General features: G+C 37.9%; 1 protein-coding gene and 1 pseudogene across 1 annotated transcript; one reads left to right on the forward strand and one right to left on the reverse strand.

Moving 5' to 3' along the window:
* Positions 1-50,290: 50,290 nt before the first annotated feature.
* Abcd2 (ATP binding cassette subfamily D member 2) lies at positions 50,291-120,528 on the reverse strand. Its single transcript, XM_045153040.1, has 10 exons — positions 119,474-120,528; positions 117,736-117,916; positions 111,048-111,169; positions 106,400-106,568; positions 105,728-105,822; positions 101,405-101,550; positions 63,933-64,078; positions 57,919-58,003; positions 55,163-55,288; positions 50,291-50,992 (listed from the first exon to the last, which is right to left on the reverse strand). Exons 1-10 carry the CDS (start codon positions 120,410-120,412, stop codon positions 50,773-50,775), a joined length of 2,229 nt encoding a protein of 742 aa, XP_045008975.1. The 5' UTR covers positions 120,413-120,528; the 3' UTR covers positions 50,291-50,772.
* On the forward strand, positions 95,781-95,974 carry LOC105944291 (annotated as a pseudogene).
* Positions 120,529-121,896: the final 1,368 nt, after the last annotated feature.

The following is a 121,896-nucleotide window of genomic DNA, read 5'->3' on the forward strand; positions in this document are numbered from 1 at the left end:
AGGTGGCACCTACTTAAGGCATAGGGGCTTTATATGCCCTGGCCTCTCCCTGTGTGCCCCTTTCCTTGTCCTGGTTACCATTATAGAACCACACTCCTCCTCAGACAGACTGAACCTCAGATAGACTGAACCTTCTGAAGCTATGAGCCAAAATCAATCTTCCTTCTGTTAGGTTGCTTATGTCAGACATTCTGTCACAGTGATTATAAACTAATAAATAAGGGGTTGTGCTTACATTAATAACACTCTTTTGTATTAAAGGCCAGAATGAGTAACCCCTTAGAAATCAATCTCTGAAATTACAAATTTAATGTTTCAATAGTTGAAGGTTATTATTCAAAATGACAGAGAATAGATTTAAACACAAAGTCTCAACTATCAAGTTTAACATTGTTATCACATAATATATGAGTGTGTTTATATATGCATGTATGTAAAATACACAGTTGCAGTAAATTTTGCATTAAGACAAAATTTAATCCATTGATATAGATTTCTTATGTATTTTAGTTCTTTGATTCTACTATTACTATATGTTGACTCTAAGTCTTTCATGAATTATTTTCTCTTACAAAATCATTCCAATACCATAACACATTTATCTTCAGTCTGGCAATAAGAAAGAAAATTTATCTTTAACCCAGGTCATGCTCATTGGTTTATGGGCTCTGAACAACTGACTGAAATATGCACTCAATATACAAGTTCACAGTGGAGACATAGATTAATTAACAAATGAGTATATACAGAATCTCATGCCCATTTACTCATTGTGTTGAAATTCAACTGGACATACCACAAACAATTTCCTTGACTGTTAAAAACTCTGTAGGTGAGAAAAAAGGGTCCAGGTGAACTATAGCTGTGTAACAGTTTACACAGTTATCTCAGTGCTTAGCCTATAAGCACGTGAACAAAGGACACAGTTTTATAGCTAGGAAACCAGGCTCAGACATGTTTCCCAGTTGAATACAAATACACACCTTCAGAAGAGGATGTACCACAGAAGGTATCCATGTGTCCCAGTCATATTGCCTCCTGTTTCCGGAATGTGCTCAGTGAATCTGGAAAGAGGGTATTGCAGTCAGGTTCACACTGCTGGTAGAAATCACCCAACCAAGAGCAGCTTATGGGAAAAAGAGGTTTATTTTGCCTTACAGGCTCAAAGGGAAGCTCCACAATGTCAGGGGAAAATGATAGCACGAGCAGAGGGTAGACATCACCCCCTGGCCCACGTAGGTGGACAACAGGAACAGGAGAGTGTGCCAAACACTGGCAAGGGGAAACTGACTATAACACCTATAAGACTGCCCCCAACAATACACTCCCAGCAGGAGGCATTAATTTCCAAATCTCCATCAGCTGGGAACCTAGCATTCAGAACATCTAAGTTTATGGAGGACACCTGAATCAAACCATCACATTCCGTCCCTGGCCCCCATAAACTGATAACCATATGTGATATAAAATGCAATGCATTCATCCAACTTTCAAATTCACCATAGTTTTTAAAATCAATTCCAATAATGTTCATACATCCCCATAGTCCAAGATATTTTAACTGAGCCATAATATCTAAAATACCCATAATGGCAGAGAATAGATTCACACTGCAAAATGTGGCATTGGACATAACAAAGAAATATTAAACCAATTCAAGATTTAAAACAACCAGGACCAACATCAAACTCTGTAGCTTCAAGTCCAACAACTCTAGTCAGTAACAAATATCCAAGTCTGATAATTCTAACCAGCAACAAGTCTCTGGCATTCCAATTCCACCCCTCCAGCTAGGCTACTCAAAGTCCTGGGAAACTTCATCTGGGGCCAGAAGCTTTCCTTAGAAGACATCTTGTGGTCCTGGCATCTCCACTGGGTCTCCATTCCAATCCATAATTCATCTTCATGGCCCCATGGGGTCTCCATGCAAGTATCCAGAAAACCTGCTTCACACTGCCCATGGCCATTTCCAAAACACAAGACAGTCTTGCAAACTCAATGACCCTCTCTTTCCACATTTCTTATTCTCCACAATACCAGGTAGGATGCCAATTTGTTAATCCAGAGGGGATAAAGCAGGCTTTGCAGAACAGGACACTCCTTGAGCACTCAGAAAAGAGTCTACATTCTTCCTTTTGCCCCAGTGCAGGTCAGTTGGCCTACTCTCAAAGATTATAAACTCTCAATTGCAGCTGAACAGGCAGTAGTTCACCCAGTTTTTTCTTTCTGTACCAGATCCCTCTGCCCACATCAGTTCATTTCTACACAAAGCAACCCTGCACAACTTGTCAGGACATGGGCATAACAGCAGGCTTTTCACAAAGACTGATAGCCCAGTACAACCAAAGCTCTTTCTTGCCCTCATAAGCCAAACCTCACAGTCCATAGTTCTTACTGCATTCAGATCTTTCAACTCTGACCACAATAGTCCATCAAGCTGTATTTATAGCATTGTAAGACATCTCTTAGGCCAAGGTTTCAACTCCACCCACATTCCTCTTGAAAATCAGCTCCAAAAGGGCAAAGCCACATAGTCAGGTGTCTACAAGCAATCACACTCTTCAGTACCACTTTACTGTTGCAGTCAGGTTCGTATTGCTGGTAGGAATCACCCAACCAAGAGCAGCTTGTGGGAAAAAGAGGTTTATTTTGGCTTACAAGCTCGAGGGGAAGCTCCACAATGGCAGCAAAATAAATAAATAAATACAAATAAAAAAGAAAAGAAAACAATCGCATGAGCAGAGGGTAGACATCACCCCCATGTAAGGTGGACAACAGGAACAGGAGAGTGTGCTCAACACTGGCAAGGGGAAACTAGCTATAACACCCATAAGCCTGCCCCTCAAAATACACTCCCAATTCCCAGTTCCAACAAAGTCCTTTGCAGTCTTTCCTTCCTGTTAGAAAGTTCATAAGGCAAGCCTTGAAGTTCAATATTGCCTGCACTTAGCACTCTCAAACTCTCATAAGAATAGTCCATAAAACTTGACTTACCACTCCAGAAGGCATGTTCAGTTGCAAGTAACAAGACCATGTCCATTCCTCCAAAACAAAGGTTCCAAAAGATCAAAATCCACCTAGTCATGTTCATCTCACCCCACTCCTGTTACCAAGTTTAGTAGCAGACAGTTTCAGGTTTGCAGAGATGAACTTCCAGTCCAGTTATGGAGGATTGGATTTATTAAAGGTTACATATCCAGGGAAGTTCAATAAGGGCAGAAGAAGCTGGCCTACCTTCATAGGTACAAGAAGAGATTGAGATTGAGAGAGAGAGAGAGAGAGAGAGAGAGAGAGAGAGAGAGAGAGAGATACAAGTACAAGTCTAAAAGCCAAAAGCCAAAAAGCCATATCACACAGCACACCTCAGTAACTCCAGCTAGGCACAATTAGCGTATCTGTAGATTAGACTCTCAAACCTATCACCACACCTTAGGGCTGGATCATAAGATCCACCCCGTGACATCTCCTCCAGCCAGATGGTTATAGCTCCAAACAACAAACTAATAAAACATTAAATATATTGGGGCCATCTATTCAAACTACCATACTGTTATTTGGTGTTTTTATAAATTGATGTAAAAGTGATCTGGGCCTGGTTATGAAAACCTTCTTTATATAAATGGGGTAGCATATTGTTATGTTTTTATTTTATGTTCACTAAGGACTTTATTTTGAGATAAACATATTCTATACGTTTGCTGCTATACCTGAGTGGCTCCCCTGCTCCAGAATTTGACCTCTGGACCCAGTGTTATAGCATAGAAATTCTCTGAGCTTTCTTTACTCCCTTTTGTCCAAGCATCAACTCAGTAAAGTTAGGAAAAGCTAGCTGTTTTGCTGAATTAATGTTTGGAAAGGAATAATTTCTGAAGAGTAGAGTTTGGTGAGGACACACATCCCCACTACAGTGTTGTCCTAAGTCTCAGGACCACATGCTAAGAAGTGGGGAAAGTCAGGGAGGCTCTTTGCAACTGCTTAAAGAAAGAAAACCCAGTCTGTGCGCCTGTCACACACAGCTGTGGTGACAGTGTAGCAGGGGCACAGCATGAAGGGAGTAGAGCACAGCCAGCGCTGGTTTCACAGGAGGTGTAAATGCTCTGTGGTTTCCAGAATGCCTAGAGAAAACACCAGGTGTATATATATTCACTGAGCATTTCTGTACTTCTGTCCTGCCTATCACCTTCCTTAACCCGTGGGAAGTACTGAAGAGTGGATGGCTTCTAAAGGCAGAAATCCTTATAAAAATCTAAGAAAAAAAATCAAAAGTAAAAATTTAAAAATATTTATACTGCACACTTAGATATTATTCAGCAATGAAAATGAACATATTGCAGGTGCAAACATGAATACACTTGCAGCCATAATGTTAAACAAATGATTTAGACACAAAACCCATCTACATAAAGTTCAGAAGAATGAATATGCTCATAGGTGGTCAAGGTTCTTTGGTGGTACAGAACAAATAAAATGGATATGTATTAAAAGGATTATTTACTAGATTATTATATAAAATACAGGCTGCATAGTCCAACTATAGCTGTCTACAAGATGGACAATTGGGGAACCTTGTAGCTGCCTAGTCCATGAGGCTGGGTTCGAGTGTCCCAAGAGGACAGCCAAGTAGGAGCTGCATGCACATTCAAGTAGCACTGGCAACTAGAAGAAAGAACAACACGCCCTGTTCTGTAGCTTCCTGAAATACAGTCCACCATGGGAAGAGCCACCCACTCTGGAGGAGTGACTTCCTAGCTCAATCAATGACCCTTGAAACAACTTCACAGACTGGCCCAAGAGGCATATCTTACTTGATTCCTACTCTGTTCAAGTTGACATCAGAGCACAACTGTCCCAGGTGGTTAAAAAAAATGACAAAAAGGAAGAAATGGTGATTGTAAAGTCAATGGTCATTCTCTCTAGAGGAGGAAGGAGGATGGAGCCTGGAAGAATTCATGGGAGTGGTAGCTCTTTAGTTATTAGCAGTGTTTTCTTTCTTAACATGGGTGGTAGAAATATGGCTGGTTAATGTGTAATTCATTTTTTTCTGCATTTTTCTTTAAAGGGATTTAATGTGTTCTATGTTGTAGTAAATATAGGTTAAAATCATTTTAAAATCAATTGAACATGCCTGCTTCTTTTAATACCTTTTCTTTTAAACTTTATTTATTTATTTGAGAGAAAAAGAGGCAGAAAGAGGGAGAGGGAGGATGGGTGCACCAGATCCTCCAGCCATTGCAAACAAACTCCAGACACATGTGTTCCCATGTGCCTCTGGCTTACGTGAGTCCTAGGCTATTGAACCGAGTTACTTTGGCTTTGCAGGCAAGTGCCTTAACCACTAAGCTATCTCGCCAGCCCTCTTTTAATATCCTTTAAATATTAAATACTTTAATATCTCAAATCATTTGTCAAGTGATACAACTTAGAGATTATAACTGCATGGACACATAACATATGAGAGTGCCCATGCTCAGTAAGTAAACAAAGGTGCTAATTTTTGGTTAGGAGAGGAAATCCTTAATTTAGAAATGTTGGCAGTAGATTGGAGTCAGTGCTCTCAAAGTAAGAGCTTTGTTACTCCTGGGGGCATAAACTAAATTCCATAATTGCTTAGATGCTTTAAATATCTTTGCTGAATTTGCTGTCATTTTCTTCTAGATGTCATGCCAGATGAAAGATTAATGGAAGTGTTTGCAGATTTAGAGGTTGATACTGAGCAGTCACAGAAGCATTCAGAAAAGGACAAGTTAGCACAAACATTCTCCTACCAGCGCTGAGTTCAGGCGAGTTTTCTAAAACCCCAGTTGAAGATACTTCAGTTATTCAAAACAATCTCTTGTGCTATTATATACTGGAAGGCTTCAGGGGATTATAATCAGATCCCTGTGTAGCAAGAAGGAAGATTTACATGCAGTTACTCCCCTAATCTGAGATATAAGGAAATGAACCTGCCCATTCCACACCCATAGTGAACAGGAACCTACCTTTCTAGTTAATGCTCTTCCAGCTTAATGTTCTGTGCCTCTCCACCTCCTGCTAAGCAGATGATGAATATTAAACCACTTGATGTTTTTCTATTTCCATGCCTTTAGCTGCTGAGTGAAGATGTGACTACTAAATTAGAAAAATCAAGCTACAAGAATATTTTAATCAAACTTTTTTTTTTTTTTTTTTTTTTTTTTTTTAGATAGGATCTGTAGCCCAAGCTGACCTGGAACTTTCTCTGTCCTTACAGGCTGGCCTTGAGCTCACAGCAATCCTCCTACCTTTGCCTCTGGAGAGTTGGAATCAAAAGTGTGCATCACCATTCCTGGCTTGATGGAACTTTTAAAGGTAAATATATACACAATAGTTACTCCTTGCACAATTCAAACTCCAGTAGAAGTGAGTAAAATTAATATTTGGTTGTTGATCGGTCCAGACTTTATGTACACCCACACACCAATTTTCCTCCATAGGATGACATCACCTACATTGTTTTTCTAATGTTTTTTTTTTTTTCTCATTCAGTCAACAACTTTCCATAACAGTATACAGATGAAAGTATAAGTCCACCTTATCTTGTAATGGCTGCACTATGTAAATGGACATTTAGACATGGTGCTTCGCGCAGGCGTCAAGTTCTTCCATCATACCTTGTCTGTCCTCCCTCATTACCCTTCTCTTTACTTGCCCATAGCCCCCAGATTTCTTATCTGGAGCTCACTACCTTTGGATCTTGACTGCACATTATTATCACCTAAAAAACTTTTGAAGCAGGCTGTCATAATTCTTGCAAGTGGGACTCAGGTTTCAATAGGTTTTGTTGTGGATTTTTTTCTTTTTGAGATGGAATCTTCCCTGAAATTCACAATCCTGTTTGGCTTTCTGAGTATTAGGATTACAAGTGTGTTAACCACATCCTGCTACACACACACACACACACACACACACACACACACACACAAACACACACACCCCGGTTGATTCCAATATTCAGTCAAGTTTTGGAGCCTCTGCAAATCTTTTCCTAGGCTCATTTCCTTTCCCTGCCCTAGTTCTCAACCTCCTCCTTTGTTTGTTCTTGTTCATAGCCCCCACCTGAGCTGTTTGGCCCCTAAATGCAACCTACTGGTTCTCTTTTACAATCTGCTCACAGTGGAAGTCTTTCTTGCCCACAGAGAATAAGTTAATGAATAAATGGAAAGTTGTGAATGCTCACAAGACTCTAAATTCATTTCTACACAATAGCCTTTGAACCATCTGATGCTATGTCACAAGTATTTTGAAGGTTACATTGCTGCTTGTCAGGCTGACAAGACTCTTGGAATCACTAGCTGAGTAATCCACAACCACCAGGGTTTGCTGGGGGTGGGTTGTGAGCAAGATTTCCTTTAATCCCTCTGACAAAATTGAAGACTAATTCAAATTCCATTTTACTTCAGAGGCAGTTTAAGGGAAGCAGGGCTCCCAAAAATAAACTAAGGGGACTGGAGAGATGGCTTAGTGGTTAATCTCTTGCCTGTGAAGCCTAAAGACCCTGATTCAAGGCTTGATTCCCCAGGACCCATGTTAGCCAGATGCACAAGGGGTGCACGGTCTGGAGTTCGTTTGCGGCAGCTGGAGGCCCTGGCGCACCCATTCTCTCTCTCTGCCTCTTTCTCTCTCAATCTGTCTCTCTCAAATAAATAAATAAACAAAAAATAAAAAAAAATAAACTAAGGGAGAAATATCCTTCAAACCATAAGGCGTGGGGGGGTTGGAGTTCTTGTTCTTTCCTTATTTCTTTCACCCTAAAGCCTGACTGGAGGATATCAGAAAAATTACTAGGTTCCTAAATATGTGCACAGGAATCTTATTTTTGCTTATCTATTTATGCCTAAAGGGGCTTGCCTTCACTAAAAATCTGACAGGAAGATGTAAATAAATATAAAGCACATGGTAGGCACCTGGCATGGGAAGTGGACTGATCAGCTCAGCTTCCATCCCCCTCATTTCCACAAAAGACCCCAATCAGAGACACCAGGTTCTCCCCTTTCAGAAACCCTTCCTGCTGTACAGCACTAGCCTGTTTTCCTTCTCTTAACCTCTGTCACAGAATCTTTCTCAACTTGACCCTTTGGGGTCTGTGGATTTCATCTGTACAAATTCATAAAACAAGAACCTGGAGGCCACTGACTCAGTGGCAGGTTTGTGTGGCCATGAACGTCCAGCACCCTAACTCCTGAGTTACAGTCCAAACAAGCACTAAGTAAGGCTCTGTTACTGACAAATTCACCCCAAATCCCCATATCACTTCCAAGAAAAGTGAAGCTCAAGCAGTTTGACAATTTCACCTAATATATACTAAAGCTAAATTATAAATACAGTAAGAATTTGTGAAACTCCAGTATATTAAATATTCAGTAGGTTTAAAATTCAGAAAATTGCCAATGAAAAGTTTTGAAACCTTTTAAACCAAGAAACTTTTCTTAAAAATTTTTTTTTACTTTATATTTGAGAAGAGAATGAGAGAAAGAGAGGTCGAGAAAGAGAGAATGGGCACTCCAAGATCTTTCGCCTGCTGCAAACAAACTCCAGATGCTTGTGCCACCTTGTGCATCTGGCTTTATGGGGTACTATAAGATTGAACCTGGGTTGTTTGGCTTTGCTGACAAGTTCCTTAACCACTATGCCATTTCTCCAGTGTACATTGCACACTTGCAGCACTGTGCATCTGGCTATGTGGGACCTGGAGATTTGAACATGAGCTCTTAGGCTTTGCAGACAAGCACCTTTACCGCTAAGTCATCTTTCCAGGCCCCAAGAAACTTAAATTTTTTAGATTAATTACTTAATTTATTTATTAACAGAGAGAGAAAAAGACAGGGAGAGAGAGAGAGAGAGAGAGGGAGACAGAGAATTGGTACACCAAGGTCTCTATCCACTGCAAGGAACTTCAGATGCATGAGCCACTTTGTGCATCTGGCTTTATGGGGTACTGTAAGATTGAACTGGGCTCTTTGGCTTTGCTGACAAGTTCCTTAACCACTAAGCAATCTCTCCAGCCCAAGAAACATTTTTGAAATATATATTTAAAATTTTTCCATAACCAGGTGTAGTGGCACATGCCTGTAATCCCAACATTTATCAGTTTAAGGCCAACTTGGACTACATAGGGAGATTCTACAGACATGCACACACACATACACACTTTCCAATGCCACAGAAAACTGTTCAGCGGAATAGCATAGCAGGGCAACAAATAAAACTGTTGGAGATTGTAGCCATCATCCATGATGTACATGCACTAGTGTTTCTGAAAACATAAAAATTAAGAGCTATTACAAATTTGTTTATTTTGCTGAAATGAGAACAGTATTTATTATTTTATTTTTATTTTTTTATTTTTTGGGTTTTTGAGGTAGGATCTTGCTCTAGCTCAGGCTGACCTGGAATTCACTATGTAGTCTCAGGGTGGCCTGTAACTCACAGTGATCCTCCTACCTCTGCCTCCCAAGTGCTGGGATTAAAGGCGTGCGCCACCACACCCGGCAGTATTTATTATTTTAATATACACTGAGGTATGCATTTCAGAAGCAATAGTGAGGAATGAAATTATGAGCAAGATTCTGAGAAGTCTTCCTGCTGTTGACACCTTGGTACGCACTGCATCCTACACAAGACACTGAGGTCTCAGGAGCAGAGAACTCCACCCCTTCATTCTCCACCACTTCTCTCTACCCCTGCTCTCTTCTCACCTGATCTCTCCCAATTATTATTTATTTTTCCACCTTGCACTGTGTATTCACCTCGTGTGTAACTGCCATACATAATCAGCAAGATAGGACCTGTGGGACTGGGCCACACCTTGATTGTGTTGTGAGCAACCACTTGAAGTGCTGGCAACTGAAATGTTTGCATTCTTTTTGCCACAGTGCCCCTCATTTTTAAGAATTTCATAACCAGTAAATCCAATAAGAGAAGAATGTGAATACTTCTTCATGGTTAATACCTGACCCAAAAGTCATCTGCCCCTATCAACTGAAATATTGACTAATTAAAGGACTTGACTGACATGCCTGAGATGAGTGTCGACTACAGCTCAGGGTGAATTTTCAAAGTAAAAATAAGAACAATTTTTCTGTCCTATGAAGAACAGAGCAAGGGTAAACAAAAGGCTTCAGCTGCAAACCATATAATACCACTTCTATTGCAACCAACCTATGCCATCAATAACATGACTTAGGCTGCCACATCTCAGAAAATCAGTACTTTGGTACTTTGTAAAGTCAGTGTGAAAGGAAAAAAAAAAAAAAACAGTGAAAAAAGGAACAAGCAACATGCACACACCTGAAGTTCCCAATAGGGAGTAAGGTGGGCAGGGAAGGCTCTGTCATGAATTTCTGTGGTTCTCTCTTGTCTTCACTATATCTCGGCCTTCAGCAAGTATGATGCCCTGCATCTTTGTTGAGTTTCTTGTGGTGCTTTCTGGCTGTGAAACATTTCATGTTCTTTCTTGAATAAAGTGAACTACCAAACTGATGTCCAAGTGACCAATACCACCCTCTAAGTGTACATAGATATGAGCCTTGGGCATGTAAAAAGATAGGCTTATATTCAAGATCCCTAACTAAAGCAAGGCAATTGAGGACAAGAAAAAGAACTCATTTGCTTAAGTTTACACAACTTATTGGCAAACAAGAATAGAATTTGAATCCAACCAAGTATAATTTTGTATTCCTTATTTATTTAGTTCAGTGGATTTTGTTTATAGAATTTTATAATATCTCTAAGATTGCTGCTGGTACCTGGCTTATCTCAAATCTGAAGTGAAGCAGCAGCCAAAAAGAAGTATAAGAATTTGGTTCAGTGTCTTAAAGTTCTATTCACTATGATTTATTTTAACTTTAAAAATTTTGATTTATTTATTTGCAATCAGAGAGAGGGAGAGAAGAGACAGGGAGAGAGAGAGAAAGAGGGAGAGAATGGGCACACCAGGGCCTCTAACCACTGAAAACAAGCTCCAAATGCATGCACCCCTTTGCATCTGGCTTACGTGGGTCCCTGGGAATTGAACTTGGGTCCTTTGGCTTTGCACACAAATGCCTTAACTGCTAAGCCATTTATCCAGTCCGTATTCTATAATATTTAAAGTTCTACTCTGTATTGTTGTTTCATAATGTTCTTGGATATCAGATTTTTCTCTTTCTATTTTTTGATATCTGGATTTTGGTTGCACAATCTTCACAGGTAATCTGTTTCTTATCTGATTATAGTCTAATTTCTTATCATAACTTTTGAACAGTCCTACATTGCTATCACCCTTGCCAAGATGACTAACCACTTCTCTGTGTTTCCTAAGGAGATAGTACAGCTTCTTTAGTCGAATCCTAGAAACTGGAATTTAGCCCTCTGTGTCTTAGGCACCTCTTTTTTGTCCAGTAGGTGACACCTTAAAAAAAAACAAAACGCTGGTGATATTCTATTCTATTCTATTCTATTCTATTCTATTCTATTCTATTCTGTGCTAGTCTAACTTTCTTAACAGATCTGGTATTGACTTTACTTTTGCTACACATCAAATACCTATTTTTTGTTTGTTTGTTTAATTCTCGTTTGTGTATCTCCATGAAAAACTGATTTCTATGTGACCTTCAAGTCAAGGCATAAGTGTTGCTACTTGTCAGCTCTTAGCTCCATGACACCCCAATAAGTGCTAACTAGTAAATACATGTGATGAATATATCCCAGTACAGTTCCAGAATACAGTCCCAGAATCTCCTATATCCAGGCCACCAATGGGCTCCCCAGCATGTTACTTAGCCCCTCCCTGTGTGAGAGAATTTATGCTACTTCTCCCATCCCACCCAAAGCTACATGTTGGAAAGTATGTCTACCATTTTCCCAAACTTCATAGTTTATATGTAACTGAAAATAGTGGATGCCTGTTTTAGGTGGCAAGTTGCTTAAAGGCAATAACTTTAAGGTATTTAACTTTGATTTCTCTGTGACTAACAGCCTTATGCTTTTTCTAAAATTATTTTTATTTATTTGAGAGAGAGAGAGAGAGAAAGAGAATTGGTGCACCAGGGCCTCTAGCCACTTCAAACAAACTCCAGACTCATGTATCACCTTGTGCATCTGGCTTATGTGGGTCCTGGGAAATTGAACCTGGGTCCTTTGGATTGCAGGCAAGTGCCTTGACCACTAAGCTATTTCTCTAGTCCCCAAAGCCTTTTTCTTTTGTATTTATTTATTTTAGGGAGACCAAAAGAGAGAGAGACAGAGGGAGAGAGAGAGAATTGGCATGCCAGGGCCTGAGAGACTACAATCACACTCCAGATACTTTTATCACTTAGTGGGCATATGCAACCTTGCAATTTCTTCAGCTTTGTGTGTCTAGCTTACGTAGGATCTGGAGAGTGGAGCATGGGTCCTAAGGCTTCACAGGCCAGTGCCTTAACTGCTAAGCCAACTCTCCACTTCCCCAACAGCCTTATTCTTTATGGGTAGTTAATAGATATGAATCAGTGAATGGATGAATGCATAAAGAAATAACGAATGTATATGTTTCAAGTCCTGCCCATACAAAGCTAATCCTATTGCTACAATATGTTTGTTAAGCCTGATTTTCTCTTCTGTAAAGATGATTGTTTTCTTGACTTTTCCCTCAGTGAAGCTTCCTTTCTTTATAGCTGCCTAAAAACAAAGAAACAAACAAACAACCCAGCAATTCCTTACCATATGGTCTAAGATTGTGCAAGGCTTCCAGAAGATGCTGGTCCTGCATATCAACATAACAAGGTATTGGTTGGCACACATTGATAAATTATTGGGTATTTTGAGGAGGGTTGTGATCAAATTTCTACTTTACAAGCACAAATAACACTATCCATTGAGAAATGGTTCAGGCTTAGCATTGCAAGGGAACATGCCATTTCACAGCTAAGATGGTTAGACTGGAGCTCAGGAAAGGAACAGGAAGAATAGAAGGTCACAGAGCAGGCTTATAGCTTTCCAGAGCCCATCCCTGTAGCAAGCCTTCACTTGTGACCATTACTCAGCAGCCACAGTTCTCTCCACAGGCCCATCCACATGGCATATAAAGGCTTTGTGACTTCTTGCTTTTTTCCTTTACCTGGTGGAATTGTCTTTGAAATTCATTTATTAATCATGTTTCAAGTGTCAGTAAATATACTATTTGTTCTGAAATCTGAAGCCTATTCAAGGAGGCCTGATTGTGACAGAGATCTATGTCACTGACCACAGAGATGTAAGTGGAATTGTTAGAGTTACAGCCTGGGACCTGCAACCCTAACAAGCTAGTCTGGACCAGCTGTCTCTGCATCCCAAGTAAGCAGACAAGTAATACTGAAAATCAGGGAAAGGGGATTTTTTTCAATATGACAACATTTTTTTAAAAAGGACCAAAAGGGTCTAGTGGCTACCTCCAAGTCCATTTTTGGAGTACTGATATGAAGTTTAGGTTTAAACATAGCTAAGCAGTTCTGATCAAAGTGTGGTCTCTATCTTCATTTACTCATCATTGTCTGGGCTCTAATCTCTCCTGCAAGATGTTCTGAGGAGGTAGAGAACTATGTGGAATCTCTTTCTGGGAGACAAGCTCCCCACTGGCTGGGATCAGGATTTACTCTCTCATTTTCCCAGGATGAAACTCCAGGGGAAATTCCAATTTCTTGGGATTCATTATCTCAGTAGTCAATAGCTGAAGAAAAGGCCTAATACCTCTGTGGAATATCTTCCTTCTGGTAAAGATGATTATAAAGGGCGTATCTAAGGCAGAGCTTTTCAAATGTACAAATCTTTCACCTCCATCTCTGGGAATGTAACCCAAGGAAACACTCAGAATTTTGTTCTCGTAAATATCTCATTATTCATAAACCAAAAATGCAAACAATCTTAGGTTTATACATAAGGCTTGCTTAACTCCACCAAGAGACAGATGAACAAGACCTACCATCAGCTAAAGATCAAGTTCTATAGGCCATTGGCATCATTGTTAGCACCAGGTGCCCTAGGGTGTCTTTGTAACAAGAAGACCACACACTGGGTAATTCATCAAGAAAGTTAGTTCTTATAGTCTGGAGGTGGGAACATCTGAGGTGGAAGGATCCACACTGTGTGAAGGCCTTCTTGATGGATCATTGCATGGTAGATGTTGGAAGGATCAAAAAGGGAAAGAGAGTTCCAAACTGGGATTTAAAACCAGCCTGCTCTTCCAGTAAGTTACCCACTCCTATAAATGCAGCTCATCCATTTGTGAAATCAGAGCCATCAGGACCTAATCTCTTCTCAGTCCCACTCCCAACACTATTGCATTGTAGGTATGTTTCCAACACATGAACTGTGGGGGACACATTCAAACTAAAGTACGATGAAAACATAGTTATTATATATTTTATATATATAAATATATTTTTATATATTTATAATATATAAAAATATATTTATATATTTTTTAAAATGTATGCTGCTTAAGTTGTTTCTATAACATATACAGATACAAGCATAACAACAACAAAAAAAATCTGAAGAAATGAAAACCTACAAAGATAAAAGTCAAATGCTGTCATTGGGTTGTAAGAATATAGTGAACTTTGTTTTGTAATTATAATTTTTTGGAACTTCCTAGGTTTATTAGAAAATATATTAGTTTTGTAACTAAAAACATTAAATGAAGAAATAGAAAGTAAAAAAAAAAAGATTGCTGAGAATTTGGGAACAGTTAAATTTTCTCCTTCCCACCTCCCCAGTCTTTTCACAATAAATTCATTCATGTCTGAAATGTACTGATGGGATTGGAGAGATGGTTTAGGATTAAGGCGCTTGCCTGCAAAGCCTAAACACCCAGGTTCAATTCCCTAGAACTCACATAAGCCATATGTACATGGTGACACATGCATCTAGAGTTTATTTGCAGTGGGTAGAGGCCCTGGCATGCCAATTCATTCCCCCTTTTCATAAATAAATAAATAAATATTAAAACATATTGTTTAAATTTACACCCTTAGATATGCATTTCTTTGTCCTTACTCTATATCTTTTGCTAAAGTCAAAATACATGTGGAGACATTGGTTTTTATTGTGCATTTACATCAGAGAAAGCTAATAGAATTTTATTTGGGGGGCATGTGTTTATTTATTGAGTTGAGAGTCTCATGTAGCCCAGGTTAGCCTCAAACTCACTTTAAGGTAGAGGATGATTTTGAACTCCTGACCCTCCTGCCTCCTCCTGAATGCTGGGACAACAAACATGTGTTACCATGCCTGGTTGAGGCCACAGGTTTATGAAGTCAGTGCATGGCGTGGTTGTTTTCCACATAAAATAATCAAGATTGAATGCAACAAAAATCTGAATTCATCCCTCTGAGTAAGAGAAAGTGCAATTTCAAGATACTTTAATTTCAGTCATATAAATGTGGATTAGGAAATGAGATAAATTTTATTTTTCTTTTTGGCAGTATTGGGAATAGAACCCGGGACCTCACCTGTGCTAGGTACATACATACCCTACCATGCGGCTGCATCTCCAGCCCTAAATGTATTCTGTATGGAAGGACATGTTCCAAACAGTTTGACAGCCATAGACTAGATCTTCTCCTGACACATGGAGATATGTGAATGGGCACTTATGTGGACACAGGGAGTATCTGGGGCTAAGGATGAAAAAAGAGTGGAGAACATTAGAGGGCATAACTTGTTCTTTGGCTCCTTAGATACCCTGGCCTCTCCTGGAGAACCTGAACCAAGGCACAGAGCTCCACTGAGCAGTGTACTAGAGAAATAGGTTTTCTGCTGCTGTTGTAGTGGGAAAACTTTCATAATTACAAAAGTATAGGGCTGTTGTCTAGTGCTAGAAGGTGCTACATGAGCTACTGGGGGAAGTGGCCAACATCTGTCTGAGCAACTCCAGGTCTAAGCTACTCAGAAGCAAACAACATGACATGATGCTCACACAAGCTCAATAGAAGTACACAACCATGGTGGGAAAGCAACTGCTCTTGGGTTGGATAACAGATCCACTCAGTGGAAAGGAAACACTATCTGGAACTGGAAAACAAGTCAAAACCATATCCAGTTAATGAGTTAGCTCTCCAATATCAAGCTTTCACTAATCTTGGGCTACAAGAGGGCCTCCACCCATTAAATTCTCTCTAAACTAATAGTGGTTATCCCATTTAGCCTTTGCTGACTCTACTTTTTGTTGGAGAATCTGCTTCTCTTTTTTCAGACAAAAGCAGGACCTGACAAGAGAAATGACCAGTCTCACTTCACCAAGGCCCAGTTGAAATCATAAAGGAATTGGGGAAATGAACAAGAGTGCTGCTTTCTCGGGGAATCTGATATCAGCACAAGGGAGAAGGCAATAGACACTGAGCAAACTCTTAGCAAACCAGAGATCCGGAGGCTCCTAAGAGCCCATAATTGAAGCAGACTTAAAATGAACCCAACACGGCTCAAGGAATTTTGCAGAAGAGGGGCCAAAACGATTGTTAGAGCCATAAGTTGGGACATTATGCACAGAGATATTGCCTCTTTTCCATAACTGATGGCTGCCTCCATAATGCATGACCCACAATCTCCATAGGAATAACCTGCATCCCCAATGAGGAGGGTCCCTTTGGAGAGAGGGCAGGAATTCGAGTAAGGACGTACCAACTTGTGCTGTTTATATACCAAGCATGTCAATAACTAATAAAGAAAAGTTTAGGGCTGTAAGGTAAGGCACTGACCTCGTTGAGTCTTACTCTGCAGTATGAAAGGGACATAAATTTGATTACAATACCAAAAAAGTCTTTCATGAAACTGAATGCTTAAGTACATTGACACACTTCCAAATGATATGGGGAAGAAAGTTGGACTGCCTCTTTGGACCTTCTCTGAAATACTAAGCCTAGAAAATAAAAAGGTATCATGGGCTGGAAAGATGACTTAGTGGTTAAGGTGCTTGCCTGAGAAGGAGCCATGTTCTACTCTCCAGATCCCATGTAAGTAAGATGCAAAAAGATGAGGCAAGCACAAGGTCGCACGTGCCCATTAGGTGGTGCAAGTGTCTGGAGTTTGCAGTGGCTGAGGCCCTGGTGTGCCAATTCTTTCTCTCTCTCTCTCTAAAAAAACTTTAAAACAGGTATCCTGACTCCTTCTTCTATACCAGTCACTAGCCAGCATCCTTTCTCAGGCATCCTCTGCTGGAAGCAAAACTGCTCAAGGTCAAGTGAGAAGCACCTGTAAGCAAGAGTTTCAAAACTGAACATATGGGGTGCGAATTTGAAGTCCACTATTTGGTTCCTACATTATTTAGTCTATTCTTCAGTTTCCTTATTGTTACATGGATAAAATGTATACCTCTCAGGTCTTCATGCATAAAATGAAAATGACCTTCCATAGTGTCTGTAAGTCAGTAAATAGTGATGATGGCAATGGAGATGCTATTTTGAAGCAAGGCACCATTAGGTGGCTGTTTTCTCATTACCTTCTAAACTCTTTTACTGTCCTTTAAATTTTTGTCATGTGGCCATTATATTGACCTTCCCAGCTTATTTCTCTGTTTCCTGTAAGTGCTCATCACTTCTCACACTGAACCTAGGTAGGTCTATTAAAATATAACTCTAGGGATGGAGAGATGGCTTAGTGGTTAAGGCATTGCTGGTGAAGCCTAAAGACCCACATTCGATTCTCCAGATCCCATATAAGCCAAACACACAAAAGTGAGGAAAATGCAAGAATGCACATGCCCACTAGGTGGCGAAAACATCTAGAGTTTGATGGTAGTGGTTGAGGCCCTGGCATGCCAATTCTCTCTCTCTTAAAAAAATATATACATACATATATGTATGTGTATGTATGTATGTATTACTAGGGCTGAAGAAATGGCTCAGTGGTTAAGGGTTCCCTGAGTTCAATTCCTCTGTATCCACATAAAGTCAGATGGACTGAGTGGTGCATGCATCTGGAGTTCAGTTGCTGTGGCAGGAGGCCTTGTTATACCAACTCCCTCTTGCTCTCTCTCTCTCTCTCCTTCTCTCTCTCTCTTTGTTACAAATAATTATTAAAATTTATTTCATTTATTTATTTGAGAGAGAGAGAATGGGCATGCCAGGGGTTTGCAGCCACTGCAAATGAACTCCAGACCCATGTGCCACCTTATGGATCTGACTTATGTGGGTGTTGGGTCATTTGGCTTTGCAGGCATGAGTCTTAACCACTAAACCATCTGTCTACCCTAAAAAAATTAAAATATAACTCAATAGGTTATGACTTAGAAAGGTATATTTTTTAAAATTATCCTATTACTGTGGTTAATGCATTAGTTTTCGTAATCATTGAGGATAGATAAAGGATGCTGGCACCCTGTAGACTGTTGTGGAGGGAAGGAAACCTTAAATCCAAAGTAAAAAACAACCTAATTAAAGGCTATTAGGGAGTCATTAAATGAACTCACAATCTTGCTTACACCTGTGTGGATGGATCTCTAGTCAGGTTGTTGGACTGCCCACCAGCTACATGAAAACTTAGTATTCTAGTTTAAAGAAAATAATCTCCTCAAGTAAAAAAGAAGTATAGAAACAGATGCCAGTATTTTCTGAAAACCTATATACACTAAAAAAGCAAATAACCCAGTTTATCTTTTCAGTAAAGCATCTCTCTAACCTATGAAGACATCACTAGTCCTGGGAAGGCAGGGCTGGAGACCCAAAGACATAGTCAAACTCTGTTTGCTTTCATTCTCCAATCCCACTCCACACAATTAGATACCACCAAGGAGCTACTTCTGTAATCCTAACCTGATGTTTTCTACTCAGGCAGGCATGGTGGACCTGGACATACTTCTCTACATCCTTAACTGGATAAGATCAAGTTCAGGAAATCAACAAATGTTAAGTCAATTATAAAGAAGGTAATTAAATTGTTAAATTTATTAGAAATGCCTGAGATGATTTCCTGAAATTCAGGCATTTGCTCTGCTTTTGGAGACCATGTAATATATTCATTTGAGGAACTTGTGCAATAATTTGTATTCTCTGGATTCAATGATATCATATTGTTTCTATATTTTTCTATACAAGAGCATTACTGACTATAATGTTGCATTTAATTTTCTTTCATGATGAATAAGAGGAAGTTTGAAGTCTTATTTAAAATCTTTGGCTGAAGCTGGATGTGGTGGTGCATGCCTTTAATCCCAGCACTCAGGAGGCAGAGGTAGGAGGATTGTCATGAGTTTGGGGCCACCCTGAGATTTCATAGTGAATCCCAGGTCAGCCTGGGCTAGAGTGAGACTGTACCTCGAAAACCCCCCCAAAAAAAAAATCTTTGGCTGTTTTTAAATGAGTGAAAATAAAACTTCCATTGAATGATACAGGATGCAAAGTACATCCAGCAATAATTACACAATAAATCTTAATAACTCTATATAATTATTAATTAGGTAGTCCAAACATTACCCCTGTGAGGCTGGGTAAGTAATGTCATCCTAGTCTTGCCTGTGAGGAAATGCAATGCGGACTGATACCATGGCATGCCAAGTCTTCCATGGGAATCATGGTAAACTGAAATTACAACCCACAGCTCTGATTCTGCTATTCTGTAGAACTTGCTACTCTTATCCTTCATTTTTATGCTACTTTCTATATGAAGACATCATTTTATGGTTTATAATTAATGTGATTCATTACTAAATAATTCTTAAACATTTTCTTGACAACCTCCATACATATAGACAATATACTGTTATCATATTCTCCTACATCCCTCCATTTCCCCCTCTCAAATCCTCCTTCACTCAATGCCTTCTCCTTCCAACTAGTCTCTCTTCTATTTTGATGTCAACACTTTTCCCCCCTCCTGTTCTGCAGGCCTTGTGTAGGTAATATGAGCAACTGTGAGGTCTGACTACCAAAGCCCCTTTATGTCTGGAAAACAGTATTGAAAAATACTCCTACCCTTCTTTAGGCTCCTACATTCTTTCCCTCCAATTCTTCCACAATGGCCTCTGAACTTTGTGGGGTGTGAAAGAGATATCTCAGTCAGTATTGAAAACTTAACTGCAATTTCTTCTCAGCACTTTAAGTTTTGAGTCTCTCCAGTGCTCACCACCACCTTAAAAGAGAAGCTTCTCTAAGCAAAAGTGAGAGTAACACTAATATACAGGCATAAACATAAGTGTTTTTACAGGACAATTTGGTGGTCATTTAGCCAGACAACAGTGGTAGTTTTCCCCCTAGGATTTGTAACCTCTACAGTCATAGGCTTTTCATTAGATTTTCAGTACCAGGCAGGAATTTCCTTTCAAAGAGTGGGCCTCAACTTTAATCAGAGACCAGATGGTTTCCTCCATAAGAGACATACCACCATTGCACCAGTTGATACATTTGACCTGGCTGTCCAGCCATAAAGCTTGGAGGGTCCACTGCTGATTAATATCACTGATGACTGTTTTGTAAAATTACAACAGTCTGTATAGATCTTTCCAGCATCCTGACAACTAGTCAAGGGAAAAGGCTTCCAGCTCAGCTCCAGCTTGATATCTCAATGGCCTGTAGCCCAAATTTATGGTGTTTTCAGCAATAGGGTCTTACCATCTAGTACTATTGGCCAGCCAAAAGCCTTGACAATAGCCTATAGTGTTTTCTGGGCATCAAGGGCAAACAGCTTGCTGGAAGGTATAAAACCCCTGGCACTTAAATTTTCTTGTACCAGTTTATAGCTTCTGGGCACATTATCTATACCCATAGGGAATTTCTGACAGAACTTTCTGTTCTTTTAAAATCATATATATGGGCTGGAGAGATGGCTTAGCAGTTAAGTGCTTGCCTGTGAAGCCTGAGGACCCCAGTTCGAGGCTCAATTCCCCAGGACCCACGTTAACTAGATGCACAAGGGGGCGCACGCATCTGGAGTTCGTTTGCAGTGGCTGGAAGCCCTGGTGCGCCCATTCTCTCTCTCTCTCACTATTTGCCTCTCTCTCTCTGTCACTCTCAAATAAATAAATAAATAAAAATAAATAAAAATCATATATATTATATAGCTAGCAAAAAAGTAGGTTTCCATATGGTTTATTCTTTAATTTTTATTAACCTTCCTCCTATATCTTCCTCTCCACCATCTCATTCCCTGAAAATAGACCATTTCAAATCTTCAATATTCTGCCACTTTACTAACATATCTACTATATCTTCCTCTTAAGCCCTCCCCTCTCCACCCTCCCTCATAAGTACTTTCTAGCTTCTTGGTCTCTGCTACTGATTTTACAATCTCTCATACAAATCTAAACATTTGAAAGTGGGATCCAATATGAGAGAGAACATGCTGGGTTTGACTTTCTGAGCCTGGGTTTCCTCACTTAGTACAATCTTTTCCAGATACGTCAATTTTCATGCATATTTCATAATTTTATTTTCCTTTACAGCTGAATAAACTTCCATTGTGTAAATGTACCACATCTTCATTATCCATTCATCAGTTGAAATGTATCTAGGCTGGTTCCATTTACTAGCTATTGTAAATAGAGCAGCAATAAACATGGATGTGCAAGTATCCCCATAGTAATGTGGAGCGCCCTTCATATATAGGTCGAGGAGTGGTATTCATTTTTTTTTCCCAAGGTAGAGTCTCACTCTAGCCCAGGCTGACCTGAAATTCACTATGTAGTCTCAGGGTGGCCTTGAACTCATGGTGATCCTCCTACCTCTGCCTCCCAAGTGCTGGGAATAAAAGCGTGAGCCATTACACCAGCCTTGGTCTTCCTAAATCCTATGGCAAATCTATTTTTAACAGTCTCAGGAACCTCCACACTGATTTCAACAATGGCTTTTCCAGTTTACTTTCCCATCAACAATGGAGAAGGGTTCCTCTTTCCCCATTTATTACCATTTGATTACTTGATGATATCCATCCTTAAAGAAGTGAGATGGAATCTCAAATTAGTTTTAATTTATATTTCCCTAATGGTTAATGTTGTACAACATGTTTTTAGGTGTTCAGTGGCTATTTGTATTTCTTCTTTTGAGAACTCTCTGCTCAGTTTTGTAGCCCATTTAAAAATATTTATTTATTTGCCAGAAAAAAGAGAGAAAATATGAATTAGAATGGGTGCACCAGTACCTCTTGCCATTGCCAATGTACTCAGGATGCATGCTCCACTTTGTGCATCCAACTTTGTGTGGGTACTTGTGAATTGAACCAGAGTTGTCAAGCTATGCAAGCTATCTCTTCAAACTCCTATAGCCCATGTTTGATTGGGTTGTTTGATTTCTTATTATATAGTTTTTTTGAGTTCTTTGTAAATCCTAGATACAACCCTCTTTTAGATATATAGCTGTCAATAATTTTCTCCTCTTTAGTTTGTCTCTGCTCCATTCACAGTATCCTTTGCTGTAGAAAAGCTTTTTAATTTAACAAGGCCTCAATGATTGATTATTTATCTTACTCCCTGCCTATGTCTTTATGTTGAAGTGTTACCTCTACATTTTTCTCTAGCAGTTTCAGGGTTTCAGGCCCAATATTAAGGTCTTTCATCCATTTGGACTTAATTTTTGTGCATGAAGAGAATTGGGGATCTATTTGCATCCTTCTACACATAGCTATCCTGTTTTCTAACCACCATTTGTTAAAGAGGCTGTTAGTAAATATTTTTGGCATTTTGTCCAAAAATCAGAACAGTATAGCCTCCTGAGTTTATATATGGAGTCTCTGTTGTTTTCTGTTGATCTACATATTAGTTTCTGTGCCAGTACCATGCTTGTGATAGCTTTGTAAGATAGCTTTTTAAATTTTTATTTAGTTTTTTTTTTCTTTTTTGCTAGAGAGTGGGGAGCAGATAGAGAGAAGGAGAGGTGAGTTTTTTGTAGGTAACAAACAAAAGGATCCTTCCTTTTTTTTTTTTTTAAATTTTTTGTTCATTATTTATTTATTTATTTGAGAGTGACAGACAGAGAGAAAGACAGATAGAAGGAGAGAGAGAGAATGGGCGAGCCAGGGCTTCCAGCCACTGCAAACGAACTCCAGACGCATGCGCCCCCTTGTGCATCTGGCTAAGGTGGGACCTGGGGAACCGAGCCTCGAACCGGGGTCCTTAGGCTTCACAGGCAAGCGCTTAACCGCTAAGCCATCTCTCCAGCCCAGGATCCTTCCTTTTAATCCAGTCTGTAAGTCTGTGTATTTTGGTTGAGACTTTGAGACAATAGAATTGTTATCTGAAGGTGTGCATTTATTGCTGCCATTTTTTGATTTTGTAGTGCTTGATGTTTTTCTATTACTCTCTTGCATTAATATTATTTGAGCATGTTTTATTCCTTCCTATGATCTCATGCATGTGCCTTTCCTTCTCCTAAGATTAAAGGATCCCTTAAAGTATTTTTGTAGAGCTGGCTTAGTATTCTTTTAGATTGTTTTTGGAATGAGTGTTTGTAGAGGTTGTAAAGTAAGACTGGGGAGGGAGGAGAAGCCTTAAGTGGGAAAATGTAAGTGCACATGTGATATACAAGTAGAAAGTGGTAATACTATGGATAAAAAGATTACCGTGGGATTTGGGGTGGAGAAGAGGAGTAGATAGGAGAGAAAAATCAACAAAAATTAAGGATTTATAGATTTTTGGTAGTTTTACTCAAAAAGCCAAGGGTTACAAAACAAAAAATCCCAATGAAGGTATGAGATAATTCCCTATGAGTTGTTTGCCAGGGATGCTCCAGGAGGTCTTAAAAGCAATATAGACTTTTGTAATTCCTCTTGATTGCTCACCAAAACTAGACAGTATTATTGTATTGCTTATGATGTATTGGCAACACCATGGTCACAAGACATAGATAAATCAAGTTGGAACTTAATTGGAAGCTTCCACTCTTCTGGATAACTTTTCTGTTGCTGGAAGGTGATATGTAGGCTATTAAGGTATAAAAGTCATCAATGGTCCTACAAAGCTGTGGACTCTGCATATCAACCTTTCCGGCAAGATGTGCCCACTGGTGACTTAGCCATGATTGTTATAGGGGTAATCAACTGCTTTCTGACTGGACTTAAAGCCTGTTCCATAGGAGGGAATTTATGCTTGGAACTATAAAAATGTTTAAGATTCCTTAGCTATAGAGGCTATAGGCCATAAAGAGAAGCTACTGCTGGTGTTTGGATGAACAGATATCTTGTCAAAATGCCTTCTAAATATATTTTTCATGTGTGGTGGTTAGAAGTGTGGGTATGTAGCATGTGTGTGTATACAGATGCATGTGCCCCATGTACATACATTTGGTAGCTAGAGGAGAACATTGATTGTCTTTCAATATCAATTTTTTTGCTTTATTTTTATTTAAACAGAGCCTTTCAATGAACCTGGAGCTGCCATTTTCAGTCCAACTGGCAAGCTGATGAATGCTTGAAATTCTCTCTGGTCTCTGTCCCCTACAGGACTTGGGTTATAGGTACATGTGGCCATATCCAGTATTTTTTATGTGAGTGCTATGGGTGGAATTCATGCCAAATCAGGCTCTCATGCTTGGACACCAGCACTTTTACTCACTGAGCTATCTCCTCAGCTCTGCCTTCTAATGTTTGTATCCATAGGTTAGTGAAGCTCTCAGCCTTGGTCAGAGAAACTCCTTTTCACACAGGGAAGAGGATAATGCAGAAATGAGTATATTGCTACCATGCTGAGAATAAGAGACCTATGAAGTGCTTAGCCCTAAGCAGGATATCTCTGACTTCTCCAAGGCTCAGAAAACATCAGGAAAGAGAGAGTAGAAACAATTTTAAGAGCCAGAGGATGTGGAGGAGTGTTGCAGTCATGAACTCACAGCAGCTTTGCTTACCTGCATAAGATCTGCACAAGACTGGGTCCATCAATTCTCCATAATGAATGAAGGAGAGGTCCCATTCCTCCCTCAGGAACTATTGGCAGTTAATGGTTGCTTTGGGAGGGCAGTCATTTTCAACAGTGCAGCCACCAGAATGTTACCCATGCTTGAGTGAGTAACATACCTCCCATGCTAATGCAAGCAACTGTAATTAAACTCAGTGGGTGTCAAATAAAAGACACAAAAATAAGAGGGGGAGTAGTTGGGATGAACAGCAAATAATGGGAATGGAAATGAAAGAAAGTAAAGGAGGGGACAAAGTATGATTAAAATACATTTTATATCTGTATAAAATTGTCACAAATATAAACAAATATTTAAAAAGCATAAACCAGGAAAAAAAATGAAATAGAATGCTCAACACCATATCCAAAAATATCAGAATGGAGTAAAAAGCTAAATATGACATATAAATCTATGTAACTTATAAAAACATAAAGGAAGCTTCATGATGCCCTAGAATTCACTCTGTATTTCCAAGCTGGCCTCAAATTTATAGCAATCCTCCTACCTCTGCCTCTCAAGTGCTGGGATTAAAGGCTTGTACCACCATGCCTGGCAGGGCTTCATATTTTTAAAATTTGTGGGGGAGATGGCTCAGTGCATAAAATGCTTGCCACATAAGTGTGAGAACCTGAGTCTGGGCCCAAAGGAAAAGAAAAAAAATTACTCAGACATTGTGATGGGTGTCTGTCATCCTAGAGTGACTAAGGTGAAGAGGGAAGAAGAGCCAGAATTCCTCAGAAGCTCATGGTCCAGATAGCTATTTATGTGGACAAGAATGAGATGCCAAGAAATCCTACTTCAAACAAGGTGGAAGGTAAGGACTAATGCTCAAAATGTTATCTGACCTCCACACTCATGCAGTGACATGCATGTGCCTGCGGGTGCACGTGTGTGCGCACACACACAAACACACATACAAAAACTGGAGATGGGGAAATGGCTCAGTGATAAAGTGCTTGCTGTGCAATCATGAGAACTGGAGTTCAGATCCCTAGTATTTATACAAACACCAGGTGGATAGGGTGGCTTACCTACAATCCTAGCTTTTTGGGGAACCAAGGCAAGAGATCTTTTGGGTATGCTGGCTAGCCAGACTGGCTAAATCAGTGAGCCCTATGTTCTATTGAGACCCTGCTTCAGTAAATAAAGTGGAGAGTGACTGAGGAAGATACCCATTGTCAACCTGTGGCTCGCACAGTCACATGTACACATGTGTGCCCACAAGCATATGAACATGCACATACACTCTCACACACTGCATTTCAGAAAATAGTTGAAACTAATAAGTAGGAGTAATATATAGATTATAAAGACAATTATTAAAACACAACCAACAAAAAATAAGCACTTCTGTGGTTGAGAAGATGGCTCCACAGATAAAGTCACTTGCATGCAAAGCCTGCCAGCCTGTTTCAGTTCCCAAGTTGTCCACATAAAGCTGGATGCAAATAGTGGTGCAAGTGTCTGGTGTTTGTTTGCAGCAGCAAGAGACACTGGAGTTCTCAATCTCTCTCTCTCTCTCTCTCTCTCTCTCTCTCTCTCATACACACACACACACACACACACACACTTATATTTGCAAGTAAATAAATAAATAAATACTTTTTTTAAAAGACAAGCAATTCAACTAAAATCAGCAATAGGCTTGACATTTGTTAGATCTTTGTCCACAGATGTACAAGTAGTTCATATGCATATGCATACAAAAAGATGTTCAACATCACCAATCATTGGGGAAATGCAAATGAGAAGGGAGCATGGGTCAATGCACAAGAATCTAATGACTTAACAGTCTCCCCTGTGTCCTTCGGTCACCATGTCAGCCTCTGTAGCAAATAATCATTGGCAGCTACAGAAACATTTCACAATGGATAGTTATTCTGACTGCCAGGCTTGTCTGATCCTGGCAGCCAGGGACAACCAAAGGAGGAACAAAAGCAATATAAGACTCTGGCTGCATACCCTGTGCCACAGCCACAGCAATGCTCCTTGAGTGCAGTGATTAGTGAAGCTGTGACAGGAATTTCCAACAGAGCTCAGCCTCTGGGTGAGAATCTACCAAATCCTTTCCAGCACCAGAGCAGAAGGCTAGAGTGGCAGGCTCCCTTCACTAGTCCATGAGAATTCCTGCCTATAGAATAACTCAGCTTCTCATGCCCTATTTCAGGATCCAGCACTTGACCATTCCAGTTGCCACAGCTGCAGCTTCAGCTCAGCTGACCTCAGTGAAGGAGGAAATTAGTGCACAAAATCTGGTCTGATAGGCTTTACATAAAGGCTGCAAAATTACTGTATAAGAAAAACCTATTGGCAAATAGAAAGGCTAGCATCACCCAACCCCCACGATTGACCTGTAACAGAGCATGAACATGGAAAGGTCTCACTAGCTGTGGCTACTTCAAGTGTCATCTTGATTGGATCTACAATTACAGAGGAGACAAGTCTCTGTGTAGTTCTGTGAGAGAGTTTCTACATAAAGTAGTCTAACATTCATTTCTCACTGCTTCCTGATTATAGATACAATATGACCAGCTGCCTCCTTCCATGCTCTCCTTTTCATAATGTACTGTTCCCTCAGACTATTAAGAAAAATAAAGTCTTGGGCTGAAGAGATGGCTTAGCGGTTAAGTGCTTGCCTGTGAAGCCCAAGGACCCCGGTTCGAGGCTCGGTTCCCCAGGTCCCATGTTAGCCAGATGCACAAGGGGGCGCACATGTCTGGAGTTCGTTTGCAGAGGCTGGAAGCCCTGGCGCGCCCATTCTCACTCTCTCCCTCTATCTGTCTTTCTCTCTGTGTCTGTCGCTGTCAAATAAATAAATAAATACTGGATTAAAAAAAAAAGAAAAATAAAGTCTTTATTCCTTGAGTTGCTGTTGCCAAGTATTTTGACATGACAATGAAAAAAGTGATTATTGAAAAAATTTACTACTAGGAGCCAGGTCATTGCTAGGGAAAACTTGACCAATGTGGTAATAGACATTTGGAACTGATTTGTGAGTGTAGTATGAAAGATATTGTAGCTTCCACCTCCAGAATCCCTAGAATGTTCTAAGAATAGTTTAATGAGATATTCTGGTGGGAGCCTGAAAGACCAGAATGCCAAGAGAAGTGAAGACTTTGAAGGACCAGCTCATGTGCTAGAGGCAGTTCATGTTATATATTGGAAAAGAATCTGGCTGCATTCTGCCTGTGGCCTGAAAACTTGAGTGAGGCAGAATTCAAAATTAAAGGGCTAATTTGTTTGGGAGAAAAAATCTCAAGACAAGAGAGCATTTAGGTTGTATTATGGTTACTGCCCATTCCTCTGATGCAGGTCTAAAATGGGATAGAGAAATAAGCCAAGCAAAAATATATGGAAAAATTATGTCATATGGTGAGGAAAAGAGTTTTAAATAGGGCTATTGCTGAGAGGGACAGCTGTAATCATTAAAGAGATCAATGCCATTAAAGAAAAACCTCTTTGCTGCACTGGGACAATAGGAAAAGTGTTGTAAGGACAAGATCCTATCCATCAGACCGTCCATCTTGTGAAAATCCAAAGTCACTTGAAAGAAAAGATTCTAAGCTAAGAATGCAGATGAAGAAGCTCCTTCCTCAAAAATAGTTGCCTAGGGAAGTATTTTTCAAGGACTGTCACAGAGAAGCTGTTGCAACTGTGGTCCAAGAGGGCCAGGCTGCCTGTCAAACTGGCATAAGAGCTTGGCAGTGTTGATCACATGGTACTGGCTTTTCTGGCATGAAAGATATAAGAGTGAAGGGATCATGGAGTTTTGCATCATGGTTCCAGAAGATTATTGAAGCCATCCCACATCTAGCAAGGTTAACATCCCTGCAAGGAGACTACAAGAGACTGTTGTGTTCACCTATGGTGAATCCCAGGTTGCAGTGATCTCAGGATGTTGACCAATGTCACGACTGTGGGCCATCCAGAAAAGCTGCAAGCATGGAATAGAGCTGACCCAAAACAGAAGCTATGTGTGCTGTTGACAGCAGAACTAGAGAGGTGGAGCTACTGGTGATGGTTTATATTGATTATCAACTTGATGGGATCTCAAATCACCTATGAGGGATTATGGAAATTAGCTACTCTAAATGTGAGTGGCATCATTCCATTGGCTGGGGTATTGGAATATATAGAAAGGACAGAGCTGACTGAGCAGCAGCATTTCTTTTTGCTTCTTCACTGTGGACTGATTTGTGACCAGCTACCTCATGTTCTCACCAAATGGGCTGTAACCTGAAACTTCAAACTGAAATAAACCTTCCTGCCCTGAAATGATTTTTGTTAGGTGTTTAGTCCTAGCAATGAAACATTAACTACATAAAAGGTGCTTCCTGCACCCACCAGTACATGCCAAGCCAATACCTTCCCTGAGCACTACCCTATCCTGCAACTCGACTTCAGTCCTCTAAGGCTGCACTTGACCAGGTGTGGCTCTGGAATCTCTCCCTAGACTACTGAAAAACCAAACCAAACACAGAGACCAGACCAGGATCATCACTTTTGTTGTAATCAGTTGGTTGGTTTTTATATATGTTTTTTTTTTTTTTGTTTTTGCTCATTTTTTTCTTGCCTTTATTTTCCTTTTTATGTTTATTTCTAACTTTTCAGTAGTTTCATTCTCTTACTAATTGGTTAAGATTTTTAAATTTTGTTTTACATATATTATTACAGGTTATGCTCTTTTTTCTTGTTTCTTTTCTTTCTCTTTTCTTTTCAAAGTAGAATCTCACCCTAGGCCAGGCTGACCTGGAATTCACTAAGTAGTCTCAGGGTGGCCTCTAACTCATGGTGATCCTCCTACCTCTGCCTCCTGAGTGCTCAGATTAAAGGTGTGTGCCACCATTCCAGGATGCAGATTATACTCTTACCCCTCATCCTTGCCCCCATTTCCCTGGGGGCCATCCTCAATGGGGTTATAGTATCACTGTGGGGTCATGGAGGCCTCACTCAGTCCCTGTGGTGTAGCAGGGGGACTGTATCTCAGGATATTCCTACCCACTCTGTGACTCTTACAATCTTTCCACCCCATCTTCCACAATGTTACTTGAGCCATGCCAGGCCTATTGGCAGTCTGATTAATGCTGAGTTCTCTGTAGCCTCTGGATTTCTGCTTTGCTGTGTTTGATTGATCACTATGTCTGCCACCATCACCCTGGAGCTGGTTGTCAGACTAGCAGTAAGATCAGTATTCATGCCACCACTTTCTCTGCAATTGGTTCTGGTCTCTGGCAAATGTGGTAGAGGTGGCACATCTCATGATGGGAAGTTTGCTATCTTGTGTTATTGATGAATTTTAGAACTTCTTCATTTTCTTTGACATCTGTAAAATAAAACAGGTTCTTCAACCAAGAGTGAGAGCAGCTTGGGTTAAAATGGGTATGCAAAGTTATTTGAGAGTTTTGTTGAGTACAAGCCTGCTCTTCTCCTGAGAACAGTGGAGACTTCTCTCTCAAGTCTGATTTCCTTACCACGGGATTCTGACTTGGTTTTCATATGAGTTCTCTCCCAATGAGAAGGCCTCATGTCCAATCAGAGAACAGTTATCCTTACATTCTTTCCATATCCTCTTCCCTGAGGTTTCTGAACCCTGGAGGAGGTGGTTTAGATGTCCTGTTTAGGGCTGAAGACACAATAGTCAAACATTCTTGGCAATTTTGTCAGCATCTCTGAACTTACAGGAAAAACAAACAAACAAACTTCTGTGATCAAGGTTGTAAGGAGACTAACCTATGTGAGCAAACATAAATATTTAGAAGGTAGTTTGATATCTTGTCTGTTTACCATGGCAACAGTATTGAGTGTCCCCTCAGGGCCTATGCCCCAAGCTTTTTGCCAGGTTTATAGTACCAGGCATAAACAGATATCAAATGTAATCAGAATGTGGTTGTTTGCTCCCTTAACAGTCATGTAACTATTATACCAGTAAGTGTATCTTGCCTATCAGCTTAGTTGTGGAACACACAGGGTCCACAGCTGTGTAGGACTGTTGATAAATTTACTCTCTCAGTTGCTTTCAAACTTTCTAACATGAAGAAAGCTAACTAGTGGCATGAAGCTTCCAGCACAGTTCCAGCTTGATTTCTCTACATCTTACAACCAAGGCAAGTGGTGCCTTCAGCAAGAGGGTCCTAGCATCTAGATTTGTGGGCAACCAAGGTAATGACAATAGCCTGTATTGTTTTAGGGGCCTCTGTAGCCTACCTGACCAACTCATTGGGAAGTATCTCATCCCTGGCACTGGATTTTTATATTACTACCCAATGGTTTTTGGGAGTCCACCCATGTAGGGGACTTTTGCTCATTTTTTTAAAAAAAAAAAAACTATTTTAATTGGGTTACCAACTATTAGGTTTTCATTTAGCTTATTTATACATGCTTAGTTTTGGTTCATCCTCCCACCACTTCCCTCCTGCTACTATCCTTTCTTAAACCTTTCCATCACACTATGACCCCCCCTTCTACTTTTATATCCCGTGTTGAACATTACACTTTTAAATGAATAGTGGGTCACTGGAGAAATCAAGAAAGAAATTGTAAATGTTCAAGCAACTAATGAAAATTATAATACAACTTACCAGATTCTCTGTGATATCGTTAAGGGAGTCCTAAGAGGAAAGTTTATAGCTTTAAATGCTCACTTATAGGGCTGGAGAGATGGCATACTGGTTAAGCACTTGCCTGTGAAGCCTAAGGACCCTGGTTCAAGGCTAAAGTCCCCAGAACCCATGTAAGCACAAGGTGGCACATGTATCTGGAGTTCGTTTGTGGTGGCTGGAGGCCCTGGTGAGCCCATTTTTTCTCTATCTACCTGCCTCTTTCTCTCTCTGTTTGTCACTCTCAAATAAATAAATAAAAATAAACAAAAAATTTAAATGCTCATTTATAAAAAATTAAAGAGACCTCAAATAGACAACCTAATAAAATAGCTTAAGTCTGTATCAAGACATAGGCATTAGATAAACTTAAAACAACTAATATGTGAAACAAGTAAAAACAATAAGAGAGAAAAAAGTAATGTAAAAATAAACCATCTTAAAGTAATTCTGATTACCTGTGTAGGAAGCACAGTTATGCTTGAGTTGGGTTTTGAAGATTGGAAATTTTTTTTTTTGTATGTTTTTCAAGGCAGAGTCTCAATCTAGCCCAGACTGACCTAAAATTTACTATGTAGTCTCAGGGTGGCCTCTAACTCATGGTGATCCTCCTACCTCTACCTCCAGAGTACTGGGATTAAAGGAGTTCATAGCAGAATATGTTTTTCAACTGGTAAGAATAGTGAGTGAAAACCATATGTCAAAAGACATGATGAACTGAATTACATATTTAGCCCAGGATATGATGAGTCTTCTAGCATAGATGCACAGGAAGTTAGGTCATATAGAGAGAAAGAAGAGATGGCTTGATAAAGGGAAGTCCAACCATGTGGACTAAAAGCAAGTGCATGCCTGCCATTGAGGAATGGGAAATAACTGTATCCAACTTTGTGTGGTTCATTGCCACCTTTGGTCTTTTTCCTATGCTGACGTATTTCTTCTGAAGAATAAGAAACCTTTTAAAACCCTGCCAAGACAACATAATAGTTTAAGTTAGGCATGGGCCCTGCCTGGTCTTTTATGTAAAGAACAAAAAGAAGAGGTTTTCCTTAATAGAAGTCAGAAGAAGGAATAGAAGAGGTCATTTATAATTAATAGCAATATTTTTATATAAGATCTATGCAGTGTAAGTTATTTTAAAAATTATCCTCAATTTAGTGAAGTTCTTTGTAAAGAGCATAATTTTTCAGTGGTTCTAGGAAAATTCAAATGAAGGAGTTATTCTGTTCATGTTTTACTAGACCTTTTATATATAAGGTGGAAAAAGAACAGTTAATTTTATAGTTTCAAGGACAAGAAAACTTAAAACAGGCTAATGTTGCTAAACACACTTATATAAAAAGGCACTCAACGTACTTTAATGGTAACTTTAACTGATGTCATGACAAGGTAAGTACATTCTTCTGTCCAGTTGCATGGTAAGTCCTCCAAGGTGTAGCGCAGCTTGATTCAAAGCCATTTTTCCACCGACAGCTAAGCGAGAGCACACAACCAAAGGCTTGTATTCTATTCAGAATTTATGTTCAAACACTCCAACTCTTCAAAGTGTGGGAAATTCCATTCTGCAATTTTCCTCATTAACAAAGATACCATACTTTGAATTACCTTTTATTGTTAACACAGAAATTTCATTTGACTCAAACTGATTATAGAAAAGACATGATCTTGCTGATTGATTGATTCTTTTCAACTAGAACAGCAGTTTTTCCTTTCAACGACATAATCAACACCTGTTAAATGTCTGTATAGTTCTCCTGGGGCTGGGGCTGGGAGCAGCTTACATGGCCCTAGCTCCTCCAGACACCTGGTGACTTGCAGTCTGTGAACTGGGCCTCTGCAACTTGTTTTGCATAGTTCCCACTAACCACACTTTTAAACAGTAGATATTAGAAAAAAATAATAAAAGATTAAATAACATATTGAAGGTATAGTTTGAGAAAAAAGTTCCAAGAACTTTTCCTTTACTTAAGATGTATATTTTGGGGCTGGAGAGATGGCTTAGTGGTTAAGAGCTTGCCTGTGAAGCCTAAGGACCCCGGTTCGAGGCTCGGTTCCCCAGGTCCCACGTTAGCCAGATGCACAAGGGGGCGCACGCGTCTGGAGTTCGTTTGCAGAGGCTGGAAGCCCTGGCGCGCCCATTCTCACTCTCTCCCTCTACCTGTCTTTCTCTCTGTGTCTGTTGCTCTCAAATAAATAAATAAATAAAATTTTTAAAAAAAGATGTATATTTTTAATAAACTTTCTCCAGTTTTAACTCAAATGTTCATGCAAAATGTCTTCTTACTACAGTGAAATCTATGTCACAGGGACTTAAAAATGTATGTTAGAGGCTCATCCAAATATTTCTTAAATATTATTTTAAAATGGTTGGTAGTGTAGATTAGTAGTGGAGTACTTGCCTGTGATATAAAGGTCCCAGGTTCAACCGTCAGCACTGGAAAAAATACTACGTTAAAAGAGCAATAATCTCTATTCTTTTAACAATTGGTAAGCTGAATTGAGAACTCAATGGTCATTACCTTATATGGGTTTTATTGACTGAAAAGTGTCAGCTAAATTTGTTCAGTGTCTAAGTGTTGCCTGGAACCAATGTAATATTTTACCCAACATGGCCCATCCTTAGCCTTTGGCAATAGATACGGTATTACATGCCATGAACTAGATAAAAGAAAAGAAAAGGCAGCATGCTAACATGAAGAATTAAGGCAATTACTATCTTTCCTCACGCAAGGTGGTAAAACATGTTTGCAGAACTTGAAGAAGAGAAATCACTCCTTTAGCTGAAACTGTCATAGTATTTGTGGGTTTTCTTTCTCCCTCCACCCACTTAAGCTAATGCACCATGGTAGGAACTATAAATGTAAGTCATTGGTTAACTCCACCCATTACTTCCAGTTCCACAGGAACATAAGTAGGTGGCTAGGTGTGCAGTAGGGTGGTGGCCCTGTCATATCCATCATGCCCCTGCTAGTCCAGTTGTTGAGCCAACAAGAGGTTGGAGCCCTGAACAGAGCAAAGAAAAATTTCATTCTCGCTTATCTTCAGTGTTCTCCGCTTCACTTGTTACATAATATCATAAGGGCATTAATTCTGGATTCACACACTAGCTTTTTGGTTTCTGATTATATGATTTGGAATTTTGACTTCCCATACTTAATTATTACATTTGTATAAGTAGAGGTATATAATCTTCTTGGAATTATTGTAAAGATTACAAAAACATATGTAAAGTTCATTTTGTAAAGCTTGCTTAGAAAATACTCTTTGTCTTCTCACTTCCCTGCCTTATGCTGCCTGACCCTGGCTCCTATTTTAATTTTCCTATCTTGCTCTCCCTGTCTGTTCACCCTAGCCCTTTTGCTTATCTTGTTATTCTTGGGAACATTAAGTTCCAGCCACTAAAGAACTTCATGATGAAGTCAAGTTTCACCCACCCTGAACACACTGGAAATGAGGAACTAAAGTGGAACCAATCATGTAATGTTGAAGAGATTTTCAAAACCACCTATGCTAATTCCTAACTTTGAAGATGGGGGAACTACATATTTAAAGAACTATAATCTGGTAATTGTTTCATTCTTTCAAATCATTTGTTTCTTTCTATAGATTTACAGTTAAACACGTTTAATTAAAAAAAGAAATTTAACCGGGTGTGGTGGCGCATGCCTTTAATCCTAGCACTCGGGAGGCAGAGGTAGGGGATCTCCATGAGTTCAAGGCCACTCTGAGATTACATAGCGAATTCCAGGTCAGCCTGGGCTAGAGTGAGACTCTGCCTCAAAAAACAAAAAAACAACTTTTTTTTTTGTCAAATAAAACTGAAGAACAGAAAAAGAAAAATCTCACTTGTGAACTATCTATTTTAAAAAATCATGAAGACAAATGTGTCTTTTTACAACAAAGTATGTCTTTCAGGCTGTAGGATTTTATGGTACCATTTCCATTTGGGTCCAGTTTTTTTGTCCCCCACCCCACCATCCCTACTGTCCAGTCCTCAAGATGTTTATTAGGTATGTCAGCATCTTGGGCAGATTCAGATTAGGAGCCACAGGTGAGTGAAACCATGTGACAAATATCTTTTTGTGATTGGGTGAGTTCATTAAGAATAATCTGTTCCAAGTTTGACTATTTTTCTTCAAATTTCATTATGTCATTTTTCCTGACTGCTGTGTAGAATTCCATCACGTAGATATACCACATCCTGTTTATCCATTTGTCTAATGATGGACATCTGGGTTGATTCCAGCTCTTAGCTATTATGAATTGAGCAGCTCAACCATTGAACATGGTTGAGCAACTGTCTCTGAGCTGAGTTTTGGAGCTTTTAGTAATGGAATAACTGGGTCTGTTGGCACCGCTCTAGTCATCCTTTTTAGGAGTCTCCATATTGCTTTCCATAGTGGTTTTACCAGTTTACATTCCCATGAACAGTGAATGAGTATTCCTATTTCTCGACAACCTTTCCAGCATTTGATGTCATTAGATTTTTTTGATGTTTGCTATCCTTTCTGGGGTAAAGTAGAATCTCATAGTTGGTTTAATTTGCATTTCCCTGATGATTAGGTATGCTGAAAATTTTCTTAAGTGTGTGTTTGCCATTTGTATTTATTCCTCTAAGGACTTTTTGTGAAGCTGTCTGCCCCATTTTGTGAGTGGGTTGTTTCATTTTTTATTGTTCAGGTTTTTTGAGTTCTTCATAAATTCTAGAAGTCAGGCCTCTGTCTGATGTGTATCTGGCAAAAATTTTTTCCATTCAGTTGGTACTCTATTGGCTCTGCTTATTGTATGTCTGTCTGTGACAAAGCTTTTCAGTTTCTTGAGATCCCAATGGTTGAGTGATTATTTAATTTCCTGAGCTACTGGGGTTTAGTTCAGGAAGTCTTTTCCCACTCCTATACCATGGAAAGTTCTTCCTAATTTTTCTTCCAGTAATAGCAGAGTTTCCAGTCTTATATTGAGGTCTTTGATCCATTTGGAATTGATTTTTATGCATGGTAAAACATGTAGATAGAGTTTTATTTTCCTGCATATGGTTATCCACTTTGTCCAGCATCATTTGTTGAAGATGCTGTCTTTTTATTCCAGTCTACATTGCCAGGGTCTTTGTCAAATATCAAGTAGCTGTAGTTACTTGACCAAAAGTCTGGCTCCTTGATTCTGTTCCATTGGTCTATAATTCTGTATTTATGCCAGTACAATGTTGTTTTTATTACTATGGTGTTGCAGTCAGGTTCACATTGCTGGTAGAAATCACCCAACCAAGAGCAGCTTGTGGGGAAAAAGGGTTTATTTTGGCTTACAGGCTCGATGGGGAAGCTCCATGATGGCAGGGGAAACGATGGTGTGAGCAGAGACTTGGACATACCCCTTGGACAACATAAGGTGGACAATAGCAACAGGAGAGTGTACCAAACACTGGCAAGGGGAAACTGGCTATAATCCCACCACCAACAATGCACTCCCTCCAGGAGCAGGAGGCATTAATTCCCAAATCCCCATCAGCTGGAAACCTAGCAATCAGAATACCTAAGTTTATGGGGGACACCTGAATCAAACCACCACATGTGGTGTTATAGTATAGCTTTAGATCAGGGATGGTGATGCCTCCAGAGGTGTTTCATTTGCTGAGGATATGTTTGGATATGCGAGGCCTTCTGCCTTTCCATATGAATATTGATATTTTTTCTATCTCTATGAAGAAATATGTTGGGATTTTTATTGGTATTGCATTAAATCTATATATTGCTTTTGGTAAGATTGCCATTTTCACAATGTTTTTTCTGCTGATCCAGGAGCATGGGAGGTCTTTCCATTTTCTCAAGTCCTCCTCAATTTCTTTCTTGAGTGTTTTTATGTTTTCATTGTAAAGGTCTTTTACCTCCTTGGTTAATGTAATTCAAGGTTTTTTTTTTTTTTTTTTTTTTTTTGATGCTATTGAAAATGGGACAATGTTGCTTATTTCCTTTTCTGTATCTTTTTCTTTTGCATAAGAACATAAACTTCACATGGGGGTCCAAAGGCTTCAATGAAGACATGCAGATCCATATTCAAATGGGCATATTTGGGGTCTCCACCTTTGTGAAACCTTCCTTTTTGGCTTTGTCTCTTATTGAACCCTAGGGTTATATTTTATGAAAAAGAAAATATGTCTGTCAGAAAATACTATTTATAATTTGCAAAATTAAGCAATCAGTTTTATGTATATGAAATAAACCAAATTCTGTTTTGTTAAAAAATATTTTATTTATTTATTAGAAAGAGATACAGACACACACACAGGGGCAGAAAGATACCAAAGGAGAGAATTTGGGCATGCCAAGGCCTCTTGCCACTGCAAAGAACTGCAGATGGTTGTGCCACTTTGTGAACCTGGCTTTACGAGGGTACTGGGGGATCAAATCCTGGTGTCAGATCTTCAACAACTAAACCATCTCGCCAAACTCCAATTTTTTTTTTTTTTTTTTTTTTTTTTGAGGTAGGGTTTCACTCCAGCTCAGCCTGACCTGGCATTCACTATGCTGTCTCAGGGTGGCCTTGAACTCACAGCGATCCTCTTACCTCTGCCTTCTAAGTGCCGGAATTAAAGGCATGCGCCACCATGCCCAGCTTCCAAATTCTAATTTTAATTGAGGTCAATGAAGAACCTGACAAGTTCCTATGTTTCAAAGAAATAATAAAAGTCTTTCTCTTGTTTCTTTGGGGGGGGGGGGTGGGATTTTGAGGTACAGTCTTGTTGTAGTCCAGGCTGACCTGTAATTCACTATGTAGTCTCAGGGCCCCAAACTCATGGAGATCCTCCTATCTGTGCCCACACAAGTGCTGGGATTAAAGGCATGCACTACTATGCTTGGCTTCTCTAGCTGCTTTTAATAATCCTCCCACGAAATTATCTGATGACTCAATACTATCTTTGGAAATCCAAATCCTCACATCTTCTGCACAGAATAGAGGTCTGGAATTTGGCTGATTTCTTATTGATTCTTTTGGGACAGTTCTTGTTTCTCACTCTGAGACATTTGAAAGACAAAAATAAATGATAACACCAAACAAACAAATTAAAGAAAAGAACATTGTCTTGCCATGAAGAAAATGCTTAGTGTGGATGGGTTGGGAGATTAGAAATATACATTAATAAAGAAGTTTTTCCAGGAATGGTAGTGCAGGCCTTTACTTGCAGCACTGAGGAGGCAGAGGTAGGAGGATCACTGTGACTTTGAGGCCACTCTGAGAAAACATAGTGGCAGCCGCAGGAAAAGCCAGGTGCAGGGAGCTTCCACTCACACCGGCACTCTCCGCAACACAGGAAACGTGAAGGGAGAGCTGCAGTGAGCAATGGAGGAGCAGACCACGAGGTAGAAGAACACATGGAACAGCGAGAGATCCAGAGCGGCTGCAGCTCTTCCCCCCCACCCCCCGGCACCTGAGCCCAGCTCCAGCAAACAGAGCAGAATACCCAGACCCAGCCATGCCAACTTGGGCTGACAGCGGAACCCAAGCAGGAGCAGAGTCCGGTAGCAACATCAGCGGCTCTGGAACTGGCAACAGAGGCCCCAGCAGCAGCAGACCCAGTAGCAGTGGCAGCAGCGGCAGACCCAGCAGCAGCAGCTTCAGTGGCAGCAGCGGCAGTGGACCCAGCAGCAGCAGCTTCAGCAGCAGTGGTGGCTCCAGCAGTGGCAGCTACAACAGCAGCAGAGGCAGCAGCAGCTGGGGGCCCAGCAGAAGCAGCTTTAGCAGCAGCAGTTCTAGCAGCAGGGATGCTGATCTGAAGGGCCACAGTTGCCAGGCTCGGTTTGCCCCGCAGGAAAAGCCAGTGCCCAGCTCCATAAATCACAACAGCAGTGCGACAAACAGGCAGCAACTTGACTGAGACCAAAATCATCCAAGGTAACTGGGATTGCACCAGGGAAGGGTCTCACTTGGTCACAAGCTGACTTGGATCCCTCAACAGACCACAAATCTTAACCTTTATGTTGATAGAGGATCTGGTTGTTATAATAACTACTCTGGCATACATACTTGGGGCTGTTTTTGATTGAATGGGTACAGTGTTTAGTTAACTTTTAGAATCTACCTGTATTTTATTCCAAGCAGCCTACATGAATACTCCCATAGCAGGGAAACTCAACCCCTAGGAGCACCTTTGTAGATATTCTGAGAGTCTTAAGAGCCACACCTAACACCTTAAGCTCCTACCTTGAAAATATATAACATCAAATCAATTGATACAGCTAAGAATACCCAGCTAGCTAGAAAATCCAAGCATTAACTTAATCCAAGATGCAAAAATATATACATTATAACACAAGAAACACTAAAAAGCAAGACGATATAAATCCACCTAAAAGTATTAATGCATCAGAAATGTCCTCCAGTGAGAAAGAGTTAGAGGAAATGCCTGAGAAAGAGTTCAAAACAATGATTGTAAATATGTTCAAAGAAGTCAGAGAACAAATCAAAGGAGTCAAAGAGGAAATTAAAGAGGAAATCAAAGGAATCAAAGAAGATGCAGGACACCAATTTCATGAAATAAAGAAGGCAATATAAGACATAAATAAGGAAATAGAAATAATAAAGAAAAACCAGTCAGCATTACTAGCAATGAAGAACACAGTTAATGAAATAAAAAACTCTGTAGAATATCTCACCAGTAGAATGGATGAAGGAGAGGACAGAATATCTAAGCTAGAAGACCAGGTGGCAGATCTAATACATCCAACAAACAGAAAGACAAACTTATAGAAAAGTATGAGTGGGAATTTCAAGATATTCAGGACACTATGAAAAGACCAAATATTAGAATTCAGGGCATAGTAGAAGGAGAAGAATTCCACTCCAAAGGCATAGTAGGCGTCTTCAACAAAATCATAGAAGAAAACTTCCCCCAAATTGGGAAAGAAGTGCCAATGCAGATACAGGAAGCCTTTAGAACCCCAGCCTAACAAAACCTGGAAAGAACCTCTCCTCACCATATTATAATCAAACTTCCAAACACATACATCCAAGAAAAAATATTGAAAGCAGTTAGAGTGAAAAATCAATTTTCCTACAAAAGCAAGCCCATCAGGATTACAGCACATTATTCAACACAAACTTTTAAAGCCAGAAGGGTTTGGAGTGATATATTCCAATTTCTGAAAGATAACAACTGTCAACCAAGGTTAATTTATCCTGCAAAGTTTTCCATTCAGATAGACGGAGAATTAAGGACATTCCATGACAAAAGCAGGTTAAAGGGGTATTTGAAGACAAAACCAGCTCTACAGAAAATACTTGATAGAATCCTCCATGCTGAAGAAAAAGAAAAGCACACATATAAGGAACCTAGAAAAAACAAGCAATACTCAAATACTAGTTAACAGAAGAGAGCAGGGGTAGAACTGGAGCCACACACACAAAAAAAAAAAAAATGGCAAACATAAATACACACCTTTCAATAATATCTCTTAATATCAACGGACTCAATGCCCCAACGAAAAGACATAGGTTTGCAGACTGGGTTAAAAAGCAGGACCCTACAATTTGTTGTCTCCAAGAAACCCACCTTTCTACAAAGGATAGACATTATCTTAGGTTGAAAGGTTGGAAGACAGTGTTTCAAGCAAATGGGCCTAGAAAACAAATAGGGTTTGCTATCCTAATATCTGACAAGGTAGACTTTAAGCCAACGTTAGTCAAGAAAGATAAGGAAGGTCACTTTATATTGATTAAGGGCACAACCCAACAGGAGGACATTACAATCCTAAAGATATATGCACCTAACATGGGGGCTCCCAAATTCATCAAACAAACACTATTAAAACTAAGGTCACAGATAACAGCAAACACAGTGGTGGTGGGTGACTTTAACACCCCACTCTCATTAATTGACAGGTCATCCCAGGAAAAAATATACATAGAGGTATCTGGACTAAATGAGATCACAGAAGAAGTGGACCTAACAGATATATGCAGGACATTTCATCCAAAGGCTGCAGAATATAAATTCTTTTCAGCAGCACATGGAACGTTGTCTAAAATAGACCATATATTGGGACACAAAGCAAATCTTAAGAAATTCAGGAAAAATTGAAATAATTCCTTGCATTCTATCTGACCACAGTGGAATCAAACTACAAATCAGTAGCAAGAAAGGCTATAGAGCATACAGAAAATCATGGAAACTAAACAATACACTACTAAATGATGAATGGCTCAATGAAGAAATCAAGAAGAAAATCAAAAAATTTATAGAGTTAAATGATAATGAGAATGCAACATATCAAAATTCCTGGGACACAATGAAGGCAGTTCTAAAGGTAAATTTATAGCCTTAAGTGCCTATAATAAGAAATTAGAAAGGTCGCAAGTAAACGACTTAATGCCTCACCTTAAAGCCTTGGAAAAAGAACAAGGCAAACCAAAAATCAGTAAACAGGAAGAAATAATAAAGATTAGGGCAGAAATTAATGAAATAGAAACCAAAAAAAAAAACAATCCAAAGAATTAATGAAACAAAGAGTTGGTTCTTTGAAAGGATAAACAAGATTGATAAGCCTTTAGCAAATCTGACCAAAAGAAAGAACAAGAGACACAAATTAATAAAATTAGAGATGAAAAAGGTAACATCACAACAGATGCCAGAGAAATTCCAAAAATCATAGGGACATACTATAAAAGCATATACTCCACAAAATATGAAAATCTGAAAGAAATGGATGATTTCCTTAATTTATATGACCTACCTAACTAAATTAAATCAAAATGAGATTAATCACTTAAATAGACTTATAACAAATATTGAGACCCGAACAGTTATCAATAATCTCCCAACTAAAAAAAGCCCAGGCCCAGATGGATTCACTGCTGAATTTTACCAGACCTTTAAGGAAGAGCTAACACCATTGCTTCTTAAGCTTTTCCAGCAAATAGAAAAAGAAGGAATTCTACCGAATTCCTTCTATGAGGCGAGCATCACCCTGATACCAAAACCAGGCAAAGATAGAACAAAAAAAGAAAATAACAGACCAATCTCCCTCATGAACATAGATGCAAAAATTCTCAACAAAATATTGGCAAACAAGTTGACACGTAAAATGGAATGACATGGCTGGAAGCCAGGAGAGAGTCAGTCCCCAGACAGTTAGCGTGTCTAGTGCCAGAAGGCGCTACATAGGCGACTGGGGGAAGTGACCAAGATCTGTCCAAGCAACACATTGTTTAACCTAAGTAGCAACTATTAACCGGATGTGATACCCACACAAGTGCAATAGTGGTACACAGCCATGGTGAGGAATCAATTGCTCTTGATTTGGCTAACTGATCCACTCAGTGGTACTAGACCCTTAGCTGGAGCTGGGAAACAAGTCAGAACCATACCCAAACACAAGCCCACTCTACAATATCAAGCTACCATTAATCACGGAGTATAAAAGGGCCTACACCTATCAAACTGTCTATCAAAAACGTAAGTGTTACCTCAATTTTCTGGGTGCTAACTTACTCTCCGTTGGAGAATCTGCTTCTCTTTTCCAGATAGATGCAGATCCTAAGAAGAGAGCTGCCCCAACATACCTCAGAAGGGGCCCAACTGAAACTAAGTACAACTGGCGAAATAAGCAAGGGTGATGTTTTCCTGTGAACTGGATACCAGCACAAAGGGGAAGGAGATCAATGCAGAGAAAAATCAACTCCTACCAAATCAGAGAGCCAGAGCCTCAGAGGCCCCCAACACCTCAGCACTGAAGCAGACCAAAAATGAACCCAACATGGCACAGAACATGGCACAGGGAAATCTTGCGGAAGAGGGGGCGGAAAGAATGTCAGAGTTACATGTCATGATTTTAGAGACATTTGTCATACTAATAACTGGGGGCTAACTCCACAATGCACGACTAACAAGGAGGGTCTAATGGGAGGGGGTAGATCACAGATGAGCCTTAATAATGGTACCAATCTGCCTGTATTTACTGAAAAGAAAACTAATAAATTAAAAAAAATAAATAAATAAATAAATTAAAAAAAATATATTGGCAAACAGAATACAAGAGTATATCAAAAAGATTATTCACTCTTACCAAGTAGGCTTTATCCCAGAGATGCAGGGATGGTTCAATATACACAAATCTATAAATGTAATACATTATATAAACAGGTTGAAGGACAAAAATCACATGATCATCTCATTGAATGCAGAGAAAGCATTTGACTAAATCCAGCGTCCCTTCATGATAAAAGTCCTACAGAGACTGGGACTAGAAGGAACATATCTCAATGTAATAAAAGCTATTTATGACAAGCCTACAGCCAACATATTACTAAATGGGGAAAAACTGGAAGCTTTTCCACTAAAATCAGGAACAAGACAATGGTGTCCACTGTCCCCACTTTTACTTAATATAGTTTTGGAAGTCAGAGCCATAGCAATAAGGCAAGAGACACACATAAAAGGGATACAAATTGGAAAGGAAGAAATCAAGTTATCATTATTTGCAGATGACATGATTCTATACATAAAGGACCCTAAAAACTCTACTAGCAAACTGTTAGAGCTGATCAAAACCTATAGCCATGTAGCAGGATACAAAATAAATACACAGAAATCATTAGCCTTCATATATGCTAACAACAAACACAAAGAGGATGAAATCAGAGAATCGCTCCCATTCACAATTGCATCAAAAAAAACCAAAATACCTTGGAATAAACCTAACCAAGGAAGTAAAGAATCCCTACAATGAGAACTTTAAAACACTCAAGTGAGAAATTGCAGAAGACACTAGAAAGTGGAGAAACATCCCCTGTTCCTGGATTGGAAGAATCAATATTGTGAAAATGGCCATCTTACCAAAAGCAATCTACATATTTAATGCAATCCCTATCAAAATACCAAAAGCATTCTTCATGGAAGAAAAAAAACAATCCAAAAATTCATTTGGAATCACAAAAATCCTCGAATATCTAAAATAATACTGAGCACCAAAAATAGGGCTGGTGGTATCACCATACCTGATTTTAACCTATACTACAGAGCCACAGTAACAAAAACAGCGTGGTACTGGCACAAAAACAGACATGTAGATCAGTGGAACAGAATAGAGGACCCAGGTGTAAGCCCAAGTAGCTTGATATTCGATAAAAATGCCAAAAATACTCATTGGAGAAAAGACAGCCTCTTCAGCAAATGGTGTTGGGAAAACTGGATATATATCTGCAGATGGATGAAAATAGATTCTTCTTTCTCGCCATGCACAAGAATTAAGTCCAAATGGATTAAAGACCTTAACATCAGACCTGAAACTCTGAAGCTGCTAGAGGAAAAAGTAGGAGAAACCCTTCAACATTTTGGTCTTGGCAAAGACTTTCTGAATACAACCCCAATTGCTCAGGCAATAAAACCACAGATTAATCCCTGGGACCTTCTGAAATTACAAAGATTTTGCACTGCAAAGGACACAGTGAAAAAAGCAAAGAGGCAACCTACAGAATGGGATAAAATCTTTGCCAGCTATATATCTGATAGAGGATTAATATCTAGGATATACAAAGAGAATATATAGTGAATTCTAGGTACAGCCTGGATAGAGTTTGACCCTGCCTCAACATAACAACAACAAAAAATACACAACAAACAAACAAAAAGTTCTAACTTGTAAAAGGTGAAATGAAGATCTTGTGAACATTTAACTGGAGAAGAGGACTAGAGAAAGCTGTAGACATACTAGAACCTTAGGAAAGGACAAGTAAGCTGGGTGAGGTGGCCCAGGAACATCCATCTGGGTGAATGAAGCAATGGTCTTGTGCTGGCTGGCAGCCTTTCCCATTAGGAAGAAGGATGAGGGTCTGGAACAGAGGTGGAGTCTGACAAAGAATGAAGTTCGTCAGGTGCTGCAGAGCCTTGCAGCCAACTTAAGGGTTCTATTTTTCTCATGAGTTTCCAAACACTGAGAAATGAATCCCCAGATTTGATCTGCACTGGACAAAGGCTGTGGCTGTGGGGACTAGAGTGGATGCAATCAAGAGGGATGCAGGCACATGCGTAGCCCGGGATATGGGCAAAAATGTTCATAGCAGTTCACTGTTCTTAGTAGCACTGAACTAGGAACAGATGATTCTAGAGTAAATCTCATGAGAGGTTACTGTGGGAAGGAACAAACTACAACCACACAGGCTAACACAGGTGAACTTTAAGAACACATACCTTGTTTGTATAAAGTCCACAGCATGTGAAACTAATGTGTTGCTTGAAGTCAGGACAGAGGTTCTCTTGTGAAGGGCAGCAGGGCATTGTGAGCCTTGATAATCAATAATGACAGTGTGGGTTCTCAATTTTTGTGGTAAACAAGGGTTGGATTGTGAAAGGCATTAAGATGAAATTGAAGTCTTTAGGTTTTCAGAATGTTTAATAATATACTTGAAATATTGTGAGAGTAGCAAAAAAATAGGTTGGTGTTGCTATTGGGAATGTTGAAAATGATCAACTGCATATGGGATGGAGGCTTGATTACAATGTCACATATGGATACATTCTTGTTTAGGTACATAGTGATTTTTACCACTAAGGGCATTTTCTCATTCAAATTCATTAATATAGACCCAACCAATATGGAAACAACTGTTTTTGAAGTGTTTACATTTAAAATTGCAAGCCCTCTCTGTACCAGATAATCAGAAAAGTCATCAAGAATGAAGAAGGGATTTATTTTATAAAAAACATTGTGTATCTACTTGAAAGTTTTCATGTGGCAAATATCAGAAGTACAGCTACAAAACCGTCCACAGCTCCATTATGACAGCAAGACTGTAAATATCCTGAGTGATGTGAAAGTACTTTACATCTTTCTTCCTCCTCCCCTCCTTTCCTGCTTCCCTCCCTTTCCCTCTCTTTCTTGGTGTTTTGATTTTTTGAGGTAGGGTCTTGGTATAGCCCAGGTTGACCTAGAATTCACTATGTAGTCCCATGATGGCCTCAATGTCACAGCAATCCTCCTACGTTTGCCTCTCCAGTGCTGGGATTAAAAGCATGCACCATCATACACAGTGTACCTTACATTTCTGAATGAGGGTTATTTTTGTTCATGAATTATATCAAAGGTATCTTTTCAAAACAATAATTCAACAACCTTTACCATTTTTGTACATTCTGTGGATTTTTGTTTCAATGCATAAACAGATTTTTGGGGGTCATGAAGTAGAAGAGAAAAAAAAAACTATTCCAAACATTATAATACGATAAGACTTTTACCAAAATATGAAATTTTACTTAGACCCAACGTCTTAAATAAAAGCCAACATCTTTGTTTATGCCTTTACTGACAATCAAAATTTGAGAGAAAAACCACATTATTATTAAAGGAAAATAATTCCCATGTAAACATATCAAAATGTGAGTTGATTTTCAAACTAGATTACTACCCTCTTTGAGATTATTCAAGATAAATATTTATAAATTATCCTGTTTATAAGAATGCATGCTAGTTTATACTCATGCTTGACATACCATAACATGCTGTAGAAATGTGACATTTGCATGGAATCAGCTCATTTTCTAAAAGTTAATCCCCAAAATGAACATTTTATAATCAACCCCCATGAATTTACTACTGTTTTGAAAGGAAAAGATTAGTTGGGCAAATAGATGATATAGTAACAGTAGTTTGAAAACTGAAATTACATTTGTCTTTCATTACTTACCATTTATTCTTTTCTTTTGTCAAGCATACCTTTAATCCCAGCACTCAGGAGGCAGAGGTAGGAGGATCACTGTGAGTTCAAGGCCACCCTGACACTACATAGCAAATTGTAGGTCAGTCTGGGCTAGAGTGAAACCCTACCTCAAAATAACCAAAAAATAAAAATAAAAATAAAAAGACTCATCAAACTTTTTCACATTTTTCACAAGTACAACTTGATGAATAGTAAAATACTATTTATCCATAGCACCTTTGGAGAAACAGTTGAATGGTACTTAAATCCAAATTCAAGTCAGATTTTCCCTCTCCAAAATACAAGATAATTGATTTTTGAAAAAAACAAAACAAAACAACAACAACAAAAAAAACTCTTGGAAAACGTGCTCATCTAAGAACATTGAAATTTCAGTGACTAGAATTTTTAATACAGAATGTTAAGTAACTTGAATCCTGAATACTAAATAATGAGTCTTCTTTATTTCAGCTCATTCATATTATCTATTAAATAAAAGTTTTCTAAAAATCTAATATAGGTTTTAGTATCTTTTTCAGTGTTTCTAGAATTTAAAATATCAAGTCTTAAATGGTTTATATTTTAAATTATAAAAATTATACAGTTTTTAATGAGAACTTTTTATTTTCTTCTTGTGCTTTTAAAAGTTCATGTATTATACTTGCTTTAAATGTTACCTCTTCGTATAAACTAAGACAAATATGGATATCAAGATTAGTGAAATATTTATATCATACTTCGGTTTTTGTATACATGCTTTCTATAAAGACAATATTTTATTCTTGCATCATCACTTCTCTAATAAAACATAGTAATAGCAGATGAATAAATGAGTAGCTAGTGGTACTAACCAAAAGCACTGGTTATGTTTTTTTTTTTTGTTTTTTTTTGGTTTTTGTTTTTTCAAGGTACAGTCTCACTCTAGCCCAGGCTGACCTGGAATTCACTATGGAGTCTCAGGGTGGCCTCGAACTCACAGCAATCCTCTACCTCTGCCTCCCAGGTGCTGGGATTAAAGGTGTGCGCCACCACGCCCAGCTTGGTTATGTTTTTATAGCAAATTCCTTCCTATAAGGCAGCTGCATCTATTGATGCCTTGAAATGTCTGAGTTTCTATGGAGAATTGAAAATGTAGAAGTGCTCTAATTTTCTACAACATTTTCTACATCATCTAATTTTCTACATCATTGAGAATAATTGTCAGGTATTCTGTCTCCTGAAGAAGTCTAATAATCACTGATGTAGCATCTATCATGAATATGTCTAAATATGAAAGTAAAATCCTAATCTACTAACAAGTGGACATTACAATTTTCCATGGCCTAGCAAGAGTGTGCTCAAGTAGAAAGAAACTAATGTTAGGTCTGGCTCTGTTCTTCTAACTCCAGTGCAAAGAAATATAAATAGAGGAAGCCTATTTCATGTGACACATCCATAGTCATTATTTCTCATTATATTCAGTAATATTAAATGTGACAGAATACAATTAATTGCTCTTATGTCTGCTGGTGTCTTAGAGGTACTTCAGAATTGACTGAGAGTAGTATAGCGGCTGAAAGAAGTACTGACTTCCTATTTCATTAGATACCAAAGATCTATGGCCTTTCCACTTCCTGTCTATTTTCATTCATATAAACCTTAACTAAATAATACTAACATTGCTACTTTCAAATATATCATACATTTTTAATTTTTATTTTTTCCCGTGCCCCTCTGTTCTGTTCAAAATCTCAGGTCCTGACACCTATATGCCAATCTAATTTTTATTAATACTGTAGCCCAGTTAAGATTCAAGGGCTGGTATCAAGTGGTGATAGTCAGCACTGATTCAGAGTTTCACTGACCCCAATCTGTTTCTAAATAAATCACATGATCAAGGTAAATCTGATTTTCAATTTTTTCAAAAATAAAAAAAATAAAATCAACATCTGTCCCAAAAGATTGTTTCAAAGATTAAAATGAAGTAAATATTTGACTATGACTTGATTTTAAGAATCTATATTAGTTGTAGCAATACATTTTTAAAAATGCTTCTTTTGGGCTAGATTGATGGCTTAGTGGTTAAGGTGCTTGCTTGAAAAGCCAAAGGACCCAGGGCCCACATAAGCCAGATGTACAAGGGAAGGCACACATTTGGAGTTCGTTTGAAGTGGCTGGAGGTCCTGGTGCATCCATTGTCTGTCTCTCTGTCTCTCTCTGTCTATTTCTCTCTCTCAAATAAATAAAAATAAAATATTAAGATAATGCTGCTTTGGACTATAAGATAGCATTTTTGAACAGATATCAACAGATTATTGTGGTAGTTTGAATCAAATGTTTCCTTTAAACACATGTTTTCTGAATGTTTGGTGATAATTTGAGAGGTGGAGCCTTGCTAGAGGAGGTGTGTTACTGGGGGCAGCTTTGGGGTGTTATAGCCAGCTCCTCCTTGCAAGAGCTATGGTCATTCTGCTGTTACTGTTATGTAACTGCTATGAAAAGCAGCTGATGTTCAGCCTCTGTGCATGCCATGTTTTCCCCTGTCATCATGAAGCTGACCCTAAGACTGTGATCCAAAATAAAACCTTTCCTCCTAACAGCTGCTTTAGGTCAGGTGTTTTGTCATAGCAATAAGGAAATAAGTACAATTATGCTACAGAGTAAGGCATCAAACAGACACAAGCATGACTTACATATTTCTTTTTTGTATTGAAAATTCTGTTTTTAGGGATTTTTTTAAACATGTGTGTGTCTTGCCAGTGCAAATAAACAAGAGAAGCTTGTGTCATTTTTTGCATCTGGCTTACATTGTGGCTGGGGTATTGAACATGGTCCAATAAGATTTGAAAGTAATATGATGGAGAATGGAATTTCAAAGGGGAAAGTGTGGAGGGGAGGGAGGGAATTAACATGGGATATATTTTTATAATCATGGAAAATGCTAATAAAAATAAAAAAAAATGGTTAAAAAAAAAAAAAGATTTGAAAGTAAGCACCTTTACCTGCTAAGCCATCTTCTCAGCCCCACAATTATCTTAATAATAAAAGGGTTTGTTAATGTTACTTTTATGCCTGCATTAAGGTGCACAAAGTCTAAAAATTTTTTAATTTTTAAAATTTTATAATTGTTTATCTGTGCTTTTTTCTTTCAACCACTGTTACATATTTTCAAATTAAAATCATTTCTTAAACTGTCAGTTATTTGGAACACAGACTTAGTTGGCCACTATCATTGATGAATAGTAATAAATTGCAGGTACTAAACTGGATATCAATTATAAATAGATTGAGACAATAAACAAAGTTCTAACTTTGTGTATGCAATAATAACCCAATTGCTATTCTTAGGTTTTACATTTTGGAGATTTTTACCAATGTAAAGAACTTAAGACACCTCACATATATATGATAATCTGGTATTCACTATGAATTCACTCAGAAAAGCCTGTTTTGCAGGTGAATTATCTTTCACAGGGAATTAGTATGAGCCACAATGACTAATTGCACATACTGCAGTTGTTTATTTTCTTCTGAAAAGTTACCATATAATTCCCCAATGCTAAAATCAAATAAAACATTTCTTGCTGGCTTCTTTTTCCTGCTTAGCTTAACACATTGCATGCAGTACAGTAGAGGGTCTCTGAGCCATTAAGCAAAGGTTAATTTTCAAGACGTGTCAAAATAAATTAGGATATCTCATCCTTGTTTTGAATTGTTTTCAGCACTGAGTCTTCTCCCAAAATTTTACATAGTTCATTGAGTCTCTGTTGCATTTTAGGAATTCCAGCTAGCTGAGATTCTAGCTTCTGTTTTTCTTCACTCAGTGTTAATCGGGTAGCAGTATCCAGTTGCTCAAAGCGCCAACCTCCTTCACCGTCAAACTGTAATAAGTGAGTGTGGTATTTCCTACAGAATTAAAACAAAATAACATTATTAGCCATAATTGAAAAAACCCAGTTTAGTTGTAGTTTTACCTAATCAATTTTCAAAGGTGACTATTTTATATTTGAGTTTTAATATTACCACATATATTAAATATTGTAACTTAAAAATTTTTATTTTAAATATTGTAATTTTTAAATAAAAAAAAAATCATTCATCTCCAGAAAATTCTTCTGAAAATACTAAATTTATTTCTTATTCTGATTGCATATGAATTACAAAGGCAGAATGCTGTTCCATTTATTAAATTATCTTCATAACCCAATATGGCTTCTCAATAAAAACATAGCACTCTTGGAATGCTAAGGAAGGGAAATCAGGAAAGAATAAAATTAAAAGGGCCATACATAGAAAGATTAAACAAAATATAGAAAAAAATTAAAAAGAAAGTAAAGGAAATATAACAATAATTCATTTATACACCATCCTCTGAGAATGGGCTCTTTTAAGTAAACATTTTCCAACAAGCAAAGCTTAGAAACATTTTTGCGCGCATGTGTGTGTGTGTGTCCATGTGTGTATGTATGTTAACATGTGTGTGTACATATGTATGCATGCATGTGGAGACCAGAGGTTGATGGTGCCTACACTCAGGCTTGCATGCAAGACAAGTCCTTTACGGGATCCCTTCTCCAGCCCCTAAGAAACATGTTTAAATGGACTCTTAGATAAGAAATATTTTAAGGATACTCCTCTGACTTGACATAATTTACTTTCTTTCTTCAGGTCTTGGGGGTACACGGGAACTTGACAGAGGGAGAGCTATTGTTACTGAGGAGACAGGGGAAAGCCTATCTTCTCTTCTCAGATTTTGTGAGGGATGCATCAAGAAGAAAAGTAGACAGAACTAGGTCCCATGACTTGTCCCCCTTCATTTTGTCTTGGCTTAGTTGGCTATGCTCCTTGAGTTTTTCTCTCATCCTTTACAGTTTTCCTTACTTCTTTCTTCCTGTAAACTCTCATCTATTATTACTTATTATTATATTACTATTATTATTATTTACTGGAATTAGTGGGCCTTTTCAAGATGCTTCTACCTCCTTTAAAAAACTGAGATAAAGATCAGATGCCACAATTCATCTTTTAAAATACAAAGTTCAAAGTGGGTGTGGTAGCACTTGCCTTTAATCTCAGCACTCAGGAGGCAGAGGTAGGAGGAGCTCTGTGAGTCTGAAGCTAGCCTAGGACTACAGAATAAGTTCCAGATCAGCCTGGACTATAGTGAGACCCTACCTCAAAAAAAATAACAACAAAAAGTAAAATTCAGTGATTTTTAATAATATCCTCAAACTCATGCAACCATCAGCACTGATTCCAGAACATTTTCTTCACCCCATGCACATTGGCAGTCTCATCCACTCCCTCTTCTACTCAACCGCACCATTCACTGGTCCTGTCGTGGATTTCTCCATTCTTAGTATTTCATATACATGCAATTACACAATCTGTGGCTCTTTGTGGCTAGTTGATTCCTTTATCAAAATGATTGTCAGGGTTGCTCAGCTGTAGCATGTTTCACTATTCATCTGCTTTGATGACTAAACTGATATTCCATTGCATGGTGCTGTATCTTTCATCTGTTCATCAGTTGATGACGTTTGTCTTCTACTAATCCCCCTTTTTGTGGTACTTGTGGTTGAACCCAGTGCTTCATCCATGCTAGGCAGTTATATGTTAGATCCCCAACCCTTTTTAAAAAAAGTACTTGAGAGAAAGAAAGTCAGTGTATAGGAATGCCAGGGCCTAGTTACCACTCCACACAAATTTCAGATGCATGTACCACTTTATGCATCCGGCTTCACATGGGTATTAGGGAATCTAACCCAGGCTATCAGGGTTTGCAAGAAAGCACCTTTAACCACTGAGCAATCTCTCCAGCTCCTATACCCTCTTTTGACTGAATGCTTTTAACATGTTAAAAAGGGGAAATTTAGTGGGGTTCAACTACAACTACAAGATCAAAGCTACAGTCAAGCTGAAAGGCTATTTGATAACACATGACCTGACACTATCTTTTCTATCTATTTCTATGTTCTTTACCTTTCCAAAACTTTGACTTCCAAGCATATAAGACAATATCAAAGTTAATTGGAAAACAACATATTTATATACCAAGGGAGAAAATACACAAAGAAAAGCACCCTATTATTACAGTATGAAAGGTAAAGTACAGGAAACTAAAAAGGATATTACATAATAACAGAGAAATAATGAAATGATAAAATGTTCATTTGTTGGGGGTCTAGGGAGAGGGCTAAGTAGGTAAGAGTACTTGCTGTACAAACATGAATATTGGAGTTCAATTCCCAACACTAAGGCAAAATAAGCCAGGCATGGCTGCACATTCCTGTAACCCAGTACTGAGAGAGGATGGAGACAGAACTGTTGAGACTTGTTGGTCAGTCAGTCTAACCAAAAAGGGGAGCTCTAAGTTCACTGAAATACTCTGTGTCAGAGAAATAAGGCAGAAGAGCAAAAGAAGACACCTGATATCTTCTTCTGGCCTCCCTCCACACATGTGAGTAAAGTGTATGCATTCACACACACATGCATACATTATATACCACTATACACTCCATACTACACACAAAAAATTCAATTTACTCCAGCCTAACTTTTCTTGAATCATATCATTCCAGGTATCACTTGACAAATACTGATTCTTAGCCAGGCATGGTGGCACACACTTTTAAACCCTTCTCTTGGGAGGCAGAGGTAGGAGTACTGCTGTGTGTTTGAGGCCAGCCTGAGACTACATAGTGCATTACAGCTCAGCCTGGTCTATAATGAGACCCTATATTGAAGAAAAAACAATAAAAAAAATTACTGATGCTTGTTAGCCTTGAACTCATGATATTCCAGTCTCAATTTCTAAAGAAGCAGCAATTACAAGCATGTGCCACCATGTCTGGCTTCTCAATCCTTAATGATGGAGAGACAAACCACAGTTCGATAGACAGAAATGCCAACTTCTTAAAGGGGAAAATTTGGAAAAACATAAATGATTGAATTAGTGACTAGGTTATGATTCTCCAAATAAAAATTGAATCCAGAGTCAAAGAACTTTGAACAATAAATGGATGGTATGAACTGACTTCTGTTTGCTCTAAATTTTAACATAAATATTCTCTGTAATAAGATGTCTAGAGAGATTTAGTATGGATTCTAGTAAAAGTTGTGGCTCGTCTGCGTTTGCAGCCATTCACACTGTGGGTGAAGCTGACTGGTCACCTGCCATAGAGTGCTGCTGCAGCAGGGGCTACAAGAGGTCTGTGCAGTCCCGTGGGAAATAGGAGGACAATACATATGAAGACTCAATTACAGTTAATAGTGTGTTTGAAGAAAGGACTTTGAGGACAGAAAAGCAAATGTAGAGATGGTGGAATATAGGTGTGAATAAGTAAGTTTTTGTGGTTTAAGTTCCTTACACCTACAGTAGTGTATGTGCCCATAGAAACTATTTTCCTCTGTTGAGTTTTGTCTCTTCATTTACAAAATGGGAATATTAAATTGTTCATATTCCATAGGGCTGCAAGACTTAAAGAGAATAAGCCCACACATAATAGGTACAATATTATTAGCAATTACTGTTATGGTGACTCGATGGAGAAGTAAGAAAAATCATAAAAAGAGTCATCTGTTTTAAAGGCAGAAAGTCCATTAGGTTTATGAGATACTATTTTCAAAACCTTTAGTTCACTTTTAGTTCAAATGAACAAACACAAACATAAGCCTGTACCCTCCATGATTTTTCTAACTTGATTACTTGCGGATGTACCAAGTTATGACATATTTTTTTCTGGATTTTAAAAGAACTACTGAAAGAATGGGTAAAAATCATCACTTTATTTTCCTTCCCAACCTACAGTAGGATCATGTTAAATATTTTTAGTTGGATAGTTATTGAATTTTCCTAACTTTGAAAACTATAAAGTGACATTCATTTCCAAATAACACATGAAAGTTATGTTAGCTTGGAAGTATCTAACAGATTAAGGTGAAATTTAGGAGAAATACAGACAGAAAATAAGTGAAATACTTTAAGCTTCAAAGTAAAACAATTAGCTAAGTTATTTTTTTAGGTAACATGGAAAACCCATCTATTCCAAATTAGCCAGCACTGGCAACACTTACCAAAGAGAAGGCCTGTGTGTTATCGACAGCAAGGATATCCCAGCCCCTATTGCAGCTTGAAATATCTTTCCTTCAACATCAATGCTGACAGCACTTGTACATTCATCCAGCAATGCATATTTTGGTCTTTTAAAAAATCAAATAGTTAATGAATTTGCTATAGGAACTATAATTCTTTCTTTGAATGATAGGAATTGCAATGTAGACAACTTCAAAGGAATAAAAGAGAATATGACATTATCAAAAGTGAGAAGTCAGGGGCTGGAGAGATGGCTTAGCGGTTAAGCGCTTGCCTATGAAGCCTAAGGACCCCGGTTTGAGGCTTGGTTCCCCAGGTCCCACGTTAGCCAGATGCATAAGGGGCGCACACGTCTTGAGTTCGTTTGCAGAGGCTGGACGCCCTGGCGCGCCCATTCTCTCTCTCCCTCTATCTGTCTTTCTCTGTGTGTCTGTCGCTCTCAAATAAATAAATAAAAATTTAAAAAAGTGTTTAAAAAAAAGTGATAAGTCAGGATAAATGGATTAGCAGTTAAGGCACTTGCCTGTGAAGTCTAAGGACCAAGGATCAATTCCCCAGTGCCCACAAAAGCCAGATACACAAAGCGGCACATGTATCTGGAGTTTGTGTGCAGTGGCAAGAGGCCTTGGTGTACCCATTCTCTCTCTTCCTATTTGCCTCTGTCTCAAAATAAAAATAAAAATACTAAAAAAGTGGTAAGTGATAAAGAAAAAAAAACCTATACCTTTTAATATGTTGGACAAAACATCACATTGTTGTTAAATTTAAATAGGTTTTCTAATACTTGCTTACAGCACAATAAGCTTTCATGTTATGCAGATACATGAATCAAGAAGTTGAGTCATAGAGAAGATGAGGATGGTGACAAGGGTCTGACTAATTACATGAAACCTTTATTTACAATAGTGAATATAAACCAGGCCACAGTCCTGTTAGGAAAGATTTAATGAGAGGATTATCTTATCAGCAATGTGACATCTAAGCATTGCTAATGGGATTTCATCACTGTAAGACTGCAGCAGAGAATGTGCCTGCGTACAAAATTAGAGTAGGCATTTAGCATTTAGCTTCGTATTGTTGGGACCATGCTTTGCAGTCAAATTCTTATAGGAATAACCAGTGAGTATTGTTTTAGCTGTGCTCAGCTTTTTTTATTTTTTTTTTAGCTCATTTTTTCTTTGGTAATGAGTTTGTACTCTCAGAGGTATGCCCTCATTTGCCACTGTTTTCTTCTTTTTATCCTTCTAGTTTCCTTTCAGGCTCTGGTCCTTGTTCTTGCCCTTTCCTATCAGTCCTGTCTTGGACTTTAGGTATGTGTTTTATCAATTTAGTTGGATTAAAGTTCATACCTATATGTCATTCACATGTAAAAATCAGGTTCAAGAATTTGCTATGACAATTTCCCTCATAAGGTATATGTATAAATATATGTAATTTTTGCTTCTGTGAATGTGGGTGCATGTGTGTAATGTGGCATGTGTGGAGTGTGTGGAGTGTGGTATATGTATTGTGCTACTGGAGCACCCCATATGCTTGCTGTGACAGGGGTCACTGGCCTGTGGTTGCTGGAGTGGAACATTATGTGTCCAGCTCTATTCTTTCTTCTGGTCTTGTTTTGAGCCTGAGTCTCTCTCTCTCTTTTTAACTAATTTTGGAGCTTGTGGGGCTCTTGAAATTCTTCCATCTCAGCTTGCCTGTGGTACTGGAGTTATAGGCCTGCATGACCATGCTAAGCTGTTTTCATGGGAATTGGCAATTTGAATTCAAGCAGTCTCAGGCTCCATCAGGCCCTGATGCCTGCTCAGGAAGCACACTTCACTGCTGAGCCATCTCTCCAGCCAAGTATTTTTATTATTTTAAAGAAAACAAAACACAATGGAGGAAAATGAAATTGGAAGTGATTCTCATTTAGCATAGATAATGACCTAGCCTTTAAGTTACTTCTCAAAGGCAGATCTTATTACTAAGATCCTGTTACTATCCGGTGAGTAGTGGAGATAGCAGGTGTAGCAGTGAAAGACAACTCTACACCCGAGGGACAGTGAAACTGCCAACCACACAAAGAACAAAAGGTCACTGTGTGCTCCCATGACAACATTAGTGGACGTAGTTTTGGGAGTTGACTACTGGCCATTTTGGTTCATTGTAAATTATCTTACTTTCCAGGATGCTTGACACTAAACAGAGAAGAGATCCCATTTTAGAATTCAAATTATATACTTTACATTCTGTTGTCATAGCAATCTGAAGTCTTGCAGATGTAAGATGAAAAACACACTTGTTTCCTTGGAAGGAATGATCTGTGTTTAAATATATCAAATAATACAGCTGGAATCTGGTACTTATAGAATGAAATAAGCATTAAATAATATCAGTTGTTAGACGTCCTTTCCTCCCTTGGTACATCATCAGTAGAATGGAATTATGAAGGACGTAATCTATCTTCCTTAACACAGAACTTTCCTGACCAGTTTTTAAATAATAAAATTAAAAACCTCTCAAAGAGTTACCAGTTTATATTAGTTTAGCAGTGGTTATTTACTCTTCACATTTTACACTTTGTAGTTTAAATGGAGAGTTTGATACAATAAAGTAATGTGACAAATTTAAAAGTAGAAAACTATACATTTTTAGCAAATTTTTTTCATTTAATGTGAAACTTCTGAATCCTGTACAATGACTTTTGGTTATTCCAAAAACAGAATGAATGGTAGTTACTTGAACCCAGCACACTTACTTATGATAAAACATACGTGCCATTCCCATTCTTTGCTTTTCCCCTCCTGACAGGACATCTTTCCAGTCCATAACAGCATCCCATCCTAAAAAATAAGTAAGTCATAATTTAACTGTTATTAACTAATATTAACTATACCTAATATTACTATATCTATTCTAGGAAACTGATTCCTAGCATATTCTAATTGGAACCAAGAAAAACATGGCATTTTGTAAAGCATATATTTCAACAGATTAAAAGCTTCATGTATAAGCTTTTTGTTTTTGATATGATATTCTTTTGACAGTAGTAACTCCTTATATTGATAGACATCTTCTGAGAATTCGAAACAATAACACTTTATAAATTTATTTGTAACTCTTTCTCTTCAAAGAGTTGGGGTATTTATGCTGATTTTTGAAGGAGGTGGGAGAAAAAAAAAACCAACAAATTTACACAGGTCAATTGCCAAGCTTAAACAGTCAGGAAGAACTAACCTGAATGGAATTCCCTGTGTATTTTTCATGAAATATGCTACTGCTTATAAGATAAATGCTATTACACAGAATAACAAATATGTCTGAGTTTACAGTTAACTATTATAGCACTATTGACATCTAGGTCTAGTGAATATTTTCAGTTTATCTGTGCAGCCCATCTATAAAAACATAGCCACTAATTGATATTTATTTTCAAAGCAAGGCTTCTATTAAAAAAACTAGGGTACATACACATATTCTAATTTGAAAATATGCTCTGAATTCTTTAAATAAAAAAATGAGGGCTGGAGAGATGGCTTAGCGGTTAAGCACTTGCCTGTGAAGCCTAAGGACCCCAGTTCGAGGCTCGGTTCCCCAGGTCCCACGTTAGCCAGATGCACAAGGGGGCGCACGCGTCTGGAGTTCGTTAGCAGAGGCTGGAAGCCCTGGCGCGCCCATTCTCTCTCTCTCTCTCTGTCTTTCTCTCTGTGTCTGTTGCTCTCAAATAAATAAATAAATAAAAATTAAAAAAAAATGAGCTGCAGAATCACATCTATTATTATTGCATTTCTGAAAATAACCATTGATATATACACAGAGGTGCATAGCTAGGATAGGAGGTATGAGATTTAAATTCTCTAAATTACCATTTTTTTCAATATTTGAATTTTTGTTTTTTTTGAGGTAGGGTCTCACTCTAGTTAAGGCTGACCTGCAATTCACTCTGTAGGTCAGGGTGACCTTGAACTCTTAGCGACCCCCCTAACTGCCTCCCTCCCAAGTGCTGGGATTAAAGGTATACACCACCATGCCTGTCTAATATTTGAAATTTTTATAAGACTGTCTCATTTTAAAACTAGAAAAGATAATTTGAAAACATCACCACAGTTTCACTCCTGCAGTCTGATTGTCTTTTCCTTCTTTCTCTCTTTCTTTCCTTCCTTCCTTCCTTCCTTCCTTCCTTCCTTCCTTCCTTCCTTCCTTTCTTTCTTTCTTTCTTTCTTTCCTTCTTTCTTTTGTTTTTTCAAGCTAGGGTCTTACTCTAAACGAGGCTGACCTGGAATTCCCTATGTAGTCTCAGGGTGGCCTGGAATTCAGAGCAATAATCCTACCTTTGCCTCCCTGAGTGCTGAGATTAAAGGTATGCCCCAACACACCCTGCTAATTTTCTTTTTTAAGGAATTTCTATTTATTTATTTGTGTGTGTGTGTGTGTGTGTGTGTGTGTGCGCGCGCGCATGCACATGCACGCAGGCTGGGATCTCTTGCTGCTGCAAATGAAAACATATCAGGTTTAACGTGGGTGCCTAGGGAATTGAACTCGTTTAGACAAGCCCTGAAAGCAAGTGCTTTAAGCCAACTCCCTGGCCCCAGAGCTTGCTTTTCAAAGAAGAAACTGACTACCAAAGCTTGACAAATGTTCAGACAATGTTTCCAAACCTTAAGTGCCCAGGGTTTATGTCTCCCATTTGGAAAACTTCCATGCTCTTCGCCCTCAACTTTTTTCCTCAGATGCATTTTAATCAATATTAAAATTTCTAAGTAAATTTGACTAAAAGGAGAGAAACTAGGAAGTAGCATCTTTACTGTTTCATATGCCCTGGGTGCTTGAGCCTTTGACAGAAAAATTCATGTTAATATGTTCATTATTAAAAATGTAATGTACCTTTTAGGTTTCTTTTCTTTTTGAGACAAGGTCTTCATGAAGTCCATGTAGCCTTGAACTTCTGATTTTCTACTTCTAACTCCAGGTGCTGAGATTACAGGCATATACGGCCATACCTTGTTTATGTGGTGCTGGGGACTAATGCTAAGCAAGAGCTCTACTACTGGGCTATCTTTCCACTACCCTCTTTATATTTCTTCCCTTAAAATTATAGATTTCCCTGCATTAAAAATGTCTAAAATTAGGTCTGGCATAGTGAAATACAGCTGTAATCCTAGGACTCACGAGGCAGAGGCAAGAGAATCATGGCTTTGAGGCCAGTCTGACCTAGACTGTAAAATCCTGCCTCAAAAAAAGTCTATAGTTATACATAAGGAACTAAAGAAAGGTGTAGGCTGGGGAGACTGCTCAATGAGTACTTGCTTGCTGTGCAAGCATGAGGACCTGAGTTTAATCCCACGTGAAATAAAAGAAAAACAAACAAACCAAAACAAACAAACAACAACAACAAAAAAACCCCAGGAGTATTGGTCTATTGGGAGACAGCCACAAGAGGATCCCTGGATCTTGCTGGCTAGGTGAGTTCCACATTTGATGAGAAGCCCTGTCTCACAATAAGGTAGAAAGTGATTGAAGAAGACATTTGATGTTGATCTCTGGCCTCCATACATATGTGCACCACGCCCGGCTCTACTCCGAACTTTAAAACAATGCAATACAATAGTATATTAAAAATAATACATGGGCTGGGTGTGGTGGCGCATGCCATTAATCCCAGCACTCGAGAGGCAGAGGTAGGAGGATCAACGTGAGTTTGAGGCCACCCTGAGACTCCATAGTGAATTCCAGGTCAGCCTGGGCTAGACTGAGACCTTACCTCGAAAAAACAAACAAACAAACAAAAAAAAACCAAAAAAAAAAAAAAGAAAAAAGAAAAAAAAAGAAAAGAAAGAAAAGGAAAGAAAAATACATGGGGCTGAGATATGGCTCAGAGGTTAAAGGCACTTGCCTGGAAAGCCTGATAGCCTGGATTTGATTCCCCAGTACCCACATAAAGCCAGATATACAAAAATGGCACATGCTTCTGGAGCTTGTTTGTAGTGGCAAGTGGGCTTACTGTGTCCATTTCTCTCCTCGGAATAACAACAACAACAATACAGAAATCTCTAGAGTGAAAAACTTTCTATTATTTCCCATAGACACTTAATTCTACTTTTCGGAGGGACTTCTGTTCACTTTCTTTAGTAAATTTACAGAATTTGTCCATTTAAAAATATTACCTCATAGATTTATATTACAAAAAATACTCAAAATTCCATTTTTATTCTGAGGAAACAATTTGAAGCAATACTTTCCCTGTGACTGACTTTCATAGCATTTATGCAATGCAAGTGATGTCTTGAGAAACTGTCTCTGATTGGTACACCAAGGAGATACATTCTGTGCTTAAAATGATTTCTCCCTGCTCACTGAGAACAAGATTTGAGAGAGAAGTCTTTGGCTGAAAGGAAGATTTAACATTTTGGTTATTATTTATTTATTTATTAGAGAGAGAGAGAGGCAGAGACTGGGCATGCCAGGGGCTTCAGCCACTGCAAATGAATTCCAGGTGCGTGCGTCCCCTTTGTGCATCTGGCTAACGTGGGTCCTTGGGAATTCAAGCCTTGAACTGGATCCTTAGGCTTCACAGGCAAGCGCTTAACCACTAAGCCATCTCTCCAGCCCAAGATTTAACTTTTATGTATTTGAGAAACTGTGTCCTTTGTTCTATAAACTCATAGGGCTTCATGGGCAATTATCGCATGACCACACAATACATGAATCAGGACTCAGTCACAGTGTTGCCCCAATAGTCATTCAGTGAGACTAAGCTGGCTCAGAAGAAAATGGTTTCCTACTTCCTAGAGATACTTCAATTTGCATATGCTTGTTATTTACCCTTCTCTTTTCTGTTTTGTAACCTTTTTGATAGACTGGAACATTGTTCTTATTGCCATTCTCTGCTAAGCAAAGGATTTGCTAGTTTAAACAGAATTTTGGCATGCTTCTTTCAAAGGAAGTGGAACACTAGCAAAGGGAAGTTTTTTTGTGTGTTTTGTTTTTGTTTTTTTTAGCTGAAATGTTTCATGTTTAAGAATCAAGCAAGTAAAACTAGTTTCCTTGGAAATTTGTTAATGTGAAAGAATAGAACAGTTCTTATTAGTGCCTAAAAAGCTAAAGGTTAGCACAGCATAGTAGCACACTTAGCATCAAACACTGACTTTTTTCAAGTAAATCTGTGTTTGAATTCCTGTTCCTCCATGTGTTATGGGATCCTGTAAGTAACTAATCTGAATTGAATCTATAAAAGAGACAATCAACCCTCCATCATTATACTACTATTAATATAAATAAAACATGTGTAAATTACTTAGAACATGTTATGTTCTACGTAATAAATAAGTCACAATAATATTACTAAGGTTTGAACATTCCCCTTTTTAATTTGCAGACAAAAGAAAGAACAAAATGCGTTAGATGTCTGAGGCATGGGAGTATAAAAATTCTAGGCTTGGAATACTCTGTGTGTATGTGTTACTGAGACTGACCCAGGTCGTCACACATACTAGGCAAATGTTCTATCAATGAGCTTTATTCATAGCCTTTGAACATTCAAAATGTGACTACATATGTGAAAATTCTGTGTAAACTATCAGAAACCCTAAAAATCATTAGCATCATCTGCAATTACCAACCACTGTTCATTTTTTGTATCACTATGGTAATGCTTTCTAGTCTTATTGACACAGAAACTTTACAAAAAAGATAGTCACCACTATTTGACCACTGAAGATCCATTGTAGGGCTAACTAGGACTTGATTCTTAATCACTGTACTACTTCTCCCTTTGAAATAAAGGTTATGGATGGGACATAACATTCCCACAGAAGTCAACCTGGAATTCTGAATTGTAATTTTGGTAATTTTTCTAGGCTATTAAATTATACAACTTGCCAAGTTATTTGAAAGTGTGGCTATTCAGTAACTGCTTTTAAGCTCATATGCACACATATATTTCAAATTTGTCTTATTCTGAAAAAATAAGGAGGTTTCTATATATTATCAAATTATTTTATGTACTACTTGAGCAAGAAAAAAATCATTAGAAAAATTATGGAATACAAAACATTATGTGATATCTACTTCTCAAATCACTGTTTAGTATCAGAATGTGAATATATCTGTCATAGACTTAATACATCTAAAATGACATCAACTTTGGGTTAATATAAAAGAAACACTTTTAAATGCTCACTGAAGCTATATGAGAACTTGATAAAAGCTTAGTGTGCTATGTTAAACCACACAATCAGAAAAGGGGATCTCAATCATGGAAAAAGGATAAAATAGAATAAAACTATCTTTACTCTTATGTGCTTATGGTCTTATCATGAGTTCAGATTAAACCACAAGCTCTGCATCTGTGATTAGTAATCTTTATTGTCAGATTGCCTAGATTTACAATCACTGTTACTAAAGCACATTCTGGTGCCTCAGTAAAGATGTTTCCTGGGTGAATTAACTGAGGTTGGGAGGCCCACCTGAATGTGAGTGGCACTACCTATGATGTGAGGAATAAAAGGGGAAAAAGGAGAAAGCCATCCAGGTACCAACCAACAAGAACTTCCTCTGCTTCCTGATCCACCATGATATGAACAATCTCCTCTACCACAGCCTTCCCATCATGATGAACTGAAACATTTGGAACCATGAACACAATAAATAGTTCATCCTTAAAACTGTTTATGCCAGGTATTTGGTCACAGTGGTAAAAGTAACTAATAGCATATCCAAGTTTATTTTTCAAATGAAGTTAAATATATTTTTTAAAAAAGAATGCCAGTTTACCTCCTTCTCTTTGAACTATGTGGTAGAGGTGGACATTGTGTAGAATGCATTCTAAATCCCCATCAGTACAACCCTTCTTATGCATGTCATCGATGGAGTCAGGATAAATGACTTGATCCCGGAGGCTTCCAAGTGACATATATGGCCTGCAAAACACCGAGCACAATCCTAGAGCAAAATCACTTCCGCTTACTCACGGTGACATCCCTGCAGCCTGAAACCAACAGAGCAGAGCTCAAACACTGAACTTAATGGATTATACTTGTAAGCTGCCCATGAATATGCCCTCTCAGGAATTGCAAAACCTCCTGTTAATGCCAAAAATATTGAGATGTTGACATAGAAAAGCTTTTTTCAAGAAGTCCTTCAATCTTTTCAGTAGAGAAACTGATTTTTCCACTGTTCTTAATTATTATCTGAATTAAATACAAAATTTGGAGTTTTGACATCATTGTGAATAAATAAACTGAATAGCATGCCATTCTTAATCACCAAATGTAAGGTAGAATGACATCGAGTTTCTTGTTTTCAGATGAGCAAAAATCCAGTATCTTCAACCAGCAAGCAGACCATAGATAAACTAGGTGTGCTCACACAATGACAAAAATGCAAAAAGCTACAACCTCTTTGCAGGAGATCTGGTGAACCAAAATATACTTTGCTCTTCACCCCACCTCTGGGCATTTACTCTGAGGAGCTAGTTCTAAGAATACCAAAAATAAAAACATGCTCTAAGTTATCCATCACAGCATTATTTTGAGATAACAAAATATTGGGAAACAATTTTAACACCTATACAAAGAAAATTGTGTGAGCATATTAGCATATCTACTGAACAAGTGTCAAAGATAACAGGGATATATATTTGAATGGAATAGGGTGATTTTCATTATGCATAGTTAAGCTGGAAGGAAAATGCAAAAGTATCAACTAACAGGTTTTTAAAATAATTTTTTTGTTTATTTTTATTTATATATTTGATAGTGACAGAGAAAGAGGCAGATAGGGAGAGAAGAGAGAGAATGGGCGCGCCAGGGCCTCCAGCCACCGAAAACAAACTCCAGATGCATGTGCGCCCTTGTGCATCTGGCTAACGTGGGACCTGCAGAACTGAGCCTCGAACCGGGGTCCTTAGGCTTCACAGGCAAGCGCTTCACCGCTAAGCCATCTCTCCAGCCCTAACAGGGTTTTTTTTGAAGTTCTATTTAAAATTTTTTTAATTAAATAGTTTTGTATTCAGTAAATACAGTCAGTTTGGTACGATTACTAGGCTCATCTGTGACCTACTCCCTCACCTTGGTTTTTAACAGCAGTACAGATGTGCTACAGCATCCTCTGAGTTGTAGGAAGGTTAGCTGTATACCTGGTCTCTATCCACTAGATGTCAGTATTGTCTCCAGATATTGCCAAATAACCCCCTATGGAACAAAACAGTTCCTAGTTGAGAATTACTAATATATATAATAAGTATATCACCTTCTATTAAAATAAAAAGGTAAAAAAATCCAAATAATTGGTTCTACCTATGAAAAGAAACAAAGTGAATAAGAATCTAGTGAAATTGGTTAACTAAGGAGGCAAAAAGAGTAAGCAGGAAGATATGGGAGGAAATGGTTTGTCCAAATATTTCTTTACAGATTGTGCTTTTTAGAATCATGCTAACATGTTACTATTTGATGAACAAAATTAAATCAACACAATGAAGAAATTATAAAGTTGACTACAAACAAAAGGAAATTTATTAAATGGTGTGTCCATCAGAGAACATAACCATCCATAGAATGAGTGGCGTGTAAGAACAGAAATGAAGAGTAACTGGAACTTGGCCTCATAGATAAAACAAAGTTTAATATAAAAAGAAATCTTGGGCTGGAGAGACGGCTTACTTGTTAAGGTGTTTGCCTGCACCTAATGACCCAGGTCTGATTCCCTAGTACCTATGTAAACTAGATGCACAAGGTGGTACTTGTGTCTGGAACTGTGGTTAGAAGCCCTGGTGTGCCCATTCTCTCCCATTCTCTCTCTCTCTCTCTCTCTCTCTCTCTGTCTCTCTCTCTCTTCTCAAATAAATAAAATAATTTTTAAAAAGGAAATCTTAGCCGGGTGTGGTGGTGCACGCCTTTAATCCCAGCACTTGGGAGGCAGAGGTAGGAGGATCGCTGAAAGTTCAAGGCCACCTTGAGACTACATAGTGAATTCCAGGTCAGCCTGAGCCAGAGTGAGACCCTATGTTGAAAAACAAAAAAAAAAAAAACAAAAAAAAAAAACAAAAAAAGGAAATCTTGACCTTCATTTGGAAATATCTATGGAATATATGAAATATTTATTTTGACTATTTATGGTAATGATATAGGCACAGCAATCCTGAAACTCTTAATATATATAGTTGAATTGATTAAGTAGACAAATATTTTAATAATATTAGGAGATAAGTTTCTCCCAATGAAAGAAGGAAGATACAAACATGAAATGTTGAAAGAGAAAGAAATCATTTGAATTACAGATTAGAGTACTGGTATGAATTTATTATTAACCCTTCCCCCCAGTCTCACCACTCATGGCTAGAATTTATATGCCATCCATTCAGCAAGACATAACATCATTTAGGCCATGCAGTGGGTTCCTTGTAGGCATCCATAACTATATACTTACAAACAAACATACTTACTTACAAAGATGATCTCTGCAGATATAATTAAGGATCTCGAGACATATTCATCCTAAATTAATCAGATAGGCCTTAAACTCAACAAACATCCTTATTAAAAGAGGAGAAACATGGAAGCAAAGAAGGATATGAAGGCGATGGGGCTGCCATCATGGAGCCATAGCCTAGGAACACTTAGAGCCACTGGAAGTAATAATAGGAAATAATTCTCCTCTTGTGTTTTTACATTAAGTATACATGGTCAATACCTTGACTTGTAGCCTCTAAAACTGTGAGAACATGAATTAACATTGTTTCAAACTACCAATCATTTTGTGGCTTGTTACAGCAAACCTTGGAAAGTAACACAGATAGGATTGCTGCAAAAAAAATGCATTAACTGGAATGGTATTATAAGGAAACTATAAAACAGGCTCAAATGAGGGAATGTCTTGAAAATGACACTAGTCTTTTGTTTTGAGTTTGGAGAGAGATGGTTTTAAATACAATATGTACTTTGCAGATCTAAGGTACATATCTCTTTTTCAAGACTCAGTGTACTGAGAAGTGACGGTTGAGTGTTTAGCATGTGATTTGACATCTCTATTATAAACCCCCCCCCAAGGCCCAGAGACAAAAGCAGAAGGGGGAAAAAAAGAATATACACACTGAAAAACAACAGGCTGGGGCGACTTCTGGTCAAGATAGCATCCACCTAACCATGCCTCACCTCTCTCGGAAGGAAAGACAAGACCTTTAGGGTACACTGTTTTTTTTTAGGGGTTTGCAGATTCTAGTAGACCTCCAGTGGGAGGGCACAGAGGATCAAAGTAGGGAATTCACTGATTCTCATGGACTTGGGTAGCCCATCAGTGCCCCAATCCCCTCTAGCAGCTGTCCTAGCCCCAGGTTCCTCCTGCACGAACTTCAGGCTAAGTGGACCCAGGCCAGCAGGCCAGCAAAGCTCATCCTACTTACCGCCACCCCCCTACCCCATTCCGTGGCCCAGGCCAGCAGGCTAGGGTCCCCCCAGCCTTGGGTTCCAGCAACCATGGAGCTCCACACATGAATACCATTGCTGCCCCCGCCCCCATGCATTGACCCAGGCCATCAGGCTAGCGTTCCCCCAGGGGACTTCCACACACCAATACCTTCCCACTCACCTCTGCCCCCCACCCCTGTGCACAGACACAGGCCAGCAGGCTAGTGTTCCCCCAGGGGACCTCCATGCACAAATGCTGTCCCATTCACTGTTGCTCTCCCGTCACGCTTGCCCCCACCCCCTGCCATGCACAGACCCAGACCACAGGCTCACAAAATGGGGCAGAGAAATGAACAGGGAGTTCTCAGAGGAAGAAATAGAAATGGCAAAAACACACTTAAGAAAATGTTCATCATTTCTAATCAGCAGGGAAATGCAAGTTAAAATAACTATGAGATTCCACCTTACCCTAGTAAGGATAGCAAACATTAAAAAAATCAAATGAGGGCTGGAGAGATGGCTTAGCAGTTAAGTGCTTGCCTGTGAAGCCTAAGGACCACGGTTCGAGGCTCAGTTCCCCAGGTCCCACGTTAGCCAGATGTACAAGGGGCGCACGTGTCTGGAGTTCATTTGCAGAGGCTGGAAGCTCTGGTGCGCCCATTCTCTCTCACTCCCTCTATCTGTCTTTCTCTCTGTGTCTGTTGCTCTCAAATAAATAAATAAAAAATTTAAAAAAAATCAAATGAAAACAAATGCTGGTGAGGATGTGGAGAAACAGGAAACCTCATTCACTGTTGGTGGGAATCTAAGATGGTACAACCACTATGGAAAGCAATATGGAGACTTCTAAAATGGTGGACTATAGAGTTACCAACAGACCCAGTTATTCCCTTACTGGACATTTATCCTAAATGCCCCATGCCTTAGTTCAGAGATATTTGCTCAATGTTTATAGCTGCTCAACTCATAACAGCTAAGAGCTGAAATCAACCCAGATGTCCATCATTAGACAAATGGATAACCAAGATATAGTATATCTGCACAATGGAATTCTACACAGCAGTTAGGAAAAATGATACAATGAAATTTGAAGAAATATGGTCAAACTTGGAACAAACTATACTCAGCAAACTCACCCAATCACAGAAAGATAATCATCTCATAGTCTTACTCATCTGTGGCTCCTAACCTGATTCTACCCGAGATGCTGACATCCATAATAAGCATCTCGAGGACCAGACAATAGGGTGGGTGGGGCAGAAGGGGAGAATAAGGGTGTAGGGGACCCAAAACTGGACACAAGTGGCAATGGTACCATAAAATTATATATCCTAAAAGACAGACTAAATGATTGAACCTTCATCAGGTCCTTAAGAGGAACATCTGAATCACAGGGCCCTGTAGAATGTATGATAAAGACTAGCCTTAATCTTCAATTTTTTTTTTATCTCTCTCCCTCTTCTCTCTTTTCTTTCTATCTCCTTTATATCATCTCTCATTTTCTTCCATTTTTCCTTGGTGCTGACCTGTAACTCCCAGTACCAGCATGCAGTAAATATCCACAATGAGATGTTGATCAGAGAGACCTACAAGGTTTCCCAAAAGAAGACATATTTCTGTCAGAGTACTGGATGACCCACCAAAGGTTAATGGTAAGACCCTACTGCTGAAGACACCATATGCTGTTGGTTCAAAAAATGGAGTGACCTGGCTGGAATCTGGAAGAGAATCAGTCCCTAGACAGTTAACTTGTTTAGTGCCAGAAGGTGCTACATGAGCAACTGGGGGAAAATGACCAACATCTATCCAAGCAGCTCATGGTCTAAGCTACTCAGCAGCAAACAACCTGGCGTGATGCTCAAGCAAGTGCAATAAGCACACAGCCATGGTGGGTAACCAACTGCTTTTGATTTGGCTAATGGACCTGCTCAGTGGAATGGAACCCATAGCTGGTTCTGGGAAACAAGTCAGAACCATATCCAAAAAATGAGCCTGCTGTCCATTATCAAGCTCCTACCAATAGTGGGCTACAAGAGGGCCTGAACCTATTAAATTATTTCTAAAATAATAATGGGTATCCATGTATCTTGCACTGACTTCACTCTCCATTGGAGAATTTACTTCTCTTTTTCAGATGGATGCAGATCCTGAGGAGAGAATCAGCCCATCGCACCTCACCAAGGCCCTAACTGAAATCATAGAGTAATTGGGTAAATGAGCAAGAGTGCTGCTTTCTTGGTGAACTTGGTACTAGCACAAGGGTGAAGGAGATAGACACAGAGAACACTGAACTCCTACCAAACCAGATATCCAGAGACATAGAGGCTCCCAAGACCTCATCACTAAAATAGACCTAAAACAGACCCAACGTGGCTCAGGGAAATTTGCAGAAAAGGAAGCAGAAAGAATGTTAGAGCCATATGTTGGGACATTATACAGACAGACATTGCCTCTTACCTATAACTGATGGCTAACCCCAAAATGCACAGCCCACATTCCCCAACAAAAAGGGTCTCTGTGAAGGGGGAAGGACAGGGAGGAGGCTAACAATGGTACTGACATGGCTGTATATGCAATGTGTACATAACCAATAATAACAAAGAAAGAAAAAAAAAGAATATAAGAGACAAAGGATGGGGAGGAGTGCTTTGGTACACAAGCCTTAGGAAGCTCAGAAACATGCCTCACAAGTGCCCTCGCCAAGGGTTATTTTACAAATACATCAGGTAGATCAGTTACCATTTCAGAATGTTATTGGCCATTTGCTCTGGCCCATGTGAAAAAGGACTTTGCAAAATACCTAGACTGAGTAGCAAAAAGAAATAGATTGCTCATAATTAGTAACAGTACAAAGAGGAATTAAATTTACTTTAGCTAGTATAGCCTAGAATCATTTCTATATAGTATAGAAAAGTTACTGGCATAAATCCATCAGTATCACAGTATGCTCAAATAGCATTATTTAAACACTAACCATAACTGTTTCCCTGGGGAATCTGAAATTCTTATAAATTCATTTATAACTATTAATTATTATAGTAAAACTATTTATGATCAAATCCATTCCCTGGGGGCTGGAGAGATAGCTCAGCAGTTAAAGGCACTTGTTAGCAAAGTCTGATGGCCTGGGTTTGAATCCCCAGTACCAACATAAAGTCAGATGCAAAGAGGACCATTTGTAATGGCCGGAGGCCTTGGTATGCCAATACTCTTTCTTTTCTCTTCTTTCTTTCCTTACCCCCTTCCTTTCCTTCTTTCTTTTCCTTTCTTTTCTCTTTCCTTTCCCCTGCACTTCCCTTCACTTTCCTTTTCCTTCCTTCCTTCCTACCTTCTCTCTCTCTCTCAAATCAAAAATAAATACAAAAATAATATTTTAAAAATACATTCCTAATAACTACAGCTTTCTATACTTCTTACAAATGTCTGAAGGTATTTTTTTTTGATGGGTTAAGATATATTTTATTTCATTTTTATTAGCATTTTCCATGTTTATAAAAAAAATCCCATGGTAATTCCCTCCATCCCCCTGACACTTTCCCCTTTGAAATTCTATTCTCCATCATATTACCTCTACATGTCAATCATTGTACTTACATATATACAATATCAACCTATTAAGTACCCTCCTCCCTTCCATTCTCTTCCCTTTATGTCACCTTATCAACTTACTGGCCTCTGCTACTAAGTATTTTCATTCTCACACAGAAGCCCAGTCATCTGTAGCTAGGATCCACATATGAGAGAGAACATGTGGCGCTTGCCTTTCTGGGCCTGGGTTACCTCACTTAGTATAATCCATTCCAGGTCCATCCATTTTTCTGCAAATTACATAACTTCAATTTTCTTTACTACTGAGTAGAACTCCATAGTATAAATGTGCCACATCTTCATTATCCACTCATCAGTTGAGGTACATTTAGGTTGCTTCCATTTCCCAGCTATTATAAATTGAGCAGCAATAAACATGGTTGAGCACATACTTCTAAGGAAATGAGATGAGTCCTTAGGATATATGCCTAGGAGTGCTATAGCTGGGTCATACGGTAGATCAATCTTTAGCTGTTTTAGGAACCACCACACTGTTTTCCACAATGGCTGGACCAGATTGCATTCCCAACAGCAGTGTATAAGGGTTCCTATTTTTCCACATGCCCGCCAACATTTATGATCATTTGTTTTCATGATGGTGGCCAATCTGACAGGAGTGAGATGGAATCTCAATGTAGTTTTAATCTGCATTTCCCTGATGACTAGTGACGTAGAACATCTTTTTAGATGGTTATATGCCATTCGTATTTCTTCCTTTGAGAATGCTCTATTTAGCTCCATAGCCCATTTTTTTTGATTGGCTTGTTTGATTCCTCATTATTTAATTTTTTGAGTTCTTTGTATATCCTAGATATTAATCCTCTATCAGATATATAGCTGGCAAAGATTTTTTTCCCATTCTGTAGGTTGCCTCTTTGCTTTTTTCACTGTGTCCTTTGCAGTGCAAAATCTTTGTAATTTCAGAAGGTCCCAGTGATTAATCTGTGGTTTGATTGCCTGAGCAATTGGGGTTGTATTCAGAAAGTCTCTGCAAGACCAATATGTTGAAGGGTTTCCCCTACTTTTTCCTCTAGCAGTTTCAGAGTTTCAGGTCTGATGTTAAGGTCTTTAATCCATTTGGACTTAATTCTTGTGCATGGCGAGAGAGAAGAATCTATTTTCATCCTTCTGCACATATATATCCAGTTTTTCCCAACACCATTTGCTGAAGAGGCTGTCTTTTCTCCAGTGAGTATTTTTGGCATTTTTATCGAATATCAGGTGGCTATAGCTACTTGGGCTTACATCTGGGTCCTCTATTCTGTTCCACTGATCTACATGTCTGTTTTTGTGCCAGTACCACGCTGTTTTTGTTACTATGGCTCTGTAGTATAGGTTAAAATCAGGTATGGTGATACCACCAGCTTTATTTTTGGTGCTCAGTACTATTTTTGATATTTGAGGTTTTTTTGTGATTCCAAATGAATTTTTGGATTGTTTTTTTCTATTTCCATGAAGAATGCGTTTGGAATTTTGATAGGGATTGCATTAAATGTGTAGATTGCTTTTGGTAAGATTGTCATTTTCACAATATTGATTCTTCCAATCCAGGAACAAGGGATGATTCTCCACTTTCTAGTGTCTTCTGCAATTTCTCACTTCAGTGTTTTAAAGTTCTCATTGTAGAGATTCTTTACTTCCTTGGTTAGGTTTATTCCAAGGTAATTTATTTATTTATTTATTTTTGATGCAATTGTGAATAGGAGTGATTCTCTGATTTTATCCTCTGTGTGTTTGTTGTTAGCATATATGAAGGCTACTGATTTCTGTGTATTTATTTTCTGTCCTGCTACATGGCTGTAAGTTTTGATCAGCCCTAACAGTTTGTTAGTAGAGTCTTTAGGGTCCTTTATGTATAAAATCATGTCATCTGCAAATAATGATAACTTGATCTCTTCCTTTTCAATTTGTATCCATTTTATGTGTGTCTTTTGCCTTATTGCTATGGCTAAGACTTCCAAAACTATATTACATAAAAGTGGGCACAGTGGACACCCTTGTCTTATTCCTGATTTTAGTGGAAAAGCTTCCAGTTTTTCCCCATTTAGTAATATGTTGGCTATAGGCTTGTCATAAATAGCTTTTGTTATATTGAGATATGTTCCTTCTATTCCCACTCTCTGTAGGACTTTTATCATGAAGGGATGTTGAACTTTGTCAAATGCTTTCCCTGTGTCCAGTGAGATGATCATGTGATTTTTGTCCTTCAACCTATTTATATAATGTATTACATTTATAGATTTGTGTATATTGAACCATCCCTGCATCTCTGGGATAAAGACCACTTGGTCAGAGTGAATGATCTTTTTGATATACTCTTGTATTCTGTTTGCCAATATTTTGTTGAGAATTTTTGCATCTATGTTCATGAGGGAGATTGGTCTGTAATTTTCTTTTTTTGTTCTATCTTTGCCTGGTTTTGGTATCAGGGTGATACTGGCCTCATAGAAGGCATTTGGTAGAATTCCTTCTTTTTCTATTTCCTGGAAAAGCTTAAGAAGCAATGGTGTTAACTCTTCCTTAAAGCTCTGGTAAAATTCAGCAGTGAATCCATCCGGGCCTGGGCTTTTTTTAGTTGGGAGATTATTGATAACTGTTCAGATCTCCATGTTTGTTATAGGTCTATTTAAGTGATTAATCTCATTTTGATTTAATTTAGGTAGGTCATATAAAACAAGGAAATAATCTATTTCTTTCAGATTTTCATACTTTGTGGAGTACATGCTTTTACAGTATGTCCCTATGATTTTTTTAATTTCTCTGGAATCTGTTGTGATGTTACCTTTTTCATCTCTGATTTTATTAATTTATGTCTCTTCTCTCTTTCTTTTGGTCAGATTTGCTAAGCGTTTATCAATCTTGTTTATCCTTTCAAAGAACCAACTCTTTGTTTCATTAATTCTTTGGATTTTTTGTTTGTTTGTTTGTTTGTTTCTATTTCATGAATTTCTGCCCTAATCTTTATTATTTCTTCCCATCTACTGATTTTTGGCTTGCCTTGTTCTTCTTTTTCCAAGGCTTTATGGTGAAGCATTAGGTCGTTTACTTGTGACCTTTCTAATTTCATTATATAGGCAATTAAGGCTATAAATTTACCTCTTAGAAGTGCCTTCATTGTGTCCCAGAGATTTTGATATGTTGTGTTCTCATTATCGTTTGACTCTATAAATTTTTTGATTTCCTTCTTGATTTCTTCATTGACCCATTCATCATTTACTAGTGTATTGTTTAGTTTCCATCATTTTGTGTATGTTCTATATCCTTTCTTGCTACTGATTTGTAGTTTAATTCCATTGTGGTCAGATAGAATGCAAGGAATTATTTCAATTTTCCTGAATTTCTTAAGATTTGCTTTATGTCCTAATATATGGTCTATTTTAGAAAATGTTCCATGTGCTGCTGAAAAGAATTTATATTCTGCAGCCTTTGGATGAAATGTCCTGTATATATCTATTAGGTCCCTTCCTTCTATGACCTCATTTATTCCAAATGCCTCTCAGTTTATTTTTTCCCGGGATGACCTGTCAATTGATGAGAGTGGGGTGTTAAAGTCACTCTCCACCACTGTGTTTGGTGTTATCTGTGACCTTAATTCTAATACTGTTTGTTTGATGAATTTGGGAGCCCCCATGTTAGGTGCATATATCTTTAGGATTGTAATGTCCTCCTGTAGGAGTGTGCCCTTAATCAATATAAAGTGACCTTCCTTATCTTTCTTGACTAACGTTGGACTAAAGTCTACCTTGTCAGATATTAGGATAGCAACCCCTGCTTGTTTTCTAGGCCCATTTGCTTGAAACACCGTCTTCCAACCTTTCACCCTAAGATAATGTCTATCCCTTGTAGAAAGGTGAGTTTCTGGGAGACAACAAATTGTAGGATCCTGCTTTTTAACCCAGTCTGCAAACCTATGTCTTTTCGTTGGGGCACTGAGTCCGTTAATATTAAGAGATACTATTGAAAGGTGTGGGTTTATGTTTGCCTTTTTTTTTTTTTTTTTTTTTTGGTGGTTCTGGTTCTACCTGTGCTCTCTTGTGTTAACTAGTATTTGAGTATTGCTTGTTTTTTCTAGGGTCCTTATATGTGTGCTTTTGCTTTTCTTCTGCATGGAGGATTCTATTTACTGTATTTACTGTAGAGCTGGTTTTGTCTTCAAATACTACTTTAACCTGCTTTTGTCATGGAATGTCCTTATTTCTCCGTCTATTTGAATGGATAGGTTTGCAGGATAAAGTAACCTTGGTTGACAGTTGTTATCTTTCAGAACTTGGAATATATCACTCCAAGCCCTTCTGGCTTTTAAAGTTTTTGTTGAATAATCCACTATAATCCTGATGGGATTGCTTTTGTAGTAACTTGATTTTTCTCTCTAACTGCTTTCAATATATTTTCTTTGGTTTGTGTGTTTGGAAGTTTGATTATAATATGGCGAGGAGAGGTTCTTTCCAGGTTTTGTCTGGCTGGGGTTTGAAAGGCATCCTGTATCTGCATTGGCACCTCTTTCCCACTTTAGGGAAAATTTTCTTCTATGATTTTGTTGAAGACTCCCTACTATGCCTTTGGAGTGGAATTCTTCTCCTTCTACTATGCCCTGAATTCTTATATTGGATCTTTTCATAGTGTCCCGAATATCTTGAAATTCCCACTCATACTTTTCTATAAGTTTGTCTTTCTCTTTTTTGGACTGTATTAGATCTGCCACCTGGTCTTCTAGCTTAGATATTCTGTCCTCTCCTTCATCCATTCTACTGGTGAGATTTTCTAGAGTTTTTTATTTCATTAACTATGTTCTTCATTGCTAGTAATTCTGACTGTTTTTTCTTTATTATTTCTATTTCCTTATTTATGTCTTGTATTGCCTTCTTTATTTCATGAAATTGGTGTCCTGCATCTTCTTTGATTCCTTTGATTTCCTCTTTAAGTTCCTCTTTAACTCCTTTGATTTGTTCTCTGACTTCTTTGAACATATTTACAATCATTCTTTTGAACTCTTTCTCAGGCATTTCCTCTAACTCATTCTCACTGGAGGTCATTTCTGATGCATTAATACTTTTGGGTGGATTTATATCGTCTTGGTTTTTAGTGTTTCTTGTGTTATATTGTATATATTTTTGCATCTTGGATTAAGTTAATGCTTGGATTTTCTAGCTAGCTGGGTATTCTTCACTGTCAATTGATTTGATGTTATATATTTTCAGGGTAGGAGCTTAAGGTGTTAGGTGTGGCTCTTATGACTTTCAGAGTATCTACAAAGGTGCTCCTAGTGGTTGAGTTTTCCTGCTATGGGAGTATTCATGTAGGCTGAGTGGAATAAAATACAGGTAGATTCTAAAAGTTAACTAACCACTGCACACATTCAGTCAAAAACAACCCCAAGTATGTATGCAAGAGTAGTTAGTATAATAATCAGATCCTCTATCACCAAAGAGGTTAAGATTTCTGGTCTTTAGCAATCCAAGTCAGGTTGTGACCAAGTGAGACCCTTCCCTGGTTCAATCCCCGTTACCTTGGATGATTTTGGTCTCAGTCAAGTTGCTGCGTGGGTCATCGGGCTGCTGTTCTGATTTCTGGAGCTGGGCACTGGCTTTTCCTGCAGGGCAAACCGAGCCTGACAACTGTGGCCCTGCAGATTAGCACCCCCGCTGCTGGAACTGCTGCTGCTAAAGCTGCCTCTGCTGGGTCTGTCGCCGCTGCTGCCTCTGCTGCTGCTGCTGGGTCCACCGCTGTTGCTGCCTCTGCTGCTGCTGCTGTAGCTGCCATTGCTGGAGCCACCACTGCTGCTGAAGCTGCTGCTTCTGGGTCCACTGCCGCTGCTGCCACTGAAGTTGCTGCTGCTGGGTCTGCCACTGCTGCCACTACTGGGTCTGCTGTTGCTGGGTCTGCCTCTGCTGCTGCTACGGGATCTGCTGCTGCTGGCACAGCTGTTCCCGGTACTGGAGCCGCTGATATTGCTTCCTGACTCTGCTCCCACTTGGGTCCCGCTGTCGATTTGGCCGGGTCCCAGCACCACTGCTCTGTTCGCTGGAGCTGGGCTCAGGCGGTGGGGGAGGGAGGGAGCTGCAGCTGCTCTAGTTCTCTCACTTTTCCAGGTGTTCTTCTACCCCATGGTCTGCTCCTCTGTTGTTCACTGCCGCTCTCCCTTCATGTTTCCTGAGGGCTCTGGTTTGAGTGGAAGCTCCCCGCACCTGGCTTTACCTGTGGCTGGAGCCAAGTCTGGTGGCTTTCTGGTGCACTGCTGCCATGGTTCGCAGAGCTGCCAGGGGTGCTTTTGCTGGCCTGTGTGGGCTCTGGATGCTCTGGATATCTTCTACTTCTCCACTGCCGCTTTAATTTCCTATACACCTCACTTTTTAGTAAAAGTTTGTATTTTGCTGAGTTTTTTTGGTCTTTTTTCCCCCTAGGCTGCTTTGGCATTGTATCTACACTGCCATCTTAACTGGAGGTCTCAAGGTATTTTTAGAATATGCATTATACACTCACTTTTCTGTGATAACATTTGACTATTTAACTGATCTGACAGTTCATTTTTTCATATATTTTATTAATGTTTTCTATGTTTACAACTTTTCTTATATTCTCTGTTCAAGACAAAAGAAGAAAGAGGGGGAGAAACTTTGGAGTGATTATGTAAAAAGCTAAGGGACTAGGAAGATGGGCACGTGGTTAAAGGAACTTTGCTTGCAAAAAGTCTGCTGTGTTGAGTTCCCAGGTTCAGATCTCCACTATCCACATAAAGCCAGATGTTCAAAGTGACATCTTCATCTGCAATATGTCTGTACTAGCAAGAGGCCCTCAAACACCCATATTCTCTTTCCTTGAAAATAAATACATAAAATGTTTTAAAATAAAATAACATGCCAAATATTTTGTAAGTTGAAAGCAAATAAAATAACTAAAACCATAAGGAAACAAATGTAACATGAATGATGAATATGCAAAGAAAATGAAAAATTTAATAAAATAAGATTTTAATAGGATAAAACAATAAAATTCAATAGCACAAACACATTTAACTCTAAGGCATGGAGTGTATAAGTTTAAGACTAAAGCCAGGTGTAGTGACTTATACCTATAATCCTATCACTGTGCAAGTTGAGGTGGGAAGAAATCATCATGAGTTTGGGGCTAGCTATAGAGTTCCATGAGCTCCAGCCATGAGTTTAAGGTCTGCCTGGGTTAGAATGTGACTCTGCCTCAAACAACAAATAAATAAATAAGCAAACAGCAAACAAAAGAATAATGTGTCACTGATTACTGTTAAGTTAGTATAGCAATAACAAATTAGCAAAACTCTAAAAGTTGTAAAACTTTGTCATTAATAATTCAGATAAGGCATTCCTTGCATGGACAGTGTGCAGGTGGGTGCAGTGGTCTAGAGTGAGTAAGCCAGACCCCTGTTTCTGGGCTTCTCCCACCTCCTTAGTCTGGGTTCCTTGTGCTAGTCTGTGTGCTGGAAGGTGCTGCACAAGGTAGGCCAGATCCCTGCTTCCTTTCTCCTCCAAGCCCCTGGTCCTGGTCAATCTTATTGTGCCTTGCTTTGGAAGGACTAGTCCCTGTGTGAACAGTGGAAACAAGCCATTTGCTCTGATATCCTGAATAGCTATTGGGTACCAATATCCCTGCTCACCTGAGTCAGAGGGTGCATGGGACAAAGGACAAAAACTTGCTTCATCCTTAATAAAATAATGAATCTGGACTTCTGGTTAAGATGGCAGTGTAGGTACCACGCCAAAGCAGCCTAGGGGGGAAAGAGCCAAAAACAAAATCTCAGCAAAATACACACTTTTACTAAAAAGTGAGGTGTACAGGGAACTGAAACAGCAGCAGAGAAGTAGGGGAGATCCAGGGCATCCAGAACCCACACAGGCCGGCAAAAGCAGCTCCGGCAGGTCTGCTGATTGCGGCAGCGGTGGAGGCACACCAGAAAGCCACAGGCTTGGCTTAAGCCACAGGAAAAGCCAGGTGAGGGGAGCTTCCACTCACATCAGAGCTCTCCGCAAATTCAAGAAACCTGAAGGGAGAGCAGCAGTGAACAACGAAGGAGCATATAACAGGGTAGAAGAACATGTGGAACAGCAAGAGAACTAGAGCAGCATCAGCAGCCTCCTTTCCCCCACTGACAATGCCCAGCTCCAGTGAACAGAGCAGTGGTCCAGGGACCCGGCCACGCCAGCTTGAACCGACAAGGGGACCCAAGCAGGAGCAAAGGTAACTAGGATTACACCAGGGAAGGGTCTCACCTGGTCACAAGCTGACTTGGAACCCTCAATAGATCAGAGATCTTAATCTCCTTGTTGTCAGAATTAAGGGTGTGGGTGGGGCACCACACACCCTAAGGGACAGTTAGAGGATCTGGTTGTCATAATACCTACTCATACTCTGAGAGTCTTGAGAGCCACACCTAATGCCTTAAGATCCTACCCTGAAGTTATGTAACATCAGATTGTCTGATATATCTAATAATACCAGATAACTAGAAAATCCAATCATTAAATAATCTAGGATGGAAAACTATATACATTATAACACAAGAAACACCAAAAATCAAGACAATATAAATCCACCAATAAGTATTAATACATCAGAAATGACCTCCAGTGAGAATGAGTTAAAGAAAATGCCTGAGAAAGATTTCAAAAGAATGCTTATAATTATGTTCAAAGTAGTCAAAGACGAAATCAAAGGAATGAAAGAGGAACTCAAATGAATCAAAGAAAACATAGGACACCAATTTAATGAAATAAAGAGGTCAAGACAAGATATAAATAAGGAAACAGAAATAATAAAGAAAAATCAGTCATAATTACTAGCAATAAAGAACACAGTCAATGAAATAAAAAAACTCTGTAGAAAATCTCAGCAGTAGAATGGATAAAGGGGAGGACAGAATATCTAAGCTAGAAAACCAGGTGGCAGATCTAATACAGTCTGACAAAAAGAAAGACAAAGTAATGAATCTCCCTAAAATAGGTAGACAACAATGCAAAAAAAAAAAAAAATGAAAATCAGAAAACTGGGAGCTCTTCACCAAGGATGCCTAGTCCTACAATAGAAGCCTCCAATTAAATAATACAGAAATCAACAGAAATTCATTCCCAAAATAAAAACACAATAACTAATAAGACCTTGATCAAAAAAAATTGTCAAACTAGAAGCAAACTATCAAAGAACCAACAATCCTATCAATGAAATTGAACAGAAACATCTCCTAGAGCATTCAGCTTTTGACAGTAGGCTTAACATGATTGAAGAAAACATTAGAACCCTCCAAAGAGATATGAATAAATTGAAGGTAAGTCAAGAAATGGAAGATCTCAACAACCAGTTGATTAAGCATAATGAAGACTTGATCAAATGCAAGAATAAACTCTTAAGACTCCAGGAAACATCAAGAAAACCACTACTTGAATTGAAATTGTACCTCAAAAAAAAAAAAAAAAAACACCAAGAGATGGACACATTGCAAAATAACAAAACAGAAAACAAATATCAAATAGAAATTATAAAAATCTCTGTGGAACCCCTCAACAACAGTTACTCATATGGAAGACAGAACCTCTGACCTGGAAGATAATACAGAAGAAATTGATCCAGAGGTCAAAAACTGGTAAGTTCAAATAATCAAATGAACAAACAACAAGGGAACTGTGGGACACCCTAAAATGACCAAACATCTGGATCATGGGTATACCAGAAGGAGAGGAAATCCAAGCCAGAGGCATAGAGAACATATTCAACAAAATTATTGAAGAAAATTTTCTAAATCTCTTAAAAGAGAGGCCCATTCAGAAACAAGAACCCTACAGAACACAAAACAGGCAGGAATAAAGGAGAAACTCTCCAAGATACATCATAGTTACATCTCTTAATAACAAAAACACAGAGAATGTTAAAAACAGCAAGAAAGAAACAATTCACAATATACAAAATTCCATAAGAATTACAACAGATTTCTCAATAGAAACCCTGAAAGCCAGAAGGGTCTGGAATGTAACACTTCAAAGTATGAAAATCTATGGCTTCCAAGCTATTCTACCCAGCAAAAGTATCCCTTGTAATAGATGGTGAAAGTAAAACTTTCCATGAAAAAAAGTCAACTCTATGATTATATGAAGACAAAGCCAAACCTATAGAAAATACTTGAGGGAAATACTCCAAACAGAACAAACAACCAATCTCAAGAGCCAACAAGATCATAATAACCAAAAGAGACCAGTCTCACTAGTACAAAACACATGAAAGCACCAAACCCCATAAAACACCTCATAATGGCAGAGATTAATTCAAACTTCACAATACTAACCTTAAATATTAATGGTATTAACTCAGACATAAAAAGAAACAGGTTATCAGAATGGATCAAAAACCTGGACCCTTCTGTCAGCTGTCTTAATGAAACCTACCTCACTACTAAAGATGGTCAGGGTGAAAAGTTGGAAAATGGTATTCTAAGCAAATATAAATAAAAAGAAAACAAGTGGGTGTTGTTATACTGATAGCTGATAAAATAAACTTCAAACAAAAAGTAACTAAAAAAGGACTTCCGGTTAAGATGGTGATGTAGGAACCATACCAAAGCAGCCTAGGGGAGAAAAAGCCAAAAAAAAAACTCAGCAAAATACACATTTTTACGAAAAAGTGAGGTGTATAAGAAATTAAAATGGCAGCAGAGAAGAAGGAGAGATCCAGAGCCCACACAGGCAGGCAGAAGCAGCTCCAGCAGCGGTGGTGCCAGGTCCACAAGGCCACAGCTGCCAGGGTTGGCTTGAGCCACAGGAAAAGCCAGATGAGGGGATTTTCCACTTACACTGGAACTCTTTGCAAACTCAAGAAAGGTGAAGGGAGAATGGCAGTGAACAACGGAGGAGCAGATCACAAGGTAGAGGATCATGTGAAACAGCGAGAGAACTAGAGCCACCATCGACAGCCTCCTCTCCCCCACTGCCAGTGCCAAGCTCTGGCAAACAGAGCAGCGATCCAGCAACCCAGCCAGCCTACTTGAACCCACAGTACACCAAAGAGGCACCCAAGCAGGAGCGCAGAATAACTGAGACCAAAATCATCCCAAAAGGTAACTGGGATTATACCAGGTCAGTACCTGCCTAATAAACCTGATATATAGCCATGAACTGGAAGTGTTAATTGCACCTTCCATAGCAGGATAAATTATATGTTAAATCTGATGGATGGTCAGATTTGCCATTCTTAAATAAGCTATATTTTGTCCTTGTTATTTGTTGCTTCTTGACTTATAGTGGCTTTGTTTCCTCTTCTGTTATACATTAGGGAAGGGTCTCAGTCATAAGCTGACTTGAAACCCTCAACAGACCAGAAATTTTAACCTCCTTGTTGATAGAGGATCTGGTTGTCATAATACCTACTCTTGCATAAATACTCTATGCTGTTTTTCATTGAATGTGTACATTGTTTAGTTAAATTTTAGAATCTATCTGTATTTGGTTCCACTCAGCCTACTTGAATACTCTCATAGCAGGCAAACCCATCACGTATGTTAACTTTTGTAGATACTCTGAGAGTCTTAAGAACCACACCTAGCACCTTCAGCTACTACCCTGAAGATATACAACATCATATTGATTGATTCATCTAATAATACCCAGCTAACAATAAAATCAAAGCAGTAAATTAATCCAAGATGCAAAACTATATACATTATAATACAAGAGACACCAAAAATCAAGACAACATAAATCCACCAGAAAGTATTAATACATCAGAAATGACCTCCAGTGAGAATGAGTTAGAGGAAATGCTTGAGAAATATTTCAAAAGAATGATTGCAAATATGTTCAAAGATGTCAAAGAAGAAATCAAAGGAATGAAAGAGGAAATCAAATGAATCAAAGAAGACACAGGACACCAATTTAATGAAATAAAGAGGTCAATACAAGACGTAAATAAGGAAGTAGAAATAATAAAGAAAACCCAATCAGAATTACTAGCAATGAAGTTGACGAAATAAAAAACTCTGTAGAAAATCTCACCAGTAGAATGGATGAAGGAGAGGACAGAATATCTAAGCTAGAAGACCAGGTGGCAGATCTAATACATTCCAACAAAGAGAAAGACAAACTAATAGAAAAGTATGAATGGGAATTTCAAGATATTTGGAACAGTATGAGAAGATCAAACATAAGAATTCAGGGTATAGTAGAAGGAGAAGAATTTAACTCCAATGGCCTAGTAGGCATCTTCAACAAAATCCTAGAAGAAAACTTCCCCCAAATTGGGAAAGAGGTGCCAATGTAGATACAGGAATCCTTTAGAACACCAACCAGACAAAACCAGGAAAGAACCTCTCCTTGCCATATTATAATCAAACTACCAAACACAAAAAACAAAGAAAAAATATTGAAAGCAGTCAGAGAGAAAAATCTAGTTACCTACAAAGGCAGCCTATTGCAATTACAGTAGGTTAATCAACACAAACTTTAAATGCCAGAAGGGCTTGGAGTGATGTATTCTAAGTTCTGAAAGATAACAACTGTCAACCAAGGTTACTTTATCCTGCAAAGCTATCCATTCAAATAAACTGAGAAATAAGGACATTCCCTGACAAAAGCAGGCTAAAGGAGTATTTGAAGACAAAACCAGCTCTACAGAAAATATTTGAAAGAATCCCCCATGCAAAAGAGAAAGAAAAGCACACATATACGGAACCTGGAAAAAACAAACCACACTCAAATACTAGTTAATATAAGAGAGCAAAGGAAAAACTGGAAGAACTATAAAAAATGACAAAAATAAATACAAACCTTGCAATACCATCTCTTATTATCAATGGCCTCAATGCCCCAACCAAAAGATATAGGTTTGCAGAATGGGTTAAAAAGCAGGATCCTACAATTTGTTGCCTCTAAGAAATCCAACTTTCTACAAAGGATAAAAATTATCTTAGGGTGAAAGGTTGGAAAATGGTGTTTCAAGCAAACGTGCCTAGAAAACAAGCAGGGGTTACTATCCTAATATCTGACAAGGTAGACCTCAGTCCAACATTAGTTAAAAAAGATAAGGAAGGCCACTTTATATTGATTAAAGGCACACTCCAACAGGAGTAGCTATAGCCACCTGATAGTCGATAAAAATGCCAAAAATACTCATTGGAGAAAAGACACCCACTTCAGCATATGGTACTGGGGAAATTGCATATGTATCTGTAGAAGGATGAAAATAGTTTTTTTCTCTCTCCATGCACACCAATTAAATCCAAATGGATTAAAGACATTAACATCAGACCTGAAACTCTGAAACTGAGGAGGAAAAAGTAGGGGAAAACCTTCAACACATTGGTCTTGGCAAAGACTTTCTGAATACAACCCCAATTGCTCAGGCAATAAAACCACAGAATAACTGCTGGGACCTCATAAAATTACAAAGATGCTGTATGTCAAAGCACAAAGTGAATAAATTAAAGAGGCAACCTACACAATGGGAAAAAATCTTTGCCAGCTATATATCTGATAGAGGACTAATATCTAGGATATAAAAAGAACTTAAAAAATTAAATAAGAAATCAAACAAGCCAATTTGAAAATGGGCTATAGAACTAAATAGAGTTCCCAAAAGAAGAAATATGGATGGCATATAACCATCTAAAAAAAATGTTCTACATCCCTAGTCATCAGAGAAATGCAGATTAAAACTATGTTGAGATTCCATCTCACTCCTATCAGATTGGCTACCACCATGAAAACAAATGGTCATTCATATATGCTGGTGAGGATGTGGAAAAAGAGGAAACCTTCTACACTGTTGGTAGGAATGCAATCTGGTCCAGCCATTGTGGAAATCAATGTTGAGGTTCCTAAGACAGCTAAAAATTGATCTACCATATGACCCAGCTATAGCACTCCAAGTCATATACCCTAAGGACTCATCTCATTTCCTTAGAAATACTTGCTCATCCATGTTTATTGGTACTCAATTCACAATAGCTGGGAAATGGATCCAACCTCAATGTCCTTCAACTAATGAGTGGATAATGAAGATATGGCACATTTATACAATGGAGTTCTACTCAGTGGTAAAAAAAAAAAAAAAAAATGAAGTTATGTACTTTGCAGGGAAATGCATGGATCTGGAAAGGATTATATGAAGTGAGGTAGCCCAGGCCAAACATCGCATGTTCTCTCTCATATTGGGATCCTAGCTACAGATGATTGGGCTTCTGTATGAGAAGGAAAAAACTCAGTAGCAGAGGCCAGTAAGCTAGAAAAGAGATATAAAGGGAAGAGAAAGGAAGTGAGGGGGTACTTAATAGGATGGTATTGTATATATGTAAGTAGAAGAATAGATAAATGGGTGTGAAAAGGCCCAAAGTGAGGTCAGTGGAGGAGATCAAGTAAAGGAATGGTGGAGAGAGGGCTAATCAAAAAGGCCCAAAGTGAGGTCAGTGGAAGAGATCGAGTAAAGGAATGGTGGAGGGAGGGCTAATCAAAATCTAAGAGGATATAAATAAATCATATGGAATCTTAGTTTTTTGGACAATGTAACACTCAGGAGCCATAGATTGTTGCTAGAAAATTTTCAGTGCCAGGGATGGGATACCTTCTAGTTGGCTGTGGCCAGGGAGTTGATGACCCCAAACATTATAGGCCATTGCCGAGGCCCTTTGTTTCCCACCAGGAATAGATAATAAGACCCTATTGCTGAAGACTCCACATACTTGGGTTGCAAAGTCAATGAGAAATCCTGCTGGAACTGAGCTGATAACATCCTCCATGTACACCAGCTGACAGAAAGCTGGAAGAAGCCATTCTGCATGCAATTTAATGGGAGAAAGAGAAAACATCAGTGAAAATACTCAACAGTGGATACTGCAAGGTTTATATTTGGCCAGCCAGGCCAAATGAGCCAACAGGTGCAATAGTGCCACATCTATCATGGTGAAAACCATCTGCCCTCTAATTGGACCAGAGGCCCCCTACATGGGAGGGAATACATCCCTGATATTGAAATCTTAAAATAGGGGTAGTTATTAGTCCTAGCGGTGTAACGTCTGCTGTTGTCTGGCTAAGTGTATATACTATGCTTATCAAACTGCCCAGTAAGCACTTCTCTTAATGTCATACCCTTATATTAATGCTATTCTCAGTTTTGTTAGAGAATCTTCTCTTTTCAGATGGCAGTGACCTTGGGATGACTCAGAAGGTATCATGGTGCTGGAAAGAAGTGGCTGCAGTACTCAGTACTGCAATCTCTATCACCCCTTCCAAGGGTCAGGGTATAATGCAGAGGAGGTGGTGGAAAGAATGTAAGAGCCAAAGGAAGGGTATGATTCCTTACAAAATGCTCCTCCAGACACAAAATGTCCTGGATATCCATGACCTCACAGTGCATGACACCTATACAAGACTATCATAAGAGGAAAAGATCATGACATCAAAATAAAAGAGAGACTGATTGAGAAGTGGAGGGGATATGATGGAGAATAGAGTTTCAAAGGGGAAGGTGGGGGAGAGATGGAGGGTACTACCATGGGATATTTTTTATAATCATGGAAATTGTTAATAAAAATTTGAAAAACAAAAACTAACCAAAAAGGACAAAGAAGGTCACTTCCTACTTATCAAGGGAATGATCCTACATGAGCACACTACAACTATAAATATATATGTGCCAAAAACAGGAGCACCACATTTTATAAAACAAAATCTACTCAACAATAAGACAGAAATAAACACCAACACCATCATAGTCAGAGACTTCAATACTCCACTATTATCAATAGACAGATCAGCTGAACAGAAAGTCAAAGGGAAATAACAGATCTCAACATCATAGATCAACTAGACCTAATGGATATCTATAGAACTTTCCACCCCAACTCTATAGAATACGCATTATTCTTAGCAGCCCATGGAACCTTCTCCACAAATGATCATATATTAGTACATAAAGCATGCCTTCATAAAGTCAGGAAAATTGAAGTAAATTCCTGCATCATGTCAAGTCACAGTGTTTTAAAGCTAGAAATTATCAAGGGACACATTAAGAACTCCACTAGCTCCTAGAGACTAAACAACATACTTTTAAACAATAAATGGGTCATGGAAGAAATAAAAAAGAAATTGTAAAATTCCTAGAAGGGAATAATGAAAACACAACCCACCAAAACTTATGGGACAGAATGAAGGCAGTCCTAAGGGGAAAATTCATAGCCTTTAGTGCCTTCATTTCAAGAGCAGAGAGAGCCCAAATCAATAATTTGACTGTCCAACTAAAGGCACTGAAAAAAAAAAGAATGCAATCCAAAGAGCTCCAGATGGAAAGAAATAATCAAAGAGCAGAAACTAATGAAATGGAATGTACAAAAACATTTTTAAAATACTGATGAAAAGAAGAGCTGGTTCTTTGAAAAAATAAAGAAGATTAACAAATCTTTGGCCCAACTGATCAAACCAAAACAAAAGTGAAGTCTCAAATTAACAAAATCAGAAATAAAGAAACGAGTGATCACGACAGACATCAATAAAATTGGAAAAATCATCAGGGCATACTTCAAAAACCTCTACTCCACAAAATTAAATAATCTGGAAGAAATGGATGAATTCTTAGACACATACCACCAACCAAAACAAAACACAGAGTATGTTAACCTCCTAAGCAAACCTATCACATCTGTGGAGATTGAAAAGGTAATCAAAAACCTTCCCCAAAAGAAAAGTCCAGGACCTGATGGCTTCTCAGCTAAATTCTATCAAACCTTCATTGAAGAACTGAAACCAATTTTTCTGAAATTGTTCCACATGATCAAATACTAGGGAATCCTTCCTGACTCCTTTTATGAAGCTAGCATCACCCTAATACCAAAATCAGACAGACATGCAATAAGAAAGAACATTATAGGCCTATATCCCTAATGAACTTAGGTGCAAAGATCCTCAACAAAATCCTTGCAAACCAAATTCAACAACACACTGAATTCATTATCTACCTTGATTAAGTAGGTTTCATCTCAGGAACGCAGAGAAAGTTTAACATAAGGAAATTGGTCAATGTAATATACCACATACATAAACTTAACCTTCAGAACCACACAATCATCTCAATTGATGCAGAGAAGGCCTTTGACAAAAAAACAATACCACTATATGAACAAAACCTTAGAAAGAATAAGCATGGAGGGTTTATATCTCAACATAGTGAAAGCTATATATAAAGCTCCTAAAGCCCAAATAATACTTAATGGGGAAAAACCTCAAGGAGTTCCCACTGAGATAGGGAGTAAGACAGGGGTGCCAACTACTCTTCAAGTAGTACTTGAAAACGAAGAATTCAAGTTAGCCCTATTTGCAGGTGACATGTTCCTATGTATAAGTGACCCAAAAATCTTCATCTCAAAACTTCTAAGGAATATATTCCTTCAGCAAAGTGGCAGGATACAAAGTCAATGACACAAAAATTAATAGCTTTTCTATATGCAAAGGACAAATACACAGAGAAAGAAATCAGTGATACTGTCCCATTTTCAGTAGCAACAACAATGACAGGAAAAAAAAAAAAAACCCTAAATAACCTGGAACAACACAAACCAAGGATGTGAAAGACCAATACAATGAAAACATAAAAATACTCAAAAAAGAAATTAAGGAGAAGTTGAGAAGATGGAAGGATCATCTAGGCTTCTGGATATGTAGAATTAATATTGTGAAAATGGCAATTTTACCAAAAGCTATATACAGATTTAATGCAATACCAATAAAATAATATTATCATTCTTCACAGAGATTGAAAAAATTATCTCAAAATTCATATGGAATGGCAGCAGGCCTCGTATATCCAAACACCCTTGGGGGGAAAAAAGCACCTCTGAAAGTGTCATCATACCTGATCTAAAGCTACATTACAAAGCTATAGTAACAAAAATAGCATGATACTGGTATAAGAACAGAAACATAGACCAATGGAACAGAATTAAAAACTCCGACCTTAGGTCAAGTAACTATAGCTCCTTGTTCTTTGACAAAGGTGCCAATAATGTTAAGACTGGAGAAAAGAAAGCATCTTTAACAAGTGGTATTGGACAAATTGGATGACCATATATAGAAAAATGAAATTAGACCTACTCATTTCACCCTATACAAAAATCAAGTCCAAATGGATTAAAGACCTTAATATAAGATCTGAAACTCTTCAACTATTGAGAGAAACAATAAGGAGACAATCTTTATGATTTAGGACTGGGAAAAGATTTCCTGAACAAGACCCCAGTAGCCCAGGAAATTAAGCAAGCACTCTACCAATTGCACCTCATGAAGTTAAAATGCTTCTGCACAGACAAACATACCATAAGCAGAGCCTATATTACCCACTGAATGGGAGAAAATCTTTGCCAGCTATACCCCTAATAGAAGCCTAATATCTAGAATCTACAAAGAACTAAAAAAAACTAAACAATTAAAAAAAAAAAATCACTCCACAACTGGGGCAGAGAATAAATAGGGAGTTTTCAGAGGAAAAACTACAAATGGCTAACACACACTTAATAAAATGTTCAACATACCTAACCATTAGGGTGACGCAAATTAAAACAACTATGAGATTCTACCTTACCCCAGTAAGAGTAGCAAACATTCAAAAATCTAATGAAAACAAATGTTTGTGAGGCTGTGCAGAAATAGGAACACTCATTCACTGTTGGTGGGACTGTAAGCTGGTACAAGCACTATAGAAATCAATATGGAGACTGCTGAAAAAGATGAATATAGAGTTACCAACAGACCCTATTATTCCCTTACTGGGCATTTACCCTAAAAGCTCCACATCTCAGTTCAGAGATATTTGTTCAACCATGTTTATAGCTGCTCAATTCGTAATAGCTAAGGACTGGAACTAACCCAGGTGCCCATCATTGAATGAATGGATAACCAAGATGCAGTATATCTAAATGATGGAATTCTACTCAGCAGTAAGCCAAAAATGACCCATTGAAATTTGTAGAAAAATGGTCAAACTTGGAACATATCATTCCAAATGAACTCACACAATCACAGAAGGACAACTGTTGCATGGTCTCATTCATCTGCGGTTCCTAACCTGGATCAGCCTGAGTTGCTGACATACCTGAATGGCATCTGGAGGTGTGGACAATAGGGAGGGTGGGACTTGGGGGAAGGCAAAAGTTGTGGGGGGATACACAACTGAACCCAAATTGAACTGGTACCACAGTATCCTATACACTGGAAGTCACACTAAAAGGTGACCCTCAAGAGGACCTTAGGGGGAGCACCTGAATCGAAGGGCCCTAGAGAGGACTGAAGCTGGACCCGAGGAGATAACCCAGTGGACTCCACCCCAGCCATAGCTGAAGCCATAGAGGAACTGGGGAAATAAGCAAGAGTGCTGCTTTCTTAGTGAATCTGATATCAGCACAAGGGTGATGGAGATAGATACTGAGGACACTCATCACCTACCAATCCAGAGATACAGAGGCTCCTATGTACCCATCATTGAAGTCGACTTGATGTGCTCCCAGTATGGCTCAGGGAATTTTGTGGAAGAGGGGGTGGAAAGATCATTAGACCCACAAGTTGGGACATTTTACACAGACATTGCCTCTCCCCATCCCATAATTCAATGACCTACAGTCCCCATGGGGTTGACCTGAATCCCCAATGAGGAAGACCTCTTCAGAAAAGGGGCAGGGTGGAGGGTAACAACATGTGTTGTTTACATATTAAATATGTCCATATCTTAAAAAGTGTAATAATAGGGGTTAGAAAGACAGCTTAGTGGTTAAGGCATTTGCCTGCAAAGCCAAAGGACCCAGGTTTGATTCCCCAAAATCCACATAAGCCAGATGCACAAAGTGGCACATGTGTCTGGAATTCATTTGTAGTGTCTGGAGGCCCTGGTGTGCCCCTTCGCTCTGTCTCTTTCCCCCTCTCTCTCTCAAATAATAATTTTTTAATGTAATAATAAAAATTCAGATAAAGGCACATGTTTGCACCAATCATGTTATCAGACTTCATGCATAACAAAAACAAGATTTGAATCTTGAATATATAATGCTATTTGTATCAGCTGATATTCTCATGTTTTTAGCAAAAGAAATACTCAACTTAAAGTACGTATTCATGACAATGGAAATTATTTTTATTTATTTATTTTTTTGGTTTTTCAAGGTAGGGTCTCACTCTAGCCCAGGCTGACCTGGAACTCACTATGTATTCTCAGGCTGGCCTAGAACTCACAGTGATCCTCCTACCTCTGCCTCCCCAGTGCTGGGATTAAAGGCATGCACCACCACACCCAGCTTTATGTATATTTTAATTGGGGTGTGTGTAGTATGTGTGGTGTGTATGTGGCATAGGCATGTCTGTGTGTACAGATACATGGACACAGTACACACACTGGAGGCCAGGGAACAATATCAAGTGTCCTTCTCTATCATTCCTCCAACTGTATTTCCCTGAGGCAGTGTCTAAGTAAACCTGGAATTCCCTACTTTTCAGGTAGGCTGTCTGACCAAGGATCCCCAGAAATCCTCTTGTCCTTAACCCCTCAGTGCTGGGGTACAGATATGGCTGGGGATTGAACTCAGGTCCTCACACTTTCACTCTTACTCGCTAAGCCATCTTTCTAGCCTGAGTTTGGAAACTATGTTTAGGATTTGGAATTGTTAGGTTTTGAAACAGATGAGCACAGTATTTGAACAGCAAGAATAATCTTTTATTTATAAACAATAAAAATATGTTACTCAATCTATCAAAGCACTACAAAGACATTCAGAGTATAAATTTATCTAAATGTCAAGCTTAAAAATATGTATCTCTATACTAAATTTTCAGATAAAACTCTTGATATTTGGTACATAAACATTGCTATTCTAAATGATTTAACCAAATAATTGACTCAAAATGAGGAAAACTTTTAAATGAAAGGATTTTTCAGGATGGGGAGATAGTTCAGTTCAGTAAAGTGCTTTCCTTGCAAGCATGAGGAGCTGAATTTGAACCCCATAACCTACATAAAAATACCAACTGTGGTATTTTTACCTGTAATCCCAGTGATGGGGAGTCAGTGACGGGAGAATCCCTGGGACTTGATGGTCAGCCACTCTAGCCTACTTGGTAAGCTCCAGGCCAAAGACAGACCCTGTCTCAAGAAAAACAAAATGATGGATGGCATTCCTGAAGAAACCTGAGGTTGACCTATGGTCTCCATAACTATACACACACACTCACATGCAAGAACACATTCAAATGTGCATGAACATATGCACAAAAATAAAAAACAAAGATTTTTTTATTATTATGTTCATCCATTAGGTTACAGAATAGTTAACTATAAAGAAAAGTATCCTTAACATTTTTCCTAACCAATAGGAAGCCATAGGAAAAACACATTTACATTCATAGATCCCTTATGATAAAAAGTGAGATTTATGAAAAGTGAACTATACTAATTACCACACATGAGGTACCAAAATGTACAATTTACAAGTAAGTCAGTCAGCTGTCCAAAGATATCTAGGAAGCATTTACAGGCTTTGAGTGTAATAACTAAAAGGCAAGGACTTAGTAACAATAATACTGCTGAGCCCTCTATATGGCTGAAATAATTTCCTTAAAAAATGTTAATTGATAAATAATTATCCCCATAACTAAGGACATTAGGCAACATATCCAGTATCATCAACAAAATAAACAGATACTTCATCATATAAGACACCAAAAAGATGAAATCTGTTTATCTTCAGATTTTTTTTTGAGATAGTATCTTATTCTAGTCCAGGCTGACCTGGAATTCACTATGCAGTATCAGGGTAGCCTTGAATTCACAGCAATCCTCCTATCTCTGCCTCTCAAGTACCAGGATTAAAGGTGTGTAACACCACCTCTGGTTCTCTTTCAGATATTTACTATAAAGTTATCATAGACTTACTAGGATTCTTTAGGATGCCAATATGCTGTACAGATATGTGGATGGCTTTTCTAGCTCATATTCTGTCATTCCTCAACAGTGACTCAACATGGACAAAATCTGTTGCAATACAACTTCCACAACAAATGTCCAGAATTATCTATGTTGAATGTAGCAGGACTAATGGATGCATGAGCTATTTGGTGTGGAACTGTAGAAGGACAGGGCCACTTCATGCTCTTCCTTTGCTGTAGTGGCCCTGAGAGACCCACAGTATACTCAGGCAGTGGCCTGCCTGACCCACCTCTTACTTAAATAAGCACACTCCTGTCCTTAAGAGGCTCTCTACTTGTGATTTGGCATCTAGAGACTCATTAAGAATGAAAAAATTGGGCTGGAGGGATGGCTTGGCAGTTAAGGTATTTGCCTGCAAAGCCAAAGGACTCAGGTTCGATTCCCCAGGATCCATGTTAGCCAGATGCACAAAGGGGCACATGTGTCTGGAATTTGTCTGCAGTTGCTGGAGACCCTGCTGTGCCAATTATTTCTCTCTCTCCCTCTTTCTCTCAAATAAATAAATAATAATTTAAAACAAAGTGAATGAAAATGTTCACAAGCACGAGATTTAGAGAAAAACAGGGGTCAAACAGCCTTTCCTGTATTCTTACTTAGATCCTCTTTCAGAACACATATCCTCCTATAAAATGTTACTTCTGACAATTTCCTATATGTATATAATGGATCTTTAATAAATCACCCATTCATTACACTTACTACACTCCTATTTCTACAGAAATCCGTCTTCTTTCTCATCTCTCCTTTGGGAACATGTGGCAGTTAATGATTGTTGGGAAAGGGAGAGTCATTTTCTTCAGTCGTATAGTCACTGGTAAGTGGTCCATTCTCCAGGTAAACAACTTTCAACCCAGGCTCATGGAAGCACCCCTAATTAAACTTAATGGCTCACAGAACCCTCCATATCCTCATATTAAAACCTGTAACACAAATAAGATAGGCAGGGTTCTCAATGAGTGTTCCTCAACAGCCTCTTTTCTGCCCTTACAAAGACCACGGAGGCATTTTAACATCCTTCCTGATCTTGTGAATGCCTTCCTCTGTTAATTATTACCTGGTTTTATATGTGTAGATGAAGCAGTGCTGTTAAGTTACATGAGGAACTTCATTTCTTCTAAAGCAAATATCCTAGGTTTAGAAATTATTCCTATAGAAACAATCCAAAAGAAGTTTAAAATTTAAGTATCTTCAAAACTGCAACTGAACTTTAGACATATGCACCACCTAGTGTGCATGTGTGACATTTTTGCTTCCATCACCTTGTACATCTGGCTTACATGAGATCTGTAAATTTGAACATAGGGTCCTTAGGCTCCTCAGGCAAGTGCCTTAACCAGTACAGGCCTGTACTTTTGAGTAGTAAGATAATCATGGTTAAAATTTAGACCCCCAAATATTTCTGGCAAGGAAGAATGGTGAGAGCAGGAACATTAAGTATAGCATTGCATGGTAGGTTGTGCCCAACTGGAGACTACTGCTAAGGAACAAGTCAGTGTGAAGGGTACAAATGACTTAAATAAGTGCTTTATCAGTTCCCTTCTCCTCACTGGGACAAAACAGCCAAATAGAAGAAGCTGGTGAAAGAAAAGGCTTTATTTTTGGCCTAAAGTTTTGAGGGAAAGTTCCATCATGGTGGGGAGCAAACAGATGGATGTAACATTAGCTCATTAGCATGGAAGAAGAATAGAGTGAGTACCAAACTCCCTGCGAGACTGGACTAATCAACCTCAAGACCTGCCTCCCTCATAACAAAGCTCCCCTCCCAAAGGCTCCACAAGACTTCCAAATTGCCACCAGACAGGACTACGTATTGAAAGCACATGAGGCATCGGGGGACATTTTACACCCAAACCACCACAAGTGTGATAAAGGGAATACAGGGTACTACTATCACCCTTTGCCAAGCCTCCTTCCCATCTTTTCTCTCACTCTGTCTGGTCTCTCAAATCCCATGTGCCCATTTCTCATTTTGGTGATTGCCGGTACATTATAATATTTGGTTAACATGTCTAAGTAGGCACATAAAAATCTAGCTTCTGGTTTTTACCAGCTGTAGACAGAAGCTCACCAGGGAAAAAGGAAGCAAATAATGGCCACAGATTTGCAGAGAAATGAAAACAAGAGTAGAGGTTCGCAAGTCTATCCTTGGAGGCTTGAGAAAAAGAGAAACTGCATCATAAATTGATGAAAGAATTTAGGGTCTGATCTTTCCTGAGATTCTGAACAGAGAATCCAGCAGGGAGAGGTGTAACATCTGGGTCAGATGTGGAGTCACACTGGTTAGTAAATTCAGTCTCCAAGCAACTAAAGTAACCAAAAAATGCTCATAAGTCTGTCAGATTTCCATTTGACAGCCTATTAGGTTACAGTGGATAATATGTATTTGAGATAAAATGTTTCTTTCTTAAATTTTAAAAATGTTCCTATCATTAGATAAGAAGTGGTAAGGAGCCCTCTCACTGGGAAGTTGCACTTGGCACTTCCCAGTAGAATGATACCTAGGAGGTGGTCGGTTCCCCGGGGGGTGACTCTCTGCATCCAAGTTGCCCAGAGAGTTCCCTCTGTAGGTTTGAGTCAAGATCTCAATCATCCTGTTAATTCCAAATTGGATTCCAAATGCTGCAAGAAAAGGATTAGAATTTTCAGGAAAAAGTCCAACAGTCTACATATGGCAGAAGTGAGGTCAATGTTCCAGGAAGTTCTTCCAGAACAAGGACAGTTGTCTGTGGAAGATGTAGCCACAATGGTGATCTGTAAGCCCAAACTTTTACCCTTAAAATCTTTCACTCTGGAGAAACGCAGCAAGCAGCACAAGACACAATTCGCCAACAGGAAATGGCAGAAAAAGAAAATGGCAAATAACCCATTAACCCTTTAGGAAAACATCTACCTTACCTGTTACAAACTAGAAAATGCTCTATATGAAATTAAATTTGGTAATAAAAATGGATATTTATATAATTTTAAAACACCCAGTATAGGAAATTTATGAATTTAAACATTGGTTTGCAGTGGAAGAACTTTGAACCAAATTTTATGTTTTTTTTTTTAAATGATCTTAAGTGTTGTAATACATTCACAATTCCTAGTACTGTTTTCTGTAGTCATAAGAAACCAAATGCTTTTTAATCATTAAATCTTTACATGTGCACAAAATGCTAATTTGAAAACACATTCCAGACTTGGCATAAGATATATTGGGCTTCTGTACTAGTTAAAAACAAATACTTTTAACTAATTATGTATTGTGACATGTTTAATGCTATCAGTGTCACCAATAATGATATCAGAAGTGATAAACTCATTTTTAAAAATTTTTATTTATTTGAGAGCGACAGCGAGAGCGAGAGAGAGAATGGGCGTGCCAGGGCCTCTAGCTACTGCAAACGAACTCCAGACATGTGCGCCCCCTTGTGCATCTGGATAACATGAGTCCTGGGGAATGGAGCCTTGAACTGGGGTCCTTAGGCTTCACAGGCAAGCACTTAACCACTAAGCCCTCTCTCCATCCCGATGAAACTCATTTTTTAAATAAAATTTGACTTTTAAGAAACCTTCACATATTTTGTAATAAACTTTTAATGATACGAATTTTAAGAACAGCAGAATTACATGACTGCCTTTATCATCCAAGTACTACATAAAAACCTGAAAATGTTTATTAGTTACCTATGTAAGCCTAAGTAATATGGGCTTTAAAAAGCCCACAAGGTGGTCTAACCTACTTAGCAGCAAATAACCTGTTGTGATGCTCACACAAGTGCAATAGTGGCACACAGCCATGGTGGGGACCAACTGCTCTTGATTTGGCTAACTGATCCCCTCAGTGGTACGGGACCCAAAGCTGGAGCTGGGAAATAAGTCAGAACCATATCCAAACATAAGCCCACTGTCCATTATCAAACTACCATCAATCGTGGGCTACAAGAGGACCTACACATATTAAATTCTCTATAAAAAAAAGTAAGGGTTATCTCATTTGTCCTGGTGCTAACTTACTCTCCATTGGAGAATCTGCTTCTCTTTTTCAGATAGATATAGATCCTAAGGAGAGAACCACCCCATCATATCTCAAAAGGGCCCTCACTGAAACTAAGAAAAAGTGGCGAAACAAGCAAGGGTGCTGTTTTCCTGGTGAGCCGGATACCAGCACAAGGGTGAAGGAGATCAACATAGAGAAAAATCAACTCCTACCAAATCAGAGATCAAGAGACTCAGAGGCCCCCAACACCTCTTCACTGAAGCAGACCAAAAACGAACCCAACATGGCTCAGGGAAATTTTGCGGAAGAGGGAGAGGAAAGAATGTCAGAGCCACATGTTGGGTCATGATATGCAGAGGCATTTATCTTACCCATAACTGTGGGCTACCTCCACAATGCACGACCCATATACCTCAACAAGGAAGGGCCAAGGGGAGGGGGTAGGTCATGAATGAGCCTAATAATGGTACCAAACTGACTGTATTTGCTGAATATAAAACTAATTAATAAAAACATTTAAAAAAGAATATGAGAACTTCAGGCATGTACACGACAGTAGATGTGTACTTAAAACAGAGAGTGTACATGGTTCAAGATGTGGCAAACACTTGATGAAACAGTTCACTAATATTTTATTGTCTATGTGATTTTCATATAATGAATCTTGTTGATAACATGTAACTTACTATGTGACAATAATATTTCAGATTATTAAGTCACATTATAAAAATAAAAATAAAAAAAATAAAAGCCCACGAGGTAAATGTGAACATTAAATATGGAGTTTTAATTCTAAAAGTATCTGTACCTAGAATTGCAATACACATATTCCTTATAATTTCCTTTGTAAATTATGAATGTAATTCTTGGTTTGCTTCAGGCCCTAGACATGTTAACTTACCAAGACTTTGAAGCCTTAATGAATAATTAGGCTCTGCCAAGAGGTTAGAAATGTAACCATTTTTTAGATAATACTCATTTATTGGTAGGTTGTGTTTTCTCAAATCTTTACGTAAGTGATAGGCTTTGAGTCTTTGGAGAATCTTTAAAACATCAATCATTACTTGTTGACAATTTAAGAATGAGTAAAACTATTGTACATTAGAGAAACCTCACTGAACTCTAGTTGAGGTCTATAAAGGAGAAATTAAAAACTGCAGGCATCTTCCCTAATAGAATCCTAAAAGTTTTTTATTTTTTTTATTTTTACTATGCACCATTGATTTAAATGTTTGCAGGTTAAATAAAATGTACCAGGTTGAAAAAAGAAGAAGTGGTAAGGCGCATAGTTTTGAATATAATTTATAAATCACAAATCTATTCTCCTGAACTAAGGCCCACATTTTCTTACTTGGCTATGATTAACACTGCAAAAGTATTACATGGCATAAACTGGGAAAATATTGAGGTGATTTCACAATTTCTCAGGAATTCAGATTTCTTAACTTATAAATTGAACCATAGCAGCAGTCTGTGTGCATGGAGATGTGAAAATATGGTTAAAAACTAAGGGACTAAAAAAAACCGAAAAACAACTAAGAGGCTTAATATATTTCAGAAGAAAATTTTCTAATTTTTCTCTTTTTCCTTTTGTATATTATATGTCATCAAAAATCCATACCCAGGGTCTGGAGAGATGCTTAGTGGTTAAGGCATTTGCCTGCAAAGACTAAGTAGCTAGGTTCCATTCCCTAGTACCTATGTAAGACAGATGCACAAGGTGGCACATGTGTCTGGAGTTTGTTTGCAGTGGCAGAAGGCCCTAGCTTGAGCATTATACCTCTCTCTACCTTTGTCTCTGTTAAATATGTACATAAATAAAACATATTTTTTAAAAATCCACAATCATATTTCATTTTCCCCATGAAAGTAACAATATATTTTTGCATTTTATCAGTGCATAAAGGACAGATACAATAGCAAGAAGTGTTTCAATCACAAAAAGAAATATAGGGTGATTTATTATAAAAATCTGCTTTATGACTTAAGAGTTTATACTTAATTTTGAATTCTGTACTGATTTTCATTTTATTCTGACACATATAAAGTCATGAAAAATTAATTCTGGTAGTCATTAATGAGAATTTCATAACAAAAATTTAAGATTATTTACTGACAAATATTTCAAACTAAGTTGTAGTGCCACTTTCTGTAAATAATAATATGCAAGTTTATTTCCAAATTTAATTACAAAAGTCAGCAGGTTTTGAAGTTTAAGAGATGAATCTACCTTTAGGTTTTCATTTTATAATGCATTTTGGATGTATTCTAAGGAAATGGCTTTACAAAAATTTTAAACAAATATGAATTTTCATGCTTCTAGATGCTATATAATCAAGGTATATGACTTTAAACAATAATTTAAAATGTTAATATATAAACTAATCTTTCTTATTTTTCTCCTTAACTAGGCTGGAGTTGACCTTTCTGTTTAGGCAAAAATGAATTGCATAACTTAGAAAATGTTTTCCAGGGATTCATGTTTATTGCAAATTATGGTTAGTTCTTTCTGTGGAAAAAGATGATTTATTTCCTTTAATAAATTTATTCACTGCTTGAGAATACCTTATGTCATTCAGCACCAAGGTATATTCAAGAAGTACTTCTACAAATATTAGATATGAAATATCCAATAGCTAAAAATAACACTTGTTTTACATACTTTTATATTTATTAGAGGATAGAATTCTTTGGTAGATTAATTTTTTCCCGATTCTATGCTTTATAACTTAAGTCTAAAATTAAATAATTGAGGCTGGAGAAATGGCTCAGTAGTTTAAAATGCTTGTTACAAAGCCTGAGAGCCCACATTCAATTTCCAAGTAGCCATGTAAAGTCAGATGCACAAAGTGGTCCGTGTGTCTAGAGTTCATTTGCAGTGGCAAGAGTCCATGGCACACCCATTCTCTCTCTCAAATAAATAAATAATAATACTTTTTTTAAAAAATTGAAATAACACTACTTAATACACTAATGTCTGAAACTGTAATTTTTGGCAGTATAACTGAGCTTTCAGAATATAACAAGGTTTCTAAAATTACAATGATTACAGTGTCACATGATGCTTATCTATATTGTGTTATAAACTCAAGTATCAACAATGCTGTCCACTTTCAGCATTTTTGACTCATACATTTCTTCATCTTCTACTTTAAAAAATATTTGTATTAATTTCATAGAGAGAGAGAAACAGATAGAGAATGGATATACCTGAGCCTCTAGCCACTGCAAATGCATATGCCACCTTGTGCATCTGGCTTATGTGGGTACTAGGGATTCAAACCTGGGTCCTTAGCCTTCACAGGCACATGCCTTACCCACTAAGTCATCTCTCCAGCACCATTTCTTCATCTTCTGATATACCAGATAGCTTCCTGATAAAAGTACTATAAATTTTTAGAAAAAAATTCATAAAACCTCATCTGCCTAACTGCTACACATAGCTTAATAATTAGACCCTTGGGTAGGGGAGTAGCAGCAGTTTCCAACAGAGAACCAGGGAGACAAATGCAGTGTTTTCCTCCATGTAGCTGGCAGATCTCCTTTGGTCCTATGCTTCTATCCTAGGTGCTCTATTAGACACCACAGAGCAGTCTTCTGACCCCCAGGGGATTTTCTATGCAATGTCTACTTAATCTGGCAATAATATATGAAAAAATTACTGGGCCAGATGAGGACGAGGAATGCTTGTTCTTTTAATCTAAGTTTCTCTCACCCACAATAAATAACCCAAACTCTCATGTAAATAACTTTGTTTAGCTATTTCTAAATTGTTATGTGGCAAGATGGGTAAAGACTTCAGAAGAAACCTAAACCTATGTTAATAAAATTTCTAAACCTATGTTAATAAAATTTTAACAATTTTACTTAAGATAGTTAAAATTATTAATTAATCATATACTATAATCACAACAAAGACTTTAAGGAAGCTCTTATACATGATATGCAGCTTTTCAGAGTGATCTGAATTGGATCCAAGTATTCAATCTTTTCTGTCAGAAGAAGAGTCTAATACTGAAGGCAATCTAATTTCACTTTGAAATTTTTGGCCATTCCTCAAGATTAACAACTGCAGTCTCAGAGCATTCATTATATGTAGTCAGATGTGAAAATTATAAGAAGAGGTATTTTTCTAGAATAGAATCTATTATAATTAAACTAGAGTACTGAAACCGTGGGGATAAATGAATTCTTACTTCCTTAATAGCATATCTCAAGGAAATTATACCTTTTCAAAAGTATAAATGAAGATTCTAAGCAATTAATACAATTCAAGAGAAAAATAATTTTTCACATATAATTTTTTTTACCTTTGTGGAATATAGAACATATGTTGAGGAGGTGGTTTGTAAAGGACTCCTTCATACACAGGCCAGAGCCCACTTAAAATTCTGAAGAGAGAACTTTTCCCACAACCATTTGGACCAGTTATCAAAAGATGCATTCCTTCTTCTACCTGAAGTCAGAAAAAGTTATAAGCTACAATATTTATTTTTTTCCAATTGGCAGCTTTTCAAAGTAGATATTTTAAAAATTCAATCAAATCTTTGCAATAGTAAATTAATAAAAGAGAATATACAATGGTTAGAAGTTCCAGCTTGTTTTTTGACTATTCTAGGAAGAAACCGTTACAAAACTATTTAATTACAAAGAAAATCAATCTTTCTGGAATGAACACTGGCTTTCCAACATTTTAACTGAGGTCTTATTATAAGACATACATACCTATAGAGAAAGAATCTAGGACTAAATAGAAAGATTATAAAATTTAATCACAAACATTTTCATTTTATTCATAATAATAGTGATTAAGTTTATATAAAATTCAAATGCACCTGAAAAATCAACAACTATCCAAAGATTCAACTTGGCTCTTAATTTTATACTTCAGTGTCAGCAATGATACAAAATTCAAAAACGTCCATAATCAGAAAGAAAAAATTAATTCTATTTTATTCACAGGTATAGGAAAAATGCCTACCAAGCAAATCAAGACACAGGAAATCAAGGGAAGTGTAATGCAGGCTTATGATGTAATGTAGAGTGAATTGAAACACATAGACTCAACTCCCATTTTCAAAGTTCTGCTTCTGAGGACTCAACCAAGTGTGAATTGATAGTACTTGTGGGGAAAATGGCATTTGCAGTGAACATTTGCATCCTTTTTCTGCATACAATTTTATGTAAAGGACTGGGTGTCAGAAGATTTTGGTATCTTCAGGGTGTCCTGGAAATAGTACCTCAAGGACACTGAGGGGGAACTGTATAAATATAAACATCCTCTATACATGAATGCGCATTAAATTTATATGTTCATATATTTCATTCCTTGATACAATTTATTTATTCTCCATCTAGATGCTTCCTTTTATCTTCATCTCAGCTATGATTTAAACAGTTAAATTTCTTGAATTCCCATCCCTTCAGTAGGATAGGATAGTTGTCTTCCTGTGGTACTTCAAGGGTACAGTGAAGTACAAGGAGTAAGAACAACATTTAAAAATCTGATATAGGGCTGGAGAGATGGCTTAGCAGTTAAGCGCTTGCCTCTGAAGCCAAAGGACCCTGGTTTGAGGCTCAATTCCCCAGGACCCACATTAGCCAGATGCACGAGGGGGTGCACATGTCTGGAGTTTGTTTGCAGTGGCTGGAAGCCCTGGTGCACCCATTCTCTCCCACTATCTCTTTCTCTCTCCCTCCCCCCTCTCTCTCTGTAGCTCCCAAATAAATAAATAAAACAAACAAAAAATATTAAAAATATGATATATTTCTAGAAAAAGTTATACAACTAGCAATATAATACATGGATACAGGGCTGGAGAAATGGATTAGTGGTTAAAGGTGCTTGCCTGCAAAGCTAAAAGACTGGGGTTCAATTTCCCAAGACCCATGTAAAGCCAGTTGCACAAGGTGGTACATACATGCCCTAGTGCACTCCCTCCGCCTCTTTCTCTCTCTCACATACACAGATAAAAAATAAAATACTTTAGAAATGGGTATAAGACGAAAATCTGAGAGGCAGAAATCTACAGGATGTCTACAAATATAGATTTACAATGGTTGGGTAAAAATATCCAAGTATCCATGATGCATACAACACAGTGCCAACAATGCAAAGGTGCAAGGGCATCATATTGTCAGCACTGAAGAAAGTCCTTGGGAAGCATAAGCAATCTCTGCAAACCCTGAAGAAAAATTTCATAGATGCTTGACTACTCTCCAAATGACTGCTAAAAGGTGCATGCCATGGTGAGAAGCACATTTACAACTATCATCTTATATGGTAATTTCCTATGTGGATGTTGCAGAAATTTAGCACCTTTAAGTAGTAATTTAAGACTTTTTCATATTAATACTAATATTTTCTAAGCTTACTATATAGTGAGTGTGAAACAAAACAAATTCTCATACTTATTGAATTTTTTTCTGTATATTTTTAGTTTGAAGTTCAACAGAATGATTAAAATCTTTTCAACTGGAAATATATAGATGTGTGTGTATATATATATATATATATGCATATATATATATATACACATATATATTTCAAACAATATAGAACAAACACAATTCCTATCATATTTTAGGAAGATGAGATTTAAAATATAACTCCCCAGGCAGAAATAATTATAAAAAAGTGAATACTGTGCCTTTTCGTAGGATTACAAAACTTAAGAGATCTTCCCGTTAGAATAACTATTTTTATTTCATACAAAAGAAAGTGGGCTCTGAATAAAAGTGTACTATGTTCCACAATAACATGGTAAAGGCAGCAGAACTCAAGGCTTGTATTACATTTACCTAATAAATGGAGTAACAAGAATCAGTACTATCATACTTAACCTGACCAAAAATCACAACCTTAAAAAAAATTGTGTGTGGGTACTTGTGCATTGTGAGCATAAGCATGCCACAGTATGGAGGTCACAGAGCAACTCTTGATTCTGTCCTTGCCTTTTCACCTCATTTGTGAGGCAGGGTTTCTCTTTTTGGATTCTCACTCTACTGATTTTGCTTTTCTGTTTTTGCCACAAGCTTTTGGGACACTCTCCCATTTTACCTACCATCTTGCTGTTAGCATCAATGTGCTAGGATTATAAAAGCCCGTCACTGCTTCTAGCTTTTTTACATGGAATATAGGGATCAAACGGAACAAACATGGGTACTTCAGCTTGAGTGGCAAGCACTTTATCCACTGAGACACCTCCCTAAGCCAATAACAAATCACCAATTACTTATATATCACTTTTCTTTCATGCTGGAGATAGAACCCAGAACCATGTGCACAGAAGGGGAAGAGTACCACCACTGAGCTACATTTCCAGATAAATTGATAAACTATTAATAGATAATAACTAATACTTATATCATATTACAATAAAACCATTCTCCATACCTATAAAGGGGACAATGAAATCTGACTAAATTATACTCAAACACTGTTTCCCCAAAATTTTTGAACACAGAATTTCCTTCTGTTCCGTTTATCTCATCTTCTCCTTGGAACTCTCAACCAACAACTTTACAAATTGCAAATAGAACTGATAAAGAAGCTAAGAGTAAAGTCCTTTCTAAAATTATTAGCATTATAATATTCACAATTTGATCATCAAGTCTGGTTGTGTCTTTGAATTAAGGCAACTGATGCCATTACAGTTGTTATGGTTTGAATTTGAAATACCCACTATAGACTCATGTGAACTCTTCTGAGCTGGTAGCACTGTTTTGAGAAGTGGTGGGAACTTTAAAAAAGTGGGGCTTGGATGAAGGAAATACGTCACAAAGGGCATATCATTGGTGCTATATCTTGACCTGGTACTTTTCTTTGCTTTGTATATCATGAGGTGGCTCCTACCACCATGGTATTCAGCTTGGCCTCAGGCCTGAAGAAATGGAAGCCACTGACAACTGAAAATTCCATGGAACCAGGATAGAGCATCAACACTTCCACCTTGAAAGTTGTCAGGATTTTGACTCAATGACATAACAGTAACTAATAATACTCATTAATTCTTGCTATTTTATACTTGAATTCCACAATGTATGTTTGAATTTTACAAAGGTTTAAACCAGGGCATTAGGAGCATTAAATGTTTTTAACATCTTAGTTTTTGTAATCAAGATATAGGATGCTAAATAAAACATTCTCAAAAGAGTAAATTTAAATCCATGAATATTCTGATTATTTTCTTTCTAATAGTGAATTTGAGTGTTTAAAGTAAAAAATAAGTTAGAAAATATGTGTTAGCAAAATTGAACCTCAATCTATATACTCAAATTTTCTAAGTGCATTACAGTATAGTGTTGTAGATTTTTTTATTAAATGATTAATTCATTTCCAGATATTAACTTCTTTGGAAATTTCCCTTTGTTCTCCAAAGTTACCTTGTATAGGCTCTAGGGTACTGCAATTTTGATTTTCAACCTGGTAAAAAAGCAGTAGTAATAAAATTTCTCTTCACTCTGCTTTCTGAGGAAGGAACTGCTCTATAACTGAGCCACTGTACACACCTTTTTATGTCCCCTCCTTTCTATATGCTCCTCTCCAAAATTTAATGTAAGATACATGAATTCTGAATTGTTTTGAATTAGTATGATGGCAACAATCAGAAGATTCTTGAATATCATCTTACTTTGAAGTTTAGTCTGGAAGCCACCATTTCTCCCGTTGGTGTAATTATGGGAACATTTTCGCAAATAATTCCATGATCCACATCAATAACTTTTCCTATAATTAAAGAATAGTTTAAGTTAAAAAAGTTCTCAGAGTTTATGGTTAATTAAATATCTTTATGAATAATATTGATAATAAGTTAATCTGACATCAACCAGCCATATATTTTATAAGTATTCTATTTCCCTAAATTTAACTTTTTCTATGGAGAAAAAATGCACATTGTCTCAAAAAGGGAATGAAGAAATGGAATAATATCTTTTAATATAAGTAATCAAACAAATTGAGAAATATAGAATAGCTAAAAACTATATTACATTGTAATTAGCTCTAACTCTACTAGTAAAATTAAAAAAATATAATTCAGCCACATGTGCTGTTTCCAAATATAACTATGGACACTCTTTTCTAAACAAAAGTAGAATAATTTTTTCTGGCACTATTAAGCACCACCCCCTCAAATTGTAATACTAATTTTGGGGATTGCTATTTAAATAACATTGGTTATCTAAAAGTTAGTTGCTTGTAACTATTAAAAGTTATCTTCTAAAAAAGAGTCTTTCATTCTACTGATAAAATATACTGAAATATGGTGAAAATATATTTTAAAATCCCTGAGTTTAATTAATACCTTTGATTGCCAGAGTGTCACTGAGAGGTAATTCTATATTAGATCCATTCTTGCTATAATTTTCAGGCTCTTGAATGATAGCAATTTTCTTATAAATGCCTCTTTTTACTTCATCAAAGACCCAAAACATATTGTATACTCTAGCAGTATAGCCTGCTAATTCAGTGATCTAAAATTGATATAAAGAATAAAATGAGTTAATATACCAACAGACATTTTAAAAAACATGTAATTATATAAACTTTCTGATTTAATGTAAAGATTCTACTTTGTTTTATATGACAAGTAAATAATACATCTGATAACTAAAACAAATAGTAGTATAAATTTACAAAAGAAACAATATAGAAAGATAATAGTATAATTTGGTTAGAATTGTCAAACAAACAAATACTTCACTCAGGGTTCAAATATGAAATGAAATTTCTGCATATGAGTGAGTCTTAAGGATCCTTTAGCCAATTTCTGATTTGACCCCTGTTCATATGACAAGTTTCCTGTCCTCCAAATTAGAAATTTTGTAAAGAGTGCAATAAAATTATGATCTTTTATTGCTAATTTTTTGTCTATTTAAAATAGAGGTGGGCATGGTGGCACATGCCTTAAATCCCAACATTTGGGAGGCAGAAATAGGATCACTGTGAGTTCGAGGTCACCCTGAGTCTACATAGTAAATTCCAGGTCAGCCTGGGCTAGAGTGAGACTCTCTCTCTCTCTCACCTTCCCCCCGTCCCCAAAAAATAGAATATTGGGCTGAGGATGTAATTCACTGGTGAATACTTGCCTAGCATGCATCAAAGCCCTGTGTTCAATCTCTTTTGTGTGTGTATGCGTGTGTGTATGATGTATTTTCCCTTTCATCTTATTATGAAATTGGTTTCTGAGCCAAACATTGGTAAAATTCCCGCTTGGGAATTAACTATCTGTGCTAGAGGACATGAATTTTGAAAGTGAGCTCAGCGGAAAGCTTCAAATCCCTTTCAGTAAAAATCCTACAATGCAGCTTCCTTTTCAAGCCAAACAATTTAAATGCCCAAGGAAAACCATTAAATGTATGATTTTTTCTAGATGCAATTATAAGATAAAATGAGACAAATCTCTGCTTTAGTCCACCAGCCACTATAGAAAGAGACCTTGTTCTGATTCTGCCAGGTGTCTAATTTGCATTAGCTTCCTGAAGTTTTTCTATTATAAGACAATACCTTGTTAAAAGGGTACTGTGAAAGGTGACTCATCTCCTATCTGCTCCACTGTCTCACTAAAAAGAAAAGAACTAGGAAAATCAATAAGCAAGGTATGTCACTAATCAATATTTCTTAAACAACAACATGGAATAATGTGATGATGCTGACATTTAGGTAAGACTTTATGTGTGCAAAGCTTACCTGTAAATGAGTATTATTGTTAAAAGCCTTTCACTAAGAAATTTCATTTCTGCATGTTAATGTTACACTATTTAAAGAATAACTTCTAAGATGTTATCTGGAAAGAAGTCTTGAGCTCTCAAGTACAGGAAAACCAAACTAAGTTTAACAAAATATGGATTCAAAAGAAACTTGTGAAAATATAAATATTTTCATGAAAAAACACAAATTCATGGGACATGGTGTCTTGTGCCTATAATACCAGCACTCAGGAGGGTGAGGTAGGAGGATTGCTGTGTAAGGCCACCTTGTGCTACAATGTGCATTCCAGGTCACCCTGACCCTGCCTCAAAAGCAAAACCAACAACAAAACACAAAACCAAAATTACAGGGCAATTTAAGATAGGCAGAAAACAATGGGTAAGTAGACCCAGGTGATGAGAGGAATGGACAGGGAGTATCTATATAAAACTAAGAATATGAGCCAGGTGTGGTTGTGCATGCCTTTAATCCAACACTTGGGAGGTAGAGGTAGGAGGATCACTATGAGTTCAAGGCCAGCCCAAGACTAAACAGTGAATTCCAGGCTAGCTTGCATCCTACCTCATAAAACATATACATATATAGCAAAACACTAAGAATATGCCCGAAGATAAATGCTTTGGTAAATGAGGCAAGGAACTTGTCATAGAAGCCTGATTATATAAAGGACCTTTGGTTCCACTGAATGCAGCAGAGAAGACATGGTAACTTTATGTGCTCCTCCAGCAGCATGCAACTTTAAAGAAGTAAAACTTGTAAGAATACTAATGCAAAATGCAATCTTTTTCCACTGGAAATTATGTATCAAGGTTAAAAGATGGCCTTTTTGTGACTCAGAACATTTTATTATGAGTTGTTTTAATAAACTGTTTTACTTTGAAAAAACCTCCAATTTATTACTTAAGGTTAATTTAGAAGAAGCTAAATTTACGATGATGTTCCAGCAATTTATATTGACATATAATCCCTAAATGAGAATGACTTCATAAGAATATCTGGATTGAATAACATGATTTTAATCTTTCTTTTTTTTTTTTGGTTTTTTGAGGTAGGGTCTCAATCTGGTCCAGGTTGACCTGGAATTCATTATGGAGTCTCAGCATGGCCTTGAACTCAAGGCAATCCTCCTACCTCTGCCTCCTGAGTGCTGGGATTAAAGGCGTGCATCACCACGGCCAGCTATGATTTCAATCTTAACCCAGTGATATCTGCAGCTTTACTACCATTTTCTCAACAGATGCTTATTAGCTACATATTTAAGTATTAGCATGACTATCAGAAATGGAAAGATAAGTATGAAAGTTTTTGCTTTCTAGGAGCACCGTGTCTGGTATAGGAGAAAAGTATTATGTGGTAAAGTGATAGTTAGCTCCAGAGATAAAGACAGAGAAGAAACAAATGCTTCAAGAAAGACAGAAGAGAATACATATCCACAAGATTTTGTATGCTTTATATGGTAAAATGTCAACAATAATGGGTAGGCAAAATTTGTAAGATATAAAATTGGAACTATTAACTAATACTGGGAGCTTAAAATGTGTTAAGTATTCCACACTGTATAGCTTGCTACAACCTCACAAAATCAGTACTATCATCAACCCCCTTTACAGGTAAGGAAACAAAGATACATACAGGAAAGGAGATTGAGAAGGTCAAGTTATTAATGTGAATTTAGGCACAAATTTCAGATTTCAATACCTGAGGGATTATTTGTGTAATTAAAAAACAGATTTGTAAATAGAGGGTAGAAATACTGAGGGTAAAAAGTGTTTAAGTGCAGCTAGAAGGATAGATGGGAGAGAGAAGGGAATAGGGGCAGGTTAACCAAAACCAAAGACAGTATGAAAAAGCCATATAGAAACCTAGTTCCTTTTTAGATAATTAAAAATATAATTTAAAAAACAAGTGTGTGCAGAAGTACTCTGTGTTGGTTAATGCTGTGTCCAGGTGCCATAGTTTGTTACAGGAAAATCTCAGTGTAAGGAGTGGGATGCCTCCCTGTGAGATGTTGGTCATGGCAGCTCCTGAAGTCCCCAAACAATATAGGTTGCCCACCAAAGTAGATGGTAAGACCCTATAGCAGAAGACAGCACAGACTTCAGTTGCAGTATGCTGAGAATTCAAGCTGGACCTGAGCTAGAAGCCTACTCCCTTTTGACTACCTGTCATAGTGCTAAAAAGTGCTATGCAGGATGTTGGGGAAAAATTAATAAACAGTCTTAACTAGAAGTCAATTCTGCAAGCTACACAACTGACCATTCAGGAAAGATGTGTTCACTAGTGGAATAGTGGCAAGTCTATTATGGAGTTAACTAACTACTCTCTGGTAGGATTTGAAGGCCAATCCACAAGAAGGAATTCATGCCTGGTCTTGAAAACTTAATCAAAAGCCTGTGATAGGAAGGTCATACTCCTGGGGTGGGGAGAAGCTAAGACTATTTGGCTAAATGGATATATTGCATCCATCAAATTGCCCCCTAAATATTTATGTGTATGCCCATATATGAGTGCTGCTTTCCTTGTTTGGCAGAGAAGCTTATTTTTACAGATGGTGGTGACTATTAGACAGACTCAAACATCATCAAAATACTGAGGTTAAGTGACTATTGAGTGAGTGCTCAGTACTAAATGAGACATCTCTATGATGCCTTCCAAAAATGAGGGATGAGTGAGTGGAAAGAATCTAAGAGCCAGAGAGAATGGGGGGGGGGGGCGGGCGGGAGGGAATGTTTTGAAACACTGCCTTCAGGACATGAAGTGGCCATTTCATTTGTGATCTCATAGCAGCAGTCACTACCTGCACAAGACTTGCACAATACTGGGCCTATAAACTTATCTTCATGGGTGATAGAGGAAGGCAAAAAGAAAAAAAGATATAAAAATAGAAGAGAGACTAATTGGATAAAAGATGGGGTTCAATTCAAGGAAGACAGGAAAGATGAGGGAAGAGAATAAAAGAAATTAATAGGAGTAGATTATCATCAAAATAACATTATGAACATGTATGAGAATGGTCAAAAAAACCAATAAAAAGCAAATATCAGGCAGAAAAGGTAGAATAATTAAGTAAGGAGTGTTAGCTATATGAGCACTGGGAGTTGCTTTAATGACACTCTTAGTATTCTTGTATGGAGAAAAGGTATGTTTCTAAAATACTATGAGTGCTTTATTATTTACAATTTGCTTGGTTTTTTTTCAAATGCTTTTCATATTTCAAACAAATTTACAAGAAATACAAGTACCTCTTTGTATGAAGACATGATCCGTTCAATAGCATCAGCTCCAGAGGCCAATAAATTTCGGGCAGTGGTAAAGGCTTCCGTCCGATCACTAACCATAGCCTGCTTCTGGCCATCCTCTAGATCTAGCAGCAAATTATACAACTATTGAGGTTTTCTTCACATAAATAAATGGCTTATTTTATGTAATCTAAATAGTGGCTAAAATCACAATATTTCATTAATAGCAGTAATTTCTTAGAAATAAAATAAATTACTAAAACTATACTTTTATACAATATTACTCACATTTCCTTTTATATTGTGTTTTGTTTAGAGGGGTTAAGGCAACTAAATCTATACAAATTAAGTCTATTTCCATTTAGCTTTCCTTTGGCCTTTCCCATAAAGTATTTTCTATTATAGCTGTGTGATAAAACCCTACTGACATGGTCCATCAGTACAAAAAGTATTTTCTGCAAATACTTTTGTCTTTTCCATAGAACTATGCTATCCTTGGAGGTCAAGCCTTTGCTCTTTACTCCTAGTATTCAGCATAGTATGTAGCATGTATATTCTCTATGTGTGCTGAGTGTATAGATAGGTGATGGATGGGTGGACAGATGAACAGTCTGCAGTCAATGCAGAATTACGGTGAAGACTCAGTACTCAGACTAATATTTGTATTCAGACTCAATTACTTACAGGAAAGTAGCAAAGTATGGCAAGACACTTGTCTTCCCCACTCCTATTTTCTCATTTGTAACATCTATAAAATGAGAAAAAAGTAGTACTATCTCAAACAACCCTATCACTTAAAGGCAGTGGACAAAATGAGGTGTTATTCCAATATGTGGCCCAGATGCTCTGTTAACTTTTATTAACTCTTCTTGTTATTATTGGGTATCCACTTCATTTATTCTTGTTATTATTATTGTTATTATTATTATTATTATTATTATTATTATTCAGGTATATCTTTTCTAAAATGTTAATTCAGTCTTTCCATGAAATTGATTGTGCATTTATTTCTTCTATAAGATTAGCTTCAAATTTTCAAGCAAACTATTATAAATTAATGAAGAAAGTACAAATGATGCTAGGTAGCTATGAGTTCATTTTTGTATTTATTTTCTTCTAATTTATACTAAAGATTTTTATTCTGTAACAACATAAATATGTATCTTTTGCTTTGCCATAATTACTAGATGCATTTTTCTTTATTTTCTCATAGACAGCTATGAGTAATTATTGCCAGAGATCCATGTATAATATAAAGTAAAAGATAATTATAAAGATATGTACAAGAAATTAGCCAAGATACTATGAGGCATACACAGATAAATACTATTATCAAACCCTTTCCTTAGTGAGCTCAAATTTTGATAAGAAAGGGAAGGCAAGTTTTCAAATAACAAAGTAAGAGATAACCTGTGTCAGAGTTAGTGTTTAGACAAAATGACTTCTTCCTCCAAGAGACAGGAATTGTTTTATGGAAGAGTAGACTTTGAGGGAGCCTACGGTGATATAAACAGATTTATAATAGATCCCAAGCACAGGATAAGTAATGTCAGAGAGAAGGAACATTTTAGGTAAAATCAGTTAATCCACCAATACTGTGGTCAGACTTCAGTATGGATTGGCATCTTTCAGAAATTAATTTCACTGAGTATTACAATCATCATGAGTTCATTGGTGACCTTCTACCATAGAGAATAATCATGCTCTAGAGAACTACCATTAGTTCTGTCAAAGTTATTTTTCTCGAGCTGGAAAAAAAAGCTACACTGGTATAGTCTCTGGTGTGAGAGTAAAATATGTGGTTGGAGCATAGACCAGGATAGAAAGTGGCTATTCATTTTAGTCTACTGTTTTGTTTTGCTTTGTTTCTTGAGATACTGTCAGTTGTGCACTACTGTTCCTGGCTCTAGATATTCTTAAAATATATTTAAATGTGTAATAAGGTTTAGATAGCCACAAGAAAATACTAAAGAATTCTCAACAAACTACAGGAATGTGGGTTACTATATCAGTTAAAATACTAAAAAGTATACATGTGGACTTCACTGGAGGAACCAGTAACTTAAATGCTCCTTTCCCTACTTGACATGTGTCTATGTTGAATTATGGCAAAAGAGTCTATATGTAGTTTTCCTTGGCCTTGTCAGGAAATATGTTTGATGTAAAAAGAAGAAAGTAGCCTTCCAGCATTAAAAGTTGAGATTAAAGCTCTCAGATAACTATTTTCTTCACATATTTTTCTTTTAATAGAAAGAAAAGAATACATGTCCTTTAAAACAACAGAGACAATAATTAATGGCCTTAATCTCAAACTTTCCAAATGATTGGATCTCAGAACTACTTTGCCTCAAGCTTACAAAGCAAGTTTCAATGTAGTGACTATGGAGGAAGAGGATAAGACAGCACACTGGAAGTAACCTAGTTACCCTTCCATCCAAAGAGCTCCCATGAACTACCTGGGTGAACTTAGGCAAGACTGGGCCTGTAGACTAGATGCTCTGTAAGCTTCTCTTCTGATGCAAATGTTCTATATGCATTTTTCTTTGTAATGTAAATATCCTTACTATAAAATTTAATTTGAAGTTTTAAGCAGATTGTAAAGCAAATCTAGAGCAAAACTATTTTCTTTTTCTCTCTCCCACAAAAATTATGAACATTCTTTCTCCTATCCATAAACTCACCTCTGGTTTCCTACTCACTTTCAAACCCCTGGCACCTTTAACAACAGTCATTCTATCGACAAACATTTATTAAGTGTTTTCTATAAGCCAGGCAATATATTCTAAATTTTACATGTGATCTTTCTTAAATCCCATGACAGCCAGACAATTTCTCCTATATTGGAAATGAGGAATTTGAATCACAGAATAAGTTAAATAAGGTGCCCCCAGGTTTCAGCCTTGTAAGCAAAATTACAAACACCTGAATCCAGGCAGTCAGATTCCAGAGCCCCTAAAGTTATAAATATAATAAATACTAATAGTTGACAACTAAATGTTTAGTACTGATCAAAGCACATATGTACATCATATATAATTTCATAATAATTCTGAATAATATATATATTATTAGCCATATGGTTATGATAGGAAATCTATAGCCTATAAGTTTAGTTAATTTTCCCAAGGATGGATAACTAATAAATAGCAGACCATAGGGGAAGGGACCTTTTCTTTCTTCCTTCCTCTATCCCTTCTTCCCTTTTCCCTCTCTCCTTGTGTTCACTTCCCCCTCTACTATTTTTCCTCCTTTCCTTTTTGCTAGTTCTCATTCATTCATTTTCTATCTTCTTTGGAGTTAAAAATACATAGGATCATGCACATATATTATCTCTAATATGAGACAAAAGACTAAGCATATTAACATCAAAGAGTAAATTACAAAATATGATTTATAATTTCAAGATCTGAAACCTTAAAGAGATGAGTCATTATCTAAAATATTTATTTTGTCTGAGTAAAATTATGTATTCATGTTAAGTCATTTGAGGTCAACTATACTTATTAAAAATACATATATACAAACATAAACACATATAGTAATCATACAAAAGATTAGTGTTCTGTCATTCTGTTCAGATGATTTCATTTTTTCTTCCATGAAAAGTTTACATTACCTCATTATCTTTCTCTAAATAAAAATTCTTTTGAAACAGATTTAAAAGATACTCTGTTTTGCATATCATTTCAATCTAAAGACATTCCTGACAGGAGGATTGTCAGCATTTTTAAGACTTATTTTTAAATATCCTATACATGTTGGTAAGCAAACCTGATGGTTTCTTGGCATACATTGTTTACTTCTTGCTAGTCTCAGTGGGGTTAATTTGTCACTATTATAGCTGCATTTTCTCTATTCTGTGTTGAATACCCTAGAGTTTTCTAATAAGACCAAACACTGCTAATAGAACTACACCACAATCTTCTTGTTGGGATCATCTTTGATATACACTACACATGAAATGTTTACATGATTATTTTTACCGATTTCTTGGCAAAACTAATTTCAAGATCATACGTTTTTGCATATCTTTTCACCTCTAATGTTCCTTTGAAAAAGTAGTTTCATCAGCTTATAGAAGGATAAACTCTTAACATTGATTTTCCTTTTTTTGGTAAATATTGAGCAGATAAAATCAGAAAATACCTAGTATTCCCAGTAGTTTTGTTATTTGAGTTATGGAGTATTCTTGGTGGGTGTTCAGCTACTTACCACAAAGAGGGACTGACAAATCATAGTTTATTGAAATGGACAGTTTTTTTTTTTTGTTTGTTTGTTTTTTTGTTCTTTGAGGTAGGGTCTCGCCCTAGCCCAGGCTGACCTGGAATTCACTATGTATTCTCAGGGTGGCCTTGAACTCACAGCAATCCTCCTACCCCTGCCTTCCCAGTGCTGGGATTAAAGGTGTGTGCCACCACACCCGGTGAAATGGACATTTTAAATTTAAAAGTGATTCAAATTTAAGGAGTTTTTAAATAAAATTGGACAAAGCATTGAAACAGTTATTAGAATGAAAAAATATTCCATAGTCACTTGTTTTTGTTATTATCTCATTTAAATAAATATATTTAAATCCTTAATTGTGGATTCTGTTACATTCTTATTAATACTGTCTTTTATTTATTTATTTATTTGTTTTTTTCGAGGTAGGGTCTCACTCTAGCCCAGGCTGACCTGGAATTCACTCTGTATTCTCAGGGTAGCCTCAAACTTATGGTGATCCTCCTACCTCTGCCTCCTGAGTGCAGGGATTAAAGTAATGCACCACCATGCCTGGCTTCCTGTCTTTTATTTTTTAATTAGTAACCATCACAATAGGTACAGTACAACATGCTCTGTATTTTATAAATATCTCTCTATTATGTTCTCATAACCTCCTGAAGCAGTCTTTTAGATTCCAATTTTACAGATGAGGAAGTGGAGGCATAAAAAGTTTAGTTTATGTAACTAAGAGAATCTTAATTGGAAGTGTGAGGGGCTATTTCACCACAAAGCCTACCCTTCTCTTGAGCTCCTTCAACACTAAAGCCAATTTTATTGACTAGCATTATTAATATTGTTATTTACTTACTTGCAAGGGGGGAGAGAGAGAGAAACAGAGAGAATGGGCTTGCCAGGGCCTGTAGCCACTGCAAATGAACTTGACACATGTATCACCTTGTGTGAATACTTTATGTGAACACTGGGAAATCAAACCAGGGTCCTTTGGCTTTTCCAGGAAGCACCTTAACCACTAAACCATCCAGCCCTTCAGTATTTTTTAGAAGTAGAAGATGCTTTATTTTCAGAGAATCATAGAAAACACTGCTTCTTCAGTTAAGTCATCCCCTACTATTTGAAGGGGATAATAGAGAGTGATTCCAGGAACACCTCATAATTCTAAAATCTACAAATGCCCAAACCACTTACATAAATTGGTGTAGTGATTATATCCTCCTATTCTTTAAATTATCAGATTAATTACAATATATATGCTATGAAATTGTTACATTGTGTTATTTAGAATATACTGAAAAGAAAAAAAAAACACATGCTGATTACAAACAAATTTTCTGGTTTTGCCTTCAAATAATTTTGATCTGTGCTTGGTTTAATTCTCGAATGTGAACCTACGGATAGAGAGGTGTAACTGTAATACCCCCATTCTGACAATAAAGACAGAAATGCTCATCTAAGGGTTATGTAAGATCTTATCTTTCTTGCCCTTATCTTTCATAGTTATATCAAAGGAAAAAAAGGTCAAAACTGTCGTGGTAGTGATAGGAGAGAATTAGGTAACTATAACTCAATAGCCTCCACAGTGAAAATATCACAGAATCATGCCACATACAAGCCTATCAGTATTATCTATAATAGAAGAGGCCTTATTCCATGGCATTTGGGTACTCTCTGCAACAATACTCCTGGTTGTCTTATGTAGTCAACCGACTTTCAAAACATAAATCAGGGCAAAGCTGGGCGTGGTGGCGCACACCTTTAATCCCAGCACTTGGGAGGCTGAGGTAGGAGGATTGCCATGAGTTCGAGGCCACCCTGAGACTACATAGTGAATTCCAGGTCAGCCTGGGCTACAGCAAGACCCTACCTCGAAAAACCAAAACAAAACAAAACAAAACAAAACATAAATCAGGGCAAATTTAGTTGTATAAAATTTATTAAACTACGAGCCGGGCGTGGTGGCGCACGCCTTTAATCCCAGCACTCGGGAGGCAGAGGTAGGAGGATCACCGAGAGTTCAAGGCCACCCTGAGACTACATAGTGAATTCCAGGTCAGCCTGAGCCAGAGTGAGACCCTACCTCGAAAAACCAAAAAAAAAAAAAAAAAAATTTATTAAACTAAACTCATCAAGAAACACAAAGAGTGCTTATATTATACTCTTTCTGAATGTATTTATTTGTTTTGTGGAAGCTAAAAAGTTATTAGGCAATAGAATTGCTGCAGGTATACTCCCAGAAGTACTGCATCACAGATCTCTGAACCACCTCAGTTAGAAGGGAACTTTGGGACATTGGTTTCTTTCCTTCATACTCTTGGTCTCGTTACTAAACATTGAAACTTCCATTCTTTCTGGCTACTAATAACTACAGAATAGTGGCTGTGTATACACAGTAACACATGAAACTAGTAATGACGTCTTCAAGAGAAATACTATTAAACTTATATTTAAGATTAAGCATAAATGTCTTTACCACCATCTGCAAAGCCAGTTGCGGTGATAATTGGTATAGCCACCATAATTAGTCCACAGCTGCTCCAAACATACTTCATCAAGAACTGTTCTATCATGATGTACCACAAGCGTTTGGATAAAATAAGGTTCATCTGATATGCTAAAGCTTTGTAACTTTTCTGAAGTTGCTTCATTTCTACCTATAGAGGGAAAGAAATAAGAATCAACTCATTATGAGTATGAAGATAAATGCTGTATGTGCTTGAAGATTTTCTTTAATGACATGGGTACATTATTTTTCTTTACTTAATATAGTATTATTGATAAACCTTAACAAATAAATGTTTATAAGTTTGGTAATCAGTTATAAATTAGTTTTGGATATACTTGTAATTAATTTTTAAAACATGTCATTCCATCAATATAACAGTAAGTATAAAACACATATAAATGGGCTGGAGGTGTAACCCACAGGTGGAGCACTTGTCTACTAATATGCATGAAGCCCTGGTTGAACTATTCAAAATTGCAATGCATGTGTAACATGTAATTGTTCTTTTGAAATTCTAAGATGTTAGAATCAAATGGTATTCTGTAATGATGTGATAAACAATGTCATACACACCAAAACTATCTAAAGATAAACATATGACTTATATAATTAGATTTTGCTTTTAAGCTAACTCAATTTTCTAGATTTCATCTTTTAAGAACAAAACCTACAACACACTATATTTTACACTGAATTCAATGATTCAAGAAGAGCAACAAATCAGCATGATTTACACAACATGAAGTTAATTTCCAAGAGTAAATCCTAAATTTGTTTCAAACCTTCCTTTCTTTTCATTCAGTTTGACTATTAGAAAAGAACTATGGTACTACCTGATGCTTTGAAAGGTAAATAATTCTACTTGATAATTAAAATACCATTATTAACTTTAAAATACCTGATTACATTGCCAATTCATTTGTAGATTTCTGATGTACCACCTTCAAGTTTTCCATCTTACTCAACATTCTGAAGTTAAATTCATGTACTACAATTTTATGTAATTGGGCTAATTATTTTAGGGGCTTGTTTAATGTTGAAATATGCAATATTTAAACATTTGGGAGCTGCTTTTCTGTTACTTGTTGCCTCTCTAACTTTAGCTTTTATTTGTTTAACCAAATTTAATTTTACCCCCTTTTAAAAATTTTGAGTTAAGAGTAGAGGAATTGGCATTTTGGTTGGACATTCCCCTGCTCTTAGCAATTAGGACACTCCATCATTGATCAAGCATGCAATTATCAGCATTGTTTTCTCTATGAAGCATGGGAGTTTCCCCTTGAATAACAAAAGAAGAGTAACAAAGAATGCCACCCTAAAATTCCCATCTTAAGTTTACTCTTAGTTCTTAAATACATGTTTTCTTCACATGCTGCAGGATCACTTACCAAGATACTATTTAAGATTTTTTTAATGCTTTTGAGATAATATTGGTTATATTTGAACAACACTGGCTATGTACATTATTTCTTGGAAAGTACAGGAGTTTTATTCTCATGCAACTTTAGAAAAGTTTGCACTCTATACTTCTCTAAGAACTTAGACTTAAAAGGACATTGAAGTATATATTAATTTTACTGCAAGGTATCAGGAACCTAAAATGCTAAGGAAGTGGGTCTGTCAACAAGGCGACAGATGGCATCTAGCACTGCAGTGGCTGCTTTACCAATCTCACGTTTCAGTCCTCACTTAACGCCGGTCTTACCTTATGTCCTCGGTAGAAAGCAATTTCTTCCACATTGGCTATAATTCTGGAGTGCACGTACCGCAAGTAGCCTTTTCTATGAGCTTCTTCAGCCACTAGTTTGCCAAATTTGGGAGAGCAAGCTTTCAACACTTTAGCAGTGGCATACACGACAATCCCTGCTAATAAGGTGGGCCCAGTGGGGCTTGCTCCTCTGGATGTAGCAGTCCGAATGAGTGTATAGGAGGTTAGGATTACATCTAAAATAGGTTTGGTTAGATTGGAATACAAGTGAGCCATAGACTGGGAGAACATCATAATATCCTCAGTAAGAGACTGGTCAGGGTTCGGCAGCCTCCCATCCATATTTATCACCTTATAATAAGTCTGATTCGTAAAGTAGGTTTCATAGGCATAGTCTACTAAGCGAGTCCTGAAGGCCAAAGCCAGTTTGCACTCCAGGTACCTTATGGCACTATTGACGAAGGTGGCCGGGATGGCAATCATAAGCCACTTGATTAATTTGATGATGAAAGTCCGGGGCTTCTTTTCCACAATGCTTTTCACGATTTTCCCGTCCAGACCAGCCACATAGATAGACAGAAAGGTTCTTGAGATGAGAGCCACGGAATGGAGGCAGAGCCACGCCGTTTCAGTAGTCACAAGTTTGGGAAAGAGAATTTTCCGAAGTTCTAGGAGCTCTCTGAAAAACTCTGCGTTCACTCCCGGTGCAGGTCTGCGGCAGGCGGTCTCGGTGCATTGCAGGACCGCTCGGTCCTGGGCATCCGGGTGGGCTGCCTCTGCGGTGCCCGCGGGGCCCGGCGGCTTGAGGCGCCGGCCGATGATGGGGTAGAAAGTCTTCAGTGCGAATGCCGCAGCCGCCAGGCACGCAGCCCTCCTGGCAGTGCCCGACCGGGTCCATCGTGTGCGGTCAGCGACTGCATGCAGCATGTGTATCATCTTCCTGGCCACCCACCCCGACTCCTCCAGCAAGGACAGAGCGCTCCTCCGGAACCCGCAGCCAGCTTTTCAGCCAGCCCTCCAGCATAGCCCGGTCCGCAGCGGTTCTCCTCCGCGGTGACCGCGCAGTCGAGCTCAGACTCCACCCACCGCATCTACCCGCGTGCTGCTGCCTCCGCCGCCTGCTGGGGACCCGCCAGGCTCCGCCCCCGGCTTCCCATTGGCTGCGAGGGCGGTGGGGACTCCGGATCCTCGCCTCTTCCCTTTGAACCTTGAAAATAAGGAAAGACCAAAACCAGTTACATACTCAAACAGGGGGTTAGAGAGTTAAACATCTATTTTTGAAGTGATCGAATCAGGCCAGCTTCTAGAAAACAAAAGCTGTCCTCGCTATTGAGCATGCTCTGCATCCCTTGGAAACCATAGAACTTTCAGAATAACCATCCCTCCTTTAAGACTTCCAAGACAGGAACCGCAGGCTGCGAGGAAGAGGAGGGTCAAGACAGGATTAACATGCATAAATTAGGGAAAAGGAGCCAGAGAAGAAAGTGAAAAGTGATGGGCATAAAATTAAGTGTCAAGTACGAGTATTCTCCTATGCTTTGGTCCGAAGAGGTGTGGATTATTTATTTCTATTTATTTTTATTGATTTACTTTTGCCTGTGTGTTCACATATGTCTGCAGATCGTATTAGCGAAATTTAACTAAAAGCGCTCCTTGTAAATAAAAGGGAGTTTCTATGTTACAGAATATAACTGTAAAACGACACCTCTCCCCTTCTTCCCTTCCACTCTTATCCACGTACTTGTCCTTATAATCATCCTCCAGCTCCATGACTGCTACTTTTAACAATGAGCCCTGATACATGCGTGTTTGCAAGGTGGCTATATAAACGAGACTGATATTGCACATCTGCCATTCCTTTGGGATTTTACTGAGAAGCCTTGTAATTAAAATTTAACCATCTAACAATCCAACTGGAGTTGGATGATGCAGCTTTTTCGGATCTTTTTAAAAATAATTCCTTCTCTTTTCTCAGGTTTTAAGTTTTGTTTAGGCTTAGAGGTAATTTACTGGCTACTTCTATTTCTATTTTGGTTAATTGAAACAAATCAAACATGCTTTAAAATTATTCACTTCTGAAGGGGATTCAAGCAACTTAATAGTCAAGCAAAATTTTGCATGTTTAAAATATATGAAGAGAATTTTTTAGGCAAGGCTAGGTGTATTTTTGAATTCCAGAAAACCATATTGGTCCTCCCTTTCCATTTCACCCATACAATATACACATTTCTAGTTAACTACTTAACATTTTCAGTGTGAATTTAAGCTAGAACGTAGCATGGCAAATTACAACTGTTAGAATAGATGAGCCAATCCTAGCCTGACACTTCTTATATGTCCTTTAAGCTAAAATAACATTTTGTATAGAAGTCCACAAACTTCTATAGTAGAATATGTCTCAATGCTAAATGACCCATTAT

Source organism: Jaculus jaculus, chromosome 6 (genome assembly GCF_020740685.1).
Source record: "Jaculus jaculus isolate mJacJac1 chromosome 6, mJacJac1.mat.Y.cur, whole genome shotgun sequence".
Taxonomy (NCBI): domain Eukaryota; kingdom Metazoa; phylum Chordata; class Mammalia; order Rodentia; family Dipodidae; genus Jaculus; species Jaculus jaculus.

Bases quoted from the DNA above. Each gene is read 5' to 3' on its own strand.
- Abcd2 (XM_045153040.1), bottom strand. From the start codon at position 120,412: ATGATACACATGCTGCATGCAGTCGCTGACCGCACACGATGGACCCGG. The intron at 101,551-105,727 runs GTAAGATGATAT...TTCTGACTTCAG, and splicing joins CTTCCAGACTAAACTTCAAA to GTAGAAGAAGGAATGCATCT. The intron at 58,004-63,932 runs GTAAACTGGCAT...CTTATTTTTTAG, and splicing joins CATAGTTCAAAGAGAAGGAG to GATGGGATGCTGTTATGGAC.